We start from the raw sequence: 144,179 nt of genomic DNA, 5'->3' as shown, positions 1-144,179 counted from the left end.
CATTGCCTTGTAATTTTCTGCCAGTTGATGCCCTTCCATGACATACACCTTGTTGGCAGTCTTCAGTACATTGCTGTTCTCATATTTGTCCAAAAGAGATTTAAATTTTTCAGCAACACTTGCGGATTTATGGCCGCTAAAACCCAATGCAATATCCATTTCATGGGCCGTTTCACCTTCAGTGCCCATGCGAGCCATAGCAAGACAGGTTTGTATGGAAAATGGCGATAGAATGACATTTTTCTGAATGTTTGTTTTCAATACTTCGGCAAAGATATTTTGACTAAATCCTCCCAAGCTCTTGGAGAATTCCGAATCACTGAAATCCGCCTTGGCTGAGGCCAAGAGGACAATTATGGCCAAGGAACATAGGGATAAGGACATTTTAACTGAAAATAAAATAGAATTAGTATTGGAAAGTTTTTTTAATTTATGGATATTTTCAATCACCTTTTGGGTTTCTTATTATGTCTGAAGAAGAAGAAGCTTCTTGTACGTGCTGAAGCTTTGACGTTTTCTACCGCACTAATCCAATTTCTCCAGCCAATTTAGTATAAGGTCAAACCAGCTTATCACCATTTCTAATTTTGTTAAGAATTAATGCAACGGAAACAGACCACTTTAAGCATCTTTAGTTTAGTTGCTACTCAATTCTGTATTCTATCATAATTAGTAACCTACTAAAGTCTTTTTATAGCTTTGAAGAATTTATTTATGGGTTATTCTGTAGACACCCCAAGCGCAGTGAATTAATAATCCATATACTATGCTGTTGATTATGGAAACTGTTCTTCATGCTACCACATTTGACACCATTCGTTTGGCTGTTGACCCCATATATTTTTGGAAACGCTGAGGTTTAAATTTCTATTATATTCAAATTAATGGCTACTGGTTCTGTTTAATACACAAACCCACAATTCATTAACATTTTATGAATAGAACGATCGGATTAGTCTTTAGCCGCGTAAGACGACCTAATAAATTCCCCATTGGTAGCAATTAAAGGTGTGCAGCAGTGTAACTACTAACTCAACAAAACAGATACCATGTATGTAGATACTCTTACCTAACTTACTGTTGGTATAAATAAGGGAATGAGTTACAGCCTAGTAATGAGTTCATTCAAACTGACACAGACAACATGCTGAGGATATGGAAAGAACATTTTAGCCAACTGCTAGTGTCCGATGTTGGCGGCGAAGAGGATACCGCAGAACCAATCCCTGATGATGGTATAGAATGTCGACCTCCTAGTCATAATGAGGTCCAAGTAGCAGTAATCCGACTAAAGAACAACAAGGCAGCAGGAGCCGATGGGTTACCCGCTGAACTATTTAAGACGGGAGGCGACACGCTGATAAGGCGTATGCATCGGCTTATCTGCGCAATCTGGCTAGAAGAACGCATACCCGATGATTGGAACCTCAGCATACTATGCCCCGTACACAAGAAAGGAGAAAAGACGGAATGTGCCAACTGCAGAGGAATAAGTCTTCTCCCCATAGCATACAAGATACTCTCGAGCGTACTGTGTGAAAAATTAAAACCTAAAGTCAATGAGATAATTGGGCCCTATTAATGCGGCTTTAGACCAGGTAAATCCACCCTAGACCAGATATTTACACTGCGCCAAATCCTGGAAAAGACCCGAGAAGAACAAATTAATACCTACCATCTCTTTGTTGACTACAAAGCCGCCTTTGATACTCCTTTACGTTCAAAGGTATTTCAAGCCATGTCTAAGTTTGGTATCCCTGCAAACTGAATAAGACTCTGCAGGATGACTTTGGCTGATACGCGTTCCTCAGTAAGAATAGGAAAGAATCTCTACGAACCATTTAATACCAAACGAGGTTTCAGACAAGGAGACAGCCTATCGTGTGATCTCTTTAATATTCTGCTGGAGACGATTATACGAGATGCAAATGTGAATAGATATGGCACACTAATCGCAAGAGAGCACACGCTACTCGCCTATGCCGACGATATCGATATCATAGGTCGGTCACCGGAAGTAGCAACTGCAGCCTTTGAAAGAATCGAAAGAGAATCAGTGAAAATGGGTCTGGCTATAAATGCAGATAAGACAAAATACACAACCGAGCAGATAAAGAAAATGGAGAAAGTTGGGACTGTTTGAGACAGTCAGTAACTTTATCTACCTTGGTCGGTGCAAAGAATGCCTTTGAAAAACAAATCTGAACTTTGGGTCGTTGAGATTTAAAATAAATTGCTGCAGGAAAATTGACAACTTTCGTAGTTGTTTTTTCGACCAAAGTTGTTGAATTTCAAAATTGTTTTTATCTGTGTACATTACGTAGAAACAAAGACATTTGAAAAGGATGGTTTTTGAAACAGGGTTGGATTACTCTATAGAGTACGCTTAAGAGCTCGACTTGTCTGTTACGAGGAAAGACTTGGTCATGATGCTTCGTGAAAGATCTTCCTTGGTGGGCTTATAAAAGTTTGTCGGTCTTCACTTGTTAAAATTATTAAACTTTAGACAATAGCGAATAACGGATTATATTCCATTGCGTGAAGGTATTGGGTTGCCCAAAAAGGAATTGCGGATTTTTCATATAGTCGGCGTTGACAAATTTTTTCACAGCTTGTGACTTTGTAATTGCATTCTTTCTTCTGTCAGTTATCAGCTGTAACTTTTAGCTTGCTTTAGAAAAAAGTGTAAAAAAAGTATATTTGATTAAAGTTCAGTCTAAGTTTTATTAAAAATGCATTTACTTTCTTTTAAAAAATCCGCAATTACTTTTTGGGCAACCCAATACAACTCCTACGAGTTCTCGCCACAACACATTTTACTTTACATATTTAATGCAAACATTTCTCTTAATATAGTCGATTCATCATTACAAAAATTCTTTTGCACCGCCGTAACCGAAATGAATGACACCAGTTTTGAGATAAAACGAAGAATAATACTGGCAAAGAGGATGCTACTTTGGACTAAGTTAGCAGTTTAGAAACAAGGCCACCTCTCGACAGACGAAGACTACACTTTACAAGACACTGATACTACCTGTGCTGTTATATGGTTCTGAAGCATGGGTACTTGTGAAAGCAGATGAGGTAGTACTTGGAGTATTTGAGAGAAAGATTCTTCGTAAAATACATATGGATCAGTTTGCGTTAACGCAGAATATAGGCGACGTATGAACCACGAGCTGTATGAGTTGTATGACGACAATAGCATAGTTACACGCATCAAAATACAATGGCTGTGTTGGCTAGGTCATGTTGTCAGAATGGATGAGAAAGCCCCAGCAAAGAAGTCTTTTGAAGGCAAACACGGTGGTACACGCAAACCGGGAAGACCAAAAGCCCGATGGAAAGATCAAGTTGTGGGAGACACCTCTAAACTTGGTGTCAGAGATTTTAGAATCAGCGCAGAAGATCGAGGCGCTTGGAACGCTATTTTACGTTCGGCTAGTGGAACAAATATTCTATCATAGCAATTAAAGAAAGAACAATGAGTTCATTCTAGTATTGCCATCTGCCAGATCATGTTACGCGGATGGATCAAAGCTAGAGGACAGAGTGGCACTGTGGGTCTACATTGTGACCCCAGGGACTGAGAACTGTCTTAGACTGCCTGACCATATTACGGTCCATCAGGCGTAGATCCGGAGATCACTAGGACGTCGAGTGTGAACATCTTTACCGACAGTAAAATTGCCATAAAGCAATAATAAGCAGGACGGTAAGGTCACGAACAGACTTGCCGTGTAAGAAGGTGATTAACGCCTTCTCTGAGAATGGCAAAATCCACATCGTTTGGGTGCCGGGCTGGAGTAATGGGAAATGAAAGGGCAGACGATTTGGCCTCGAAAGCCAATGGACTGCCGTCGATAAACTTGGTTAACCCAGGTCCTTCTGGTCGTCGCAGTCCGAGTTAAGGGAGTGGGCGACGAATGCGCATGCAACATTCTGAAATAGCGAAACGGTCGGTAAAAAATGCAAATTTTGCCCAAGAACATTTCACTAAGGAACTGGGGCAAACTTCTCACATATCAATGAGTGCAGTCCGATTCAAGTTTTAAGCTCAATGATAAGGGACCTCCTTTTTATAACCGAGTCCGAACGGCGTGCCGCAGTGCGACACCTCTTTGGAGAGAAGTTTTTACATGGCATAGAACCTCACAAATGTTGCCAACATTAGGAGGGGAAAACCACCGCTGAAAATTTTTTCTGATGGTCTCGCCAGAATTCGAACTGAGGCGTTCAGCGTCATAGGCGGATATGCTAACCTCTGCGCTACGGTGGCCTTCAGACCCTACACCTAATTCTGAATCAATTTTGATGGATCTCGGCGTATGTATCCAGATAGATTATTAAAATTCCTGCATCAAATTTCGAGCAAAGCAATGGTATGACTACGGTTGACAAATGACAACAAATTACCCAAAATCTGACGAACATATACATGGGAGCTATATCTAAATCTGAACCGATGTCAACCAAACTTTATGGATATTGTGGAAGTCGTCGAGGAAACCGTTTGTAGAAAATTTTGGGAAGATTGGTCAATAAATGCGCTTGCAGTGGGTCTAGGAGTAACAATCGGGCGATATATATACATGAGAGCTATATCTAAATCTGAACCGATTGTTATGAAATTCAGCAGAAATATCGAGAGTCATAAGAAAATCCTTCCTGCCAAATTTCGAGAGAGTCGGTTAATAGATGACCATTTTATTGCATTATTACTATAAATCGGACGAACATATATATGGGAGCTATATCCAAATCTGAACCGATTTTTATGAAATTCATTTTTAACATCGAGAGTCTTTAGGAAATCCTTCCTTTCGAATTTCGAGAGAATCAGTTAACAAATGACCATTTTATTGCTGTATTACTGCAAATCGGACGAACATATATATGGGAGCTATATCCAACTCTGAACCGATTTTAATGAAATTTACCAGTAATATCGAGAGTTATAAGAAAAGCTTTTCTGCCAAATTTCGAGAGAATCGATTAACAAAAGACCATTTTATTGCTGTATTACTGCAAATCGGAAGAACATATATATGGGAGATATATCCAAATCTGAACCGATTTTTATGAAATTTACCAGTAATATCGAGAGTCATAAGAAAATCCTTCCTGCCAAATTTTTTAGAGAGTCGGTTAACTGATGACCATTTTATTGCTGTATTACTGCAAATCGGACGAACATATATATGGGAGCTATATCCAAATCTGAACCGATTTTTATGAAATTCACTTTTAACATCGAAAGTGTTAAGGAAATCCTTCCTGTTGAATTTCGAAAGAATCAGTTAACAAATGACCATTTTATTGCTGTATTACTGCAAATCGGACGAACATATATATGGGAGCTATATCCAACTCTGAACCGATTTTAATGAAATTTACCAGTAATATCGAGAGTTATAAGAAAAGCTTTTCTGCCAAATTTCGAGAGAATCGATTAACAAAAGACCATTTTATTGCTGTATTACTGCAAATCGGAAGAACATATATATGGGAGATATATCCAAATCTGAACCGATTTTTATGAAATTTACCAGTAATATCGAGAGTCATAAGAAAATCCTTCCTGCCAAATTTTTTAGAGAGTCGGTTAACTGATGACCATTTTATTGCTGTATTACTGCAAATTGGACGAACATATATATGGGAGCTATATTCAAATCTGAACCGATTTTTATGAAATTTACCAGTTATATCGAGAGTTGTAAGAAAAGCCTTTCTGCCAAATTTCGTGAGAATCGATTAGCAAATGATAATTTTATTGCATTACTAGCTGGACAGGACCCGCTCCGCTGCGCCTTCTTTTACTTTGTATGGAACAAAATTATTCTTTGCATTTTTATTTTTGTCAATTGAAGAGCTTTGAGTGAAACACCATGCTACGAAAATAGTATGTGTATATAGCTTGAGAAACAGTATATCAATATAAATGCCTTTATCTGAATTCCATATAATCATTATTCGTCTATGAATTCGCTCGGAGGGCTTAGGGTCATTTAAGATCGAAGCCCGATATGGATTTTGGTAATGGGAAGTGCCAAATACCTTTCATTTGAGCTCCAAATTGCCAAGATCGGTAGATATGTATGTCCAATTTAGGGATGTTTTGTGGGGTGAGGTGGTCCCCCAGATACTTAGCCCTGAAAAAATAATGGCATAGTGCTCTACCTTAAAAACCATTTTTAAACCCCATATTGCGATTGGTTTAATGGGATGAGGCGTCCCCCAAACACTTGGTCCCGAAATTGTTTATTAAATTCGTTTTTAATCTCAAACACCTTTCATTTGAGCCACATATTATCATGATCGGTAAGCTTTTACTATTTGTGGAAAGGGGCGGTGCCCCAAATACCTGGTCCCACTTTTGGATATCAGATTCCTATTATATTCCCAAATACCTTTATTTGAGTTTCATATTGCGTCGGTCAGTAAATAATTGCTGTTTGTGGGTTGTTTTTGGGGAAAGGGCAGACACCCAGAAAATTGGTTCCAAAAGTGGGTATCAATTTCGTGCTCTACTCCCCAATACCTTTCACTTGAACCCCACATTGACATGGTCGGTAAATATGTCCGATTTGGGCGTGTTTTGGGGAGTGAGGTGGTCACCCAAACTCTTAGCCCCCCACATTGACATGGTCGGTAAATATGTCCGATTTGGGCGTGTTTTGGGGAGTGAGGTGATCGACCAAACTCTTACCCCTGGAAATATATCAGCAACTTGCTCTACTTTCAAATATCATTTATTTGAACCCCATATTGCCATTGTCCTCAAAATTGAATATCAAATTCGTTTGCTAGTTTCAAATACCTTTTATTTAAACCACTTACTGCAAAAGTCAGCAAATATGTCCGGTTTGGGGTATGGGCCCTAAAATCTATCAATATCGAGCCCCACTCTCTTTAAGACCCAAATTGTCATGGTGAACAAATACGTCCTATTTGCGGGTGGGACGTCGGTTAGACAGTTGGTCCCGAATGTTTATATCATATTCGTAATCTACTCCCAATTACTTTTCATTTGAGCCCCATGACCGTTTTGGGGGCTGTTTTGAGGGATGGGGCGGCCACTCAGTGACTTGGCCCTGAAAATAAAATTTATCTAATTTTAGCCCCATATTGCAATGGTCAACAAATACGTCCTATTTGGATGGTTTTATGGGGTTGGGGTGGCCCGTAAACACTTTTTCCCGAATATTGATATCAGATTCGTGCTTTACGCCCCATATTGAGCCCCATATTGCTATGGTCGTAAATTTATCCTATTTAGGGGGTGTTTTGGGGAAGGGGTAGATCCCCAGAAACTTGGTCCCATATTCGGATATGAAATTCGTAATCTACTCGCAAATACCATTTGGATACCAAGTTTTTGTTTGTAGGCTACTAAAGGGTGATTTTTTTGAGGTTAGGATTTTCATGCATTAGTATTTGACAGATCACGTGGGATTTCTGACATGGTGTCAAAGAGAAAGATGCTCAGTATGCTTTGACATTTCATCATGAATAGACTTACTAACGAGCAACGCTTGCAAATCATTGAATTTTATTACCAAAATCAGTGTTCGGTTCGAAATGTGTTCAAATTTTGACAAATTTTGTTCAGCGATGAGGCTCATTTCTGGTTGAATGGCTACGTAAATAAGCAAAATTGCCGCATTTGGAGTGAAGAGCAACCAGAAGCCGTTCAAGAAATGCCCATGCATCCCGAAAAATGCACTGTTTGGTGTGGTTTGTACGCTGGTGGAATCATTGGACCGTATTTTTTCAAAGATGCTGTTGGACGCAACGTTACGGTGAATGAACACATTTCGAACCGAACACTGATTTTGGTAATAAAATTCAATGATTTGCAAGCGTTGCTCGTTAGTAAGTCTATTCATGATGAAATGTCAAAGCATACTGAGCATCTTTCTCTTTGACACCATGTCTGAAATCCCACGTGATCTGTCAAATACTAATGCATGAAAATCCTAACCTCAAAAAAATCACCCTATATAAGAGAGCACATAAAATTTCGCTTAAATCGCACTACCCATCTCCGAGATCTGGCGTTTCTGAAATTAGGGTTAGGGGGAGGGTCCGCTCCCCCTTCAGATATGAAAAAATTTAGCACCCTATTTTCACCACGGGATCCACCATCAATGAACATTTCAAGAACATCGGTTCAGCCGTTTCTGAGTCTATAAGGAACACACAAACAAACTGGGGGTTGGGGTGGTCCCCCAAAAACTTGGTCCGACAATTGGAGATCAAATACGTTTTATAATCTTAAATACCTTTCATTTGAGTCCCATATTGTCGTGATTGGTGTATATATATTTGGTAGGTTGGGCGCAATTGTTTTTATTTTTTTCTTGCATATAAAATTTTTGTAATTATATTACCACATGTTATTTTATAAAATATACTCGTATAACTTAAATTAAAAAAAATAATGTTCGTCAATTCTATCCTATGGTCCAAAGTAAGTGCCTTCAAACATTGGGACATTATCATTGTTGATGACTGCATAGTAAAATGGATGGTCAACATAAAAGCTATAGACAGAGAATGCGGATCGCAAATAGGGATTGGCAGCTAAATATAAAAGAGAAATATACCACAAATTTCAATACTTGTAAGATGTCAGAAGAATAAAATGTGCCGAAACCGAAAAACAAAAATACCTGTAATTGCGGCAGCCTTGGTGCCTTCTTCACTGACTTCAATGGTTGCTTGATGAACTATTTGCGATATGGACAAAGGTTCTGGAGCTTTCAACATTCTCCCGAAATCAGCATTTGAGAAAATTTTCTCCATGCCCATCTGCAAAGCCAATGAAATGGCAAATTCAGTACATCAGTCGCCAACTTCAAAGACTACCTACCTCTTTGAGAGTGTCACTAAGTTCGATTTTAAACTCGGCCTTAAATTTTGGCATTCGAACTTCTGCCTTTATTTTCCTATTTATTTTCCTCTTCACCAGCGATGACAAATCAATAGCCTTTAGGCGGTGCAACAATTTCTCCAGCCCATCTGTGGCATCGGGCAATACAATCAGCATGGAAAGGTCACAATCTTTGTAGGGCAACAATATGGCGGAAGCTTTCAACTCACTCAAATCGCCTACTTGGAATTTTGACTTAACTTGCATCATTTGTACCTTAACCGGATTGGAATCATCAATGTAGAAATCGTCTTCTTCGGTATATTCCTTGGGGAAACCATTAGCCCATTGGCCATTAAAGGATATGGCGCTTAGCAAGAACAAGCGTATATCTTCATCCAAATCGTAGGGCGATACCAAATCTGTTATGCTATCATTTGTTTGAGTAGCTACCCAAGTGTTGATGGTATCCGATGCATTTTCAGCATCACTAAAGTCTATATCCTCCGCTGTGGAGAGAAACTTTTGGGACAAAATATGCTTATATTCATCGCTAAGTTCGTTGCCTTCCATGACATAGACCCTGTTAGCTATACTTAGGACTTTGCTGTTCTTGTACTTCGTCAATACTGTATGAAATTTATCCGCTATTGAGAGGGGATTTTGAATGCTTACATTCAATATGCGATCCATTTGACTGGCAGTTTCTCCTACAGCACCTATGCGGGCCATGGCCAAACAAGTCTCAACCGAAAACGGGGACATGATTATATTCTCATATGCATTTGATTTGGCAACCTGGGAAAATATTCTGCGACTGAAGTTATTCAAACTTATGTGAAAGGCGGTGTCGTTTGCCGCCAGGCAACTTAAGTGTATAGTAATAATGGTGAGTATGGATGGAAATTTGACTGAAATTATCAAGAAAAAGAAAATTATAAAGTTATATAAACCAGGGATGAAAAAGTCAGTACTATAGTACTGTTCTCAGTACTTTTTTTTGACCCATGGAGTACCCTAGTAGCCCCGCGATCGATTTAGTTCGTTTTCAAGGTACTAAGCCCAAAGAATTGTTTGAACAATTTGGATGTTTTTCAAGCATATTTCATCTTTACAGGCTAGTATCTCGCACCTTACGGAATCTACCACGGTAAAATATATTTATACATCTGTTAGTCGATCTAGTCATGTCAATCACTGTCGAATTTGCGATATGCATGTCGTTTGGGGTTTGAAAGTGGGCAAATAACAACTCACGTCACGCTGTCATTTCCCAAAGATGAACTGATCATACAAATCGTTGTTGTGTCTTTCTCACATAAAAAAAAACCTACGCGAGTGTGTGCTTACCCATGCTTTTGTCAAATCAACCACGTTGCCATCGATCGAATTTCGTGCTATGAAATGCAGACGACAAGAAAAATACTTTGTCTGAAGCAACATGTACCCGAATACAGGCCTTGCACAACGTGCACCTACTGAAATCCGAATCAATCTCTCTTTTTGCATTCACTCATGTCGTTGGCTTCCTGTCTTGTTACCTATTTCACTCAATTGTCTTGTACAATGTTAAAAGTTTAAATGAAGAGTTAAGATATAGATCCCATATACTATTATCGGAATTTCCATTGAAATTGGCAACGCAACGACTTTTGATGTCTTCCTACATTCATCCTCAATGGGTATCCTAATTCAAAAATCCTGTAAAAATTTGCAAGTCAAAAATTAATGGTATTGTGATGTCTTAACAAATTTTCATTTCACGTCAAGTAGTTTGATTTTTAACAAAGTTTAAATGAAGAGTTTAGATATAGATCCTATATACTATTATCGGAACTTATATTGAAATTCGCAACGCAAAGTCTTTAGGTGTCTTCCTACATTCATCCTCAATAGGTATCCTATTTCAAAATTCCTGTCCAAATTTCCAAGCCAAAAATTAATGGTATTGTGATGTCTTATAAAATTTTCATTTCACGTGTAGTAATTTGATTTTTAACAAAGTAGGCTTGATTTCTCCACTCGAAGATTTTTGAAACCATCCACGACACTGATTTCACTTAACGCAATGGTTTAAGCGTCAGTGTCTGTCCCTCCATTGTAATCACTCTTCAAATAAACCAAAAAACAATTTATCGCCCCTCCTGTGTGTCTAGTGAGGAAATACTGGAACTACTCGTTGACACAAATTTCCCGGGAAACTCTTCAACGGACATCGTGGCTCCAGAAGAAGTTGTTAACGATACAAAGGCCTGCACAAGACCGTTCACTGGTGACTGAACCCACATGTTGTTGAATTTCAAGTCTACTGAAGAGCGAGACACTTAAGAAAGACAGAGTTAAACGCACAAGTTGCTGCTGAGTAAATAATTTTGAAAAACAACCGCCATTTAGTGCGTGGTAGTATTTTTATCTGGAATTCATCGCCGCAACAGTGAGATATAAGAAATAAATCACTGCACAAAGAGTCATACGAAAGCGTCTCGCTGTCATTTCCAAAATATGAACTGATTATACAAATCGTTGTTGTGTCTTTCTCACATAAAAAAAAACCTAAGAGAGTGTGTGCTTACCCATGCTTTTGTCAAATCAACCATGTTGCCATCGTTCGAATTTCGTGCTATGAAATGCAGACGAGAAGAAAAATACTTTGTCTGAAGCAACATGTACCCGAATACAGGCCTTGCACAACATGCACGCATGTCGTTATTTTCGTGTCTTCTTATCTATTTAACTCAGTTCTCAATTGCCTTACACAATGTTAAATGTTTAAATGAAGAGTTCAGTCCTTGAAATACTCTATGGTTGTTAGCGTATCTTGAAAGCAGAAATGAATAGTCTTGTGCAGGCCTTTTGGTCTTGTGCAGGCCTTCGATTGTTTATAAAATTATGTCTGAGTCGAAAATCTTACGAGTGATAAAAAGTTTTGACTACTTTAATTAGCCAGGTTCTGATGTTGTATCACCCGTTGTAGTATGGAGGGATACAAAGGTTATTTTCATTACAAAGCAGGAAAACTTTACCACACGATGGCGAAAAACTTTCGTCCTATTAGTCTGTCATCCTTTTTGATGAAGACAATACAAGAGTTGATAGAAACATATTTTAGGGGAAAGATACCTAAAAAGCGCCTGTCTCGGCAACAGCATGCATATCAATAATAAGGGAGAGTCCACTGAAATAACTCTTCGCGACCTAGTCGACTACATAGTAGGTCCCCACGCTGTCAAGGAAGAAACAATGGTAGCATTTCTTGACATTGAAGGTGCTTTCAATAATGTAGAAGCGACATCGATCATGAAGGAGCTGGAGTTCCTAGTCATCAACACTGCCGCAAGAAAGCCAATTAATAACTTAGTTACTAAAAGATGCATTAAGGCGGAATTGGGATCTGTTGATCTAAAAATATGGATCCGGAACACCTCAAAGTGGTGTACTGTCTTCTTCACTTCGGAACATAGCCATTAACAATATATTATGTTCTTTGGAAGAAAAAGGTATAAAAGTGGTCGCACGTAGAGCTTCCTGAAGTATATGTCTAAGAGTGCCGGGAAACTATTCCGTTGCTGCAACGGCCACGTTATCATTATACGCGACTACTTTGACACCTTTTTCTACCAGGGACAATAATATATTGTTAATGGCTATATTCCAAAGTAGAGCAGTCAATAGAGCACTTCTGAGGTGTTCCTCTGCTAACCCATCTACAGATCCCAAGCCTTTCGTAATGCATTTTTTAGTACGTGAGTTAGGTTTGGTTTAAGTGGCAGTCTGCACTTAGACGTTTTCGTCCATTGCGATACCACAGGAACAGAAGAAGGAAGAAACTTTTTAGTTCCTACCGTTGAACCATCCAAATCGCTTTAGAAAGCCTAATAACTTGCGAATGTTCACATCCGCTAAATGAGAACCCAATGTAGAACTACTTCTGACTGCTAATGCGGGACACACACACATAATGTGTTCTATAGTATCTTCTTCTTCGATATCCTCACAGCTTGTACAAAAGTCGTTGCTGGCAACCTTCAGTCTGTCAGCATGTTTTCCGATTAGACAGTGATCTATCATGACGGACACAATGACTGAGACGTCTGTTCTAGCCAATGACAGCAAATCGGTAGACCTCTTCAAGTCTAGATTAGGCCACATAGTTTTGGAATGCTCACAGCCTCCTCTTTGTGACCATCTATCATTCGTTGTGCTTCGGGCCTGGTTTTAAAAACTTAGCTTACATGTCGCTAGAGGCATACCCACAGATTCCACTATCCCTGGAATGCGTAGGGTAGTTCCTTGTCTTGCAAGCTCGTCCGCTTTACAATTCCCATGGCCCAGCAGCCAGAACAGGTGAATTTTGAACAGTTCAGCCATCTCGTTGAGAGATCTGCGACAGTCGAGGGCGGTTTTTGTGTTGAGAAATACGTTCTCCAGAGATTTAAAGGCTCCAAGGCTGTCTGAGAAGATATTAATGCCAATCGTCATAATGACATTATATCTTAGCCATTCTACTTACTTACTTTAAAACTTTCCTTTAATTGGCTATGACACCACATTTTTTCCACTAGCCGAACGTAGAATAGCTTTCCAAGCCCCCGATCTTCTACGCTCATTCTAAAATCCCTGACATCAAGTATCAAAGTGTTTCCCACCACTTGATCATTCCATCGGGCTTTTGGTCGTCCCGGTTTGCGTGTACCACCGTGTGTGCCTTCAAAAGACTTCTTTGCTGGAGCTTCTTCATCTATTATGACAACCTGACCTAGCCAACGCAGCCGATGTATTTTGATACGTGTAACTATGATTTCGTCGTCATACAGCTCTTCCACCACTTCCTTAATTGCAAGGATCTCCGCTTGATACACACTGCAGTGGTCGAGTAACCTTCTCGATATGACCAGATCTAGATCTTCAGAGTACACCCCAAAGCCCACCTGGCCGTCTAGTTTGGAACCATCCATGCAAAGGTCTATATAACTTCCATTACCAGGGATATCGTAGTTCCAATCGGTTCAACGAGGAATAGTTGTGCAGTACTTTTTATCAAAAGCGGCTCAGGTAGAGTGTAATCCACACTGCCTGGAACATCGGAAATTGTGTCAAGGTTAACACAGTGTCCGTAGCCGCCACATGTCCAAAGAGAAAGCGCCCTTAACATCAAGGCATTGGTCGCAGCATATTGTCTATCCCCAAAGTCCAGAGGCACAATATGTAGCAAGTTCAGTGCATCATATGGTGTTATCCTCAGTGCGGCCATGATGAAGAACCAAGCCATCCTTTGGATCCGGTTGAGTATTGAACAGTTGGTGGACTTTTGAAGCGACGTCCAACAGACCACAACACCATATAGCATTATAGGTCTGACAATTGCAGTATATACCGAATGGAGGACACTCGGTCTAAACCCCAACTTTTGGCAATGGCTCTCTTGCAGGTGTATAGGCCAAGAGTTTCCTATCCTGCCCTTTCCAAAATGTTGGATTTGAAGTTTAATTTCCTGGCCAGCAAAACAACCAGGTATTTTGCGCTTTCTGTAAATGGAGCATTCTCTCCACCCAAGGAGACAGGTTCCACTGTAGGCAAATTGTATCTCCTGCTGAAAAGAACGAATTCTGTCTTGCACGGATTTATACCTAGAACACTTTCGGTAGCTCACTTTGCTGTTGCACATAGAGCTTCCTGAAGTATATCTCTTAGAGTGCTGGGAAACTTCCCCCTAACAGTATTTGCCACGTCATAAGCATACGCGACCACTTTTACACATTTTTCTTCCAGAGACAATAATATATTGTTAATGTAGAGGAGACGGTACTTCTTCTTGAGGTGTTCCTCAGCTGACCCATCTTTTTAGATCCATAGATCCCAAGCCTTCCGTAATGCATCTTTTAGTAAGTAAGTTATTAATCAACTTTCTTACGGTAGAGTTGATGCCTAGAAACTCCAACTCCTTCATGATTGACCTTGGTTTTACAATATTGAAAGCACCTTCAATGTCAAGAAATGCTACGATTGTATATCCCTTGACAGCTAGAGAGCCACCTATGTAGCCGACTTGGTCGTGAAGGGCTGTTTCAGTGGATCTGCCTTTACTATTGGGTTGCCCAAAAAGTAATTGCGGATTTTTCATATAGTCGGCGTTGACAAATTTTTTCACAGCTTGTGACTCTGTAATTGCATTCTTTCTTCTGTCATATCAGCTGTTACTTTTAGCTTGCTTTAGAAAAAAAGTGTAAAAAAAGTACCGGTGAATGATGTATCACCGGTTGTATTACAAGCTGTATCACCGGTTGAAATACAAGCTGTATCACCGGTTGAATTACAACAGGGCCTGGCAACTTAAAGGTGTCGAAACTTCTTATCACCTAAAGGATATTCGGCTCAGACTAAATTTCTGCAATAACCTCCCGCAAATGCATACCAGTAACAATCTCTTCCGGCTCCATGGCGTCCTTTGGATAATTTCCCGGGAAATGTGTATCAACGAGTAGTTCTAGTGTTTCTTCACTGGACATTGTCCATACATTCTCTGACTTCTGAGTATACCCCACAGTAATAAGTCTAGAGGACAGAATCTTCCTTAGAGGCCTCAGATGTATCCTCCACGGAGCTGCAGAATTCTACTCAGGATTTGTTATGAGCCTTTCTCAGCTCGCCCTTATTTTTTCCTAGCTCAGCCTTATAGATGTCCCAATCGTGTGTTACTCTTGTGGCTTTTGCTCTGTTGGAGAGTTTTCATCAGTTCTTCCTTAGACCAACCAGCTCTGGGGAAGAGCTGGCAAAATATCGATGGCACTAAGCGATAAGCGATACCATACAGAATATATCATATAACACACATTGCGCCTATAGAGTGCGCGATTTGCATCAGATTGGGCCAACATTTTGCTCAATGATTTCTCTTATGAATTCCCACTGACTTTATTAAATTTGGTTTTATTGACATTGTTTCTATGTAAATCGATCTCCTGATTTTTACTTCTGATTTTTGTTTGATATATATGGGAAATTAACGATAGTATCGATTATCGATAGCTTGCCAGCTCTACTCTGGGGTCCACCATGGCGGTCGCTGTTTGCCTCTTGCCTTGGCACTAGGACCACTTCTGCACTATTTTCCCCAGGGCTGCAACTAATATAACGATGATATGAGAAGCTGTGGTCATCCAACAATTCCTAGTCGCATATTCCTGCGCTTATATCTTCCCATACAAATATAATATCTAGTAACCCTTGCCTGTTCCTGGTAATAAAGGTGGGGCACAATTTCTGCAATAACCTCCGACGAATGCATACAAGTGACAACATCTTCTGGCGCCACCTTGTCCGCCGTAGAATTTTTCGGGAAATGTGTATCAACAAGTACTTCTAGTCTTTCGTGACTAGACATTGTCCATACATTCTCTGACTTCTGAATATACCACATTGTAACAGGTCTCGAGCACAGAATCTTCCTTAGTCTATAGGTCTCTGATGTTTTCTCCACGGACCTGCAGAATTCTCCACAGAATTTGTTCTGAGTTTCTCAGCTCGCCCTCATATTTTCTTAGCTCAGCCTTATAGATGTCCCAATCGTGTGGTTCACTTGTGGCTTTCGCTCTGTTGAAGAGTATTCTACAGTCCTTCCTTAGACCAACCAATTCTGTGGTCCACCATGGCGTTCGCTGATTGCCCCTTGGCTTGCCACTAGGACATGATGACACAGGCGAGTCATGCAGGGCCTTCATGATCGGCTTTATCACTATGTCTATATCCTCCGTAGTTTTTACTTCTTTCTCTGGTCTAGAAGGGATAGACGTGCAGAATTTGTGCCGAAATTTATCCCAATCCGCCTTTCTTCTGTTTAGCTGAGGGACTACTTCTGAAGTATTTTCTTCAAGGCTGAAACTAATATAACGATGACCAGAGAAGCTGTGGTCATCCAACATATCCCAGTCGCATGTTCTTCCACTTCTATCTTTCGATACAAAGGTAATATCAACTGCCTCCTGCCTGTTCCTGGAAATAAAGGTCGGTTTATCCCCTTTACTACAAATCGCCAGATTGCAACTAATAATATATTCAATGAGCAGCCAACCTCTTTTGTTGACATCCGAACTTCCCCATATCTGGTGATGTGCATTAGCACCATTTCCTACAATTATGCTCTTTTTGGGTTTCTCTGCAGAAGCATCTCCAACCAGCAACTTAAGACTTGAAAGCGGCATCTCTGAATCGTGTACCATTTATAGGAAAGCCAACTAGGTGTAAGGCTTATTAATTTCAAGGCTGGCTACTGTTGACCCTTCAGTGCTTTGCAAAGGAGAAAGAAAAAACTTTTGACTACCCTTTACAAGAATACAGGTTCTGTGTCTCCCATTCTTCGTACTCATGAGTAGTTAAAATCGAGCAATTCTTAGTCAACGAACCATTCCTCCACACAACCATGGATCCCGAATGAAAGCAACATCAAATCCTTCTGCCATCAGAAGTATTTCTTGTACTGCCGAAGCGTCCTTACAATTGAGGAGATTTATCTGCAGAAACCGGACATATAGTCAGGATTCAGAATTTCCACCACTGTTGCGTTAGCCTCGTCTTCTGAGTCCGCCAGGAGATCATCCTCCGAAGATTTGTTCAATCGTGTCATGATGAGTTTCCTTACGCATCCTAGGGCAGTTGAGAATGCAGTGGAACCACTCGCCCTTTGGACATTTGGCCCTTGCGGTGTGGATCATGCTTAGATGCTTCACTAACTAATATTGTCGAAGTACCTTAAGAGTTCCTTCCTTCCCCGTTGGCGCACACCTTGAGCCTAATCCGACCTGATGACCCCCACAGGGCTTGTCGGCTCCCTTTTCGACGCCTTCCTCTCGTGTATTGATCGTGGCAGAAGGAGTTTCTGCTGCAGTCCGCCAGACTTTAGAGATGTGGTCGAAAGTTCCTCAAACAAGTACTCACCAACAACTGCTCAAGTCATCTCCTGATTTCCAAACCCCACTGCAACTAAAGACCTTTAGTTAACTTGTTGAATTGGATTGACGGAACCCTAGTATTGCCATCTGGAAGATTATGTTAAACGGATGGTTCAAAGCTTGAGGACAGGGTGGGCCTGGGGGTTTACATTGAGCACCCAGGGACTGAGATCTGTTTTAGACTGCTTGACCATAATACGGCCCTGCAGGCGGAGATTCGGGGGATCACGGAATCCGTGATGTGGTGTGGTGCTAACGCGAGGACGTCGAGTGTGAACATCTTTACGGACAGTAAAATTGCCATAAGGGCAATAACAACCAGGACGGTAAGGTCACGAACAGACTTGCAGTGTAAGAAGGAGATTAACGCCTTCTCTGAGGATGGCAAAATCTGCATCGATTGGGTGCCGGCCCAAAACGGAGTAAGGGGCCCAAAAACGGAGTAAACCGAGTTAAGGGAGTGGGCGACGAATGCGCATGCAACATTGAGGAACAGCGAAACGGTCGGTAGGACGGCGAAAATCCTATGGGGTGATCCAGATTGTGAGAAGACGAGGTTATTACTGAAAGGAAGCAAGAAGGACGAGGCTATTACTGAAAGGAAGCAAAAGGGAGGTCAGAGGACTGCCGTCAATAAACTTGGGTAACCTGAAGCCTTTCGGGTCAACGCAGTCCGAGTTAAGGGAGTGGGCGACGAATGCTCATGCAACCCTGTGGAACAGCGAACCGGTCGGTAGGACGGCGAAAATCCTATGGGGGGGATCCAGATCATGATAAGACGAGGCTATTACTGAATGGAAGCAAGAAGGACGAGGCTATTACTGAAAGGAAGCAAGAAGGAGGTCAGAGGACTGCCGTCAATAAATTTGGTTAACCCGAAGCCTTTCGGGTCGACGCAGTCCGAGTTAAGGGAGTGAGCGACGAATGCTCATGCAAGCCGGTGGAACAGCGAAACGGTCGACAGGACGGCGAAAATCCTATGGGGTGATCCAGATCGTGAGAAGACGAGGCTATTACTGATAGGAAGCAAGAAGGCGGTCAGCATAGCTATTGTGGTATCATAACGGGACACATAGGACTACGAGCTCACTTAAGTCAAGTTATAGCATGTGTAGGGCATGCGGGGAAGATGATGAGATGTTTGAGCATTTCCTTTGTCGTTGTCCGGCTTTCGTGGAGACACAATATCAGACATGAACCAACTTAGCAGAGTGTTATTGAAAACAATTAAGGATTTTTTAAGTGGCACGGAATTCCTAACTTAAAATTTTCTTTTAAGAGGTCACTTTATAGATTTCTTTAGAGTGCACTACAAGCCGATTTCTGGCTTAGGTGTATGACCATAGTGGCATGGGGCGGATTAATATCTGCATCCTCTTTTCAACCTAACCTTAACAAACTTGTTGAACTCGTAGGATACATATCCTTCAGACCTGTTGAGTTCCACGAGACATCCAGATGTCTCCTATCACTATCAGCTGCATCTAATCTACTATTTTGCAGTGAATCCTTATTTTCGAATGAATGAGGCAAGCTGCTCGAAACTTTGTACAAATATTTTTTAATGTTGTCTCTGGAGGGCACATTTTGAAATTGAAATTGACCATGTTTCTTACCATTTCGACTTGGATGTATCGTCTACATCGAATCACAATTTGATTTATCTGCCACTTGCGTAAATCAATCTTACCATTGGAATTCTTGAGCACCTGGTGGGCATTATTCTTATCGGATTATGACAACATTTTGCAGGTGTGCTATTGTTATGACCTCCAATTATGGTGAAAGGTGTAGGCCGAATTCAACTCATTTTTGGCTTTTTACCAAATTTTACTAAGATTCTTAGGATCAATTTGTAACAAAAGTCGTTTTTTTTAATTCTTTATTTTGCTTACCGTTTATTCGCATCTTTGTATCTATTCAATACAAAACTAAAACTCAAATAATTGAAAACACGTCAGCTTCGCAATGCGAGTTAAACTTTTTTGTTTTTATCAACGGAAAGGTGTCAAGAGCATTAACTCTAACTGTTAGACTGTTGTTAATATAAATTTCATTAGAATAGATCAAATAGGGTATTATTGACAATAAACTCTCCACTATTGAATGAACTGAAATATCGTAGATAAAGTCAGGCCTTTGGAAATGTAGGGCCTCGGTTTTCTTGAGTGAAATAATTTAATGAAAAAAGTAAGATCCCCTTAATGCTACTTATTTCACCAGATTATAAGTAGAGGTAGAATTATAATTATAAGTATACCGGCGACATTTGTGAGGAACTTTGCCATGTAAAAACATCTCCCCAAGGTGGTGTCGCTCTGCGGAACTCCGTTCGGACTTGGCTATTAAAAGGAGGTCCCTTATCATTGAGCTTAAAATTGAATCGGACAGCATTCATTGATTTGTGAGAAGTTTGCCCCAGTTCCTCAACGGAATGTTCACGGCCAAATGCATTTGCATTGCACTGAAAAAAAAGTTGGCCCAAAATTTAAGATTTTTCCTAAATCATAAGAATTTAGCAATGAAAACGAGCCAAAGACCCAAAATTTTAAAATAGGGATTCTATTTGTAAATTAAGTTTCTTATTTACTAATGGAAATGACCTTATTAATTAAAAATTGGCTATGACAAAATATTTGTTCAACTAGCCGAACGTAAAATAGCGTTCCAAGCGCCTCGATCTTCTGCGCTCATTCTAAAATCTCTGATACGAAGTTTTGAGGTGTCTCCCACCACTAGATCTTTCCATCGGGCTTTTGGTCTTGCCGGTTTGCGTGTACCACCATGTTTGCCTTCAAAAGAATTCTTTGCTGGAGCTTCCTCATCCATTCTGACAACATGACCTAGCCAACGCAGCCGTTGTATTTTGATGCGTGTAACTATGCTATCGTCGTCATACTCGTCGTCAGCTCGTGGTTCATACGTCGCCTATATTCTCCATTAACGCAAACTGGTCCATATATTTTACAAAGAATCTTTCTCTCAAATACTCCAAGTACTGCCTCATCTGCTTTCACAAGTACCCATGCTTCAGAACCATATAACAGCACGGGTAGTATCAGTGTCTTGTATAGTGTAATCTTCGTATGTCGAGAGGTGGCCTTGTTTCTAAATTGCTTACTTTGTCCAAAGTAGCATCTGTTTGCGAGTATGATTCTTCGCTTAATCTTAAGAGGAGAGTCTCAGTGATTAGTCAGGTGGCACTGGCTCTTAATTAAATACTGAGTGCCAATGATACTCGAGATGGCAAGGCGCCTTCAAATAACCAATGGCTAACATTAGCGTCTGTCCCAGGTTAGGGGCGGCTGGGGGCGAGCGTCGGATCTTGGAGCTAGCGGCGCGAGGGATACATGTGCAATCCCACAAAACCCATGCGGATGGGGCGCTGGGCCAGTAACCCGCCCCGGAAATATATGAGAACTACTAGAAACAACGGAATAATAAGACCCTTTATCGGCAGATCGGTCTATATGCTAGTTACATCTAAATATAGTCCGATCTGTACTATTTTTGGGTCTTATAATGGGAGGCGTAAAACTACTCCCTATTTTAAATTTCAGCGAAATTGATTAAAAAGTAAAGCTTTTATGGGCTTTAGACCATTTATCGGGAGATCGGTCTATATTGCAGCTATATCTAAATATGGTCCGATCTGTTCGTGGCCGCCACATGACCCTTATCCTCACGGCAGTGGTCGCTGCAATTTGCGTAGCCACAATGTCCAGAGGCATAAGATGTAGCAATAAATTCTGTGCATCAGATGGTGTCGTCCTCAGTGCGGCTGTGATGCACAAACAAGCCGTCCTTTGGATCCAGTTCTGTATTGAGCAGTGCGTGGACTTTTGAAGCGCCGTCCACCAGACCACAAGACCATATAGCATAATAAGTCTGACAACTGCAGTATATACCCAGTGCATGACACGCGGTCTAAATTTAAAATGTTGGATTTGAAGTTCAGTTTCCTGTCCAGCAAAACAACCAGGTATTTTGCGCTTTCTGTAAATGCAACATTCTCTCCACACAGGGAGGCAGGTTCCACTGTAGGCAACTTGTATCACCTGCTGAAAAGAACTACTTCTGTCTTGCACGGAATTATACCCAGACCACTTGCGGCAGCCCACTTTTCTATTGCACGTAGAGTTTCCTGAAGTATATCTCTTAGAGTGCCTGGAACCTTTTCGAGCTACTAACAAAATCCTTAAATGTTTTTCATGCCACTCCCATTTGTTGGTTCATGTCTGGTGTTGTGTCCCCGCCTTATTACCGTTTTCTCTAAGCCGAGAAATCTTCCTTATTATCTTCCCCACATTCTATCACTAGCCGCACCGATTTTACATAAGTGAGCTTGTACTGACCTCCTTCTTACTTCCTTTCAGTAATGGCCTCGTCTTCTCACGATCTGGACCTTCCCATAGGATTTTCGCCGTCCTAACGACCGTTTCGCAGTTCCACAGGGTTACATGCGCATACGTCGCCCGCGCGCTTAACTCGTACTGCATCGACCCAAAAGGCTTCAAGTTAACGAAGTTTATTGACGGCAGTTCTCTGCCCTTCACTGTCAAATCGTCTGCACTTTCATTCCCCCTTACTCCATTATGGCCCGGCACCCAAATGATGCGGATTGTGCCATCCTCAGAGAAGGCGTTAATCTCCTTCTTACACTGCAAGACTGTTCGTGACCCTACCGTCCTGGTTATTATTGCCCTTATGGCCATTTTACTGTGCGTAAAGATGTTCACACTCGATGTCCTCGCGTTAGCACTACACCATCTCACGCATTCCGTGATCGCCAGTATCTCCGCAAGACCGTATTATGGACAGGCAGTCTCTGGGTTCTCAATGTAGACACCCAGGCCCTCTATTTTCTCTAGCATTGATCCATCCATACTAGCGTCCCATACATACTTATAAAGAGTAAGATCGTCTAGACATTTGGAGCTGACTGTATAGAATCTATACCACATAGTCATATAAAATTCAAAAAAATGCATGACATCTTTATTTGAATCGATAGTACGTACGCCCCATATAATTTGATGTTTAAAGATTATTTCATGCAAATGTTGACCGGGTCTGTACCTTAAATGGTTCACCCGCTTAGTCCAATTTTGGCATACTCTTTCCAATATTTCGGCCGGTATCTCACGAATAAATGCTTCAATGTTGTCTTCCAATGCGTATATTAAAGCAGGTTTGTCTGTATAAACATGAGCTTTACCATAGCCCCACAATTAATATTCAAAAGGCGTTAAACGCACGATCCTGGCGTCCAATTGACCGGTCCCGAACGTGAAATAAGATATTCACTGAAATCGCCTCCCAATAAATCCATTGTTACGCGTGCTGTGTGGCATGTGACACCGTCTTGTTGAAACCACATGTCATGCAAGTCAAGCTCTTGCATTTTGGTCAAAAAAAAGTTGGATATCATCTCACGGTAGCATTCACCATTCACAGTTGCGTTACGATTCGCATTATTGTTGAAGAAGTACTGTCCAATGATGCCACCAGCCCATAAACCGCACCAAACTGTGACTTTTTCGGTCTTGCAATGCTTCTGGCTGAGTTATTGAACTTTTCAATTAATTTTTTAATTGATCCAATTAAAAATTATTGGAATTTTATGAATATACCAATTATCGTCTTTATTCAGTAGGCTGATGTGTTTCGGAACATGGCAGGGGTCCGCGGCGACCCGTATAAAAAAGATTTCTCCTTAAGGGTTTTACAAACTATTGCGGGTGTCTGGTAGAGGTGCCTCATAGACTTGTTGTGTTATCGTAGCAATCTGTTGTGCACTGAGGCGGCAACCCTTGGCCAATGAAGGACTCAATCGGGTTAATCCGGGACGTAGTGTTGCCCGTATGGTTATTTGAAATCGTCTTTCCTTTATATTGTAATGGCAATAATATCCTTTAATTAAATTAACTTAATCAGCTTACTTAATAATTTAAGATTTGATTAAAAAAATGATTGAATCAATTAACTTTTTGATTAAAATTTGCAAAATTTTTCAATCACAATTGTGATGAACAAAATTCAAATTCAATTAAAAATTTGATTGTATCAATTAATTTTGTTAGTGAAAATGGCAAACATTTCAATCACTACTACAATTAAAAAAAATCAGATTCAGTTAAAAAATTTATAGAACCAATTAATTTTTTCATTGAAACAGTTGGGTTTTCAATTAAATTTTTAAAAGATATTTTTTTTGCGATTTTTTTTTTCTGTGTAACACAATATTCAAGGCATTGCAACCTAAGTGAATATATGTTTTCTACTCACCACCATTGGATTGGGGTATACTAGTCTAGTCATTTCGTTTGTAACACCTAGAAATATTGAGCTGAACCCCCTGAGTTTATATGTATTCTTGATAGTCTTGAAATTCTAAGTTGATCTAGCCAATTCCGTCTGCGGAAGTAACGATAGAAGTAGAACGCGTAAAGCTAGTCGCTTGAAATTTTAAGCAGATACTTCTTCTTAATGCAGGTTGTTGGGGATTGCTAATGGGCCATATCGGTTCAGACTTGGATATAGCTCTCCTAATTTGCTAAGTTATGACGTTCAACAACCTTGTCAAGTACCGCCCAAATCGGCCAACAACCTTTTAAAGCTCCCGATTTGACACCTTGGGCCCCTAAAAGCCGCAATTGTTGTCAGATAATTCTAAAGTTTTGCATATAGATATTGTTGTCAGATAATTCTAAAGTTTTGCATATAGTGTTTCGTTATGACTTCCAACAATCGTACCAAGTAGGATCTAAAGCGGTTTTTAATTTGAATTTTTCTCCTATTTGGTAGAAATTTTTAACAGAATCCATGGTGGTGGGTTCCCAAAATTCGGCCTGACCGAACTTTGCATGCTTTTACTTGTTATGAATGTCTCTCTTTGTTGGAGGGTATAGAAATCCGTTTTTGTTTTTTCGTCAATAAGCATAAAGTCGGTATTTTTTCAATTTTTGTTTTTTTTTCTGTTTTTCCGTTTGTGTGCACAACTGGCTTCGTTGACTCTTACGAAGGGGGGGAAATTTTTATCATTGGAAATTTTTATTTTCAAGAACATATGGATAAAATCTTATTGATTCATAACTCTTGTATTATTGTCTGTTCCAAGAACTTGTAGGAAGTTTAACTTACTTACCCATGAACTATATTGAGAAGGGTCAGTAGCAGCGTAGCATCAAGGTTTTCACTTCGTTATAGAATTTGGAGACTTTTCTTGCAACTGTATCCAGCTGTATATAAAATGTAAAATTAAATTGACATGAACAACTATAACATATGCTTGTATTGTCCCATGCCATTCTCAGAACAACCGAATACCGAAACACGGTCTTTAAAAGTAAGAAGTAACAGGCAAAAACGTGCAAAGTTCGGCTGGGCCGAATCTTGGGAACCAACCACCATGGATTTTACTAGAAATTTACAAAAATTTACTTAGTTGAAGGGGAGACGTTTAATGTACCTAAAGTTTTGAACCAAATCAGCCAAAAATTTAAGCTTCTTAAGATTGTAGATGCCCAATCAGGAGATCGGTTTATATGGGAGCGATATCATGTTATAGACCGATTTGCACAGCACTTGACACGGTTGTTCGAACACTCCGTGCAAAATTACAGTCAAACCGGATAACAATTGCGGCTTCCAGAGTCTCAAGATGTCAAATCGGGAGATAGGTTTATATGGGAGCTATATCAGGTTATAGGCCGAATTGGACCATATTTGCTGGAAGTTACAATACAATATTTGCACGGTTGTTGGAAGTTATAAAACAACAATATGTCCCAAATTTCAGCCAAAACCGATAAAAATTGCGGATTCCATGGTCTCAAGATCTCAAATCGGTAGATCGGTTTATATGGGAGCTACATTAGATTATGGATGAATATTTAATTTTCAAGTTTTTTGCCTGTTAGGGCGAGATCATTACATTTTACGATTTCTGTTTGTTTCTCTTTCGAGGCGAACTCAATGATCAGAGATGCAAATGAAAAAGGAAAGCCAAAGTTAGCAACACACACCAACCACTATGGGACGCGTTTCATTTTTGGTTAGAAGACTTTTCAACCATATTAGGTGTGATGGCTTCAAGGGCCGTGCGTTGGTATGTTGTATTAGAATCGTATTAATAGAGAATACGCATCTATGATACAATTACCACATTAATCACACTCGACAACCCTGTCTATTAGCTGTACTTTTCCCAAGGCATGTATTTTTGTGTAATGACAGACATTCTTTCTGTGACAAATGGCATCCGTTGGAAGTTGTATTGATGGCTTCGAACGCTAAGACAACGACAATGGCTTTCGCTGCTGCTCCGTGTACCCAGTTTAATTTCACAAAAATACATGCATTAGGAAAAGTACAGCTAAAAAACAAGGTTGTCGAGTGTGGTTAATTGTGGTATCATAGATGCGATACAATTTATGGCCGATATGGCCCATTTGCAGTCCCCAAAATGTGAAAAATTTCGTTAATAAGAAGTATCTGTGGAAAATGTGAGCGGATATCTTAATTCGTTCGACCGCTTCCGACAGACGGAGGGATGGACGGCCACTGCTAGATCGACTTAGAATATCACGATGATCACGAATATATGATGATCAATATTTCGAGGTATAACAAACGAAATAACTAAGTTAGAACACCCCCATCCTAGGGTGGTGGGTATAAAAATGTCCACCGCTTTGTTGTCAAGAAAGGCGACTCTTGCCCTATACACCTGCAACGGACCCATTGGGAAAAGTTGGTGGCTCAAACCTCGTATCATGAACTGGGTTTATACTGCAGTTGTCAGATCTTAAATGCTATATGGTGTTGTGATCTGGTGGACGGATCTTCAAAAGAGAGAGAAGCGGTTAACAAATGAGCACTTTATTGCAATATTTCTCAAAATCCGGGGAACATATATATGGGAGCTATAACTGAATCTGAAATGATTTCGAGCAAGATTCTCCGATATTGTGGTAGTCGTCGAGAAAAGCGTTGTACAAAATGTTGGCAAAGTCGGACAATAAATGAGCTTGCAGTGGCTCTAGAATTGAAAATCGGGTGATATACATATATGGCAGCCGTATCTAAATCTGAACCGATGTCTTAGAAATTCACCAGTAATGTCGGGAGCCATAAGAATCCTTCTTGCCAAAATTCGTGAGAATCGGTGCTAAAATGACAATTTTATTGCATTATTACTGCGAATCGGACGACCATATATATGGGAGCTATATCCAGATCTGAACCGATTTTTTCCAATTTCAATAGGCTTCGTCTATAGGCCGAAAAACATGCCCGTACCAAATTTGAAGACGATCGGATGAAAATTGCGACCTGTACTTTGTACACAAATTAACAGGGGCAGACAGAAAGACATACAGACAGACGGACATATCCAAATCGAATCAGAGAGTATTTCTGAGTCGATGGGTCTATCTCTTATCCTTGTGGGTGTTACAAACAAATGTACTAAGTTATAATACCCGGTACCACAGTAGTGGTGTAGGGCCCAAAACTAAAACCGTTCCAAGTGGGCATATTAGACGATCGTGATATTATGGGACTCAAATTCGAATATGGTATTAAAAATGCGGCTGAACCTATTTTCATGAAGTTTTCACTAATGGTAGAGTTTAACTCTCTGGTAAAAATAAGGTACTTCATTTGGAACCGCAATTTTCAAAAATGCCCAATCATGGCGTATGCCAGCTTGTGGTAAGCCAAAAAAACAAAACTGTCATAAAACTTTGGGGTAAAGTAACCGTGTGGGGCCCTACCCCAAAACCCACTAAAACAAACATGTTTACCGATTGATACAGTATGGGTATCAAATAAAAGGTATTTAGGAGAGGAGTACGAACTTGATATGACAATTCGACCTCACGTGGCGGAGAGCATACTCTACCCCCAAAAACCAATTGGGGCAATATGGGTATCAAATGAAAGGTAATTGGAAATAGAATACAAAATTTATATAAAAATTTATCATAATCAAATCCCAGGGGGCCGCCCCACTTCAAAAATCAGCCCCAAACGGAGAGGTTGGCCAATCAGGACAATATGGGATTTAAGCGAAGGGTACTTGAAATTGTATATAGAGAAATTATATAAAAATTTGGATCAATTCCCGGGGAGTAGCCCCACTCAAAATTAAGCCACAAATGGACATGTACACTTAACCGGACAATATGGGATTTTAATGGAAGTTATTTGAGAGTTAAAAAGGAAAATATAAATAATTTACAATCGTGGATAAAAGGGGGCTGTAAACACACCGGTCTAGCTGGTATATAAAAATGTTTGTTTTTGTGTTCCGTATAGACTCAAAAACGGCTGAGCCGATTTGTTTTTGAAGATGGTGCACAGAAGGTGCGTTATGGATCCGTGGTGAAAATTGGGTACTTCATTTTTTGATATAATGAAGGGTGCGGACCCCCCGTTGTCCGATTTTGATAAAATTTTATCTCTATATAAAAGAGACACGTGATTGACTGATCAACGTAGAGTTACACGAGTGGCACGAATGTGGGTCTTGGGTAGTAGACGCGCGATAAGATGGGGTTTTATGATATTCGTACGTTTGGGAACTAAAAGTACGAAATGGTACTTTTTAATCCATTGCGAACGGATGGGGCTAGGATTATGATTTTGGGCTCAATTTAAAGAGCGTCTCGAAAAAATAAGATTTGGTTACAAAAAATTCCCACAATAGTACCGGAAGTACAAAAAATGGTACCTTTAGTACCGCAATTGGTACTTTTTGTACCTCGTAGAGCTAGAGCTTTGAATTTTTAAATTTAGGTACACTATGGCAACCTAAATTGTCATGCCAAAAGAGTTTTTGGACATTTTCAAATAAAAAAGTACCAAAAAAGTACGATATAGGTGAACATTGCATTAAATTTATCTTAAATGGCTGTTGTTGTCAAATAATGGAGGTAGATAGAAAAATCTTGAAAAATAGTAATGGCAACGTAAGAAACGTACGGTTAGTACCATATTTGGTACCATTTTATATTTTCCTTACGGATTGAACTAGAGCTCTGAAATTTAACATGTAGATTCTACTAAGAAAAATATATGTTGGCTGACTAAGTGGTATTTTAACAAATCATACATTCTGGTACCAAAAAGTACGAAATAGCTTATTTGTTTTTACAATGAACGGCAAAGGGTAACATTAAAAAAATTGCAAAAAATGATCGATATCTTGACAAATATGCGATAAGTTGTACCAAATATGATATGTTGAAATCGTACCAGGAGTGGAAAAAAAGTGCTGTAATTGGTACTATTAAGTACTTTATTTATAGATTGAGTTACAGATCTGAAATTTGGGATACAGACACATCTTGGCAGCATATATCGGACGACTAGAAGATTTTGTTGATATTCGCACATTTTAGTACTAAAACGTACAATAGGGCACCTTCTTTATGGATTGAGCTACAGCTCTGAAGTTTGGAATGCAGATACATCTAGCCAATATGTACCGAGCGACTAGAGGAAAAAAACGTACAAAGTGGTACTTTATTTAAAGGCGGAGCTACATCTGTGAAATTAGGGATACAGGTAAATCTTGGCAGGGTGTAATGGATGATTAGAAGATTTTTTTGGAATTCGTACATTTACATGCTAAAATGTACAAAATGGGACTTTATTTACGGATTGAGCCAAAGATCTTGAAATTGCGCTACAGTTCCACCTTGACAGTATTTATTGACCGACTAGAGTTTTTTTTTTTAATTCGAATATTTAGGCAATAAAACTTTCGAAATGTTCTTTCTTAATGGATAAGGCTCAAGCTATTAAAATTGCGATACAGTTGCATCATGATATTGGGTGTACCATCGATGTCACCGAATTTTGAGAATTTATATTGCCGTAGCAATATAAATTCCCCCCCCCCCCAAATAAAATCCTGGCTACGTCCCTGGCCCCTATATAAACTGATCCTCGGATTTGACTTGTTGAGCTTATATATGCCTCAATTTTGTGCAGATTTGGCTGAAATTTGGGACAAAGACTTCTGCTCTGACTTCCAACTTGTGTGCCAAATGTGATCCTAGTCGGTATAAAAACTTATATAACTGATGTCCGGATTTGACTTTCTTTCGCCTTCGAGCCTCAATTTTCATCAAATTTGATAGAAACTTAGTACGTGAAGTTCACCTAGGCCGTCGAATCCCATCCTGATAGGTTCATAAATATATGTAGCCACCATATAGGCTGATCTCTGTAGATGACTTTTTGAATTTAATTAAAAGCCTTAATTTTTGTTTGATTTGAATGAAATTTGGCATGTGAAATACCCTTGTGTCTTCCGAATCCTTACCCGATAAGTTCATAAATGGATATAACCGATTCATCGATATGACTTTCTTTAGGCCACAGAAGCCTCAATCAATACCTGATTGGATTGTTACAAAATAAATAGTTCAATAACAAACTGAGTTAATAAGAGTACATTTTAAGCCGAATCCTGATATAGCTCCCATATAAACCGATCTAACGATTTGATTTATAGAGCCCTTAGAAACCACAATTTTTGTCCGATTTTTCTGTTAAGTACGGTTCAAATTGGTCTTTAACCTGATATAGGTTCCATACAAACTGATCTCCCGATTTGACTTCTTGAGACATTGCAAGTCGCAATTTTTGTCCAATTGGACTGTTTCGTGCCAAACTGTGCCAAATACGGTCCAAATCGGTCTATAACCTGATATAGCTCCCATGTAAACCGGTCTATTTATCATCTTTGTTCGGTTCCTAGAAGCTTTAATGTTTGCTGGTTTGACAGAAGTATGGTATGTAGAATAAAATCATGTCCTTCAAATACATTTATTTTGTATAAATTTTAGCAGAATGCATGGTTTGTAAAATTCCACCCGGCCGAACTTAGCACGCCTTTACTTGGTTTTTTTAAATTTATTTAGAAAATTTTAAGATGAAATTGACATATATATATATATATATATATTATACTTGTTTTAAATTTTAAATTATAATTTTAATCTAAGCATTAACAAAAATTCCTTCAAACATTCGCACATTGTCCTCATCTATGATGGCGTAATAGAATGGATGATCTGCTCTGAAGAAGGGCGACGGAATTTCTGCTCCACTTCGAGCGGTGAAGGCAAGACCTAAAAATCGGACAAAAAAAAAAAATTAATTAGTGGTAATAGAAGGCGATATTATTGGGTTGCCCAAAAAGTAATTGCGGATTTTTTAAAAGAAAGTAAATGCATTTTTAATAAAACTTAGAAGAAACTTTAATCAAATATACTTTTTTTACACTTTTTTTCTAAAGCAAGCTAAAAGTAACAGCTGATAACTGACAGAAGAAAGAATGCAATTACAGAGTCACAAGCTGTGAAAAAATTTGTCAACGCCGACTGTATGAAAACTCCGCAATTACTTTTTGGGCAACCCAATATTTTTAGAATTTGAAAAAAAGCTGCTTCTTATACAGATTCTTATAATTAATATATGTTAAATTTATTTTTTCACACAACCCTATGATACCAGATTAAAGTGCCATGGCTTTACTTAAAATAAATTTTGCGGGGCTGTTGTCTACATGCATAACTCATTATCATTAAATGCTGCTTTAAGTCAGACTTGGGTTTGATTCGTAATAACTGCGATATACCTTTTATAACCTCCACTATAGGATGCGGGTATACTCATTTCGTCATTCTGTTTGTAACTCCTCGAAAAATTCGTCTAAGACCAGATAAAGTCTAGCAATGTCTGTCCGTCCGTCCGTCCATCTGTCTGTCGAGAGCATGCTAACGTTCGAAGAAGTAAAGCTAGCCGCTTGAAATTTTGCACAATTAGTTCTTTTTGTGTAGGTCGGTTGGGATTGTAAATGACCCATTTCAGTCCATGTTTTGATAAGGCTGCCATATAAACCGATCTTGGATCTTGACTTCTTGAGCCTTTAGAGGATGCAATTCCCACCAGATTTGGCTGAAATTTTGCGTGACATATTTCGTTACGACTTCCAACAACTGTGCAACAGTACGGTCTCAATCGCTCTATAACCTGATATAGCTCCCATATAAACCGATCTCCCGATTTGTATTCTTGAGCCCTACAAGCCGCAATTTCTTTCCGATTTGACAGAAATCTTTTCATTTAACTACCACGAAATATAAATCAGCAATGCTATAAAGAGACCACCGATAGCATGGTAGATGTCAACTCATAATCGATGTAGCCATGCCCGTCCGTCTTTCGAAATTACGATAGAGGTCGAACGCGTAAATTTAGTCGCTTGAAATTTTTCACACTTACTTTCTATCGAGTTATGTCGTTGGGGATTGCAAATGGGCCATATCGGTTCAGATTTAGATACAGCTCCCATATAAACCTTTTATACAGACAATCATTGATTGTCATAGAATAACATAGCAATCTGATGAGACCTCTGGAAAAGTGTGAAATCGCGATCATTGCAGCCCTCCCCCAATACATTTAACACACCCCTTAACTGAAACTCTCTTGGTCTAAGCTGGATGAATCCAACAACAAAATGAAATCATTTTGTGACCAATCGAAAGAAGCGCAAAAAGAATAAAGTCTGGTAACACCTCCGACAATTGTGCCAAGTGGGGACTAAATCAGACCATAACCTGATCCACATAAACCGATTTCCCAATAAGAATTCTTGGGCTTCTAGGGGGCGCAATTCTTATCTGATTTGGCTGAAAATTTTTTTTGTGGTGTTTTGACATGACTTTCAACAACTGCGCCAAGTGCGGTCCGAATCGGGCTAGTACCTGATATAGCTCCCATATTAACCGATCTCCCAATTTGACTTCGGTCAAAAATTGCAATTTTCATGGGCTCAAGAAATAAAATCGGGAGGTCGGTTTATATAGCAGCTGTATCATGTTATAGACTGATTCAGGCCGTACTTTTCACAATTGTTGTAAGTTGTTATAACGGAACACCACATGCAAAATTTTAGTCAAATCGGACAAAAATTGCGGCTTCCAGGGGCTCCAGAAGTCAAATCGTGAAATCGGTTTATACGGGATCTATATCTAAATCTAAACCGATTTGGCCGATTTGCAATCCCCAACGACCTTCATCGATTTTAAGTATATTTGCAAAATTTCAAGTGACTAGCTCTGTGCTTTCGACCTCTATCGTGATTTTGACAGACGGATGGACGAACATGGCTAGATCGACTCAGAACTTCGAGACGATGAAGAATGCATATACTTTATGGGATCTTAGACGAATATTTCGAGATGTTACAAACGGAACGACATTAACAACACACACGAAGCCAAAACTTGTTATCCAAACAATCATTGATTGCCATAGAATAACATAGCAACCTGATGAGCCCTCTGGCAAGGGATGAAATCTCGATTATTGCAGCCCTCCCCCAATACATTTAACGCAACACATAGCTGAAACTCTTTCAAGGGTTTTTATTGTTTTGCTTTTCTATTTAATATAGAAGCAAAGCAAAAGTAATGACCATTGGTCTAAGCTGGATGAATCCACCAACAAAGTGAAATAATTTTGTGACCAATCAAAAGAAGCGCAAAACGAATGAATTTTGGTATGATTTCCAACAACTGTGCCGAGTGTGGACTAAATCAGCCCATAACCTGATACAGCTGCCATTTAAACCGATTTCCCGATAAGACTTCTTGAGCCTGTAAAGGGCGCAGTTCTTATCCGATTTGGCTGAAATTTTGCACGTGGAGTTTTGGAATGACTTCCAACAATTGTGCCTACAGTGAACTAAATTAGTCCACAACTTCCATATCGGCCACTACCTTGGTATAAGTCATATATATTTGAAATAGTCATTCAAAGAACTTGACAAATGCTATCCATGGTGGGGAGTATATAAGACACGGTGCGGCCGAACTAAGCACGTTTTTATACCCTACATCACTGCTGTGGTACAGGGTATTATAATTTAGTTTGTAACACCCAAAAGGAAAAGGGATAGACCCATTGATAAGTATACCGATCGACTCAGAATAACTTTCTGATTTGATTTAGCTATGTCCGTCTGTCTGTCCGTCCGTCTGTCTGTCCGCCCGTCTGTCTGTCCGTCCGTCTGTCCATGGTAATTTGTGTACAAACTACAGGTCGCAGTTTTCATCCGATTGTCTTCAAATTTGGTACAGGCATGTTTTTCGGCCTAGAGACGAAGCCTATTGAAATTGGAAAAAATCGGTTCAGATCTGGATATAGCTCCCATATATATGTTCGTCCGATTTTCAGTAATAATGCAATAAAATGGTAATTTGTTAACCGATTCTCTCGAAATTTGGCAGGATGGATGGACTGTCGATATTACCGGTGAATTTCATGGAAATCGGTGGAGATTTAGATATAGCTCTCATATTTATATATAGCCCGATTTTCACTCCTAGGGCCACTGCAAGCACATTTATTGACCAATCTTGCCAAAATATTGCACAACGCTTTCCTCGATGACTACTACAATATACATAGAGTTTCGTCAAAATCGGTTCAGATTTAGACATAGCTCCCATATATATGTTCGTCCGATTTCCAGTAATATTGCAATAAAATGGTCTTTTGTTAACCGATTTTCTTGAAATTCAGCAGGAGGGATTTTCTTTTGACTCTCAATATTGCTGGTGAATTTCATGGAAATCGGTTGAGATTTAGATATAGCTCTCATATGTATATATCGCCCGATTTTCACTCCTAGAGCCACTGCAAGCGCATTTATTGACCAATCTTGCCAAAATATTGCATAACGCTTTCCTCGATGACTATCACAATATACATAGAGTTTGGTCAAAATCGGTTCAGATTTAGATATAGCTCCCATATATATGTTCGTCCGATTTTCAGTAATAATGCAATAAAATGGCCTTTTGTTAACCGATTTTCTTGAAATTCGGCAGGAGGGATTTTCTATTGACTCTCGATATTACTGGTGAATTTCATAGAAATCGGTTCAGATTTAGATATAGCTCTCATATATATATATATATATATATTGCCCGATTTTAACTTCTAGAGTCAAAGCAAGCGCATTTATTGACTAATCTTGCCAAAATTTTGCACAACGCTTTCCTTGACGACTACTACATTATCTGAGAAGTTTGCTCGGAATCGGTTCAGATTTAGATATAGCTCCCATATGTACATCAAATCATCAAATTTTGGGTAATTTGCCATAATGTTGTCATTTGTCAATCGTAGTTTTTACAGTTTGCACATTTGCTCGCCGAGGTCCATCACAATTGGTTCAGAATTGGATATAGTTCCCACATTGTACTTATAGGGTAGGTGTAGGGTATTATAAAGTCGGCACCGCTCGACTTTTGCTCTTCCTTACTGATTACTTGTTTGTTTAGAGTTCGAACATTTCAAGTGAAGATTTACAAATCATATTCCCAAAGTCGTATGTGGGGTCGTCGGTAGAAGGTCCGTTTTTCCGTTCTTCTTTCTTTTTAGAGCATTTGGTTAATTTCGACAAGGACGGGCTTATGAGCTTCAAAATCCTGGGTATTCGTTATTTTGAAGGCTTATTAGAGATAGCTAACGCAGATGACACCACTGTTATCAATTATCGCCTACGTTAGAAGAAAACTTTCCCGGAAATTCGAACCTCTTCGTGGGAGCCCAATGTGGCGCAGAGGTTAGTATGTCCGCCTATGACGATGAACGCCTGGGTTAAAACCCCGGCATGAACACCAAATAGATTTTCAGTGATGGTCCCCTTACTAATGCTGGCTTCATTTGTGAGGTAGCCTGCTACGTTAAAACTTCTCTACCAAGTGGAGTTGCTATTTGGCACGCCGTTCGGGCTCGGCAAAATAATGGAGGCCCCTTATCAATGAGCTTAAACTTTAATCGGACTCCACTCATTGATATAAGAGATGTATCCCCTGTTCCTTAAAGGAATGTTCATGGAAAATTTAGTGGTACATAGCCTTGTGCACATGAAAGTACATTGGGGGAGCTAGTATAGCAGAATTTCAACCTTATCGGGAGAAGTTTGCGTCTTCTGCTGAAGAAGATATTGCCCGGAATTGGCTTTTTTCGGATTCAGTACGCCACCAGTGTGATTGCCACAGACAGACGTCCAAGGTTATTTCACTATTTAACCGTTGAACAAAATTTCGGAATGCTATTATGTAGCAATTCTATGCAATCTTAATGTTGTAATTCAAATTATGGTTGCCCAAAAAGTAATTGCGGATTTTTCATATAGTCGGCGTTGACAAATTTTTTCACAGCTTGTGACTCTGTAATTGCATTCTTTCTTCTGCCAGTAATCAGCTGTTATTTTTAGCTTGCTTTAGAAAAAACGTGTAAAAAAAAGTATATTTGATTGAAGTTCATTCTAAGATTATTAAAAATGCATTTACTTTATTTTAAAAAATCCGCAATTACTTTTTGGGCAACCCAATATTTAAGAATAATTAATATACCTGATGCCGCTGCTGCTTTAGTGCCTTCTTCGTTGACTTCAATCAAAGCTTTGTGCATGACATTTGACACACTCATGGGTTCGCTGGTTTCCAGCATACTGCCAAAGTCTCCAGATGAAAACATTTTCCCCATACCCATCTAGAAATTGAAAGCAAAAGATTCGATTACATCGTATGAATTTAGATGATCCATTATTACCTTAGAAAGAACATCCTTGAGCTCAACTTCAAATTCCACCTTGAATTTGGGTAGATACACATTCACATACGTCTGAGTTTCCATATCCTTCATTATCGTATCAAATGTGGTGTTAGCCAACTTTTCCAACATAGCTGGCAAGCCATTAATGGAGTTGGGCAATAGTATCAACATGGAAAGATCCGAATTCTTATAAGGCAGACGTAGGGCAGATGCATCCAAATCATAGAAGGTGTTATAATGACACAAATCCTTTTTGTACATCAATTGAACTTTTTGGGTATTATTAACATCGCTGGTATGAAAATCCTCTTCTGTAGTGGCTTCTGGGGCAAAGCCCGTGGCCCACTCTCCCTTGAAGTGTATAGCGCTTAGCAACATAAGACGCGTATCAGCATTTAAATTATCGGAAGATACAAAATCCTTGATTGCATTCTCTGTCTTCAGTTCTACCCATTTATTCATGCGAGACGCAGCTGCCACATTTTGGGAAAAGTCGATATTTTCCACCGAAGAAAAGAATTCGTTGCTCAATGTTCTATTGAATTCTTCGTGTACTTTGTAATTCTGCTGCACATAGATTTTATTGGCCACATTTAGCATTGAACTTTTCTCATATTTCTCCAAGATGGTGTGATAATTGTCTGCGATACTACGTAGATTTTTATCTTCTGTCTCAAAACTGGCATCCATTTCTTTGGCAGTTTCATTTTCTGCCCCTTGGCGTGTCATAGCCAAGCAGGTCTCTATGGAGAAGGGAGAATAGACAATATTCTTATCCCCATGGGCTTGTGACAATTCCTTAAAGAGTTTGCCACTAAATGCCTCCAAGCTGTTGGTGAACTCGTACTTGGTTATGTCAGAGTGCAAGATTTCAATGGAATTCCTCGGTTGGTGATCCATACGAAATTTTAAAAAAATTCCCAATGCAATGCAACCAATTATTCCAAGAACAGTCAATACTATTGATATGACGGCGCAACGACACGACATTTTGATATAAATGTGAACTTTATTATGGGGTTAGACGTGGTGAACAATTTCTGTAATGAATAAAATGAGGAAAAGGGAGAGTTTTTTTTAACTACCATATTTAAACATGAACAAGAATATTTCAACTTCGCTGGACTGGAAAACTGTGGAAATCGGTCCTATATCTTATTATTCTGAACCGAATTTGAACAAATTCGAAGGAGCGTTTTAAATTGGTTATAAAAGAATCCGTATCAAATTTCGAGCAAACGTTTTCAAAATTGTAATAACTATCGTTTTATATGTGCAAACAGGGCTATTTAAAGGGTGACTTTTTAAGAGCTCTAGGAAATACGAATATGATATAAATAATTGGGTACAAGTACCTAGGAGGGTGCCCTAAACCCAAAACTTCTAAAAGCAGACAAATTGAATGTGCATATCAATATGGCGCCCAAATGAAAGGTATTCGAGAGTAGATTGAGAATATGGCTTACAAAATCAGATCGAAGTGTAGGGGGTCACCCCACCTCCAAAAACGCCCCAAATGGGCATATGACCCACCATGACAATATGAGGCTAGATTTGTTTGTTCCTTCCGTAGAACCAAAAATGTCTGAACCGATTTTCTTAAAATTTCCACCGATTGTGTAGGTTTTTGTGGAAGGAAACATCATAGGTTATATAATTTTTATACCCTCCACCATAAGATGGGGGGTATACTAATTTCGTCATTCTGTTTGTAACTACTCGAAATATTCGTCTGAGACCCCACAAAGTATATATATTCTTGAACGTCGCGACATTTTATGTCGATCTAGCCATGTCCGCCTGTCTGTCCGTCCGTCCGTCTGTCTGTCGAAAGCACGCTAACTTCCGAAGGAGTAAAGCTAGCCGCTTGAAATTTTACACAAATACTTCTTATTAGTGTAGGTCGGTTGGTATTGTAAATGGGCCATATCGGTCCATGTTTTGATATAGCTGCCATATAAACCGATCTTGGGTCTTGATTTCTTGAGCCTCTAGAGTGCGCAATTCTTATCCGATTGGAATGAAATTTTGCACAACGTGTTTTGCTATGATATGCAACAACTGTGCCAAGTATGGTTCAAATCGGTCCATAACCTGATATAGCTGCCATATAAACCGATCTTGGGTCTTGACTTCCTAAGCCTTCAGAGGGCGATTAGAATGGAATTTCGCACGACGTGTTTTGTTATGATACCCAACAACTGTGCCAAGTATGGTTTAAATCGGTCCATAACCTGATATAGCTGCCATATAAACCGATCTTGGGTCTTGACTTCTTGAGCCTCTAGAGGGCACAATTCTTATCCTATTTGAATGGAATTTCGCACGACGTGTTTGGTTATTATACCCAACAACTGTGCCAAGTATGGTTTAAATCGGTCCATAACTTGATATAGCTGCCATATAAACCGATCTTGGGTCTTGACTTCTTGAGCCTCTAGAGGGCACAATTCTTATCCGATTTGAATGAATTTTTGCACGAAGTATTTCGTTATGATATCCAACAACTGTGCCAAGTATGGTTGAAATCGGTCCATAACCTGATATAGCTGCCACATAAACAGATCTGGGGATTTGACTTCTTGAGCTTCTAGAGGGCGCAATTCCTATCCGATTTGGCTAAAATTTTGCATGACGTATTTTATTTTTACTTTCAACAACTGTGTCAAATAAGGTTCAAAGCGGTTCATAACCTGATATAGCTGCCATATAAACCGATCTGGGATCTTGACTTCTTGACCCCTAGAGGTCGCAATTATTATCCGATATGCCTGAAATTTTGTACGATGGATCCTCTCATGACCATCAACAAACGTGTTTATTATGGTCTGAATCGGTCTATAGCCAGATACAGATCCCATATAAACCGTTTTCTCTATTTTACTTCGTGAGCCCCAATGGGCGCAATTCCTATACGAATTGGCTGAAATTTTCCGCAGGTCTCCAACATATAATTTAATTGTTGTTCGAACCGGACTATGTCTTGATATCGTTTTAATAGCAGAGCAACTCTTTTCTTATATCCTTTTTTGCCTAAGAAGAGATGCCGGGAAAAGAACTCGACAAATGCGATCAATGGTGGAGGGTATATAAGATTCGGCCCGGCCGAACTTAGCACGCTTTTACTTCTTAGATATCGAATGGTGGCGGACCCTACCCCTTACCACAAAAACGCCACCCAAAACCAAAAGTGAACTGAGTATCAAAGTGAATATGGGTATCAAATGAATGGAAATGGAGATTAGAAAACGATTATCGTATTAAATTTTGGGTCCAAGTACCTAGCGGGCCGCCAAACCCTAAAACTCCTCTAACAGATATATTCGACTTTCCCATCAATATGGGACTCTAATGAAAACTATTCGGCTGAAGATTACAAATATGGCATATAAAATTAGGTCCAAGTAATGGGAGGTCGGCCCATCCTTAAATAGCCCGAAATGGGCACATCAGCTGACTATGAAAGATATTTGAGTGTAGATTACGAATATGACATTAAAATTTGCGTTCAAGTCTAGATGGTGCTTTTCCTACTAAAAATACATCGATAGGTTAATTGACCCATTATGACCCAGTGTTTGGAGCCACGCCCTAGATCACCTCCTAACCTGAACTTCATTTTCGACTATAGCAATATGGAGCTCAAATCAACGGTATTTGGGAGTAAAGAACGAATTGTATATCTATTTTCATGGCAAAGTGCCGGTGGCCGCCACAGCCCTCAAACACCCTACAAACAGTTCAGTCAGTCACCAAAAACAAAACATGGTTTCTATTGTTGGGGTCGGATGCCACGAGGGCCGCCCAAAAACCCACAAATGGATATATAGACCAATTACGATAATATAGAGCCATGTGTTTGGGGAGCCGCCCCACCCCATAAAACCTTCCTATTATATTAAAGCTATATGGGGGTGGAAATTGATTGATTTTCGGTTAATTCATATTAATTTTCGGGACAAAGACCCTAGGGTCCACCCCACCCATTATGGGGCTCATATGCATTTTTTTTTAAGTAGAGTACGAATCTTTTATTTGCTTTAATGGTCGTGTGACCACCTCCAAAATACCCCCCAAACAGGAAATATTTACCAATACGGTTATATAGGACTCAAGAAAGATATTTGGAACTAGAGTAAAAATTTTCCCCCGAACCGATCAGGGGCAAACTTTTCACACATCAATGAGTGCTTTCCAATTCAAGATGAATTTATGAATGATATGGGACTCTTTTTATAGCCGAATCCAAACGGCGTGCCGCAGTGCGACTCCTCTTTGGGGAGAATTTTTTACAGGACCATGCATGGCACGGTACCTTGCAAATGTCGCCAGCATTGCAAATTTTGCAAATTTATGTCCATGGACAATCCATTAAGGAACAGGGGCAAACTTTTCTAGTATCAGTGAGTGCAGTCCGATTCAAGTTTAAGCTAAAGGATAAGGCGCCTCCTTTTTATAGCCGAGTTCAGACGGCCTCTTTGAAGGGAACTGTTTACATGGCATTGTACCTCACAAATGTTGCCAGCATTAAGAGGAGAAAACCAGCGCTGAAATTTTTCTTAGATGGTCTCGCCAGGATTCGAAACCAGGCGTTCAGCGTCATAGGCGGACATATTAACCTCTGCGCTACGCTCAATGATCAGGGGCCTCCTTTTTATAGCCGAGTCTGAATGGCGTGCCGCTGTGCAACACCACTTTGAAGAGAAGTTTTTACATGTCATTGTACCTCAAAAATGTTGCCAGCATTAGGAGGGGATAATCACCGCTTTAAATTTTATCCGATGTTTTTGCCAGGATTCGAACACAGGCGTTCAGCGTCATAAGCGTACATAGACTACAGTGGCACGAATACAATATCCACATTCAGGGCAAAGTGTCCCCACCCTGAAAATATATTAGAGTGTTAAAGAAGGCGCAGCGGAGCAGGACCGGTTCGGCTAGTTTTGTATAATTATTAAATTTTAAGGCTTAAATAAAAACCGTGTAAATCAAATGAATTTGTACACTCCATTTTGACGCTCATTATGTAGTCACCACACCCGCCACCCCCACCTTAACAATTCGCATATGCTTTATTTTTATGGTGTTTTCATTTCTGGTAGTCTAAACAGAATGCAAGATGGGGCTATTTTTCAATTCTAAGCTATATTCGAAAACACTTTCGTCCTTTGAGGACCAATGGGACATATATGTCTCATGTTTTTTTCATTGAAGGAGCAATATTTTTACCATTTTGGCGACACTTTACTTAGTAAATACGACCATTTTAAGAACGAATATGCAAAAAAATCAACAAAACTTTATTGGGTTGTTAATTTTGTTTCTTCAAAGGGTTAATTAGGCTTGTAGGGCCCCTAGAAACTTCAATATTAGCTTGATTTGACAGAAATTTGGAAGGTAGAAATGTTTAGCAGTATCTATGGTAGAATGTTTGCAAGATTCAGCCAGTTGAAACTTAGCACGTGTTTACTTATTTTTACCCACCACCGAAGAACGGGGGTATATTTGTTTTGTCATTCCATTTGCAACACATGGGAATATCGATTTCGGATACTATTTATAAAATATAAATTCTCGATCCTCGTACAATGCTAAGATTATCTTACCATGTCCGTCCGTCCGTCTGTTGAAACTACGCTACAGTCTAATGATAATGAGATTCGTTTTTGTCCATAGATAGGTTCCATTCGTCCGTTCCATTCCAAGCACTTATAGCGCTCTGTCATATCAAAGTTTTGGTTAATATATCAGCCAAACAATGAATTAGACCGATTGTGATCACGCTCTATGTGGATGTCTTAAGCCATAACAGAAACGTTGGCCCTTGAAGAGATGTTGCACAACGGCTGCAGTTGTTGACTTATGGTATCAACCAAAGCTTCCAAGGTTGATACCGTAAGTCAACAACTGCAGCCGCTGTGCAACATCTCCTCAAGGGTCAACGTTTCTGTTATGACTTAAGACATCCACATGGAGTTTGATCACAATGGGTCTAATTCATTGTTTGGCTGATATATAAACCAAAACTCCTATATGACCTATTGCTCACCAGGAGAGGGAAAATCTAGTCAAATTTGGCTAAGGTTTGTAGTTTCATGGATGCCTAAGAATCGGCATTGCAGAACTTAATTTTATCAAATTTTGCCACGTTTAAACACTATTCAAGATCTTCAAGCATATAAATACAATTTCGCATATATCACACCCAATCGTATGACGAATATTGTCTGTCTTTTATCTGCTATGAAAAACTTGCTAACTTCGCGTCTATTGAAATTTTATAACTTTCAGCTGTCAAAATGTCACAGTAGGTAAAATACGAAGATCAAATGATTAAAGCATCTCATTTGAGTGTTTTCAGTTGTAAGACTGATAGTTGTAAAAATGGCTTACATTTTACGGTTCAGCTTTTCTTTCTTAAATAAACGATTTTCTATGCGTTTCTCACTCGATATCTTTTCTTCACAAAGCTTTTAGGTTAACTAATTACCCATACGAAACTCCAAAATGATTTAGTACAGTTTTTTCGTTAAACGCAGTTTCAGAACAATTGTTCAAACAATACCTATGACTAATCAAATACTTGGCTAAGCCATTGTCGTTGACTCGTAAAATGATAACTGGGAATACCTGCATGCATAAAAAAAAATATTTTCTATAGATCTTAATTGCTCACACTTCACATTAGAAAAATTATTGTTCGTCGCAAAATGTTAAACAAAACTTAAAAATTTAAAACATACTCATTTCGTTTTGACTAAAAAGGGTTTTATTTATAAATTCCAATTATGAACTTTCATAATTAAATTTTTTTTATGTCTAGCTGAACCGGGCCCATTCCGCTGTGCCTTCTTTTACAATATATGGAGCACCACTTTTCTTGAACATTTCCTGAATATGTGACGATTTGAGAGTTTTAATTGAAATACCATTCGGCAAAAGTGTTATATGCATGTCGTTGGCTAATAGTATGTTACTCCAAAATGCCTTGATTTGAATCCCACATGATCTTTATTGGTCTATGAGATCGTTGGAGGGATGTTAGAATCAGAGCCCGATATTCTCTTGGAAAGTGGAGCGGCCCTACAAACATTTCGCCCCGACTGTGGAAATACAAATTCGTTCTCTTCTCCCGTGGTCGGTAAATATGTATATTTGGTTTAGGGGGCGTTTATGGGATAAGGCGTCCCCCAAACACTTGGCCATAAAACATATGTCAGATTCGTGTTCTACTTTCAAATACCTTCCATATGAGCCCCCAATTGACAAAGTAGGTAAATATGTCCAGCTTGGGGGGGTTTAGGGGGTAAGGCGGCCATCCAGACTACCAGTCCTGAAAAAATATTAAAAGAAGTAAAAAGGCGTTAATACCCACCACCTCGGGTATATATGTAAACCACCTTTCATCAAAATCCGGTGAAAATTGCATACATTATGTCCCATAGCAGTTATATCGAAATATGTTCCGATTTGGACCAAATACTAATTAGTACAAGCCATTGTTCAATTGTGTATAACAAAATATTGGTCTTTTTAGTAGCTATATCTAAAAATAAACCGATCTGAACCATAAACGACACGAATGTCGAAAAGCCTAATATAAGTCACTGTGTCAAATTTCTATGAAATCGGATTATAAATGCGTCGATTATGGGGCCAAGACTTTAATTCGAGATATCGGTCTACATGGCAGCTATATCCAAATCTGAACCGATTTTGGTCGAGCTGGAGAAAAGTGTCGAAGAGCCTAACACAATGCACTGTACCAAATTTCGGCGAAATCGGACAATAAATGCGTCTTTTATGGGCCCAAAACCTTAAATCGTGAGATCGGTCTATATGGCAGTTATATTCAAATCTGGACCAATCTGGGCCAAATTGAGAAACGACGTCGAAGGGCCTAACACAACTCGTTGTCTCAAATTTCAGCGATATCGGACAATAAATGCGTCTTTTATGGGCCCAAAACCTTAAATCGAGAGATCGGTCTATATGACAGCTATATTCAAATCTGAACCGATCTGGGCCAGGTTGCAGAAAAACGTCGAAGAGCCTAACATAACTCACTGGCCCAAAATTCGGCGATATCGGACAATAAATGTGCCTTTTATGGCCCCATGACCTTAAATCAAGAGATCGGTCTATATGGCATCTATATCCAAATCTGAACCGATCAGGGCCAAATTGAAGAAAGACGTCGAAGGTTCTAAGACAACTCACTATCTCAAATTTCAGCGATATCGGACAATAAATGCGCCTTTTATGGCCTCAAAACCTAAAACCGAAACCGAAGAGATCGGTTCATATGGCAGCTATATCCAAATCTCGACCGATCTAGGCCAAATTGAAGAAGGATGCTGCAGGGCCTCACACAATTCACTGTCCCAAATTTCAGCAAAATCGGGTAATAAATGTGGCTATTATGGACCTAAGACCCTTAATCAGAGGATCGGTCTATATGGCAGCTATATCCAAATCTGGACCGATCTGGGCCAAATTGAAGAAGAATGTCGAAGGGCCTAACACAACTCACTGTCCTAAATTTCATCAAAATGGGCTTTTATGGCCCTAAGACCATAAATCGGTGGATCGATCTATATGGCAGCTATATCCAAATCTGGACCGATCTGGGCCAAATTGAAGAAGAATGTCTAAGGGCCTTACACAACTCTCTGTCCCAAATTTCAGCAAAATCGGGTAATAAATGTGGCTATTATGGCTAAGACCCTTAATCGGAGGATCGGTCTATATGGCAGCTATATCCAAATCAGGACCGATCTGGGCCAAATTAAAGAAGGATGTCGAAGGGCCTTACAAAACTCACTGTCCTAAATTTCAGCAAAATTGGATAATAAATGTAACTTTTATGGGCCTAAGACCCTAAATCGGAGGAGCAGCTATATCCAAATCTGGACCGATCTGGGCCAAATTGAAGAAAGATATCGAAGGGCTTATTAAAACTCACTGTCCCGCATTTCAGCAAAATCAGATAATAAACGTGGTTTTTATGGGCTTAAGACCCTAAATCGGAGGATCGGTCTATATGACAGCTATATCCAAATCTGACCCGATCTGAGCCAAATTAACGAATGATGTCGAAGGGCCTAACACAACTCACTGCCCCAAATTTCAGAAAAATGGATAATAAATGTGGCTTTTATGGGCCTAAGACCCTAAATTGGTGGGTCGGTCTATATGGGGGCTATATCAAGATATAGTCCTATATAGCCCATCTTCGAAATTAACCTGCCTATGGACAAAAAAAAGAATCTGTGCAAAATTTCAGCTTAATATCTCTATTTTTAAAGACTGTAGCGTGATTTCAACAGACAGACGGACAGACGGACGGACATATTTAGATCGTCTTAGATTTTTACGCTGATCAAGAATATATATACTTTATAGGGTCGGAAATGGATATTTCGATGTGTTGCAAACGGAATGACAAAAATGAATATACCCCCATTCTTCGGTGGTGGGTATAACCGGTAAGGAAGGGCAAAAGTCGGGCGGTGCCGACTGTATAATACCCTACACCCACCCTATAAGTACAATGTGGGACATATATCCAATTCTGAACCAATTTTGATGGACCTCGGCGAGCAAATATGTTCAAACTGTAAAAACTACGGTTGACAAATGACAGCATTGTGGCAAATTACCCAAAATCTGACGAACGTGTATATATGGGATCTATTGTATATCTAAATCTGAACCGATTCCGAGCAAACTTCTCAGAGGAAAGCGTCGAGGAAAGCGTTGTGCAAAATTTTGGCAAGATTGGTCAATAAATGCGCTTGCAGTGGCTCTTGGTGAGAAAATTCTGGCGACATACATATATGACAGCTATATCTAAATCTGAGTCGATTTCTACGAAATTCACCCGTAATATTAAGAGTCAGAAGAAAATTCTTCCTGCAAAATTTCGACAGAATCGGATAACAAATGATCACCTTTTTGCAATATTTCTCAAAATCAGACGAATATATATATGAGAGCTATATCTAAATCTGAACCGATTTCGAGCAAACTCCTCAGACACGGTGGCAGTCGTCGAGGAAAGCGTTTTGCAAAATTTTGGCAAGATGGATCAATAAATGCCCTTGCTAAATCTGTAGAAGTAAAAATCGGGCCACATATATATATGAGAGCTATATCTAAATCTGAACCGATTTCCATGAAATTCACCAGTAATATTGAGAGTCACAAGAAAATCCATGATGCCGAATTTGGAGAAAATCGGTTAACAAAAGACCATTTTATTGCAATATTACTGGAATCGGACGAACATATATATGGGAGCTATATCTAAATCTGAACCGATTTTGACCAAACTCTATATATATTGTGATAGTAATCGAGGAAAGCGTTGTGCAATATTTTGGCAAGATTGGTCAATAAATGTGCTTGCAGTAGCTGTAGGAGTGAAAATCGGGCGATATATACATATGAGAGCTATATCTAAATCTCAACCGATTTTCATGAAATTCACTAGTAATTTCGACAGTCGTAAAAAAATCCTTCCTGCCAAATTTCGAGAATCGGTTAACAAATGACCATTTAATTGCATTATTACTGAAAGTCAGATGAACATATATATGTGAGCTATATCCAGATCTGAACCGATTTTTTTTCAATTTCAATAGGCTTTGTCTTTAGGCCGAAAAACATACCTGTACCAAATTTGAAGCCGATCGGATGAAAACTGCGACCTGTACTTTGTACACAAATTAACATGGACGGACGGGCAGAGAGACAGAGGGACATAGCTAAATCGAATCAGAAAGTGATTCTGAGTCGATCGGTATACTTATCAATGGATCTATCTCTCTTCCTTTTGGGTGTTACGAACTAAATCACTAAGCTATAATACCCTGTACCACAGTAGTGGTGTAGGGTATAACAAGTAAAAAGGTATTACGTTCGGCCATGTCGAACATCGGATACCTAAAACCTCAGGTGTACAGTCAAATCTGCTCAGATGAAAATAGCAAAATGCAGGAAATTTCTATCGCTTAACCGATGTTTGTAGGTAAGTTTAGGTTGAAAAGAGGGTGCAGATATTAATCCGCCCTATGCCACTATTGACATACACCTAAGCCAGTAATCAGCTTGTTGTCTGCTCTAAAACTAAATATAAAGCAACCTCTAACAACTAAGAGCGTGCTAAGTTCGGCCGGGCCGAATCTTATGTACCCTCCACTATGGATCGCATTTTCCGAGGTCTTTGCGTGGTACTCTTTTTCTAAGCAAACAAAGAATAGTGGAAAAAAAGGCGTTAAGTTCGGCCGGGCTGAACTTTGGATACCCACCACCTCGGGTATATATGTAAACCACCTTTCATCAAAATTCAGTGAAAATTTCATATTTTATGTCCCATATCAGTTATATCAAAATATGTTCCGATTTGGACCAAATACCAATAAGTACAGTAGCTATATTTAAAAATAAACCGATCTGAACCATACCACGGATGTTAAAAAGCCTAACATAAGTCACTGTATCAAATTTCAGTGAAATCGGATTATAAATGCGCCTTTTATGGGGCCAAGACTTTAAATCGAGATATAGGTCTACATTGCAGCTATATGCAAATCTGGACCGATTAGGGCCAAGTTGCACAAAAATGTCGAAGAGCCTAACACAAAGCACTGTTTCAAATTTCAGCGACATCGGACAATAAATGCGTCTTTTATGGGCCCAAAACCTATTAAAAACTAGATATCGGTCTATATGGCAGCTATATCCAAATCTGGACCGATCTGTCCGATATTGCAGAAGTATTTCAAGGGGCTTTACTTAATTCACTGTCCCAAATTTCGGCGACATCGGACAATAAGTGAGCATTTGATGGGCCCAGAACCTTAAATCAAGAAATCGGTCTATATGGCAGCTATATCCAAATCTGAACCGATCTGGGCCAAATTGAAGAAAGATGTCGAAGGGCCTAAGACAACTCACTGTCCTAAACTTCAGTAAAATCGTATAATAAATGTGGGTTTTATGGGCCTATGACCCTAAATCGGAGGATCGTTCTATATGGCAGCTATGTCCAAATCTGGAACGATCTGGGCCAAATTGACGAAGGATCTCGACGGGCCTAACACAATTCACTGTCCCGAATTTCATCAAAATCGGATAATAAATATGGCTTTTGTGGGCCTAAGACCCTAAATTTAAGGATCGGTCTATATGGCAGATATATCCAAATCTGGACCGATCTAGTCCAAATTAACGAAAGATGTCGAAGGGCCTAAGACAACTCACTATCCCAAATTTCAGTGAAATCGGATAATAAATGTGGCTTTTATGGGCCTTAGACCCTAAATCTGAGGATCGGTCTATATGGCAGCTATATCCAAATCTGGACCGATCTGAGCCAAATTGACGATGGATGTCGAAGGGCCTAACACAACTCACTGTCCCAAATTTCAGCGAAATCGGATAATAAATGTGGCTTTTGTGGGCCTAAGACCCTAAATCGGCGGATCGGTCTATATGGGGGCTATATCAAGATATAGTCCGATATAGCCCATCTTCGAACTTAACCTGCTTATGGACAAAAAAAAAGAATCTGTGCAAAATTTCAGCTTAATATCTCTATTTTTAAAGACTGTAGCGTGATTTCAACAGACAGACGGACAGACGGACGGACATATTTAGATCGTCTTAGATTTTTACGCTGATCAAGAATATATATACTTTATAGGGCCAGAAATGGATATTTCGATGTGTTGCAAACGGAATGACAAAATGAATATACCCCATCCTTCGGTAGTGGGTATAAAAATTGTCATGCTATTGGAGATATATCAAGTTATAGTCCGATTCAGACCACAAGTAAATTAAATGTTGAAGACCATAGTAGAAGTCATTGGGTAATATTTCAGTACATTCGGATAAGAATTGCGTCTTGTAGGGGCTTAAGAAGCATAATCGGGCGATCGTTTTATATGGTTCAATTGATAGACATGTTGATTTAGATGAGATTAATAGGAGGTTCTTGAACATATCTTTTCCTGAACCAAACGTACATTTCTACGACAGTGAATTTAGTAACGTAAACCATAGTAGTAACAACACCTCACCAGACCTACGTTTTAATCTTAAGCGTTTTGAACAAAGCGATATCGTTAGCGCTGTAGAATCAATTAAGTCTAATGCCATTGGTTCTGATGGTATTGACCCAAGATTTTTTAGGATAATTCTACCCTTTATTCATCCGTATATGTGCCATCTTTTTAAAAATATTATTTTAAGGAGTTGCTATCCACAGTCTTGGAAACGGGTAAGGATAGTCCCAATACCAAAGAATAACCCGGAATTTAGCCCAATAGCAATACTTCCATTCGTCTCTAAGATATTTGAGACTCTAGTCAACCGGAAAATATCTGAATATATTGCGAATAATTCGCTGCTAACAGATTTTCAATCTGGTTTCCGGCCAAAGCACAGTTGCACTACTGCACTTTTGAAAGTAGTTGAAGATGTAAGGAGTGATATTGACAGCGATAAAGTTGCCTTTCTTGTTCTTTTAGATCATTCGAAAGCATTTGATTCCGTTGATCCCAATATACTTTGCCTTAAACTGAAACATTTATTTAAACTTTCCGAAAGAACAACAACAACATCTTATATATTCCTATCTTACGAATAGAAGCCAATCGGTATGTGTTGATAGCCGCTGTTCTAGTTACCTTCCAGTCTCAAGAGGTGTTCCACAGGGGTCTGTATTGGGCCCACTCCTTTTTTCCTTATATAGCAATGACCTTCCTGGACAGTTGCGCAACTGTGGTATTCATATGTATGCCGACGACGTACAGCTGTATATGCCTCTCCGCCTCTCCGGCGAGGAGCTCATATACAGTACTTCGACTAAATAATGACTTGGATAGGATAAACACATGGGCAAACGCTAACGGACTACTTTTAAATCCAATAAAGTCAAAGTGCCTTGTAATTGGTAGGAATCGGGTGACAATGCCGCCCAATCTTGATGTGGCAATTGCTGGAGCCCCAATTGAGATTGTTTCATCTGCAAGAAACCTTGGTTTGGAGTTTGATGATAGACTATCATGGAAGAATCATGTCAGTATGACAGTGGGCAGGACCTACGGCGTTTTACGAAACTTATTTATGAGTCGACAGTATATAGCCCTTTGTCAATAAGAATGCTTTTGGCTAGGACATTTATTCTGCCGAAACTATTATACTCTTGCGAGGTTTTTTACGGTTGTGATGTAACTCATAGGAATAAACTGCACGAGGCCTTTAACGATGTCGTTAGATACATTTTTGGTTTGCGTAGAAGAGACCGGGTATCTGACTTTGCCAGACAAGTATATGGTGTCTCTTTTAACTCGTTCCTTAAAATACGCTTGTTGCAAATGATCCACAAGATAATTTATACCAATGAACCGTCATATCTGGCTTCTGTATTGCGTTTTGCCAACTAACCATATAAACCGATCTTGGGTCTTGACTTCTTGAACCTCTAGAGTGCGCATTTCTTATCTGATTGGGATGAAATTTTGCACGACGTGTTTTTTTTATAGTATCCAACAACTGTGCCAAGTATGATACAAATCGGTCCATAACCTGGGATTGCTGCCATATAAACCGATCTTGGGTCTTGACATCTTGAGCCTCTAGAAGGCGCAATTCTTATCCGATTAAAATGAAATTTTGCACGACGTGTTTTGTTATTATATCCAACAACTGTTCCAAGTATGGTTCAAATCGGTCCATAACCTGATATAGCTGCCATATAAACCGATCTTGGGTCTTGACTTCTTGAGCCTCTAGAGTGCGCAATTCTCATCCGATTGAAATGAAATTTTGCACGAAATATTTCGTTATGATATCCAATAACTGTGCCAAGTATGGTTGAAATCGGTCCATAACCTGATATAGCTGTCATATAAACAGATCTGGGGATTTGACTTCTTGAGCTTCTAGAGGCCGCAATTCCTATCCGATTTGGCTGAAATTTTGCATGACGTATTTTATTTTTACTTTCAACAACTGTGTCAAATAAGGTTCAAATCGGTTCATAACCTGATATAGCTGCCATATAAACCTATCTGGGATCTTGACTTCTTGACCCCTAGAGGTCGCAATTATTATCCGATATGCCTGAAATTTTGTACGACGGATCCTCTCATGACCATCAACAAACGTGTTTATTATGGTCTGAATCGCTCTATAGCCCGATACAGATCCCATATAAATCGCTCTCTCTATTTAACTTCGTGAGCCCCAATGGGCGCAATTCTTATACGAATTGGCTGAAATTTTACACAGGTCTCCAACATATAATTTAATTGTGGTCCGAACCGGACCATATCTTGATATCGTTTTAATAGCAGAGCAACTCTTTTCTTATATCCTTTTTTGCCTAAGAAGAGATTCCGGGAAAAGAACTCGACAAATGCGATCCATGGTGGAGGGTATATAAGATTCGGCCCGGCCGAACTTAGCACGCTTTTACTTGTTTTTAATAACTATTTTTTAATTTATTTTATTAGTAACTTTGATTAAATTGTTAAATTTTCTTTAAAGTTTTTTTTTCTTCTTTTTTTATTTTGTTTAAACCTTTTTTTTTAACTTAAATATTGTATCAGTAACTTTGCTTAAATTGTTAAATATTTTGTATCAATTATTGTTCTATTTAAATGAAAACTTTTTGAACTCATTGTATTTATCAATTTACTAACCCATGCTTTATATAAGACACTGTCTTTTGTATACAAATACAAATATGGGAGCTGTATCAGGTTATAGATCAATTAAAATAATATTGGACACGTATGTTGAAGGCCGTTGTACCAAATTAAAAAAAAAAATCGGATAATAATTGCACCCCCAGCGGTTGTTATCCCCTCTTAATGTTGGCGACATATTCGAGGTACTTTGCCATGTAAATACATCTTCCCACAGAGGTGTCGCTCTGCAGCACGCCGTTCGGACTCGGCTATAAGAAGAAGGCCTCTTATCATTGACCTAAAACTTGAAACGGACTGCTGTCCATTCTAGTTTTAGCTCAATGGAGGCCCCTTATCATCGATGTGTGAGAAGTTTGCCCTGTTCCTTATGGAATGTTCATGGGCAAATTTACCTTTGTATCAGCTTAAACAGTGATCATACTTGGATAAAGCTGCCACGGGTTCATAAATGATGCTTTTTATATACTAACTACTAAATTTCCCATGAACACTCCACTGGTGAACAGGGGATACTTCTTTCGTATCAAAGAGTGCAGTCCGATTAAAGTTTAGGCTCAATGATAAAGGGCCTCCTTTTTTATGCCAAATCCGAACGGCGTGCCACATAGCGACACCTCTTGATAGAGAAGTTTTAACATGGCAGGATACCTCACAAATGTAGCCAGCATTAGTAAGGGGTTAACCACCGATGAGAATTTTTCGGTGTTCACGCCGTGGTTTGAAACCAGGCGTTCTGCGTCATAGGCGGACATATTAACTTCTGCGCCCTGGTGGCTTATACCCGAGAATACTTAATGCCTTTTTAGTTGTATTGCTAAGTAGAAAAACTTTATAATTTATTTACTCTCTTTTATTAAATTCTGTTCAAACTTCGTATATGGTTTATTGTCAAGCTCAATTTTTAAATATGCGACTGTGCACCTTGGAAGAAGACAACACCATCCTTATTGACGATCATGTAGTAGAAACCATGGTTGACAATGAAATGGTTGATAATTTCAGGAGGTCCAGGGCGCAGACTGCCAACCATAAATATGCCTGAAAAAATAAGAAAATATTATGGTAATAAATTAATTTTAATAAACTTTGAAATTGTTTCAATTAACGGAAAGGGTGTATAAATAAACCTACCAGGAATGGAATAATCATGTCAATGACTTTATTATGACCCGAAGTGTCGTCTCTATTGGGCCTATGGATTTTAGATTATATTAACATTATAGCCAATTTGGCAATGTTCGTCCGTCCGTCCGTCCGTCTATCTATCAAGATTATGACAATACCTAAATTAGAGCTGAAAAAAACGCAACATTCAGTATTATCGAAATTTCTAATAATAAACATCGATACTATCGTTAAATTTGCACCACCAATATTGCAAACGAAAATAGGGGCCGAAGAAGTAAAAAATGGAGATCGGTTTATAGGGGAGCTGCATTAGGCTATAAATGCCATTTTTGACACGTATGTTAAAGGTCATAAGAGAAGCCGTTGTACAAAATTTCAGCTAAATCGGATAATAATTGCGCCATCTAGTAGCTCAAGAAGTCAAGACCCCAGATCGGTTTGTATGGCAGCTATATCAGGTTATGGACGGATTTGAACTATTCTTAGCACAGTTGTTGAAAGTCATAACAAAACACCTCATGCAAAATTTCAGCCAAATCAGATAATAATTGCGTGCTCCAGAGGCTCAAGAAGTCAAGACCCCAGATCGGGTTGTATGGCAGCTATATCAGGTTATGGACCGATTTGAGTCATTCTTAATACAATTGTTGGAAGTCATAACAAAATACGTCAGTCAAAATGTCAGCCAAATGGGATAGGAATTGCTCCCTGTAGAGGCTCAAGAATTCAAGACCTCAGATCGGTTTATATGGCAGCTATATCATGTTATGGACCGATTTGAACTATTCTTAGCACAGTTGTTGAAAGTCATAACAAAACACCTCATGCAAAATTTCAGCCAAATCAGATAATAATTGGGTCCTCCAGAGGCTCAAGAAGTCAAGACCCCAGATCGGGTTGTATGGCAGCTATATCAGGTTATGGATCGATTTGAGCCATTCTTAATACAATTGTTGGAAGTCATAACAAAACCCGTCATCCAAAATGTCAGCCAAGTCGGATAGGAATTGCTCCCTGTAGAGGCTCAAGAAGTCAAGACCCCAGGTCGGTTTATATGGCAACTATATCAGGTTATGGACCAATTTGAACTATTCTTAGCTCAGTTGTTGAAAGTCATAACAAAACACATCATGCAAAATTTCAGCCAAATCGGATAATAATTCCGTCCTCTAGAGGCTCAAGAAGTCAAGACCCCAGATCGGTTTATATGGCAGCTATATCATAACGTGGACCGATATAGCCCATTTACAATCCCAACCGACCTACACCAATAAGAAGTATTCGTGCAAAATTTCAAGCGGCTAGCTTTACTCCTTCGAAAGTTAGCGTGCTTTCGACAGACAGACGGACGGACAGACAGACAGACGGACGGACGGACATGGCTAGTTCGACTTAAAATGTCATGACGATCAAGAATATCTATACTTTAAGGGGTCTTAAACAAATATTTCGAGGAGTTACAAACAGAATGACGATATTGGTATACCCCCATCCTATGGTGAAGGGTATAAAAATCAGGAGATCGATTTATATGCCCATGAACATTCCATTAAGGAACAGGGGCAAACTTCTCACAGTCCGATTTTAAGCTCAATGCTAAGGGGCCCCCTTTTTATAGCCGAGTCCGAACGTTGTCCCGCAGTGCGACACCCCTTTTGTGGATAAGTTTTTACATGGCATATTACCTCACAAATGTCGCCAGTTATTTATTATTAAGGAGGAGGAGGATGTTATATACCCAGAAACATGTGGGAAGTTACTCTGAAACGACGGGATTCACGGAGACACCAGAATTTGAAATAATGAGGTTGATCGAAGGCTTATCATTACACGCCAAGGGGGGCCATTTTATCAGCACTCCTATGGGTAATCACCATAAATGACCTATTACGGATGCTGACTGAGGAGGGATTTGAACGCGTGGGCTACACAGACGATATTATGATGCCTCTGACGTGTAAGAAAGGATCCTGCAGATGACATACTACTGGGCTAGACGTAGGGGATCCAATGTTAACCCAGAAAATACCGAAATCTGCTCGTTCTTGAAGAAGACAAAGGTGGGCCAATTGAACGCACCACGTTTCCTCAAGTGAACGATTTCGATATCTGACAAGGTTTGACCTTAGGCGTGATCTTGGACAAAAAAGTGAATAGGAAGTGTCACACTCAAGAGCGTACCGAGAAGGCTTACAGATTATGGGCTGTATATAGACAGGCCGTAGGCTCGAAATGGGGCCTGAATCCGAGCATAGCCCACTGGCTCTACAGGAGTCTGATCTTGGGAACCCACAACCATGGATTCTGCTAAAAAGTTATACAAAATAAATTTAGTTGGAGGGCATACTTTTATTCTTCTTACCAAACTTCTATCAAACCAGCCAAAAATTAAAGCTTCGGGGAGCCGATCAAGGATGGTCGAGAGACCGATTTACATGGGAGCTATATCAGGTTACAGACTGATATATGCCGTAATTGGCACAGTTGTTGGAAGTCGTAACAGAACGCCGCATGCAAAATTTCAGTCAACTCGGGCAAAAACTGCGGCTTGTAAGGACTCAAGAACTCCAATCGGGAGATCGGTTTATATAGGGGCTATAACTGGTTATAGACCGATTCGGACCGTACATGGCACAGTTGTTGGAAGTCATAACGGAACACCAGAAGCAAAATTTCAGCCAAATCGGACTAAAACTGCGGCTTGTAAGAGCTCAAGTGGACAAATCGGGAGATCGGTTTATATGGGAGCTGTATCAGGTTAAAGACCGATTTGGAACATGCATGGTACAGTTATTGAAATCATATCTGAAAACTAAATGAAAATTTTCAGCCAATTCGGACAAAAATTGGGGCTTGTAGGAGCTCAATAATTCAAATCGTTAAATCGGTTTATATGGGAGCTGTATCAGGTTATAGACCTGTTTGGACCGTACTTGGCACAGTTGTTGAAAGTCATACGGCTTTCAGGGGCTCAAGAAGTCAAATCGGAAAATCGGTTTATATGGTAGCTATATGTAAATCTAAACCGATATGGCCCATTTGCAATCCCCAACGACCTACATCAGTATTAAGTATCTCTGCAAAATGTGGAGCGGCTAGCTTAACGCATTCGGCCGCTATCGTGATTTCGACAGACGGACGGACATAACTAGATCGACTGAGAACGTCGAGACGATCAAGTATATATGTACTATATGGGATCTTAGACGAATATATCAAGGTGTTATAAACGGAATGACTAGATTAGTGGGTATAAAAAGTGCAACTTTTGGTTAATAGGTTCAGGTTCAGAGAAAATGTTGTCTTGGCATAGGCGGAGCGATAAGGACCATGCCCATTGGAGTACAGGAGACTTTTCTAGATGTCCGAACCATTGACATACAGATTTAGTGTGAGGCAGCCATTGCGGCTATGATACTTAAGGCTATGGAACAATGGATTGGGGATACGAGCAGCTCATACCATCGCGGTATAATCGAGGCGACGATAGGAAACCTGGAAGGAAGGAAACAGGTTTTCGATCAGATACCTGAGACGACAATTGAGTTCGAGTGCGAAGCACTGCTGCCAGCGGCACAGTCTTGAAAGATCATGTTACACAAATGGATCAAAGCTAGAGAACAGAGTGGGGCTGGGGGTCTTCATGGAGAACGCAGGAACTGAGATCTGTTTTAGACTGCCTGATTATAATACGATCCTGCTAGGGGAGATCCGGGCGATCACAGAATGCGTGAGGTGGTGTGATTTTAACACTAGGACGTCGAGTATGAACAACTTTAACGGACAATAAAATAGCCATCAGGGCAATAACAGCCAGGACGGTAAGATCGTGAAGATTCTTGAAGTGTAAGAAAAAGATAAATATCTTCTCTGAGGATCGCGCAATCCGCATCGTTTGGGTGCTGGGCCATAGCGGACTAAGGGGGAATGAAAACGCAGACGGCCAGAGGACTGTCATCAATAAACTTGGTTAACCCAAAGGCTTTCGGATTGCAGTCCGAGTAAAGAACGTGGGCTACGAATGCACCTGTAACACTGTGGAATAGAGAAACGGTCGGTATGACTGCGAAAATCCTATGGGGAGATCCGGATTGTGAGAAGACGAAACTATTAACTCGACGCAGTCCGAAATTTTGCCCATGAACATTCCCCTATGGAACAGGGGCAAACTTCTCACATATCGATGAGTGCAGTCCGATTCAAGTTTTAAGTTCAATGATAAGCGGCCTCCTTTTTATAGCCGAGTCCGAACGGCGTGCCGCAGTGCGACACCTCTTTGAAGAGAAGTTTTACATGGCATAGTACCTCACAAATGTTGCCAGCATTAGGAGTGGGGAAAACACCTCTGAAAATGTTTTCTGATGGTCTCGCCAGGATTCGAACCCAGGCGTTCAGCGTCATAGGCGGACATGCTAACCTCTGCGCTACGATGGTAACTCGACGTAGTCCGAGTTAAGGGCGTGGGCTTCGAACACTCATGCAACACTGTGGTAAAATGCAAAATTTTGCCCATGAACATTCGACTAAGGAACAGGGGCAAACTTCTCTCATATCAATGAGTGCAGTTAGATTCAAGTTTTAAGCTCAATGATAAGGGGCCTCGTTTTTATAGCCGAGTCCAAACGGCGTGCCGCAGTGCGACACCTCTTTGAAGAGAAGTTTTACATGGCATAGTACCTCACAAATGTTGCCAGCATTAGGAGGGGGAAAAACACCGCTGAAAATGTTTTCTGATGGTCTCGCCAGGATTCGAACCCAGGCGTTCAGTGTCATAGGCGGACGTGGTAACCTCTGCGCTACGGTGGCCTCCGTGTGGTGGTAGGGCAGCGAAAATTCTATGGGGGGATTCGGATCGTGAGAGTACGAAGCTATTATTGAAAGGAAGTAAGAAGAAGGTCAGTAAATATTTCGGTATCATAACAGGGCACATAGGACTGCGAGCGACTGTGGAATAGCGAAACGCTCGGTAGGACTGCGAAAATCCTATGGGTTGATCCGGATCTATAGAAGACGAAACTATTAACTCGACGCAGTCCGAGTTAAGGGCGCGGGATGCGAATAGAGAAACGGAATAGGTATCCGGAACGGAATAGGTATCCGGAACGGAATAGGTATCCGGATCGTGAGAAGACGAAGCTATTGAAAGGAAGTAAGAAGAAGGTCGGCAAAGCTTTCGGTATTATCACAGGACCCATAGGACTGCGAGATCATTGTTCAAAATCCGTGCGGCAAGTGGTAGCATATGTAATAGGACATGTGCTGAAGACGATGACATGTTGAAGCATTTCCTACATCATTGACCGGCTTAGATGGAGACACAATATCAGACATGAACCAACTTAGGGGCAGCATTCCTAACTTAGATTTTCTTTTTCGAGGTTACTCTTTAGTATTTAGAGCACACAGCAAGCCCATTACTGACTTAGGTGTGTGGCCAAAGTGGCATGAGACGGATTAATATTCGCACCCTTGTTTCAGCCTCACCTAACTTAACTCGGATGTCTTGCGGAGTTGCCTGGACTTCCTCTCGATTGTGACGATACAGGCTGGCATAGGGGCCGATTCTAACTAAAATTATTTGGGGACCAATAATCAACCAGCATTCATTGCGCCCTTTATTCCATTTAGTGAAGAAGTTAGATATTCCTTATCGATGAATGACACACGAATGGATACCAAGGAGTCCTTCAGATACCGAATTCATATCCGTCATTCAAACAAGGGCTGAAATATTGTTAGATTGGTTGAGGCTAATGGGAACCAAATATATGTAGAATTCGTTTTTGACTTCAACTGCCTTGAAGACCTCAACAAGTATAAAAGAGTCGCTTCCTACAAACTCAAGAAGATGAAATGGAGTAGTGCGTTTGGGAACTCAGGAGACGGCACAGCAGGTGTTCCTGGAAACTTGCCTTAGTCTGGCGCATTGTCGGATGGGGAAGCTCCCCTTATAAATTTCATTTCGACTGCACACCAACATTGCCAAGTTCGATTGACATGATTACGGCTTATTTGTTCCCGACTTGCAACAGGTGCAAGAAAGATGATGTAAAAAAAAAGGTTATATCATACCTGTGGCTGCAGCAGCTTCGGTACCCTTTTCGTTGACTTCAATAAAGGCCTTGTGCAAGACATTTGACACTGCGAACATTTCAGGGGATTTCAAAAGTTTTCCGAATTCAGCATCTTTGGAGAACATGCGCTCCATACCCAGCTGCAAAAAAATGTCAAAAATTGTTTAAGCTGCTCTCGACATGAAAAAAGAAGAGAAGAAGAAAATATATTGGGTTGCCCAAAAAGTAATTGCGGATTTTTTAAAAGAAAGTAAATACAGTTATAATAAAACTTAAAATGAACTTGAATCAAATATACTTTTTTACACTTTTTTTCTAAAGCAAGCTAAAAGTAACAGCTGATAACTGACAGAAGAAAGAATGCAATTACAGAGTCACAAGCTGTGAAAAAATTTGTCAACGCCGACTATATGAAAAATCCGCAATTACTTTTTGGGCAATCCAATATGAATACCACACCTTCTTCAGAATTTCGGTTAATTCCATTTCATATTCTGTCTTAAATTTGGGCATATTCACAATGACCTTGCTGGAGTATAATTGATCCATAATCTCATGCAAGGACACAGTCTGAAGTTTCTGCCTTAGACTTCCGAGTCCATTGATGGCATTCGGTAAGAAAATCAACATGGAAAGATCCGAATCCTTATAGGGCATTTCCAGGACAGCTGCTTCTATCTGCGGTAAATCTGCATAACGGAAAGTTCCCCTTTGGCTCATCATGGGTACCTCTACACTGGTTTTTTCGCTTATATAAAAGGGTTGTTGACTGGTTCCAGACTCGGGGAAAGCATGCTCCCATTCTCCCTTGAAATATATGGCATTTAGCAAAACCAGACGAGTTTTCTCATTGAATGCCTTGTCGGAGACTAAGTTCTTTATTAAATTATTGGTTTTTGATTCAACCCAAGAGTTAATGGTTTGAGCGGCCTTAGTACTTTGATTGAAATCAATATTCTCAGCACTGGTAAAGAAATTCTGCGTCAACAACTCATTGAATTTATCTTGAACTTCAAAATCTTTCATAATATACATTTTATTGGCAATTTTGAGAATTTTGCTATCCTCGTAAGTGGACAAAATTGAACGGAAATTTTTGGCAGTTATTTCATCGTTGTTGGCATTTAAACTCAAACCTCGATTCATCTCGGCGGCAGTTTCCCCTTCAGCACCCAGACTGGCCATGGCAACACATGTCTGAATGGAGAATGGTGAATATATGATGTTTTGTCCTTTGCTGGATTTTGCCAATTGAGTAGAGAACTTGTTGGCAAAGCTTTCCAAACTAGTGGAAAAACCTGCATTATCCTTGTTGCTGATGGGTCCTTGAAGTGTTGGAGGCAATGTAACAAGGAGTATAGTAAATATCCCAAGGCATACTAGGAAATTATCTGGAAAGATAAAACAAAAGGATGTATTTGAAAATGACATATTGTAAATATATCTCATACTTAGGAACTTTAAATATAGAAAACTGGCGACTGCGTACCATGCCAATAGTGTAATTCTAAGGACATATCTGTATACCTGTAAAAAACCAACCAACTATGATTGATCTTCATTTGAGGGGCGCACCTTACAAATGTTCGGTCTGAGAACTCTCAACCTTTTCGAACTTTGCCCTTCTGACCAAATATTATCACCCAGGAGCTGTTAGACTCAGAAACTGTTCGAAAGTGTTATTTACTCAGTATACATGACTATTATTATTAACATACGACTTACCAAACCCACCCGTGAGACTATTTTGGTTTTATTATACCCTCCACCATAGGATTGCAAATTTTATACAATTTTGTATCAGTGCAAAATTTCAAGCGGCTAACAGTACGCAATCGACCGTTATCGACGGACGGACAGACATGGCTAGATCGACTCAGAATGTCGAAACGATCAAGAATAAATATACTTTAGGGGGACTTTGATCAATATTTCGAGGTGAATGGCTAGGTTAGTATACCCCCATCCTATTGTAGTGGGTATAAAAAAGCCGGTATGTCCAATGACAAAAATCATTAAAGCAACAGACATATGGCTGCCTGGTACAAGCATTTCTGAGACACTTTCATTGTTTAATAATAATTATGCCATAAAACAAATCCATTCCAATAATCATTAGAGCAACATACAAATGGTTGCCAGGTATACGAAAATGCAACAAGGATTTCTGAGGCACATGCATATTTTGGTAATATTTATTCATCCCAAAGTGGTTGAAAACCGGAACTACCATAAGTATGTTTTGTTATACCCACCACCGAAAGATGAGGGTATATTCATTTTGTCATTCCGTTTGCAACACATCGAAATATCCATTTCCGACCCTATAAAGTATATATATTCTTGATCAGCGTAAAAATCTAAGACGATCTAGCCATGTCCGTCCGTCTGTCTGTTGAAATCACGCTACAGTTTTCAAAAATAGAGATATTGAGCTGAAACTTTGCACAGATTCTTTTTTTTTGTCGATAAGCAAGTTAATTTCGAAGATGGGCTATATCGGACTAAATCTTGATATAGCCCCCATATAGAGCGATCCTCCGATTTAGGGTCTTAGGCCCATAAAAGCCACATTTATTATCCGCTTTCGCTGACATTTGGGACAGTAAGTTGTGTTAGGCCCTTCGACATCCTTCGTCAATTCGGCTCAAATCGGTCCTGATTTGGATATAGCTGCCATATAGACCGATCCTCCGATTTTGGGTCTTAGGCCCATAAAAGCCACATTTATTATCCGATTTTACTGAAATTTAGGGCAGTGAGGTGTGTTAGGCCCTTCGACATTCTACTTTAATTTGGCCCAGATCGGTCTAGATTTGGATATAGTTGCCCTTTAGACCGATCTCTCGATTCAAGGTCTTAGGCCCATAAAAGTCGCATTTATTGTCCGATTTTGCCAAAACTTGGGACAGTGAGTTGTGTTAGGCCCTTCGACATCTCTTTTCAATTTGGCTCAGATCGGTCCAGATTTGGATATAGCTGCCATATGGACCGATCTTTTGATTTAAGGTTTGGGCCCATAAAAGGCGCATTTATTGTCCGATTTCGCCGAAATTTGGAACAGTGAGTTTTTTTGGGTCCTTTGAAATCCCTCTTATATTTGGCTCAGATCCGTTCAGATTTGGATATAGATGCCATATAGACCGATCTCTCGATTTAAGGTTTTGGGCCTATAAAAGGCGCATTTATTGTTCGATTTCACCGAAATTTGGGACAGTGAGTTGCGTAAAACTTTTCAAGAACTTTCTGCAATTTTGCCCTGATCGGTCTAGATTTGGTTGGTATATAAAAGGCGCATTTATTGTCCGATTTCGCCTAAAGTTGAGACAGTGAGTTGTATTAGGCCCTTCAACCTTCTTTTGTAAGTTGGCCCAGATCGGTCCAGATTTGGACATAGCTGCCATATAGACCGATCTCTCTATATAATGTTTAAGGCCCATAAAAGGCGCATTTTTTGGCCGATTTCGCCGAAATTGGGACAGTGAGTTTCATTAGGCTCTTCGACATCCTTTCTCAATTTGGCCCAGATCGGTCCAGATGTAATATAGACCGATCTCTCGATTTAAGGTTTTGGATCCATAAAATTCGCATTTTTTGTCTGATTTCGCTGAAATTTGACACAGTGACTGATGTTAGGCTTTTCGACATCCGTGTATATGGTTCGGTCGGTCTTTATTTGGATATGGCTTCCAAAAATACCAATATTTTGTTCTACAAAATTGAACAATGGCTTGTACTTATTAGACCTCTCAATATACGTGTCGTATTTTGTGCAAACCGGCCCATATCTCGATAAAGCAGCTGTGGGGGCATAAATTATGCATTTTTCATCGGATTATGACGAAAGTTGGTTTGCATATATACCCGAGGTTGTGGGTACCCAAAGTTCGGCTCGGCCGAACTTAACGCCCTTTTACTTGTTTTATTTATTTATTGCCATAATGGAGTTGTGGACAAATATAATTGTGTGTCATTGTGGGAGTCTCTTGGCATGCCCTTAAATTAAGTCATCTCGGCATTTCGAAAAATTGTTCGGGCTGAAATCTGTTATAAACGCCTTTGGTTTCATGTTAAAAATATTTTCTTTGATATATATGATGTAATATACCGCGATATGCCGCAAATGTTTTTTTTTTTATCGAAATTTTGGGACTTGCCTTTGATTGCTTTTTGAGCCTTAAGCTCCATACAATAACTTCCCTCATTTTTGTGGTTTTGCACCGAATAATTTTTATAACCTCCATGGTGGAGGTTCCGTTTGTAACACATCGAAATATTGGTCTATGACCCCATAAGTATATATATTCTTGATCGCCATGACATTTTAAGTCCATCTAGATATGTCCGTCCGTCAGTCTGTCTGTCTGTGGAGAGCACATTAACTTTCGTTGGAGTAAAGCTAATCGCTTGAAATTGTTTGCACACATGCTTCAAATCTGAGTAGGTTGGTTGGGATTGTAAATGGGCCATATCGGTCCATGTTTTGATATAGCTGCCATATAAACCGATCTTGGATCTTGACTTCTTGAGCTTCTAGACGGCGCAATTCTTATCCCATTTGTATAAGTATATGGCAGGATTGCAATAAGAATTGCTAATAGGGTATGCCAAGTCGGTTCATAATCTGATAAAGCGCCCATATAAAATGATTTTCCGATTATACATCTTAAACCTATAAATGGGCTGTTTGGGTTGTTTTGCTATGATTTCTAACAACTGTGCTTAGTATGGTTGAAATCAGTTCATAACCTGATATAGCTGTCATATAAATCGATCTTAGGTTTTGACTTCTTGAGAATCTAGAGGGCGCAATTATTTTCCGATTTGGCTGAAATTGTGTACATTTCATTGATATTAACAACCGATTTTGTTTTATTTAATAAAACATTCGTAGTGCTCTTATTGACAAACCCGATTTTATATATATATTACTTACCTGTTATTCCCATTTTTAGTTTTATGACACTTTTTTTTCCACAATCAACACAATCCGTCCGCATTATTTGGATGATGCTTGCGAAGCCGAGTACGGAATTCAACTAATCATTTGACACCAAGTGAAGATTGCGTTGCAATGAAATTTTCGACAACTTCTCTTATCAACGAACACGAAAAAGATTCTAAACAAACAAGTAAGGACGGGCTAAAGTTGGACCTTATGATACCCTACATCACATAAGGTAGGCAGACTAAGTCGTCTAATTAAAAAATTTGCTTAAATTTGATATGTAGAATTTCGGTCAAAATCCATAAAATTTTTTGGGAAGATCGATCGACCGATAAATGGGTTATTGAAGGTATATCTAAAACTGAACAAATTTCTATGTAATTCCTTAGTCATCAGAATTACTATGAGAGAAACCTTCGTGCAAATCTTTTGAAGATCGGTTAACAAATAACAAAACTATTGAGTATTATTCAAAATCGGACGAAACTATGCATGGGAGCTATATCTAAATCTGAACCGACTTTCATGAAATTCATCAATAACGTCGAGACTTATAAGAGAATCCCTCGTGCAAAATTTCGTGAGAATCGGTTTGCAAATGACGATATAATTCCAATTTTAGTCAAAATCGGACGAACATATATATGGGAGCTATATCCAAATCTGAGTCGATTTCTATGAAATTCATCAATAACGTCGAGACTTGTAAGGGAACCCTTTGTGCCAAATTTCGTGAGAATCGGTATCCAAATGACGATATAATTGCAATTTTAATCAAAATCGGGCGAACATATATATGGGATTTCTCCCTTATATATATGTCATGGGACACAAAATTCATCCTCCTGCTCCTTAGCATATGATTTATCCCGGCCCTTAGAGAATAAATAAACCAAATGCTAAGGAACAGGTGGATAAATAGTGTGTCCCATGGCATAAATATAAGGGAAAAAGTGGCACAGGGCACACCACAGGGGAGTCATTTTATATCCACTCCTATGGGTGACACCATAAATGACCTATTACGGATGCTGACTGAGGAGGGATTTGAACCAGTCTGCTACGCAGACGATGTTATAATACTTCAAAGGGGTAAGGATCCGAACGAGCTATGCAGAAGGGCCGAAAGGGTCTTGCATATGGCATATGACTGGGCTAGACCCAGGGGTCTTAATGTTAACCCAGAGAAAACTGCAATATGCCTGTACACGAAGAAGGCGAAGGTAGGCCAATTTAACACACCACGTTTCCTCAATAATACGATTTCGATATCTGACAAGGTCAAATACTTAGGTGTGATCTTGGACAGGAAACTGAATTGGAAGTGTCACATTCAGGAGCATACTGAGAAGGCTCACAGATGTTGGGCACTATGTAGACGAGCCGTAGGCTCGAAATGGTGCCTGAAAATTTGGATAGTCCACTGGCTCTACAGGAGCGTGATTAAATCAATACTTACTTACCCCTCAGTAGTTTGGTTGATTGCTATGGAGAAAAAGTGCAACTTAAGGACCATACAACAGGTTCAGAGAATATGTTGTCTTGGCATAGGCGGAGGGATGAGGACCACACCCACTGGAGACTATTCCAGATATTCGACCCATTCGTGTAAGGGGAAACGAAAGCGCAGACGATTTGACGGTTAAGGCCAGAGGACTGCCGTCAATAAACTTGGTTAACCCGAAGCCTTTCGGGTCGACGCAGTCCGAGTTAAGGGAGTGAGCGACGAATGCGCATGCAACATTGTGGAACAGCGAAACGGTCGATAGGACGACAAAAATCCTATGGGAGGATCCAGATCGCGAGAAGACGAGGCTATTACTGAAAGGAAGCAAGAAGGAGGTCAGTATAGCTATTGTGGTATCATAACGGGACACATAGAACTACGAGCTCACTTATGTAAAACCGGTGCGGCAAGTGATAACATCCTCCTGAGCATTGTATCGCATGCGGAGAAGATAATGAGACGTTGGAGCATTTCCTTTGTCATTGCCCGGCTTTCGCGTCCAACAGATACCTGTACTTAGGTGGAGATACAATATCAGACGATGAACCAACTTGAGGGAGTGGTATTGAAAAGAACTAAGGATTTTGTAAGTAGCACGACATTCCTAACTTAAAATTTTCTTTTTAGAGGTTACTTTAAAGTTTTTTTAGAGCGCTCAACAAGCCAATTACTGGCTTAGGTGTATGTCCATATTCGCATGGGGCGGATTAATATCTGCACCCTCTTTTTAACCTAAACTAACTTAACCATATTCAAATATGAACCGATTTTTTCCAATTTCATTAGCATTCGTCTCTAGACCCAAGAAAATGCTAGTGCCAAATTTGAAGACGCTCGGATGAAAATTGCGACCTGTACTTTGCACATAAATAACCATGGACAGACAGACGGACGTAGCTAAATCGAATCAGAAAGGGACGCGGAGTTTCTTCCTTCTGGGTGTTACAAACAAATGCACTAAGTTATAATACCCTGTACCACAATAGTGGTGTAGTGTATAAAAATGTTAAAACCCCTGCAGACCGTGTTCTAAGAGTACAGAAAAAGAAAGCAAAATGTTTGTTTGACCAAATCGTATATGAAATGAATTTTTTTCTGTCATACAATCTTTTTAAATTAATTGTTATGATCTGCATTATTATTGTTTGCTTCATACGACAGTACGAGGAACGCGTTTTCAAACCCACTATCATGAGATGGGAAGTGCGCTTATACAGTCATTCCGCTCACAATACCTCCAAATATTCATCTGCCATAAAATATAACTAGAAATTTTGCATATAAAGCTACATGCGTCTCTCGAAATCACGATAGCGGTCATTCGTTTGACCACATGCAATTTTGTACCTACAGTGGTGGAAAAAATAATAGGGACAACAGTTATTAAGAATGATATTGCAGACTTACTGCAGAAAGGCAGTAAGATCAGACAAGCCGAACTTAGGATGCCCACCACCTCGGGTATATATGTAAACCACCTTTCGTCATAATCGGGTGAAAAATGCATAATTTATGACGCCATAGGAGCTATGTCGAAATATGGTCAGATTTGGACCAAATTCGGCACGTATTATGAGTGGTCCTATAATTACAAGTCATTGTTCAATTTTGTAGATCAAAATATTTTCCTTTTTGGTAGCTATATCCAAATATAGACCGATCTGAACCATATACGACACGGATATCGAAAAGTCTAACATAAGTCACTGTGTCATATTTCAGTGAAATCGGATTTTAAATGCGCATTTTATGGGGCCAAAACTTTAAATCGACAGATCGGTATATATGGAAGCTATTTACAAATTTGGACCGATTTGGGCCAAGTTGCAGGAAAATGTCGAAGAGCCTAACACAACTCACTGTCCTAAATTTCGGCGACATCGGACAATAAATGCGCCTTTTATGGGCCCAAAAACCTTAAGTCGAATGATCGGGTTATATGACAGCTATATCCAAATCTGAACCGATCTGGTCCAAATTGCAGAAAGATGTGAAGGGGCCTAACGCAACTCACTGTCCCAATTTTTGGCAAAATCGAACAATAAATGCTCATTTTATGGGCCCAAGACCTTAAATCGACAGATCGGTCTATATGACAGCTATATCCAAATCTAGACTGGTCTAGACCTAATTGACGAAGGATGTCGAAGGGCCTAACATAACTCACTGTCCCAAAATTTGACAAAAGCAGGCAATAAATGCGCCCTTTATGGGTCTTAGACCTTAAATCGGCGGATCGGTCTATATGGAGGCTATATCAAGATATAGTCCGATATAGCCCATGCTTATGGACATAAAAATAATCTGTGCTTATATCAGCTTAATATATCTATTTTTAAAGACTGTAACGAGCACGTTTTGTTGAATTTTTATACCCTCCACCATTGGATGGGGATATACTAATTTCGTCATTCTGTTTGTAACACCTCGAAATATGCGTCTGAGACCCCATAAAGTATATATATTCTTGATCATGGTCATGTCCTTTTAAGTCGATCTGGCCATGTCCGTCCGTCTGTCCGTCCGTCTGTCCGTCCGTCCGTTCATCTATCTGTCTGTCTTAAGCACACTAACTTTCGAAGGAGTAAAGAGAGCCGCTTGAAATTTTGCACAAATACCTTTTATTAATGAAAGTCATTTGGGGTTGTAAATGGGCCAAATCGGTCCATATTTTGATATAGCTGCCATGTAAACGGATCTTGGGTCTTCTTGACCCTCTAGAGGGCGCAATTCTCGTCCGATTTGACTGAAATTTTGCATGAGGTGTCTTGTAAAGTATGGTACGCAAATCGGTACGTAACGATATAGCTGCCATATAAACTGATCTGGGATCTTGACTTATTGAGCCTCTAGAGGGCGCAATTCTCATCCGATTCGGCAGAAATTTTGAACACCGCCTTCTCTCATGACCTTCAACATACGTGTCTAATATGGTCTGAATCGATCAACAGTTTGATACAGCTCCCATATAAACTTATCGCCCGATTTTTTTTCTTGAGCCCCTACAAGGCGCAATTTTTATCCGAATGAACTGAAATATTACACAATGACTGCCACAATGTTCAGTATTCTTTTAAGGTCCGCATCGGTTATAGCTCCAATAGCATAACAGCTCTTATTCAATATTCTTTGTTTGCTTTAAAAGAGATACCGCGTGTGGAACTCGACAAATGCGATCCATGTCGGAGGGTATATATGATTCGGTCCTGTCGAACTGAGCACATTCTTACTTGTTTTTCGATGAACTCACTTGGAAAAAATAATAGGGACATTTATTAAAAGCGTTAAAATTATTTATGAATTTTTTTCTTTTTGTAACTTGAAATCTAACAGGAGAGAAAAACAGATGGTTACTAATCATTCACATCCTTTATTCGTTTCGAAATTTAGGTTAGGTTAGGTTGAAGTGGCGGTCTGCCATTAGACTCGCTGAGACGGTTTCGTCCATTGTGATACTACAGGAACAGAAGAAGGAGGATGCCATCTAATTCCTACCGTGGAACCATCCAGATCGCTTTAAAACGCCCAATTACTTGCGAATGTTCACATCCGCTAAATCAGACAGATTCTCAAAGAAATGAGAAACTTAAGTGGAACTCCTTTTGATTGCTAGTGGGAGACTCACACACAGAAGGTGTAGGTGTTCTATTGTCTCTTCTTCTTCGATGTCCTTACAGCTTCTGCAAAAGTCGTTACTGGCAATCTTGACAGACATAATGGCTGAGGCATCTGTTCTAGCCAATGACAGCAAGGCGGTAGATCTCTTCAAGTCTAGATTAGGCCACATAATTTTGTAATGCTCACAGCTCCCCCTTTGTGACCATCTATCATTCGTTGTGCTTCGGGCCAGGGCCTGAAATCTTTGCTTACATGTCGCTAAAGGCATACCCACAGATTCCTGAGTCCCTTGAGGGTGTAGGGTAGTTCCTAGTCTCGCAAGCTCGCTTTATAGTTCCCTATGATATCTCTGTGGCCCGGTACCCAGAATAGGTGAATTTTGAACAGTACAGCCATCTCGTTGAGAGATCTGCGACAGTCGAGGGGGTTCTTATATTGAGAAATACGTTCTCCACGGATTTAATGGCTGCCTGGTTATCTGAAAAGATATTTATGCCAATCGTCGTAATGGCATTATATCTAAGCCATTCCACCACTTCCTTAATTGTAAGGATCTCCGCTTGATAGAAACTGCAGTGGTCGGGTAACCTTTCCGATATTACCAGTTCTAGATCTTAAGAGTACACCCCAACGCCACCTGGTCGTTTAGTTTGGAACCATCCGTACAAAAGCCGATGTAACTTCTGTTAACAGGAATATCGTAGTATCAATCAGGGAATGGAAATCCAATAAAGCTTAACGAACATGGACTCGACGATGGAACCATTACTGACTTTATAAAACGTCGGAAGACTAGACTTGGCAAAGAACCTAAACCGATGACATCAGGCAGCGCAGAGACAGGAAAGTCAATGCAGTCTAAAGAACAGGGAGCAGACGAGATGAGATCATCACCTACTCCCAAGATGCCCATTTACTGGAGGACCAATGATTGAGGTAATCCAGATAAACCTCCACCGGAGCGAGACTGCTACACACGCTCTGATGGAGAAAATCAGCAAGGGCAAGATTCATATTGCCTTAATTCAGGAGCCATGGACGGAACAAAGTTTCTGGACTGAACCATATCAAACAATTATTCTATGCTAACACTGGTACTCGGCCGAGGATCTGCGTTATTTGTCTTAAAATTTTGAATTATATATTTTCCCCAGAGTTGTCAACGTCGGATGCAACAGTGGTGAGACAGGGAGACAGTGGAGCATACCTGGCATCATTCCATTACATAAATGTTTCTATTTTTTTAGGTTAATTTCTGCACCCTCTTTTCAACCTTACCTAACCCAATCATGGTTTCTTACTCTTTTCGTTCAATATTATCTTTAGTAACCGTTGTCCCTATTATTTTTTCCAGCACTGTACATCGTATGGATAAATGTCGTTGGGAATTGCAACTGGATCATATCGTTTCCGATTTGGATATTGCTCCCATATAAACCAGTCTTGCGATTTGAGCTCATGGAAGCAACAACTGTTATCCGATTTAGTTGAAATTTGGCTCGCATTATTCTGCAATGGCTTCCAACATCTATGGTAAGTATTGTCCAAATCCATCTTTAACTTCAAATGACTCCCATCTAAAGCGGTATTCAAGTACGATCCAAATCGTTCTATAACCTGATATGGCTCCCATATTGACCAACCTCCCGATTTCAAATTTTGAGCCTCGGGAGTCGCAATTGTTGTCTAATTATGCAAATTTCTAGGAAATGCTTTGTTTCACTCACTTCTATGCAAGAAACCCAAATATAAAAGTTTATTTTTTACCGTCTTATAAGGTCTTTTTTTTCATTGTATTGGGTTGCCCAAAAAGTAATTGCGGATTTTTCATATAGTTGGCGTTGAAAAATTTTTTCACAGCGTGTGACTCTGTAATTGCATTCTTTCTTCTGTCAGTTATCAGCTGTTACTTTTAGCTTGCTTTAGAAAAAAAGTGTAAAAAAGTATATTTGATTAAAGTTCTTTCTAAGTTTTATTAAAAATGCATTTACTTTCTTTTAAAAAATCCGCAATTACTTTTTGGGCAACCCCCAATATGTTCGTATAATAGGCTTATCTAAAACTTATTTGAGAACCCTGGATCAAGTATATCCCTTTTGAGTTCTTTAGAAAATAGTAGAAAGGATGATCTGCATTGAATATTTTAGGAGGCCTTATGGGGCCTATTGAAACACTTGTCATCATAGCGACGCCCATACCTGAAAATATAAAACAAAGCATGTATTGAGAGAGTATGAAAATACTTGTAGACCAATCTTATATATAAAATTCAATTTGTGTTTGTTTGTTCGTATGTTTGTTTGTTTGCCTGTCGGTTTGGTTGGTTTGTCCCGTATAGACTGAAAAACGGCTGAACCGATTATCTTGAAGGAAACCGATTAGCTGGAAGGAAACATAAGCAATATAATTTTTTGATATCGGAAGGGGGGCGGACGCTCCCCCTTAACCCAAAACTACCGCCCAAAAATAAAAGTGTACCGATCGGGACAATATGGGGTTCAAATAAAGGTATTCAAGAGTAGAGTACGAATTTCATAATAAAAGTTGGGTCCAAGTACCTGGGGGGCCGACCCAGCCCCAAAATCCCTTAAAATAGGTTTAATTGACGATCGTGACAATGTGGGATTCAAACGAAAGGAATTCGGAATGAAAGGAATTCGGGTGTAGATTCCGAATATGGTAAGGACTTTATCATTTATTGATACCGGAAGGGGGTGGACCTACAGGGTGGCTGATGAAAGCCGCTACCAAAAAAAAATGTAATAACTTTTTTTCTATTTAATAATAATAATTTAATAATTAATTTAATTAATTAATTAATTAATTTAATTAATAATAATTTAATAATTAATTTAATAATTTAATTTAACATGAATAAAAGAAAAATGTATTCCATACACCGAAAAAAAAATGTAGCAATATTCATCATTGTAGCAATATTCATCAGCCACCCTGTATGTCCGTGAAGATAAAGTTAACTTTAACTAGTAGAGACACAAACCAATTAAATTTTCAGCGTAATGTTAACACGTTAACAGAGCTCTGTTATAAAGTTAAAAGCAAATATTTCATAAGAAACAAGTAAAAGTGTGCTAAGTTCGGCCTGGCCGAATCTTATATACCCTCCACCATGGATCGCATTTGTCGAGTTCTTTTCCCGGCATCTCTTCTTAGGCAAAAAAGGATATAAGAAAAAATTTGCTCTGCTATTAGAGTGATATCAAGATATGGTCCGGTTTGGACCACAATTACATTATATGTTGGAGACCTGTGTAAAATGTCAGCCAATTCGAATAAGAATTGCGCCCTTTGGGGGCTCAAGAAGTAAAATAGAGAGATCGATTTATATGGGAGCTGTATCGGGCTATAGATCGATTCAGACCATAATAAACACGTATGTTGATGGTCATGAGAGGATCCGTCGTACAAAATGTCAGGCAAATCGGATAATAATTGCGACCTCTACAGGCTCAAGAAGTCAAGATCCCAGATCGGTTTATATGGCAGCTATATCGGGTTATGAGCCGATTTGAGCCATACTTGGCACAGTTGTTGGATGTCATAACAAAATACTTCGTGCAAAAACTCTTTCAAATCGGATAAGAATTGCGCACTCTAGAGGCTCAAGAAGTCAAGAAGTCAAGACCCAAGATCGGTTTATATGACAGCTATATCAGGTTATGAACCGATTTGAACCATACTTGGCACAGTTGTTGGATATCATAACAAAATACTTCGTGCAAAAACTCTGTCAAATCGGATAAGAATTGCGCCCTCTAGAGGCTCAAGAAGTGAAGACCCCAGTGTTTATATGGCAGCTATATCAGGTTATGGACCGATGTGAACCATACTTGACACAGTTGTTGGATATCATAACAGAACACGTCGTGCAAAATCTCATTCCAATCAGATAAGAATTGCGCACTCTAAAGGCTCAAGAAGTCAAGACCCAAGATCGGTTTATATGACAGCTGTCAGGTTAAGAACCGATTTGAAACATACTTGGCACAGTTATTGGATATAAGGATATAATAACAAAACACGTCGTGCAAAATTTCATTCCAATCGGATAAGAATTTCGCACTCTAGAGGCTCAAGAAGTCAAGACCCAAGATCGGTTTATATGGCAGCTATATCAAAACATGGAGAGATATGGCCCATTTACAATACCAACTGACCTTCGCTAATAAGAAGTATTTGTAAAAAATTTCAAGCTGCTAGCTTTACTCCTTCGGAAGTTAGCGTGTTTTCGACAGACAGACGGACGGACGGACATGGCTAGATCGACATAAAATGTCGCGACAATCAAGAATATATATACTTTATGGGGTCTCAAACGAATATTTCGAGTAGTTACAACAGATTGACGAAATTAGCATAACCCCCATCCTATGGTGCAGGGTATAAAAAAGGATTTAAAAAAGATTTTCGATTATATTGGCCATATCAGAGCAGTTTCACTTTAGAGAAAGATGGGCCCACTGTAGCGGACTGGAAAATAGTGCGTCAATCACCGCTTGGGGATTTATTATATGGACCAAGTGCTTTCCAAATATGTCTTAACCGACACCCTAAGTATTGAAGGAAAAAAGATAATGGCCATTTTCTATTGTATAGGCCATATCAGAGCAGTTTCACTTTAGAGAAAGATGGGCCCAATAATCTCATAAACTTTTGGTTTTAATCTTTCGCACAGTAAGCTCGAGAGGATACTGTATGAGATGGGGAGGAGACTTATTCCTCCTAGTTGGCGCATTCCGTCTTGTCTTCTTTCTTGTGTACGGGACATAGTATACTGAGGTTCCAATCATCGGGTATGCGTTCTTCTAGCCAGATTGCGCAGATAAGCTGATGCCTACGCCTTTTCAGCGCGTCGCTTCCGGTCTTAAATAGTTCGGCGGGTAACCCGTCGGCTCCTGCTGCCTTGTTGTTCTCTGGTCGGGTCACTGCTACTGTGGCGGACTGAAAAATAGTGCGTCAATCAACGCTTGGGGATATATTGTATGGAACAAGGGCTTTCCAAAAATGCTTTAACAGAATGAGACAGATATCTGGAGTTCCACCTGGCCAATATTTTCACAGCCTGCCTAGGACTTGCATATACTCCGAAAGCCTGCCAGGAAGCAAAGGTGGTGTTTGTACCCAAGTCCGGCAAGGCAAGTTTTGCGACACCAAAGACCTACAGACCTATAAGCCTTACGTCCTTTCTACTCTAAACCATGGAACGTATTGTGGACACTATGATCAAGAGCAGGACATCCAGCAAACTGCCCAAATACAAACAGCATGCCTTTGTCATGGGGAGTTCGGTGGAGGCTGCCCTGCACGAGGTTGTGCATAAAATAGAAGAATCCTTCGATGCCAAAACGTAAACACGGGCGGTATGCATTGACATCGAGGGGGCTTCTAATAATGTGCGGACCAACACACTGATCCAATCCTTAGACCAGTACGGGACGGACCCAGTTCTTAGAGACTGGATAACCATATGCCAAGAAACAGGTGGATCAATTGTGTGTCCCATGGCATAAATGTGAGGGAGAAAGTGGCACAGGTATGGGTGACCACCATAAATGACTTATTACGGATGCTGACTGAGGAGGAATTTGAACCCGTCTGCTATTCAGATGATGTTATAATACTTAAGTAAGGTAAGTAGCCGAACCAGCTACGCAGAAATGCTAAAGTGTCTTGCAGATGGCACACGACTGGGCTAGACCCAGGGGTCTCAATGTTAACCTAGTGAATACTGAAATCTGCCTGTTGACGAGGAAGACGAAGGAGGGCCAATTTGATGTATCACGATTCCTCAATAGAACGATTTCGATATCTGACAAGGTAAAATACTGAGGTGTGATCTGAGACAGGAAACTGAATTGGAAGTGTCACATTCAGGAGCGTACTGAGAAGGCTCACAGATGTTAGACACTATGTAAATGGGTCATAGGCTCGAAATGGGGCCTGAATCCTAGGATAGTCCACTGGCTCTACAGGAGCGAGATGAAACCAATGCTTACATATTCATTGATAGTTTGGTGGACTGCTGTGGAGCAAAAGTGCAACATAAGGACCATGCATCAGGTTAAGAGAACATATTGCCTTGGCATAGGCGGAGCATTGAGGACCACACCCACTAAGGCACTGACGACTTTTCCATATTTCCGACTCATAGACATACAGATTAAGTGTGAGTCTGCCACTGCGGCTATGACACTTAAGGCGATGATAGGAAACCTGGAAGGAATGGAAGAGGTTTCTGATCGGATATCTGAGGCGACATTCGAGGTCGAGTGTCATGCACTGCTGCCAGTGGCACAGTTTTGGATTGACGGAACCCTAGTATTGTCATCTGAAAGATCATGTTACACGGATGGATCAAAGCTTGAGAACAGATTGGGCCTGGGGTCTACATTGAGAACCCAGAGATTGAGATCTGTTTTAGACTACCTAACCATAATACGGTCCTGCAGGCGGATATCCGGGCGATCACGGAATGCGTGAGGTGATGTGGTTTTCACGCGAGGACATTGAGTGTGAACAACTTTACGGGCTGTAAACTGCCCATAAGGGCAACAACAACCAGGGCGGTAAGGTCACAAACAGTCTTGGAGTGTAAGAAGGAGATTAGTGCCTTCTCTTAGGATGGCACAATCCGCTTCGTTTGGGTGTCGGGCCATAGCGAAGTTTGGGGGTAATGAGAAAGCAGACGATTTGTCAGGGAAGGTCAGAGAAATGCCATGAATAAAATTGGTTAACCCGAAGCCTTTCGGGTCAAAGCAGTCCGTGTTAAGGGCTTGGGCTACTGTGAAATAGCGGAATTGTCGGTAGGACATCGAAAATCCTATGGGGTGATCCGGATCGTGAGATGACGAGGCTATTACTGGAAAGAAATAAAAAGGAGGTCAGTAAGCTTTCAACATTATGACGGGATACATAGGGCTTCGAGCTCACTTGTGCAAAATGCATCGGCAAATGATAGCATGTTGAGAGCATGTGGGGATGATGTGGGGATGATGATGAGACTTTGCAGCATTTCCTATGTCATTGCCTGACTTTCGTGGCTAACAGACACCGGTGGGGATACAATGCCAGACATGAACCAACTTATGGGCGAGGTATGGAAAACAATTGAGGATTTTATAAGTGGCACGGAATACCTAACTTAAAATTTTCTTTTTCGAGGTTACTTTTTAGTATTTAGAGCGCATAATACACCGACTACTGACTTACATATATTTCCATAGTGACATGGAACGGATTAATATCCGCATCCTCTTTCCAACCTACCTAACCTATGTGCAAATAATAGCTAAGCACCCCTGTAGATGAGTTCTTAGCGAGCTCGAATTACCAGTGCGGGGGTCGCAGGTTCGATTCCTACCAGAGGCGACTACAATTTGTCCGATTATATCCAAGATCTATAGTAAATATGGTCATATGGACCCATCCCTTGATTATATTTCTTAAGCCTCTGGAGGATGCGATTATTTTATCCGATTTGACTGAAGTATCTTCAATGATTTCTTAAATGACTTCGAATAGATAGATATGCCAAGTAAGGTATGTACCGGTTTATATTCTGATGAAGCTCCTACACATCTTAGACGGATCTTCTGATTTTACTTTTTGAGATTGTGTATGGCTCTACGGAGGCCACCGTAGCGCAGAGGTTAGCATGTCCGTCTATGACGCTGAACGCCTGGGTTCGAATCCTGGCGAGACCATCAGCAAAAATTTTCAGCGGTGGTTTTCCCCTCCTAATGCTGGCAACATTTGTGAGGTACTATGCCATGGAAAACTTCTCTCCAAATAGGTGTCGCACTGTGGCACGCCGTTCGGACTCGGCTATAAAAAGGAGGCCCCTTATCATTGAGCTTAAAACTTGAATCGGACTGCACTCATTGATATGTGAGAAATGTGAGAAGTTTGCCCCTGTTCCTTAGTGGAATGTTCATGGGCAAAATTTGCATTTGTATGGCGGAATTTTTATCCGGTTTGCCCGATATTTTTTACATTAGCTTCAGTTATGGCCCCCCAATATCTTACCAAATGAGGCATAATCTTATATAAATCTATCGATTTGACTTCTTGAGCACCAACACAAAGCAATGAGGATTATTCGTCATTACCTCCAATTATACTTTTATAGTTTCTGCCTTTTAAGAGAAATTGTGCATAGGGCTTAAAAATCCAATCCATGGTGAAATGCTTATAAGATTCGGCCCAATTAAACTCAATTCGCTGTTACTTGTTTTTACATCATTCATACATTTAAACAAGTAAAAAGGCGTTAAGTTCGGCCGGGCTAAACTTTGGATACCCACCACCTCGGGTATATATGTGAACAACTTTTCGTCAAAATCCAGTGAAAAATGCATACCTTATGCCCCATAGCAGCTATATAGACATATCCATCGATTTAGACCACATGCTTATAAGTACAAGTCATTGTTCAACCGAGAGATCGGTCTATATGGCAGCTATATCCAAGTCTGGTTCGATCTGAGCCAAATTGAAGAAAGATATCGAAGGGCCTAAGGCAACTCACTGAACCAAATTTCAGCAAAATCGGATAATAAATGCGGCTTTAATGGGCCTAAGACCCTAAATCTTAGGAACGGTCTATATGGCAGCTATATTCAAATCTAAACCGATCTGGGCCAAAATGGCGAAAGATGTCGAAGGGCTCAACACAACTCCATGTCCCAAATTTCAGCAAAATCGAATAATAAATGTGGCTTTTATGGGCCTAAGACCTTAAATCGGAGGATCGGTCTATATGGCAGCTATATCCAAATTTGGACCGATTTGGGCCAAATTGCCGGAGGATGTCGAAGGTCTCAACACAACTCAATGTCCTAAATTTCAGCAAAATCGGATAATAAATGCGGCTTTAATGGGCCTAAGACCCTAAATCTTAGGAACGGTCTATATGGCAGCTATATTCAAATCTAAACCGATCTGGGCCAAAATGGCGAAAGATGTCGAAGGGCTCAACACAACTTAATGTCCTAAATTTCAGCAAAATCGAATAATAAATGTGGCTTTTATGGGCCTAAGACCTTAAATCGGAGGATCGGTCTATATGGCAGCTATATCCAAATCAGGACCGATCTGGGCAAAATAGACGAAGGATGTCGAAGGGCTCAACACAACTCACTGTCCCAAATTTCAGCAAAATCGGGTAATAAATGAGGCTATTATGGGCCTAAGACCCTAAATCGGCGGATCGGTCTATATGGGGGCTATATCAAGATATAGTCCGATATAGCCCATCTTCGAACTTAACCTGTTTATGGACAAAAAAAGAGTCTGTGCAAAATTTCAGCTCAATATCTCTATTTTTAAAGACTGTAGCGTGATTTCAACAGACGGACAGACGGACGGACATGTCTAGATCGTCTTAGATTTTTACGCTGATCAAGAATTTATATACTTTATAGGGTCGGAAATGGATATTTCGACGTGTTGCAAACGGAATGACCAAATGAATATACCCCATCCTTTGGTGGTGGGTATAAAAAACACAAGTTGATTGTTTTTTTTTTTTTTCAAATAAGGTATTTATTATTGGTCTTCAAATTTACATTTTTACCAAAAGGCTTTTGTCTATCCGAAATGTATTTGACTACCCTGGAACAAGTAAATTCCCTTTGAATTTCTTACAAAGAAGTAGAAAGGATGATCCACATTAAATATTTTAGGTCCGCTCACTGTACCACTTATAGCCCCTATGGATATAACTAAAAAATAACAAAAATACTTTTGTGAGACAGAAAGTGAAATATAAAGACATATAAAAACAAAACCCAAAAAAAAGTTATGCCATGCCCATAACTAAAAAAATGTTGCAATAATACTTAAATGAGCTAAAAATTAGGAAAAAAGAACCCAAAAATGAATGACAAAAGTCGGGCGGAACCGACTATATAATACCCTACGCCATCGAGTCTACATACTACCTCTAAAAAATCGAACCTATGAAATCTGGTCAGACTAAAATTTTGCATACCTACCGAAATATTGAATCGAGCCTTAAGTTAATTGAGCCTAAAAACTCCAACTCTTTCATTATTAAAGTCGGTTCTACATTATTGAAAGCACCTTCAATGTCAATAAATGCTACCATTGTATATTCCTTGACAGCGAGAGACAGACTATGAATGACAGACTAGGTTAGGCTAGGTAAGAGTGGCAGTTCTTTACAGACTCACTTAGACAATTTTAAGTCCATTGCGATGGCACAGTAGCGACAGAACAAGGCCTCTGGCGGGAATCGAACCCACAACCCCTGCACTGGTAATCCAAGCACTCTGCCAACTCGACTACCGGGGCGCCCAAACCAACAGACTGACTCACTGACAGACTAATAGGGCGAAAATCTTTTGCATTTTATCGAAACTCTTATGAGTGACCACCATAAATGACCTATTTCGGATGCTGACTGAGGAGGGATTTGAACGCGTCTACTACGCAGACGATGTTATAATACTTCTATGGGGTAAGGATCCGAACGAGCTATGCAGAAGGGCCGAAAGGGTCTTGCACATGACATATGACTGGGCTAGACCCAGAGGTCTCAATGTTAGCCCAGAGAAGACTGAAATATGCCTGTTCACGAGTAAGACAAAGGTGGGCCAATTTAACGCACCACGTTTCCTCAATAAGACGATTTCGATATTATGACAAGGTCAAATATTTAGGTGTGATCTTGGACAGGAAACTAAATTTGAAGTGTCACAAGTTTCCTCAATGAGACGATTTCGATATCTGACAAGGTCAAATACTTAGGTGTGATGTTGGACAGGAAACTGAATTGGAAGTGTCACATACTGGAGCGTACTGAAAAGACTCACAGATTCGTAGGCTCGAAATGGTGTCTGAATCCTAGGATAGTTCACTGGCTCTACAGGAGCGTGATTAGACCAATATTTACTTACGCCTCATTAGTATGGTGGCCTTCTATGGAGAAAAAGTGCAACATAAGGACTATGCAAAGGTTCAGAGAACATGTTGCCTTTGCATAGGCGGAGCGATGAGGACCACGCCCACTAGGGCACTGGAGACTATTCTAGATATGCGACCCATTGACATACAGATTAAGTGTGAGGCAGCCACTGCGGCTTTGAGACTTAAGGCGATGGGAGAATGGATTGAAGATGGGAGCAGCTCATACCATCGCGGTATAATCAAGGCGACGATAGGAAATCTGGAAGAAAGGGAAGAGGTTTCCGATCGGATACCTGAGATGAACCTTGCGAGGCCCTGCTGCCATCGGCGCAGTCTTGGAAGGACGGAACCCTAGCATTGCCATCTGGAAGATCATGTTACATGGATGGATCAAAGCTAACGGACAGAGTGAGCCTGGGTGTTTACATTGAGAACCCAGGGACTGAGATCTGTTTTAGGCTGCCTGACCATAATACGGTCCTGCAGGCGGAGATCTGGGCGATCACGGAATGCGTGAAGTGGTGTGGTGCTGACGCGAGGATGTCAAGTGTGAACATCTTTACGGACAATAAAATTGTCATAAGGACACTAACAACCAGGACGGTAAGTTCCCGAACAGTCTTGCAGTGTAAGAAGAAAATTAACGCCTTCTCTGAGGATGGGAAAATCCACATCGTTTGGGTGCCGGGCTATAACGGAGTAAGGGGGAATGAGAAATCAGACGATTTGGTGATAAACGCCAGAGAACTAACGCCAATAAACTTGATTAACCCGAAGCCTTTCGGGACGACGCAGACCGAGTTAAGGGAGCGGGCGACGAATGTGCATGCAACATTGTGGCACAGCGACACGGTCGGTAGGACGGCGAAAATCCTATGGGGGAATCCAGATCGTGAGAAGACGAGGCTATTACTGAAAGTAAGCAAGAAGGAGGTCGGTATAGCTATTGTGGTATCATAACGGAACACATATGTAAAATCGGTGCAGCAAGTGATAGCATGTGTAGGGCATGCGGGGAAGATAAATAGACATTGGAGCATTTCCTTTGTCATTGCCCGGCTTTCGCGTCCAACAGATACCGGCACTTATCAGACATGGACCAACTTATGGGGAGTGGTATTAAAAACAATTAAGGATTTTATAAGTAGCACGGAATTCCTACGCATTTAGCATTTTCTTTGTCATTGCCCGGCTTTCGCATCCAACAGATACCGACACTTAGGTGGAGACACAATATCAGACATGAACCAACTTATGGGGAATGGTATTAAAAACTATTTTGAATTTTGAAGGTAGCACGGAATTCCTAACTTAAAATTTTCTTTTTAGAGGTTACTTTATATTGGGTTGCCCAAAAAGTAATTGCGGATTTTTAAAAGAAAGTAAATGCATTTTTAATAAAACTTAGAATGAACTTTAATCAAATATTCTTTTTTTACACTTTTTTTCTAAAGCAAGCTAAAAGTAACAGCTGATAACTGGCAGAAGAAAGAATGCAATTACAGAGTCACAAGCTGTGAAAAAATTTGTCAACGCCGACTATATGAAAAATCCGTCATTACTTTTTGGGCACCCCAATAGTTTTGAGAGCGCACAACAAGCCGCTTACTGGCTTAGGTGTATGTCCATAGTGGCATGGGACGGATTTAAATCTGCACCCTCTTTTCAACCTAACCTAACTTTTTTGTTGAATATCTTCAAGTTCAGACCATATTAGGATATAACTGCCATATATACCGATCTCCTGATATAGAGTATTGAGCCCATAAGAGGAGCAATTTTCATCCGATTTTGATGAAATTTGAAACAGTGCGTTTTGTAACCCTTCCTAACCTTTTAGTTGAGTATTAAAACTCACGGTTTCAAATTTCATCCAAATCGGATGAAAATTGCTGTATATCGGGAGATCCGTCTATATGGCAGCTATATCCAAATATGGTCTGAACTTGACGATATTCAACAAGAAAGTTAGGTTAGGTTAGGTTGAAAAGAGGGTGCATACCCTACATCGGGAGATCGGTCTATATGGCAGCTATATACAAATACAGTGCGATCTGGACCACATTTGATAGGAATGGTTAGGGTTCTACCAGAACACACTGTGACAAATTTCATTGAATTGGGGTAAAAAAAATAGATGGCTTCAATACCATATTTCGGGTAATCGGGCGGTAGGTCTAAGGGGCAACTATATTCAAATATAGTCCAATCTGAGCCACACTTCACAGAAATGGGTAGGGATCTACCAGAACTCACTGTGCCAAACTTCATCTAAATGCGATGAACAAGGACCAATTTATTGCCTCAAGGCTTTAAGTCTGGAGATCGGTCTATATTGCAGCTATATACAACTAAAATCCGATTTTATAAGATCAGGATCAGGTTTATATACAAAGAAAACGAAATCATCAAAAATTGCTTGCAAAATATTTTCATGTCCAAGATATCGGCAAAATTATAAATACCCAACAAAGGTATTTAATGGGTATTTACTCAATACCCAATTGATGGGTAGTTACCCGGTAGAAACCCATCTCTAGCCATGGCGAATGCTTTCATTTAACTTACCTGTTGATGCTGCAGCTTCTGTGCCAATTTCGTTAACCTCAATGAAAGCCTTATGTACGACAGTGGAAATGGACAAATTCTCTGATGATTGTAACATTCGGCTAAAATTGGCATCTCCAGAAAACATGCGCCTCATGCCCAACTTCAGAAGATAATAACATTTAAATAATACATTATTAAGTTTACAATTCGTTTTAAATACCTTCTGGAGAGCATCATTTAATGTCACACTAAATTCACTCCTAAATTTGGGAAAATCTACAATGACCTCTGTAGTGTACATTCGCTTGACCAACTCATTCAACGATATGGTCTTCAGTTTTTCTTCCATTTGGGCTAAGCCATTGCGAGACTTGGGCAACAACACCAACATGGATAGATCAGAATCTTTATAACGCATTTCCAATGCAGTCGCATCCAAATGCTCGAATTCGCCATAGCGGAATTTACCATTTACACGCATCATTTTTACTTTGACATCATTTCTGTCATCCAAATGGAAGTCTTTGTCTCGCGTACCTGTTTCTGGGAACGGTATCACCCAATTCCCCTTGAAGTGTATGGCGTTTAACAATACCATGCGAGTATCACCACTCAATAAATTGGGTGATATAATGTCAGTGATCAAACGATTCGTTTTCGATTCAACCCAAGAGTTTATGTCCTTGGCTGCTTGAATGTTTTGGGAAAAATTAATATTTTCTGCCGCTGATAAAAATTTATTTGCAAGCAACTCATTATAGTTTGGCTTGAGTGAATAGCCCTTCATGACATATATCTTGTTGGCAATTTTCAAGATTTTGCTATTGGCATATTTGGATAAAATGTCGTAGTATTTGTCGGCCAAAGCTTCCTCCTTCATTTGGGGAAAGCCCATAGCCCTGTCCATTTCGGCAGCAGTTTCTCCAGCAGCACCCACACGAGCCATTGCCAGGCAAGTTTGAAGAGAAAATGGTGAAAAAATAATATTTTTTCTGGCATTGGCTTTGCCGACTTCAAAGAACAGTTTAAAGCCAAAGTTTTCTGAGCTTCTGGCGAAATTTTCATCGCTTATATTTGTATTGGAATCCTGCATGCTAGTGGTCACGGTGATAAGAAGTATTATTAAAATACTGAACATGCTTGCGGTATTGACTGAAAAGAATTGAGAAGCTCAAACAACGAGATCACCAAAAGAGCACTTCATTGAAATAATCTACAAGGCCTTAAGTTCGGGGGGGACGAACTTTGAATACCCATCACCTCGTGTATATACTCAATTTATTCACTAAGCATAATTATACCCTCCACCATAGGATGGGGGTATACAAATTTTTTTATTTTATTTCAAGGGTCATTTTTTAGCTATAATCTTTTTGGCAACACTGGTTTAAACAGCTCACGCACCTTTCGTGTTTTGTTTCATTGCCAAACATCCTCAGTTTGGTCTATAATTTAACCATGAATCGTCTTACAAACGAACAAAGCTTGCAAATTATTGAAATTTTCTATCAAAATGCGTGCTGTGTTAAGAAAGTTCATCGCTGGCTTCTTCTGTTCAGCGAAGAAGCTCATTTTTGGCTCAATGGGTTCGTAAATGACCAGAATTGTTGATTTTGGAGTGAAGATCAGCCAGAGCTACCAATGCATTCAGAAAAAGTCACAGTTTGGTGTGGTTTATGGGCTGGTCGCATCATAGGACCGTACTTCATCAAAGATGACGTGAATTGTAACGTAACTGTGAGTGGTGAGTGCTATCGTGAGATGGATGATATTCAACTTTTTTTTTCCCCAAAATGCAAGAGCTTGACTTGCATGACATGTGGTTTCAACAAGACGGTGCCGCATGCCACACAGCACGCGTCACAATAGACTTATTGAGAGGCGAGTTCGGTGAACATTTTTTTTTCACTTTCGGTACAGGTCAAGTGGCCGCCTAGCCCGTGCGATTTAACGCCCTTGGGAATATTTTTTGCGAGGCAAAGTTAAAGTTCATGTCTATACAGACAAGCTCGCTTCAATTCAATTTAAAAGGTTCAGAATAAATCCTGGGTAGAATTCTGCAGCTTCATGAAGGATACATCTGAGGCCTTTAGGCTAAGGAAGATTCTGTTCTCGAGACCTATTGCGGTGGGATATAGTCCGAAGTCAGAGCATGTATGGACACTGTCTAGTAAGGAATCACTAGAACTACTCGTTGATAAACATTTCCCCGGAAATACTTCAACGAACAATGTGGAGCCAAAAGAGATTGTCACTTGTATTTATTCGCCGGAGGTTATTGGGGAAATTGTGTTTGAGCCGAAAATCGTTTGGGCGATAAGAAGTTTCGACTCCTTTAAGTCGCCATGCCCTGATGATGAACACCGGTTGAATTACAAGTTGTGTCTTTTAGACTAGTTCCTTGGCTTAGGGAGATATACTCTGCTTTTATAAGCATGCCATATATACCTGTGGAATGGAGGGACACGAAGGTCATTTTTATTCCGAAAGCAGGAGAACCTAACCATCCGAAGGCGAAATATTTTCGTTCTATTAGTCTGTCATCCTTTATGCTGAAGTCTCTTGAGAGGTTCAGCAGCATGCATAAAGGGTTGTCCAAAAAGTAATTGCGGATTTTTCATATAGTCGGCGTTGACAAATTTTTTCACAGCTTGTGACTCTGTAATTGCTTTCTTTCTTCTGTCAGTTATCAGCTGTTACTTTTAAAAAATCCGCAATTACTTTTTGGGCAACCCAATAGTAAAAGCTAATCCACTGAAACAGCCCTTCATAACCTAGTCGCCTACATAGAGGGTTCTCTTGCTGTCAAGGAATATACAATGGTAGCATTTCTTGACATTGAAAATGCTTTCAATAATATAAAACCGACGTCAATCATGAAGGAGTTGGAGTCTCTAGGCATCAACTCTACCGTAAGATTGGTAATTAATAACTTACATACTAAAAGATGCATTACGGCAGGGTTGGGATCTGTGGATCTAAAAAATGGGTCAGCAGAGGAACTCCTCAAGTAGGTGTTCTCTACTTTGGAATATACCAATGAACAATATATATTTGTCTCTGGAAGAACAAGGTGTAAAAGTGTTCGCGTATGCTGATTACTAGGCCAATGCAGTTAGGGGAAAGTTTCCCAGTACTCTAGGTTAAGTTAGGTTGAAAATAGAGTGCAGATATTAATCCGCCACTATGGACTTAAACCAAAACCAGTAATCTGCTTGTTGTGTGCTCTAAAAACTATAAAGTAACCTCTAAAAAGAAAATTTTAAAATGAGGATTCCGTGCTACTTACAAAATCCTTAATTGTTTTCAATACCATTCCCCTAAGTTGGTTCATATCTGATATTGTGTCTCCACCTAAGTGCTGGTATCTTTTAGACCCGAAAGCAGGGCAATGACAAAGGAAATGCTCCAACGTCACATCAGCTTCCCCGCATGCCCCACACATGCTATCACTAGCCGCACCGATTTTACATTACAGAGCTCGTAGTCCTATGTGTTCTGTTATGATACCGAAAGCTATACTGACCTCCTTCTTAGTTTCTTTAAGTAATAGCCACGTCTTCTCACGATCTGGATCCCCCCATATGATTTTCGTCGTCCTACCGACCGTTTTGCTCTTCCACAGGGTTGCATGCGCATTCATCGCTCACGCCCTTAACTCGGCCTGCGTCGATCCGAAAGTCTTCGGGTTAACCAAGTTTGTTGGGCCTTACCGCCAAATCGTCTGCTTTCTCATTCCCCCTTACTCCGTTATAGCCCGGCACCTAAACGATGTGGATCTTGTCATGTTCCGAGAAGGCGTTATTCTTCTTCTTACACTGCAAGACTGTTTGTGACCTTGCCGTACTGGTTGTTATTGCCCTTACGGCCAGTTTACAGTCCGTAAAGGTGTTTACACTTGACGTTCTCGCGTTAACACCACAACGCCTCACGCATTCCGTGATCGCCCGGATATTCGCCTGTAGAACCATATTATGATCAGGCAGTCTAAAACAGATCTCAGTCCCTGGGTTCCCAATGTAGAGCCCTAGGCCCGCTCTGTCCTCTAGATTCGATCCATCCGTGTAACATGTTCTTCCACATGGCAATGCTAAGGTTTCGTCAATCAAAGAGTGTGCCGCTGGCAGCAGTGCCTCGCACTCGACCTTATCTCAGATATCCGATCGGAAACCTCTCTACTTCCTTCCAGGTTTCCTTTCATCACCTCGATTATACGGCGATAGTATGTGCTACTCCCATCCTCAATCCACTCTCACATCGCCTTAAGTCTAATAGACGCAGTGGGTGCCTAACATTTAATCTGTATGTCAATAGGTCGGATATCTAGAAAAGTCTCCAGTGTCCTCGTGGGCGTGGTCCTCATCGCTTCGCCTATGTCAAGACAACATGTTCTCGGAACTTGTTGTATGGTCCTTATGTTGCACTTTTCCTCCATAGCAGTCCACCAAACTACTGAGTCGTAAGTAGGTATTGGTCTAATCACGCTTCTGTAGAGCCAGTGGACTATCCTTGGATTCAGGCCCCATTTCGAGCCTACGGCCCGTCTACATAGTGTCCAATATCTGTGAGTCTTCTCTGTACGCACCTGAATGAGACACTTCCTTCAGTTTCCTGTCCAAGATCACGCCTAAGTATTTGACCTTGTCAGATATCGAAATTGTCTTATTGAGGAAACATGGCGCGTTAAGTTGGCCCACCTTCGTCTTCCTCGTGAATAGGCATATTTCAGACTTCTCTGGGTTAACACTGAGACCTCTGGGTCTAGCCCAGTCATATGCCATATGTAAGACCCTTTCGGCCCTTCTGCATATCTGGTTCGTATCCTTACCCTTTAGAAGTATTATAATATAGTCAAAGCTCTACGTGCAACAACGAAGTGGGCTACAGAAAGTGGTCTAATATAAATTCGTACAAGACGTAGTTCTCTTCAGCAGGCGATAAAAGTTGCCTACTGTGGCACCTATCTCCTTGGGAGGTGAGAATGTTCCATTTACAGAAAGCGCAAAATTCCTTGGTGTTTTGCTGGACAGGAAATAGAACTTCAAATCCAACATTCTGGAAAGGGCAAGAGAGGCAACTCTTGCCTAAGTACCTGCAAAAGAGCTCTTGTCAAAAGTTGGGGTTTAGAACGCGAGACATGTACTGCGTATATACTGCAGTTGTCAGACCTATAATGCTATATGGTGTTGTGGTCTGGTGGACGGCGCTTCAAAGTTCACCTACTGTTCAATACTCAACCGGATCCAAATGTTGGCTTGTTTGTGCATCACAGCCGCACTGAGGACGAAACCATCTGATGATCTGAATGTTATGCTACATCTTATGCCTCTGTACATTGTGGCTATCCAAATTGCTGCGACCACTGCAGTGAGGCTAAAGAAGAATTCTCTTTGGTCACTGTATGATCCTTGATACAATGTCCGATGTTTCGGGCTGTGTGGATTATAGCCTACCCGAGTCGCTTTTTGATAAAAAGTATTGTACCACAATTCCTGATAGAACCGATTGGATCTACGATATCCCTAGTAATAAAAGGTACATTGACTTCTATACGGATGGTTTCAAACTAAACGTCCAGGTGGGCTTTGGGGTGTACTCTAAAGATCTAGAACTGGTCATACACGACCACTGCTTTTCGTAGTCCTACCGACCGCTTCGCTATTCCACTTTCTTAACCCGAAAGACTTCGGGATAACCGAGTTTATTGACGGCAGTCCTCTGGCCTTCACTGCCAAATCGTTGCTTTTTCATCCATCATGGCCCAGCACCCAAACGATACGGGTCGTGCCCTCTTCAGAGGGGTATTACTTTCTTACACTCCAAGAATTGTCATGACCCAGCACTACCACGCGCATTCCGTGATCGCCCGGATCTATGCCTATGCCGGGACTATTTTGGTCAGTCCCTGGGTTCTCAATGTAGACCCATAAGCTCACTCTGTCCTCTTGCTTAAATCCACCCGTGTAACATGATCTTCCAGTTGATAATACTACGGATCCTGCAGGCTGAGATCTGGGCGATCACGAAATGCGTGAGGTGGCGTGGTTTTCACGCGAGTACGTCGAGTGTAAACATCTTTACGGACAGTAAACTGGGAGGCCACCGTAGCGCAGAGGTTTGCATGTCCGCCTATGACGCTGAACGCCTGGGTTCGAATCCTGGCGAGACCATCAGAAAAAATTTTCAGCGGTGGTTTTCCCCTCCTAATGCTGGCAACATTTGTGAGGTACTATGCCATGTAAAACTTCTCTCCAAAGAGGTGTCGCGCTGCGGCACGCCATTCGGACTCGGCTATAAAAAGGAGGCCCCTTAACATTGAGCTTTAACTTAAATCGGACTGCACTCATTGATATGTGAGAAGTTTGCCCCTGTTCCTTAGCGGAATGTTCATGGGCAAAATTTGCAATTTGCAAACTGGCTACTAGATAAGAATTGTACCCTCTACGGGCTCGTATTGATTTCATATTGGCAGATCGCCCAATATGGAAGCTATATCAGTATCTGATACGATATGTCCTATTTTCAATTCCCAATGGCTTACACACATAGGAAGTGTCTGTGGAAAATTCCAAGCAAGTATCTGCATTCAATTATGCGCCATCGTGATTTCCACAGAAGGACGGACTGACGGCTAGAGCGGCTACAAATGCCATGACGATGAAGAACACATAGACTTTATTGGGTAGGAAATCAATTTTTCAAAGGCAATCACCAAATTAATGCACAAGGTGTGCCTTCTTCGGAGTGTTATACAACCAGGGTAAATTCGTTACAAACACATTTCACACTTACCTGCCATATTCAGGCCTTTTGTTTGTGGTGATTGTAAACAAAAGCGAATAGTAATAATTCAACAAAATTATTGATCTGGATATTACGCAAAGATTGATTGAGTACTGAAAGTATAGCAGTTTGCATTTTGTTTTTATACTCGATGTCTCGAAGTAATGCACATCTGTAAATGGTGCAGTTGACAACAGGAGCAAAGTAAACAATCAAAATTAAAAACTAAAAAACAAGTGAAAGCTTGCTAAGTTCGGCCAGGTCGAATCTTATATACCCTCCACCATGGATCGCATTTGTCGAGTTCTTTTCCCGGCAAAAGAGGATATAAGAAAAGATTTGCTCTGCTATTAGAGCGATATCAAGATATGGTCCGGTTTGGACCACAATTAAATAATATGTTGGAGACCTGTGTAAAATGTCAGACAATTCGAATAAGAATTGCACCCTTTGGGGACTCAAGAAGTAAAATAGAAAGATCGATTTATATGGGAGCTGTATCGGGCTATAGACCGATTCAGACCATAATAAACACGTATATTGACGGTCATGAGAGGAACCGTCGTACAAAATTTCAGGCAAATCGGATAATAATTGCGACCTATAGAGGCTCAAGAAGTCAAAAACCCAGATATATGGCAGCTACATCAGGGTGTGGACCGATTTGAACCATACTTGGCACAATTGTTGGATATCATAACAAAACATGTCGTGCAGAATTTCATTCCAATCGGATAAGAATTGCGCCCTCTAGAGGCTCAAGAAGTCAAGACCCAAGATCGGTTCATATGACAGCTATATCAGGTTATGGACCGATTGGAACCATAATTGGCACAGTTGTTGGATATCATAACAAAACATGTCGTGCGAAATTTCATTCCAATCGGATAAGAATTGCGCATTCTAGAGGCTCAAGAAGTCAAGACCCAAGATCGGTTTATATGGCAGCTATATCAGGTTATGGACCGATTTGAACCATACTTGGTAAAGTTGTTGGGTATCATAACAAAACATGTCGTGCAAAATTTCATTCAAATCGGATAAGAATTGGGCCCTCTAGAGGCTCAAGAAGTCAAGACCCAAGATCGGTTTACATGACAGCTATATCAGGTTATGGACCGGTTGGAACCATACTTGGCACAGTTGTTGGATATCATAACAAAACATGTCGCGCAAAATTTCATTCAAATCGGATAAGAATTGAGCACTCTAGAGGCTCAAGAAGTCAAGACCCAAGATCGGTTTATATGGCAGCTATATCAGGTTATGGACCGATTGGAACCATACTTGGCACAGTTGTTGGATATCATAAAAAAACACGTCGCGCAAAATTTCATTCAAATCGTATAAGAATTGCGCACTCTAGAGGTTCAAGAAGTCAAGACCCAAGATCGGTTTATATGGCAGCTATATCAAAACATGGACCGATATGGCCCATTTACAATACCAACCGACCTACACTAATAAGAAGTATTTGTGCAAAATTTTAAGCGGCTAGCTTTACTCCTTCGGAATTTAGCGTGCTTTCGACGGACAGACGGACGGACAGACGGACGGACGGACGGACAGACGGACGGACATGGCTAGGTCGACATAAAATGTCACGACGATCAAGAATATATATACTTTATAGGGTCTCAGACGAATATTTCGAGTAGTTACAAACAGAATGACGAAATTAATATACCCCCTATCCTATGGTGGAGGGTATAAAAACAAGTAAAAGCTTGCTAAGTTCGGCCAGGCCGAATCATATAAAGTCTCCACCATGGATCGCATTTCTCAAGTTCTCTATTCGGTATCCCTTTATAAACGCAAAAGAAATCTTTAGCCATTGCCCAAATTGAGTTATTATATATAAAGAAAATTTCAGCTAAATCGGATATGTATTGCGACCACCAAAGGATCAAGGAGTTTAATCGACAATATGTCTAATCGTAGATCGTTTAATGTGGGAGCTATATTAGGTTTTGGACCGATTCGAACCATACTTGGTAAATCTGTTCAATGTCATGAAATGCCATGACGTCATAAAGGGTGATTTTTTTGAGGTTAGGATTTTCATGCATTAGTATTTGACAGATCACGTGGGATTTCAGACATGGTGTCAAAGATCAAGATGCTCAGTATGCTTTGACATTTCATCATGAATAGACTTACTAACGAGCAACGCTTGCAAATCATTTTCAGTGAATTTGCCCTAGAAAAGTTGGCAGAAAATCCGCTTTTTTATCGACAAATTTTGTTCAGCGATGAGGCTCATTTCTGGTTGAATGGCTACGTAAATAAGCAAAATTGCCGCATTTGGAGTGAAGAGCAACCAGAAGCCGTTCAAGAACTGCCCATGCATCCCGAAAAATGCACTGTTTGGTGTGGTTTGTACGCTGGTGGAATCATTGGACCGTATTTTTTCAAAGATGCTGTTGGACGCAACGTTACGGTGAATGAACACATTTCGAACCGAACACTGATTTTGGTAATAAAATTCAATGATTTGCAAGCGTTGCTCGTTAGTAAGTCTATTCATGATGAAATGTCAAAGCATACTGAGCATCTTTCTCTTTGACACCATGTCTGAAAACCCACGTGATCTGTCAAATACTAATGCATGAAAATCCTTTAGTACGAAATTCTAGCCATATCGGAAGACAATTGCTCTTGCTTCAGAAGTATAATCGTGAGATCGTTTTATATAGGAGCAATACAAAGCATGGACCGGTATTGCCCATTTACAATCCCAACCGACCTACATCAATAGAAAATATTTGCGGAAAATTTCAAGCGCCTAGCTTTACTCCTTCGATAGTTAGCGTGATTTCGAGAGACAGACGGACAAATGGACGGTCATGTCGATTATGAGTATATATTCTTTATGGGGTCGTTTACCAATATTTCGATGTGTTACAAATGAAATGGCGTACTAAGTATACCACCCATCCTATGGTGGAGGGTAAAACAAGTAAAACATATCAAGTGTAATTGGGTTAATCTTATATACAGCGGTCAAAAAAAGTATTCATCATTCAATGTTTTTTTTTTTAATAAGTCTACAAAAGACAATTGGAATAAAAACATATTAAACTAATGATGCAGTAGTGCTTGTGTGATATATATGTACACAATTTCATTGTTTTTAAAGAAAAAAATAGTATTTATTGGAACAAAAAGGGCCATTTTACAGCTGAACACAAAAAATTAAACAAAAAAAGTATTCATCATTGCAAAAAAACAAAAAAATAAATAACATAATTTAAAAAAATTAATACTTTGTTATTCGACCACCGCGTCTTATAACTTCTTTTAAACGGTTTGACATCGATTGGACTAATTTAGCGGTTATATTTTGGTCTATATTAGTCCATTCCTCCATTATCACCTGTTGCATTTGACTCTTGCTCGAAAAATTGCGCGTTCTCAATTTGCGTTCGAGATGTTCCCAAAGATGTTCAATTGGGTTCAAGTCGGGACTTTGAGGAGGAGTTTTAATGACTTTGGGGCAGTTATACAGCATCCACATCTTGGTATTTAAAGCAGAATGTTTGGGGTCATTATCTTGATAATATTGAAAGTTATTACCAAGCCCAAGTTTTACAGCACTATCTTTTAAATTCCTCTTTAAAATGTCAATGTAATACTTATGATCCATTACTCCATTAATAATTTCAAGATTTCCCGCTCCTGAAGCCGCCATACACCCCCAAACCATTAAACCACCTCCACCATGTTTTACAGTAGCAACTGTGTTTCGTTCTTCAAGCTCTGTATTTGGTTTTCTGTACACTATGACCTTTCCATCGCACCCAAAAAGATTAAACTTGCTCTCGTCTGCAAAAATGACTGTTTTCCAAAATGATTCGGGCTGTTTTACATACATTTTTGCGAAGTTTAGCCTTTTCACTCGGTTTATTTTATTTATAAAGGGCTTCTTACGTGCAGTTCTTCCTCTGTAACTATGCCTTTTGAGTGCATTTCGAATTGTTTGTGTAGTAACTTCCTTCCCTAAATATTCCATAGTGTTTTTACGAAGAATGGTCGCATTTGTCTTCGGAGTTTTCTGAACTTGCCGCACTAGCCAACGCACATCTCCAACTGAAAGTGCTTTTGGTCGACCAGATCTTGGTTTATTGTCAACAGTTTTCGTTTCTGTCCACTTTCTGATGATGGATTGTATAGTAGATCGTGGTCTATTTAATATTTCACTGATAGTTTTTTGAGTTAAACCATTCCTGTGGTGTTTTATTATCAAAACTTTTACCTAATCAGAAACCTCGTTTTGCTTACGACCCATTTTGACAAAAACTATATTTTCAATGAAATTAAATATTTGCTGTCAAGGGCAAAGCCTCCTTTACTAAATAAAACAGAAAAGGGGGATTCCCAAATAATATTTGAATTTGACTTTGATGATAGCACATCAATGATGAATACTTTTTTTGTTCTGTTTTTGGTGTTATTATATAAAATTGCATTTTTTGCGCTAATTAAATTTATTTTTTGAATTTATTTTAAAACATATTACGAAAAATAAACTATTGCATAAAACTGCATTATTTGTTTACTTTAAATTTTCTTCAATTACCCAAAATAAGTGAATTTATTATCAATTTTGCTAATGATGAATACTTTTTTTGACCGCTGTACCTTCAACAATGGATTACACTTACCAAGTTCTTCGTACGATTTCATTCTAAAATAAGTAAAAATGTGCTGTGTGTCACATGGATTCTGCTAAAAATATATACACAGCAGTTCTACCAAACCAGACAAATATCGAAATATTGGGTTGCCCAAAAAGTAATTGCGGATTTTTTAAAAGAAAGTAAATGCATTTTTAATAAAACTTTGAATGAACTTTAATCAAATATAATTTTTTTACACTTTTTTTCTAAAGCAAGCTAAAAGTGACAGCTCATAACTGACAGAAGAAAGAATGCAATTACAGAGTCACAAGCTGTGAAAAAATTTGTCAACGCCGACTATATGAAAAATCCGCAATTACTTTTTGGGCAACCCAATAATATACCAACTTAGACTATACTTGGCACAATTGTTGGAGCAGAGCACTACGTGCAAAATTTCAGGGGCTTAAGATGACAACTCGGGATATCGCTTTGTATGGGAGCTATATCCAAATCTGAATATATATGGCCCATTAGCAATCCTTAATAACCTACATCAAGGTTAGGTTTGGTTTAAGAGACAGTCTGCCATTAGGCTCACTTAGACGTTTTCATCCACAGTGATGCCATAGCAACAGGAGATGAAAGATACCTTCTATTGTAGTTCCTAACATTGAATCATCCAGATCGCTTTAAAAAGCCCAACATCAATCAGACAAGTTCTCAAGGAAATGAAAGCCTAAAGTGAAATTCTTTCTGACTGGCAGTGCGGGATACACACACGGCAGATGTTCTTTAGTCTCCACTTACTCGACGTTCTTACAGATTCGGCAAAAGTCGTTGCTGGCAACCGTCAGTCTTTCAGCATGTTTTACGATAAGACAGTGACCTGTCATGATGGAAACAATGACTGAGACGTCTGTTCTAGCCAATGACAACAAATCGGTAGACCTCTTCAAGTCTAGATTAGGCCACATAGTTTTGCAATGCCCACCAGACCCCTCTTTGAGACAATCTAGCATTCATTGCCCTTCGGGCTTAACCCTGAAGAGCCAGCTTACATTTCGCTAGAGGCATACCCACAGATTCCAGTATCCCTGGAATGTGTAGGGTAGTTCCTAGTCTCTCAAGCTCGTCCGCATTACAATACCCTGGGATATCTCTGTGGTCCGGCATGCAGAACAGGTACACTTTTAACAGTTCAGCCATCTCTTTGAGAGACCAGCGACAGTCTAGGACGGTTTTCGTGTTCAAAAATACCTCTTCCTGGGATTTAATGGCTGTCTGGCTGTCCTTTCCTATCTTCGGATTAAAATCTTTCTTTCTCTAGAAAATAGCCATGGTCTGCTCGTCCTTGTCTTCCGTCGGGGTATGGGCACAAGTGAGGCATATGTTGAAGAATTAAGATTTTATGCTGATTGTGGCTAGCCTCTCATCCACCGGAGTAAATGTTCACCTGATTTGGCTGAAATTTGACCCAAAAACCTATCTTTTGCATATTTACAACATCAGTGCCTAGTTTTATCCAAATCGGTGAATATGGTGAGGAAGGCCCCCCTAAGTAAAGGGTGATTTTTTTGAGGTTAGGATTTTCATGCATTAGTATTTGACAGATCACGTGGGATTTCAGACATGGTGTCAAAGAGAAAGATGCCCAGTATGCTTTGACATTTCATCGTGAATAGACTTACTAACGAGCAACGCTTGCAAATCATTGAATTTTATTACCAAAATCAGTGTTCGGTTCGAAATGTGTTCATTCACCGTAACGTTGCGTCCAACAGCATCTTTGAAAAAATACGGTCCAATGATTCCACCAGCGTACAAACCACACCAAACAGTGCATTTTTCGGGATGCATGGGCAGTTCTTGAACGGCTTCTGGTTGCTCTTCACTCCAAATGCGGCAATTTTGCTTATTTACGTAGCCATTCAACCAGAAATGAGCCTCATCGCTGAACAAAATTTGTCAAAATTTGAACACATTTCGAACCGAACACTGATTTTGGTAATAAAATTCAATGATTTGCAAGCGTTGCTCGTTAGTAAGTCTAATCATGATGAAATGTCAAAGCATACTGAGCATCTTTCTCTTTGACACCATGTCTGAAATCCCACGTGATCTGTCAAATACTAATGCATGAAAATCCTAACCTCAAAAAAATCACCCTTTATTAATGTGACCAGAGATCAAAATTGGAGGCCACCGTAGCGCAGAGGTTAGCATGTCCACCTGTGACGCTGAACGCCTGGGTTCGAATCCTGGCGTGACCATCAGAAAAAATTTTCAGTGGTGGTTTTCCCCTCCTAATGCTGGCAACATTTGTGAGGTACTATGCCATGTAAAACTTCTCTCCAAAGAGGTGTCGCTCTGCGGCTCGCCGTTCGGACTCGGATATAAAAAGGAGGCCCCTTATCATTGAGCTTAAACTTGAATCGGGCTGCACTCATTGATATGCGAAAAGTTTGCCCCTGTTCCTTAGTGGAATGTTCATGGGCAAAATTTTCATTTGAGACCAAAATAAATCCAATACAAACTCAGTTAATAAGGGTAGATTTTTCGCGGAATCCATGGTGGTGGATACCCAAAATTCGGCCCGATCGAACTTAGAACGTTTTCGCTTTTTATACCCTCCACCATAGGATGGGGGTGTACAAATTTCGTCATTCTGTTTGTAACACCTTGAAATATGCGTCTAAGACCCCATAAAGTACATAAATACTTGATCGTCGTGTCATTTTAAGTCGACCTAGCCATGTCCGACCGTCTGTCTGTCAGTCTGTCTGTCGAAACCACGCTAACTTTCGAAAAAGTTTAGCTAGCCGCTTGAAATTTTGCACAAATACGTCTTATTAGTGTAGGTCGGACGGGATTGTAAATGGACCATATCGGTCCATGTTTTGATATAGCTGCCATATAAACCGATCTTGGGTCTTGACTTCTTGAGCCTCTGGAGGGCGCAATTCTCGTCCGATTTGAATGAAATTTTGCACGTTGTGTTTTAACATCACTGCCAACAACCATGCTTAGTATGGCGCAAATCGGTTCATAACCTGATATAGCTGCCATATAAATTGATCTGAGGTCTTGACTTCTTGAGCGTGTAGAGGGCGCAATTATTATCCGATTTGGCTGAAATTTTGCACAACATGTTTTCATATGACTTCCAACAGCTGTGCTGAGTAGGGTTGAAATCGGTCTGTAACCTGGTATAGCTGCCATATAAACCGATCTTGAATCTTGACTTCTTGAGTCACTAGAGGGCGCAATTGTTACCCGATTTGGCTGAAATTTTTGCATGAGGTGTTTTGTTATGACTTCTAACGACTGTGGCAGTTATGGTTCAAATCGATCCATAAACTGATATAGCTGCCATATAAACTGATCTGGGATCTTGACTTCTTGAGCCTCCAGAGGGCTTAATTATTATGCGATTTGGCTGAAATTTTGTACAGCGGCTTCTCCCATGACCTTCAACATACTTGTCAAATATGATCCGAATCGGTCTATAGCCTGATACAGCTCCCATATAAACCGATCTCTCCTTTTTCCTTCTTGAGCCCCTAAAGGGCGCAATTCTTACTCGAATTGGCTGAAATTTTATACAATGACTTCTACTATGGTTCCCAACATTCAATTCAATTATGGTCCGAATCGGACTATAACTTGTTTATTATTAAGGACGATATATGACTGTTCTTATAATTCAGCACTATAATTATAAGATTTTAATATTTTTGTGTAGGTATTCATTAAATAATAAACAATGTGCTGGAGGCAACTGGTCTTAATTTTGGCTTTATTCATAAGGCAATAATAAATCTAAATACTAAAAAAGTTTTATTAAGGTATTTGGTATATATACTACAAACAGAGCTTAATTAAATGATAATTGAGAACCCTGGAATAAATTAATTCCATTTTTATTTCTTATGAAATAATAGTAAGGATGATCAGCATTGAATATTTTAGGTGGTGGTGGTCGTAATTGTTTGGCAGATTTTACACGTGACATTGTTATACCTGGAAAATAAAAGGTAAAAAATTATAAAAAAATATGTAATATAGGACAATAATTTAAGCAAGTAAATAAAAGTCAATTAAAAGTCAAATGAATATAAAAGCTTAGTAAAAAGAAATAAAAAATCGTTAAGTTCGGCTTTATCGAATCTTATTGACCCTTTACGCAAAAAATAATTTATTAGCCATAAATGAAATTATTGGGTTGCCCAAAAAGTAATTGCGGATTTTTTAAAAGAAAGTAAATGCATTTTTAACAAAACTTAGAATGAACTTTAATCAAATATACTTTTTTACACTTTTTTCTAAAGCATGCTAAAATTAACAGCTGATAACTGACAGAAGAAAGAATGCAATTATAGAGTCACAAGCTGTGAAAAAAATTTGTCAACGCCGACTATATGAAAAATCCGCAATTACTTTTTGGGCAACCCAATATGTTTATGTTTCAAAAATGTCAAGCCCGGGGCTGGCTCGAATGAATTCCAGCAAAGCGATTTTTGCATTAAGCAATAAAGCTATAACTTAAAATTTTTGCACTGCTATTTCTTATACGTTTACTTTGTATAAGAACCTAACAAAGAAAACAAGAAATTTGAGAAAAATAGTCTTTATTTCCCAACAGAGACTCCTTTAAGCTTGATAAAATTTTTCCAGCGATTTTCAATAGCTTTGATATCACACTTTAGTTTGCAATAGAAACTGTCTAGCTTCAAATAAGTAAGAGCATGCTAAGTTCGGCCGGGCCGAATCTTTTATTCCCCTTCACCGTGGATCGCATTTGTCGAGTTCTATGCGCGGTATCTCTTTGTAGGCAAACAAATAATATTGAATAAGAACTGTTATGCTATTAGAGCCTAATCAAGTTATAGGCCGATTCGGACCACAAATGAATGCTGAACATTGTAGAAGTCATTGGGTAATATTTCAGTTCATTCGGATAAGAATTGCGCCTTGGAGGGGCTCAAGAAGCAAAATCGGGAGATAGGTTTACATGGGAGCTGTATCAAGCTATTGATCGATTCAGACCACATTAGACACGTATATTGAAGGTTATGAGAGAAGCCGTTGTAGGAAATTTCAGCCAAAACGGATGAGAAGTGCGCCCTCTAAAGGCTCAAGAAGTCAAGATCCCAGATCGGTTTATATGGCTGTTAAACCAGATTATGTACCGATTTGCGCCATACTTATCACAGTTTTTGGAAGTCATATCAAAATACCTCATACAAAATTTTAGCCAAATCACATAAGAATTGCGCCTTCTAATAGCTTAAGAAGTCAAGACCCAAGATCGGTTTATATGGCACCTATACCAGACTATGAACCAACTTGGACCATGCTTCGCGAAAATGTTGAAAATGATACCAAAACACCACGTGCAAATTTACAGCCAATTCGGATAAGAATTGGCCTTCTAAAAGCTCAGGAAGTCAAGACCCAAGATCGGTTTATATGGCAGCTATATCAGGTTATGAACTGATTTGCGCCATACTTAGCACAGTTGTTGGAAGTGATGTGAAAACACAACATGCAAAATTTCAGTAAAATCGGACGAGAATTGCGCCCTCCAGAGGCTCAAGAAGTCAAGATCCAAGATCGGTTTATATGACAGCTATACCAGATTATGAACCGATTTGAATCATACTTAGCACAGAGGAAATGATACCAAAACACTAAGCGCATAATTTCAGTCAAATCGGACGAGAATTACGCCCCCTAGAGGCTCAAGAAGTCAAGACCCAAGATCGGTTTATATGGCAGCTATATCAAAACACAGACCGATTTGGTCCATTTACAATACCAAGCGACCTACGCTAGCAAAAAGTATTTATGCAAAATTTCAAGCGGCTACCTCTACTACTTCGAAAGTTAGCGTGCTTTCGACTGACAGACGGACGGACGGACAGACGGACGGACACGGCTAGATCGACTTAAAATGACATGACAATCAAGAATATATATACTTTATGGGGTCTCAGACGAATATTTCGAGGAGTTACAAACAGAATGACGAATTTAGTATACCTCCATCCTATGGTGTAGGGTATAAAAATAGCCATCAACCGCAACTTCCGTCTCTTCATTATCAAAAGAGTTAAATCTTGAACATAAAGTGTATGATGGAGCATTTAAAACCTTAATTCATTGATCTTTGCCAGGGCAATTATGGATATGTGATGTGGTCCATTTGCTTGATGAACCAAACAACACATTGAGAGCAAGCGCTGGACCCATCTTGCGCACAGCTTTCTTTTAATCAAATTTTCTGTCAATATGCAAAATACATCCTTTTTTGAAATGCTGACCTCAGCTAGTTCACGAACTTTCCATCGACGAACTTCCAATACCATTATGAACTTTTATACCCACCACCAAGGGATGGGGATATATTCATTTTGTCATTCCGTTTGCAACACATCGAAATATCCATTTCCGAGACTATAAAGTATATATATTCTTGATCTCCGTAAAAATCTAAGACGATCTAGACATGTCCGTCCGTCTGTCTGTTGAAATCAAGCTGCAGTCTTTAAAAATAGAGATATTGAGCTGAAACTTTGCACAGATTCTTTTTTTTTGTCCATAAGCAGGTTAAGTTCGAAGATGGGCTGTATCGGACAATATCTTGATATAGCCCCATATAGACCGTTCGGCTAAATCGGGTCTTAGGCCCATAAAAGCCACATTTATTATCCGATTTTGCTGAAATTTGGGACAGTGAGTTGTGTTCGACATCCTTCGTTAATTTGGCTCAGATCGGTTCAGATTTGGATATAGCTGCCATATAGACCGATACTCCGATTTAGGTTCTTAGGCCCATAAAAGCCACATTTATTATCCAATTTTGCTGAAATTTGGGACAGTGCGTTGCGTTAGGCTCTTCGCCGTCCTTCTTCAATTTGGCCCAGATCGGTGCAGATTTGAATATATCAGTCATATAGACCGATTCCCCGATTTAGGGTCTTAGGCTCATAAAAGCCACATTTATTATCCAATTTTGCTGAAATTTGGGACAGTGAGTTGCGTTAGGCTCTTCGACGTCCTTCTTCAATTTGGCCCGGATCGGTGCAGATTTAAATATTGCTGTCATATAGACCGATCTCTCGATTTAAGGTTTTGGGCGCATTTATTGTCCGATTTCGCCCAGATTTGGGACAGTTCGTTGTGTTAGGCTTGTCGACATCCATATGGTTCAGATCGGTTTATTTTTAGATATAGCTACTAAAAAGGCCAATATTTTGTTATACATAATTGTACAATGACTTGTATCGATTAGTATATGGTCCAAATCAGAACATATTTCGATATAACTGCTATGGGACATAAGGTATGCAATTCACACCGGATTTTGATGAAAGGTGGCTTACATATATACCCGAGGTGGTGGCTATCCAAAGTTCGACCCGGCCGAACTTAACGCCTTTTTACTTGTTTTTGATCATTTCTGGCGTGGACACCTCATCATGTCGACGACTGCGGTGTTCGTGATGACAGCTCGTACGGCCCCGTTTAAATTCAGCCACCCAATATTTTATGGTTATAAACGAAGGCCCACAATCTCCCAAAGTAAAATCTAGCTTGGTTTTATATTGGCTGAACTGAGACTTGTCAATTGAAAGTATTGTAATGCATATCGTTGACCAACTTTGGCCATACCTACAAACACACTGAAATCGTGAGTGTTTCAATAAAAAATAAAACTAAACACCGTGACGGCTTTGAAATGAAAACGAATGCTTTACAAAGTTATCATTTTCCACGAAAGTATTTATTTTCATGCTTCTGCCGCCATCTCTGACAGCTGGGCTGCTTTTGGGGCCACCCTTGTAAATCTGAATACTAGAAGTCACTTTTCATTAGTGCTATTATTTAGTTTTTATTGAATTACTAGCCGAACCGGGCCCGCTCCGCTGCGCCTTCTTTAACTCTCTTATATCTTTTTAGGGTGGGGACACTTCACCCTGAATGCAGACATCGAATTCGTGCCATTGTAGCCAATGACGCTGAACGCGTTCGAATCCTGGCGAGAACATCGGAAAAAACGGTGTTTATCCCCTCTTAATGTTGCCGACATTTGCGAGGAACAATGCCATGCATGGACGCATTTCGGACTCGGTCCCTTATCATTCAGTTTAAAATTGAATCGGAAAGCACTCATTGATGTGTGAGAATTCAACCCTTCTCGGTTCCTGGTGGTAATGTTCTTCCTTAGGGTAATGTTCTCATTAGGGGAGGGATGACGCCTCAGGCATTTCGAGTCAAATATGGATATCAAACTCGTGCTGAACTTCCAAAGCCCTTTAATTTCATCCCCATATTGCCATGGCCGGTAAATATGAAACGTTTGAAGAGTGTTTTGGGGCTGTGGCGGCCATCGGCACTTTTTACTGAAAATAGATATCAAATTCGTTCTTTATTCCTAACGGAAATGAAGTTCAGTTTAAGGGGTCTTTAGGGCGTACCCCAAAACACTTGCTTCCATAATTGGATATCAAATTTGTTTTCTACTCTCAAATACATTTCATTTGAGTCTCATATTGTCACAATGGGTCAAATAACCCATTTGACGCATCTTTAGGTGGAAAAGCGCCGCCTGTACTTGAAAGCAAATTTTAATGCCATATTCGTATTCTACTCCCATAAAGCTATGGTCGGCTAATATCCCCTTTTGGGAGTATTTGGGGGTGAGCGACGTCCTATTGCTCGGACCTAATATTTTATGCCATATTTGTAATCTATTGCCTAATACTTTTCATTTGATTCCCATATTGACATGAACTTCGAATATATCTGTTTAGAGGAGTTTTGGGGTTGGGGGAGGAGCGGGAGCCCCGCTGGGTATTTGAACCCAAATTTAAATACCATATTCGTATTCTGGTCTCCAATACCTTTCATTTGAATCCCATATTGTCATAATGGGTCAAATAACCCATTTGACGTATCTTCAGGAGGAAAAGCGCCACCTAGACATGAACGCAAATTTTAATGCAATATTCGCAATCTACTCACTAATACCTTTCATTTGAGTCCCATATAGCCATGATCGGCTAATATGCCCATTTGGGGGTGGGCGACCTCCCATTACTTGGACCATATTTGTAATCTACTGCTTAATACTTTTCATTTGAGTCCCATATTGACATGAACTTCGAATTTATCTGTTTAGAGTAATTTTGGGGTTGGGGGTGGGGGGCCCGCTGGGTACTTGGACCCAAATTTTAATACCATATTCGTTTTCTGCTCTATAATACCTTTCATACGATATCCTTATTGTGCCCATCGGACCACTTATGGATATGGGTGGCGTTTTTGTGGTAAGGGGGAGAGTCCGCCTCCACCCGATATCTAAAAATTATATAGCCTATGTTTCCTTCCAGACAAACGCACACAATCTATGAAAATTTTAAGAAAATCGGTTAAGCCAAGTATCATATAGTCATAGTGGGTCGAATGGCGTTTTTGAAGGGTGACATGACCCCTTATACTTCGATCTGATTTTGTATGCCAGATTCAAAATCTACTCCCGAATACCTTTCATTTGAGCCCTATATTGAAATGAACGTACAATGTGGCTGTTTGGGGGAGTTTTGGGGATGGAGCACCCCGATGGGTACTTAGACTCAAATTTTAGTAACATATTCGTATTCTACTCTCCAATACCTTTCATTTTATACCTATATTGTCCCGATCGGTCCACTTTTGATTTTGGGTTGTGTTTTTGGCATAAGGGGGAGGGTCCGTCTCCCTTCCGATACCGAAAAATCAAAGAACCTATGTTTCTTTCCAGACTAACCTACACAGCATAGGAAAATTTCGAGAAAATCGGTTCTGCCGTTTATCAGTCTATACGGAACAATTAAACCGAGTCCCATATATCCGTGTTTGGCTAACGTGCCTATTTTGGCCGTTTTTGTGAAGGTGGGGTGACCCCCTATACTTCGACATGAATTTATGTGCCAGATTCGTTATCTATCTATCTATCTATCTATCTTGATAGTCATATTGTCATGATCGTCAAATAAACCTATTTAAAGGGGTTTTGGGGCCTGGGAAGGCCTTCCGGGTGGTGGTTGGTGGGTTAAAGAGTGGTCTGGCCCGCAGAAACGTGATCCCGAATGTGGGTATCAATTTCGTGCTCTACTGGCAAATAACTGTCCATAGAGCCCAATATTGCATGGTCGGTATGTAATATGTATTTCAGATTTAGAGGTGTTTTGGGGAGGTGGGGTGGTCCTAGAGACACCTAGTCTTGAAAAAGTATCAGCATCGTGCTATACTCTCAAATACCATTTATTTAAACCCATATTGCCATTGGTTAAAGGGGGGTTTATGGGTAGAGGCGTCCCCTAAATACTTCGCCCCCAAATTGGTTATCAAATTCGTTTTCTGTTTACAGAAAGTCAGCAAATATGTCCGATTTGGCGTATGGTCGCTAAAAACTATCAATATCGAGCTGCAATCGCTTTAAGACCCAAATTGTCATGATGAGCAAATACATCCTATTTGGGGGTTGTTATGGTGGTGGGACGACCCCTAGGGAGTTGGTCCCGAATGTTTATATTGTATCATATTGGTGGTCTAGTCCCAAATACCTTTCATTTGAGCCCCATATTCCCATTGTCGGCAAGCGTGACCGGTTTGGGGGGTGTTTTGGGAGATGGGACGACCACTCAGCGACTTGGCCCAGAAAATATGTGTCAGATTCGAATTCTACCAATCTCTTTAAGACCCAAATTATCATGATGACCAAATGCATCCTATTTGGGGGTTGGTTTGGTGGTGGGACGTCCCCAAGACAGTTGGTGCCGAATGTTGATATCAGATTTGAGGTCTACTCCCAAATAGCTTTCATTTGAGCCCCATATTTCCATAGTCGGCAAGCGTGACCGGTTTGGGGGTGTTTTGGGGGGATGGGACGGCCACTCAGTGACTTGGCTTTAAAAATATGTGTCAGATTCGAGTTTTACTCCAAAATACCTCTTATTTGAGCCCCATATTGTAATGGTCAGCAAAAAAGTCCTATTTGGGTGGTGTAATGGGGGTGAGGTGGCCTCATATACTCTTTTTTTCGAATATTGATATCAAATTCGTGCTTTAATCCCAAAGACCTTTCATTTGAGCCCCACATTGCTGTGGGTCGCAAATTTGTCCTCTTTGGAGGGTGTTTTTTTTTAGAGGGGCGGCCCCCCAAACACTCGGCCCGACAATTGGATATCAGATTCATATTCTACACTCAAATACCTTTTATTTGAGCCCCATGTTGCTGTGGTCAGTAAATAAGTCCTATTTGGGTTGTGTTTTGGGGAGGGGGTAGACCCCCAGAATTTTGGTCCCACATTTGGATATCAGATTCGTGTTCTACTCTCAAATACCTTTCATTTGAGTATCATATTGTCATGGTTGGTAAACACTTGGTCCGACAGTTTGATATAAGTCCTATTTGGATGTGTTTTGGGGAGGGGGTAGACCCCCGACAGTTTGATATAAGTCCTATTTGGGTGTGTTTTAGGGAGGGGGTAGACCCCCAGAATCTTGATCCCACATTTGAATATCAGATTCGTATTCTACTCTCAAATACCTTTCATTTGAGTACCATATTGCCATGGTTGGTAAATATGTCCGATTTAGGGGTGGTCCACTAAACACTTGGTCCGACAGTTTGATATAAGTCCTATTTGGGTGTGTTTTGGGGATAGGGTAGACCCCCAGAATTTTGGTCCCACATTTGGATATCAGATTCGTGTTCTACTCTCAAATACCTTTCATTTGAGTACCATATTGCCATGGTCGGTAAATATGTCCGATTTAGGTGTGTTTTAGGCGTTGGGGTCGTTCCCCAAACACACCGACAAATGGATATCAGATACGTTTTCTAATCTTAAATACCTTTCATTTGAGTCCCATATTGTAGTGTTTGGTCTATATATACATTGGTAGGTTTTGGGGGTGGGGTGTCCCCCTAGGTACCCCATCCGAAATTTGGATACCAAATTTTTGTTTTTAGGTTACAAAAGAGAGCACACAATATTTCGCTTAAATCGCACCAACCATCTCCAAGATCTGACGTTTCTGAAAATTAGGTAAGGGGGAGGGTCCGCTCCCTCCTCTGACATCAAAAAATGTAGTACCCTATTTTCACCGCGGGATCATTATGCACCATCTGTGACAATTTCAAAAAAAAATCGATTCACCCGTTTTTGAGTCTATAGGGAACATACATACAAACAAACACAAATTGATTTTTTATATATAAAAAAAGGTTTTCTCAACAGAGTTTAATTAAAAGATAATTGAGAACCCTGGAACATATTTATTCCGTTTATGTTTCTTATGAAGTAATAGAATGGATGATCGGTATTGAATATTTTAGGAGGTGGTGGTCGTGGTTGTGCAGATCTTCCTCGCGACTTCATTGTTATACCTGAAAAATTATAGATAAACATTCATATAAAAATGATTGCCAAATAAAATATCTGCTTAACCGAGAACAATAATTTTAGTAAATAATTAGGTAAGCGTTCAAATAAAAGTAAATAAACAAGCATTACATTTGAATATCCAACACCTCGGATATATGTACATATCAACCTCATTACGTTAAGTCCAGTGAAAATTTGAACTATTTGTGAAACCTTAGCAGTTATATCAAAATATGTCCGATCTGGACCAAACTCCTCAGGAACGTCGAGGGTCCTAACACAATTCACTGTCTTAGATCATAAAACGGGTGATAATCCATAAGGCATCTATATCCAAGTATTGTTCGATTTACACAAAATTCAGGATAAACAAGTAAAAGGGTGCTAAATTCGACCGGGCTGAATCTTGGGAACCCACCACCATGGATTCTGCAAAAGTATGGGAGCTATATCTGATTTTAAACCGATTTGTACCGTTGGCACATTTATTGAGAGTCATAATAAAACACTATGCGCAAAATTTCAAATCGGATGAAAATCGAGGATTCCATAGGCTCAAGAAGTCAAATCAGGAGATCGGTTTATATAGGAGCTATATCAGATTTTTGACCGATTCGGACCATACTTGGCACAGTTGTTGGAAGTCATTGCAGAATACTAAATGCAAAATTTCAGCCAAATCGGTTAAAAACTGCGGCTTCCAGGGGCTCAGCAAGTCAAATCGGGAGATCGGTTTATATGGAAGCTATATCAGGTTCTTGACCAATTCGGACCATACCTGTCAGAGTTGTTGGAAATCATAACGGAACACCACGTGCAAAATTTCAGCCAATTTGGACAAAAATTGCGGCATTCAGGGGCTCAGGGAGTCAAATCGGGAGATCTGTTTATATGGGACTTATATCCAAATCTGAATCGATATGGCCCATTTGTAATTCCCAACGACCTACATCAATACTAAGTATCTGTGCAAAATTTCAGCCAAATCGGACAAAAATTGCGGCATCCAGGTGCTCAAGAATTCAAATCTGGAGATCTATTTATATAAGACTTATATCCAAATCTGAACCGATATGGCCTATTTGTAATTCCCAATGACCTACACCATAGTGCAGAGGTTACCAAGTCCGCCTATGACTCTGAACGCCTTAAAAACCTGGCGGGACTATCAGAAAAAAAATTTTTAAGCAGTGGTTTTCCTCCCTTAATAATGCCGGCAACATTTGTGAGGTACTATGCCATGTAAAAACTTCTCTCCAAAGATGTGTCGCCCTTTGGCACGCCGTTCGGACTCGGCTATAAAAAGGAGACCCCTTAGCATTGAGCTTAAACTTGAATCGGACTGCACTCATTGATATTTGAGAAGTTTGCCCCTAGTCTTTAGTGGAATGTTCATGGGCAATATTTGCATTGCATTGGCTGGTTATATTCGAAGATGGGTCCTATAGGACTATATCTTGATACAGCCTATATGAGGGGTATATCAAGATAAAGTCCAACCAACTGATATGCCGATTTAAGGTCTTAGGCCCATAGAATCCACATTTATTATCCGATTTTGTTGAAATTTGAGACTGTGAGTTGTGCTAGGTCACTCGGTATCCTTCTTTAATTTGGCAGAGATCGGTCCAGATTTGGATATAGCTGCCATATAGACCGATCCTCCGATTAAGGGTCTTAGGCCCATAAAAGCCACATTTATTATTAGATTTTGCTGAAATTTGGGACAGTAAGTTGTGTTAGGCCCTTCAACATCCTTCGTCAATTTGGCCAACATCGGTCCAGATTTGGATATAGCTGCCATATAGACCGATCTCTCGATTTAAGGTCTTGGGCCAATAAAAGGTTTATTGTCCGATTTCGCTGAAATTTGGGACAGTGAGTTTTTTTTTTTGACTCTTCTAAATATTTTTAAAATTTGGCCCAATTTGGTCCAAAATTGAATATAGCTCTCGTTTAAGGTCTTGGGCCTATAAAAGGCGCATTTATAATCCGATTTCGCTTAAATTTGGCACAGAGTGTTGCGTTAGGCCACTTAACATCCTTCTTCAGTTTGGCCCAGATCGTTACAGATTTGGATATATCTGCCATATAGACCGATCCAACGATTTATGGTCTTAGGCCCATAATAGCCACATTTGCTGTCCGATTTTACGGAAATTTGACACAGTTACTCTTGTTAAGCTTTTCGATTTTGGATATATCTGCCAAAAAGACCAATATTTTTTTATATACAAAATTGAACAGTCACTTGTATTCATTAGACCACTCAATGTTTGTGCCGAATTTGGTCGGACCATATTTCGATATAGCTTTTACGGGTGCATCAATTATGCATTTTTTCTCACGGGATTATGTCGAGGGTTTACATATTTATCCAAAGTGGTGGGTATCCAAAATGGGGTCCCCCCGAAACTAATGCGTTTTTTACTTGTTTTAGTATAATTTTTTTTTTTTTTTGTTAAAACCTTTTTGTTTGTCTGGAGTCAAATTCGAGCTAATGTTTTTTGCTTTATGAAAGCTTTGAAAGATTCGGATCGGCCTAAAAATAGTATGTTGGCAGGCAGTATAAAATTCAGCTCTGACTTTAACCAAATGTCACCGCCGAAGGGTCAGTCCCCGAACCCAGTAGCGACCACAATTTTCCAAAAAAATTTTTGAGGTATCTTTATTAACTTCAGAGCAACAGATGAATTTTCGCAATTTTCGATTGTGAAAAAATGTGAAAATTCAGGCAAATCGGATAATAATTGGGACCTCTAGAGGCTCAAGAAGTCAAGATCCCAGATCGGTTTATATGGCAGTTATATCAGTTTATGAACCGATTTGAACTATTCTTAGCACAGTTGTTGAAAGTTATAACAAAAGACCTCATGGAAAATTTCATTCCAATCGAATAAGAATTGCGCACTCTAGAGGCTCAAGAAGTCAAGACCCAAGATCGGTTTATATGGCAGCTATATCAGGTTATTGTCCGATTTGATCCAGACTTGACACAGTTGTTGAATATCATAACAAAACACGTCGGGCAAAATTTCATTCCAATCGGATAAGAATTTCGCACTCTAGAGGCTCAAGAAGTCAAGACCCAAGATCGGTTTATATGGCAGTTATATCAAAACATTGACCGATATGGCCCAATTACAATATCAACCGACCTACACTAATGAGAAGTATTTGTGCAAAATTTCAAGCGGCTAGCTTTACTCCTTCGGAAGTTAGCGTGCTTTCGACAGACATACGGACGGACGGACAGACGGACGGACATGGCTAGATCGACATAAAATGTCACGACGATCAAGAATATACAATATATACTTTATGGGGTTTCAGAGGAATAGTTCGAGGAGTTACAAACAGAATGACGAAATTAGTACACCCCCATCATATGGTGGAGGTTTTAAAGGCTTTAAATCGCACGATCTAGGCGGCCAATTGATCTTTCCCGAACGTGAAATAAAATATTCACCGAACTCGCCTCTAAATAAGCCCATTGTTACGCATGCTGTGTGGCATGTGTCACCGTCTTGTTGAACCTTCATATTATGCAAGTCAAGCTCTTGCATTTTGAGCAAAACAAAAGTTGGGTATCATCTCACGATAGCGCTCACCATTCACAGTTACGTAACGATTCGCATCACCTTTGAAGAAGTACGGTTCAATGATGCCACCAGCCCATAAACCGCACTAAACTGTGACTTTTTTTAGATGCATTGGTAGCTCTTACAAAGCTTCTGGCTGATCTTAACTCTAAAATCAACAATTCTGCTTATTTATTTACATACCCATTGAGCCAAAAATGAGGTTCATCGCTGAACACAATTTTTCAATAAAAGAAAATGGATCTTAGGCCAACTTTCCAAGAGCCCATTCACCAAATTTTATTGATTTTAAATTTGATTTATTGCTTGAATCCGAAGATCTACTTACTTTTCTGTGTATACACGAAAACAATGCAATGAACATGGCCAATGCGATCCAAGGTGGATCGTATATAAGATTCGTACAACAGAACGTTACAAGCGTAGCGTAGCTTTTATCACATGGACAGAAATTTTACTGCATTTCAAGTAAATATCTTAAGTTTTGTGTATTATAAAGTCCAGTTATTAAATTTTATTTCATTATATATTGCACAATAGTAATAAGTATTTATATATTCAAATTTATAGATATGTTTCCCTCGACCAATAAAATATGTGATGCAGTTCATATCTTTGATATTTGGCTTATTTGAATACTAGTTGGGAACCCTGGAACAAATTCATTCCTTTTGTGTTCCTAACAATATAATAGAATGGATGATTGGCATTGAATACTTTAGGACTGGGTGGTGGCAGACTTGCAGAGGTTATCCGCATCATTGTCATACCTGAAACAATTAGATAAAACATATTTTTAAAAGTGGAAAACACATATGCATATTTATTTGATTTATCAATTGAGAGGTGCTGCACTATTGTCAAGACCTCCTCCAATCGGACGTAAGTTATGTCTACAGATGAGTTTCTTCCGAGAACTACCGAACGCTTGATATCCTTTTATGTGCTCAATACTCTATATCGGGAGATCGGTCTATATGGCAGCTATATCCAAATATGGTCCGATCTTAACCACATTTGACAGGATAGGTGTCTACCAGAACACACTGTGCCAAATTTCATCGAATACCCTATATCGGGAGATCCGGTTGGCGGGTGGTCGGTCTATACAGCACCTATACCCAAATATAGTCCGATCTGAACCACACTTCACAGAAATGGACAGGGGTCTACTAGAACTCACTGTGCCAAATTTGATCGAAATCGGACGAAAAATGACCAATTTATTGCCTCAAGACTTTAAGCCTGGAGATCGGTCTATATAGCGGCTATTGCAAATTGCAAATTTTGCCCATGAACATTCCACTAAGGAACAGGGGCAAACTGCTCAGATATCAATGAGTGCAGTCTGATTCAAGTTTAAGCTCAATGATAACGAGCATCCTTCTTATAGCCGAGTACGAACGGCGTGCCGCAGTGCGACACCTCTTTGGAGATAAGTTTTACATGGCATAGTACGTCACAAATGCATTAGGAGGGGAAAACCAACGCTGAAAATTTGTCTGATGTTCTCGCCAGGATTCGAACCCAGGCGTTCAGTGTCACAGGCGGGCATGCTAACCTCTGCGCTACAGTGGCCTCCATATAGCGTCTATATATTGGGTTGCCCAAAAAGTAATTGCGGATTTTTCATATAGTCGGCGTTGACAAATTTTTTCACAGCTTGTGACTCTGTAATTGCATTCTTTTTTCTGTCAGTTATCAGCTGTTACTTTTAGCTTGCTTCAAAAAAAAGTGTAAAAAAGTATATTTGATTAAAGTTCATTCTAAGTTTTATTAAAAATGCATTTACTTTCTTTTAAAAAATCTGCAATTACTTTTTGGGCAACCCAATACAACTAAAATTCGATTTTATGAAATCACCCGATCAGGCTTATATACAAAGAATACGAAATCATCAAAAATTGTTTGGAAAATGTTCCTATACCCAAGATATCTGCAAAATTATAAATACACAACTTTTGGGTACAAATAGGTAAATACCCGGGTATTTACCCAATATACCGGGTAAGTGCCTTTTATGTATTTACCCATCGCCCATCTCTAGTAAAACCCGATTAAGACTCAATCAGTAATGGAATTTTGTAAAGTGTTTTACCGTAAACCGTTAAGTTATAAAGTGATAACATAAAAGTTATTGTATTTGGTATTCAGTAGCCACTATTAACGATAATCGACATCACTTAAATCAGCTGTTTTCTCTAATGAATAGAAAATCGTCAACTTAACGAGAGACGAGAAATTAATTGCGATAGCTTTAGAGTATGAAAGGTATTCGGGAGTAGATTACAAATATGATCAGGAAGTGGGAATAGGCTTTATAATTTATTGATAACGGAAGGGGGCGGACCATCCACCCTTACCCCAAAAACACCACCCAAAATCAAAAATGGACTGATAAGGACAATATGATTATCAAATGAAAAGTATGCGGGAGTAGATAACGAATCTGGCATACAAATTCATGTCGTGGCATAGGGGGCTACCCCACCCCCACTAAAAAACGCCCAAAATGGGCACATTAGCAATCACGGTTATATAGGACTCGGTTTGTTTGTTCCGTATAGAGTGAAAAACGGCAGAACCGATTTTCTCGAAATTTTTGCATATTGGGTAGGATAACCTGGAAGGAAACATAGGCTATAAAATTTTTCGGTATCGGAAGGGGGAACGGACCTTCCTCCTTATGCCAAAAACACAACCCAAAATCAAAAGTGGACCGATCGGCACAATATGTATATCAAATGAAAGGTATTGGAGAATAGAATACGAATATAATATTAAAATTTGAGTCTAAGTACCCATCGGGTCGCCCCAACTCCAAAACTCCCCCAAACAGACATATTGCACGTTCATTTCAATATAGGGCTCAAATGAAAGGTATTCGGGAGTAGATTTTGAATCTGTCATACAAAATCAGATCGAAGTATAGGGGGTCACGCCACACCTCAAAATCACCATAAGACCCATTATGACTATATGATACTTGGCTGAACCCATTTTCTTAAAATTTTCATAGATTTATGGTATTAAAATTTCTGTTCAAGTACCCAGCGGGCCTCCCAACCCCAAAACTCCTCTGAACAGATATATTCGAAGTTCATGTCAATATGGGACTCAAATGAAAAGTAGTAGTCAGTAGATTACAAATTTGGTATAAAACATTAGGTCGAAGTAATAGGAGGTCGCCCACCCCCAAATACCCCCAAATGGACATATTAGCCAACCATGGGTATAGGAGACTCAAATGAAGGGTATTAGAGAATAGATTACTAATATGACATTTAAATTTGTTTCAAGTCTAGGTGGCGCTTTTCCTCCTAAAGATACGTCAAATGGGTTATTTGACCCATTATGACAATTTGAGACTCAAATGAAAGGTATTTGAGAGTAGAAAACTAATTTGATATCCCTTTTTGGAGCCAAGTGTTTTGGGGTATGTCCTAAGGCGCCACCTAAACTGAAGTTTATTTCCATTGGGAATAAAGGACGAAATTGATATGTATTTGCAGTGCAGAGTGCCGGTGGCCGCCCCAGCCCCAAAACGCCCTCTAAACGGTTCATATTTACCGGCCATGGCAATATGGGGCTCAAATTAAAGGGATTTGGAAGTGAAGCACAAATTTGATATCCATATTTAAATCGAAATGTCTGATGTGCCATCCATCCCCCAATAAAAACATTACCCTAAGGAAGAGCATTACCACCAGAAACCGAGAAGGGGCAAATTCTCACAATCAATGAGTGCTTTCCGATTCAAGTTTAAACTCAATGATAAGGGACCTTTTTTTATAGCCGAGTCCGAACGGCGTCCCGCAGTGCGACACCTCTTTGGGGAAAATTTTTTAAATGACCATGCATGGCATTGCACCTCGCAAATGTCGCCAACATTAAGTGGGGATTAACACCGCTTTGTCCGATGTTCTCGCCAGGATTCGAACGCGTTCAGCGTCATAGGCTACAATGGCAAGAATTCGATATCCGCATTCAGGGTGAAGTGTCCCCACCCTAAAAAGATAGTAAAGCGGGCCCGGTTCGGCTAGTAGCTGCCATATAAAACGATCCGGCATCTTCACTTCCTGAGCCTCTAGCGGGCGCCATTGTTATCCGATTTGGCTGAAATTTTGTAAAACAGCTTCTCTTATGACCTTAAACACATGTGTCATATATGGTCTGAGTCGGTCTATAGCCTGATACAGCTCCCATATAAACCGATCCTCCTATTTTACTTCTTGAGCCCCTTAAGGGCGCAATTCTTATTCGAATTGGCTGAAATGTTACACTGTTAACGAGGAATTAGAGAATATGTTAATCGTTAGTGCAAATCGATTTTCCGTTACAGAATTACGGTACAGGACTCAAGTTGCATCCAAAACTTATCTTAATTAAAGGATGTTATGATTGTTTCTCTTAGACCAATAATTTAGTAATAGTTGATCTTAAAATCCAAAATGATATTTATTGGTATGTACCCATCTTCTTATATGTATATGAACTAGAATTTCCTGCTGCGCTATTGAAACTGTACTTGGACACCCTGGAACAATGTTATGCCTCCGTTATTCCTTATGCAATAGTAAAAGGCGTGGTCGGCATTAAAAGCTTTTGGAGGTTTCGGTTTGCTGCCTGAAGATTTTTTAGTTTTTATTATCATGCCTGGAAACGAAGTGAAGTATGTTTTAGATTTTTTTTATGCTAACATATATTATTCGCAAGAAAACATAGATTAGGGTGTAGGTTTAAAATCAAAATAAGAAAAAGCTACATTAGTGGTGTAGGGTATACTTAGCACAGTTGTTGGAATTCGGATGAGAATTGTGCCCTCCATAGGCTCAAGAAGTATAATCGGAAGATCGGTTTACAAGGAAACCGAACGTAATTGAGCCAGAACTACTCTGGTTTGCCGGGCGAGGTCGATTTCTTCGGGTGCAATGGGTGGTGGTCGTTCTCCAAGGACTACATTCACCCGGTAGCCAATTACCGCATCTGCTACCGTGTCTCCAAAGAGGTCTCGCATTGCGACACGCCGTTCGGACTCGGCTATAAAAAGGAGGCCCCTTATCATTGAGCCTAAAACTTGAATCGGACTGCACTCATTGATACGTGAGAAGTTAGCCCCTGTTCCTTATTGGAATGTTCATGGGCAAAAAACATTGGCGTAGCTAGACATTTTTCCTTGGGGGTGCTATAGCCCAAACAAAAAAACTTAAAACAAGTAAAAAGGGATTCAGCTCTTCCGGGAAAAACATTGGATACCTATCACCTCGGGTATATAAAGGGTAATTTTTTAGCTATTACCTTTTTGTCAACACTTTTGTCATGGGCAAAAAACATTGGCGTAGCTACCCATTTTTCCTGGGGGGTGCTATAGCCCAACCAAAAAAACAACAAAAAAACTTAAAACAAGTAAATAGGGATTCAGCTCTTTCAAGAAAAACATTGGATGCCTATCACCTCGGGTATATAAAGGGTAATTTTTTAGCTATTAACTTTTTGTCAACACTGGTTTAAACAGCTCACGCACGCACTGTAGACATTTGACAGTGAAACAAAACACGAATGTTTCACTGTCAAAAGTCTACAGTTTGGTCTATAATTTAACCACGAATCGGCTTACAAACGAACAACGCTTGCAAATTATTGAATTTATTATAAAAATGCGTACTCTCTTAAGAAATTTCATCGCGCGAAGCTCATTCTTCGCTCAATGGGTGCGTAAAATATCAAAATTGTCGATTTTGGGGTGAAGATCTGCCAGAAGTATTGCAAAAGCTACCATTGCATCCAGAAAAAGTCATAGTTTGCGGTTTATGGGCTGGTGGCATCATTGGACCGTACTTCTTTAAAGATGATGCGAATTGTAACGTAACTGTGAATGGTGAGCGCTACTGTGAGATGATATCCATCTTGTTTTTGCCCAAAATGCAAGAGCTGAACTTGCTTGACACCTGGTTTCAACAAAGCGGTGCCACACAACTCGCGTAACATTTTATTTCACGTTCGGGACCGGGATAGACAAGCCCGCTTCAATTAACGCATTGGAAGACAACTTTGAAGCATTCATTCGTTAATGATGAAATGTAGGAAAGAGTATGCCAAAATTTAACTAAGCGGATGGACTTTTGGAGGCGCAGTCACGGTTAACACTTGCATGAAATAATCTTCAAACATTAAATTTTATGGACCGTGCTATCGATTAAAATAAAGATTTCAAGCATTTTTCTTATTTTTATGTGTTTTTATACCCTCCACCATAGAATGGGGGTATATTAATTACGTCATTCTGTTTGTAACACCTCGAAGTATGCGTCTAAGACCCCATAAAGTATATATATTCTTGATCGTCATGTCATTTTTAGTCTATCGAGATATGTTCGTCCGTCTGTCCGTCTGATGGGATTCGTTGCACATACCCTTTTTACCCCAGTATCGGGGAGATGAGTCTGGAAATTAACATTGTAGTCAACGAATATAAGCGGAATTTGTGAATGAAACACTTGGGGCAATCTTACTCAGGTACCCGTTTAGGCGAGCTGTGGTCTACTGTTCAGTCACTCTCATCAGAAGGGATGACCGGACCTTTGTCACTTTTGGAGATGGTATTGTGACTGAGATCTGTTTTAGACTGCCTGACCATAATACGGTCCTGCAGGACGAGGTCATGGTGATCACGTAATGCGTGAGATGGTGTGATGTTAACGCGAGGACGTTGGTTTACTGTCTTTACGGACTGTAAACTGACCCTAAAGGCAATTACAACCAGGGCGGTAAAGTCAGGAACAGTCTTGAAGTGTAAGAAGGGGATTAACACCTTCTCTGAGAATGGCAAGATCCGCATCATTTGGGTGCCGAGCCATAGCGGAGTAAGGGGGAATGAAATAGCAGATGATTTGGCAGTACAGGCCAGAGGAATGCCGTCGGGTCGACGCAGTCCGGTTCAACAGCGTGGGCTACGAACGTGGGCATGTAACACTGTGGCACAACGAAACGGTCGTCAGGGCGACGAAAATCCTATGGGGAGGTACGGATTGTCAGAGGACGACGCTACAACTGAAAGGAAGCAAGCAGGAGGTCAGTAAAGTTTTCGGTATTATAACAGGACACATAGGACTACGTGCTCCCTTATGCAAGATCGGTGTGGCAAGTGATAGCATATGTAAGGCATGCGAGATGATAAGTCGTTGGAGCATTTCCTATGTCATTTCACGGCTTTCGCGGCCAACAGACACCGATATTTAGGTGGGGGGACACAATACCAGACAAAATCCAACTAGGGAGCGTGATAGGGAAAACAATTAGGGATTTTGTAAGCAACACAGAATTCTGACTTGAATTTTCTTTTTCGAGTTAGCTTTTTAGTATTTTGAGCGCAAAATATGCCGATTACTGGCTTAGGTCCATGTCCATAGTGGCATGGGGCGGATTAAAATCCGAACTCTCTTTTCAATCTAACCTAAACTAACTGTGACTGATCCGAAGAGATGCGCCAGATTTTTCAACCGTCAATTTAATGTGCATTCCGAGAGTTACAGGGCTAGGAGCAGGGCCTTTCGTCATGTCCATGATCTCGGAGCCAAAGAACAGCCATGACAATTTACTGTGGACGAAGTTACGAATGTCATCCGTGGCGCCAATTCATACAAGGCATTGGGTCTCGACGGAATCTCTACACCGATGCTGAAGAATCTGAATCTACTTAGAGTCAAGTATCTTACAACTGTTCTCAACCTGTCTTTGAACAATCTTCTAATACCCGATGTCTTGAAAATGTGCAGAGCGATCCCGCTACTGAAGCCTGGAAAAGACCCTAGTAAGGGGTAGTCGTACAGATCGATCTCCCATCTCTCATCAGTAGCCAACACGTTTAAAAGACTACTACTTCCGAGAATCGTTAGAAAATTTTCATTCGCCGAGCATCATCATGGATTTCGAAGACTGCATGTCACAACATCGGGTTTGCATGTCATCATTGCACATATTTGGCGTGGCTTCAATCAGCACAGGCCATGTGATACGGTCGCCCTCGTGGCACTGGTCCTATCGAAGGCCTTCGACACGTTCAGCCATGCCAAACTATCTCGCCAATACGTCCCTCCAGTCAGACCTGAAACCTTGGGCCGCGAATTATCTGTATGGTCGCCAGTTATTTGTGGAATTTAGGGATAAAAAATCGAAAGACCGTAAAGTGTATCACTTTCCCTTGAGATGATATCTCCTGCTTGATATAACCTCTACCTATCCTGCATTCCATCCCCTCCAGATGTCATGGAGATCGTATTATATGTGGATGTTTGCACGATCAGGACAAAAGTCCCCCTCCCCTCCGTATCATGTGCGGACATTTGTACGATCATGGCTTCAGAATCCCCCCCCCCCCCCCCCCCCTTTTGGGGACTTCTGCGATAGATTTAACGTCTACCTCAATGAACCTGCCACTTATTTCGCTGCAAGATATCTGAATATATCTGCCATTAATTATTCAGCGACATGAGGTGTGTAGGGAGCTGAAAGTGATGGTCGATGGAGGAAAAACTCCGACTATCAACTGTCCCAAAATACTGGTGTCTTATTAGACAGGACTGACAAATTCTCCTTACATGTCATAGTCATTTGCGATAAAGTCAAAAGTAGTAACAAGGTCCTCAAGTCACCTGTCGTCAGCACTTGGGGTGCTGACAAAGAAAACTTGTTGACCACGTACAAAGCGATTGGCCGTTCTGTGATAAGTTATGCAGCGTCATTGTGATCTCGTCAGATCTGTGACACGCAGTAGAATAATATTCAGATCTGTCAGATTGCCGCTCTTCGAACTGTAACGAGCAGTCTCCTCAGTTCTCACGTGGACCAACTTCATCAGGAGACAAAAATCCTACCATTGCGAAGACATAACTACATGCTGTCTAATCAATACCTCCTAGGTTGTTCTCGCAGAGACCATCCAAATAATCATCTTGTGGAGAGGTAACCACAGTCCGGAAGCCTTAAGGTACATCTATATGATCTAGAGGGTGAGATTCAGCGCTACAAGAGAGAACCTCTAGATCAAGCGGCATATCAAGCGGGTCTAGACAACATTCATTCAGACAAGGTAGCAGATGGGATGAATAACTACCTGATGAATGTGGTCTTTGGAGAACAACCACCTCAAATTGCACCTGAGGAAACCGACCTCCTCAGGAAACTCAGAGTAGTTCTGGCTCAATTACAATCCAGCAGATGTAGCCGCTAAAATTCCTACAGAACAATGATTGGTGCCTACATCCAGAATGTTTGTCCCGATTGTGACCAGGGACCACACGTCACCTGTTGAACCAGTCCAGCCAGAGCCACTCGTTTAAAACCCAAAACCCCTTGGATGCACCCCATCTTAGTCGCAGAGTTCCTGGATCTGGCTACTCAACAGAATCGAGCAAATGAAAGATAGAAGACAGCACACTGCTACAACAACAATAGCCGATTAATTGAAGCTTTATATTGGGTTGCCCAAAAAGTAATTGCGGAGTTTTTAAATGAAAGTAAATGCATTTTTAATAAAACTTAGAATGAACTTTAATCAAATATACTTTTTTTACACTTTTTTTCTAAAGCAAGCTAAAAGTAACAGCTGATAACTGACAGAAGAAAGAATGCAATTACAGAGTCACAAGCTGTGAAAAAATTTGTCAACGCCGACTATATGAAAAATCCGCAATTACTTTTTGGGCAAAACAATAGTACCGATTGGTCTAAATATCTGGCTTGTGTTTTTTTTGGTTGTTATAAGAGTATCAACAAAAATTTGGGTTTAATCAGTCCACTCATCTCTGATATTCATTTCTCGAATACGTTGCTGAATACTCGAAACCTTTTAGCCATCGTTTAAGGAAATAACTAAAGAACCCTGAACAATTGGTCTAATAGTGGTTTATGTCTAAAATTAGTAAAAGAAGATGAACATCAGAACCTACCTGTGGCAGCAGCAGCCTCCGTTCCTTTTTCGTTAACATCAATGAAGGCCTTGTGAATTACTTTCGAAACTGCCAAACGCTCTGTTGTGTTCAACATATTGCCAAACTCAGCCTCTCTGGAGAACATGCGTGCCATGCCCAACTAGAAATGGCAAACAAAAGATGAATCACATGATTTTGTTTTAAAAAAAAGTCGTCAAAATACCTGTTGAAGAACTCCGCTTAGTTCTACATTGAATTCGGTCTTAAATTTCGGGAAGTCTACAATGACGTCAGTAGTATACATTTTCTGGGCCAATTCGTTTAGCGATACCGACTTCAGTTTCTCCTCCAACTTGGCTAAGCCAGTGCGAGACTTGGGCAACAACACCAACATGGATAGATCAGAATCTTTGTAACGCATTTCCAATGCAGTGGCATCCAGTTCTGCAAATTCGCCATAGCGAAAACGAGAACGAACATGCATCATTTTCACCTTGACTTTGTTCTGTTCATCCAAATAGAAATCTTTGTCCTTGGTATTTCTTTCCGGAAAGCTATTCACCCACTCTCCCTTAAAGTGAATGGCATTCAACAACACCATGCGTGTATCCTTGTTCAACAAGTCCGGCGATATAAGGTTCTTGATCAAATGATTAGTTTTCGTTTCCACCCATGAGTTAATGTTATTGGCTGCTTGGGTATTCTGAGCAAAATCGATATTTTCAGCCTTTGAGAAGAATTTTTGGGTAAGCAAATCATTGAACTTGGTCAGTACTTCATAGTTCTTCATGACATAAATCTTATTGGCGATCTTCAAAATGTTGCTATTAGCATATTGAGATAAGATCGCAAAGTACTTATCGGCCAAGGTTTCCTCCTTTACCGCGGGAAAGCCCAATCCTTTGTCCATTTCGGCAGCTGTTTGCCCGGTAGCTCCCATGCGAGCCATTGACAGACATGTTTGAATGGAGAATGGTGAAAAAATGATATTTTTCTTTTCATTAGGTTTAACCAATTGGGAGGCAAGCCTAAAAGCGAAGTTTTCTGAGCTTTTGGTAAAATCTGCATCATTCATGAGGGTGGTGGAATCCTGCATGCTGGGATCTGTTAAAATGAGGAGCATAGCACAAATGCCCACAATAGTGGGAGCTTTCACTGAAAGAAAAATGAAGAAATTATCAACATTAATAGAATTGTCAACAAAAAATAACCAGGAAACGCATTAAGTTCGCCCGGGCCGAACTTTGGATAGCCAACCCTATGGATATATTTATTCTTCTATTTAATTACAACCATCTGCTATATCCATGTACATACTAGGAGCAGAAAAGGATCGTATTAAGAATGACTATAAAGTGAAGAAGGACAAGAATTGCGGCTTTTGTGGACTTGAAAACCTCCCTAATTGACAGATCGGTCTATATGCCAGCAGTACGTAAATATGGCACGGTAGCGACCATATTCAGTTTGAATATCGGGGTGCCTATAACAACTCACTGTTCCGAATTTCAACGAAATTGGGCAATAAGTGCCGCTTTAATGATCTCATAATCCTAAATCGCTTGATTTTTGTATATGACAGCTTAATTCAAATATGGTCCGATTTGGACCATGTTCAGGCCTAATGTCGCGGAGCCTAGTGCAACTCACTGTTCCAAATTTGAGATAAATTAAGTAATTGATGTTGCTTTCATGGGCTTAAAACTCTATATCGGCAGAACGGTCTATATGAAAGATATCTTCTTATATACAACAAGTAGGAAGGCATTAAGTTCGCCCGGGCCGAACTTTGGATACCCACCACCTCGGGTATATATGTAAACCCCCTTTCATCGCAATCCGATGAAAATTGGATAACTTATGCACCCAAATTCGGCACGGACATTGAGTGGTCTTATAAATATCAGTCACTGTTGAGTTTTGTATTATTTCAAATTTCAACAAAATCGTGTAATATACAAAGCTTTTATGAGCTTCAGACCCTTAACCGGCATATCGGTCTATATGACAGCTATATCTAAATACTGACCGATCTGAACCATATTTGAGTCGGATGTTGGGAAGCATAAAACTACTCACTGTTTGAAATTTCAGCGAAATCGGTTAAAAAATAAATGGGCTTCAGGCCCTTTTATGGGCTTCAGACCCTTTATCGGGAGATCGATCTATATGGCAGCTGTATCTAAATGTAGTCAGATCCAAACCATATTTGGGGCGGATGGCGAGAGACCTAAAACTACCCTTTGTTTCAAATTTCATCAAAATCGGGTAATAAATAGAGCTCTTATGGGCTTCAGATCCTTAATCGGCAGATCGGTTTATATGGCAGCTATATCTATTCCGATTTGAACCATACTTGGGTCCTATGTTTGGAAGACTAGGACTACTCACAGTTTCAAATTTCAGCGAAATTGATTAAAAAACAAAGCTTTTATGGGCTTCAGACCCTTAATCGGCAGAACGGTCTATATGGCAGCTATATCTAAATGTAGTCAGATTCAAACCATATTTGGGACGGATGTCGGGAGACCTAAAACAACCCTTTGTTTAAATTTTTAGCGAAATCAGGTAATAATTAGAGCTCTTATGGGCTTCAGACCCCTAATCGGGAAATCGGTCTATATGGCAGCTATATCTAAATATAGTCCGATCTGAACCATATTTGGGTCCTATGTTGGGAAGCCTTGGACTACTCACTTTTTCAAATTTAAGCGAAATCGATTAAAAAACAAAGCTTTTATGGGCTTCAGACCCTGTATCGGGAGATCAGTCTATATGGCAGCTGTATCTAAATATCGTCCGATCTGAGCCATATTTAAGTCCTATGTTGGGAGGTGTAAAACTACTCAAAGTTTAAAATTTCAGCGAAATCGATTAAAAAATGAAGATTTAATGGGCTTCAGACCTTTTATCGGGAGATCGGTATATATGGCAGCTAGATCTAAATATCGTCCGATCTGAACCATATTTAGATCAGATGACGGTAGGCTTAAAGCAACTCACTGTTTAAAATTTCAGCAAAATCGGGTAAGAAATAAAGCATTTATGGGCTTCAGACCCCTTATCGGCAGATCGGTATATATGGCAGCTATATATAAACATAGTCCGAACTGAAACATATTTAGGTCAGATGTCGGGAAGTCTTAAACTACTCACTGTTTTAAATTTCAGCGAAATCGGTTAAAAAACGAAACATTTATCGGCAGATCGGTCTATATATCAGCTATATCCAAACATAGTCCGATTTGGCCCGTGGACGTATCTGTGCCTTATTTCAGCTCAATAGCTCAATTTTTGAAGGCTGTAGAGTGATTACAACGGACGGACGGACAAACACACGGACATCGTTAAATCGTCTTAGAATTTTACGACGATCCGAAATGTATAGGGCTCAATCTTGTAAGATTTAGATGAAATTTTTCACAAAAATTCTGCTATGGTCTCCAAACCAAGTACGGATATTTTACTTGTTGACAGAGCATTATATATTGGGTTGCCCAAAAAGTAATTGAGGATTTTTTTAAAGAAAGTAAATGCATTTTTAATAAAGCTTAGAATGAACTTTAATCAAATATACTTTTTTTCACTTTTTTTCTAAAGCAAGCTAAAAGTAACAGCTGATAACTGACAGAAGAAATAACAGAGTCACAAGCCTTTGAAAAAAATTTGTCAACGCCGACTATATGAAAAATCCGCAACCCAATAATTTAAAAGACACAACAAGTATTTGCTTCTGAGTTTATTCAAAATGAAAGTAATTTGTGTTCAAGTTTAATAGTGAGATTGTGTTCCATTTGGCTGGAATAACTTAGCTGGCTATTGTTGGCGAACTCATACACTTCAAAGTGAACAAAATGTTTATCTGTCGCATCACCAAACAACACCTGGAATGGTGCGGATAGTGAAAGCTGGAATTCAATGAAATCCTCGCGCAGTGGCAATCAAGTGACTAACTATATGAAAATATGTCATGAAAGTCTAACATATACTGAGCAAATAAGGGCGGGCAAAAATTGGGCTAAGCCGAACTTTTGATACCCTACATCCCATTGGATATGCAGAAATGTAGAATTTCGATAAAAATCTGTACATTTGTGGAGGTCATAATGGAAATCGCTGTTCGAAATTTTTAGAAGACCGTCTATCAGCCGGTCTTCTAAAAATTTTGCAAGGGCCCTTAAAAACGAAAATCGTCCAAATTGGACGAACATATGTTTGGGAGTTTTATTCAAATCTGGTGGAACAAAACCCGAATTAGAGTTGGAAAGGAAAGTGTTCAGCAAAATTTTAAGAAGATCGGTTGATTAATGCGCTTGTAAGGCTCTAGAAGCGAAAATCGGGCGATACAATTATATGAGATCTATATCTAAATCTGAACCGATTTTAACCAAATTCAAGAAATCCATTGTGGAAATCTTCGTGCAACATTTCGTGCGAATAGGTTGACAAATGACGATATGATTGCAATACACAATTCGAAGCCTGGGGTCGAATCCTGGCGAGAACATCACAAAAAATGTTTAGTGTTGGTTATCCTTTTCTTATGCTTGCGACATTTGTGTAAAACCTTCCCTCATTGCTACGAAGAAGTTTACCCCTGTTCCTTAATGCATTATTATATAATATATTTGTCCGATTCGAACTGCAAGCTCGCCCATAAATATTGCATTAAGGATCGGTATATATATACCGATTTCTTCCAATTTCAATAGGCTTCGTTTCTAGATCAGCCGGGCCGAGTTTTGGGAACCCACCACCATTGATTCTAAAGGGTGATTTTTTTGAGGTTAGGATTTTCATGCATTAGTATTTGACAGATCTCGTGGGATTTCAGACATGGTGTCAAAGAGAAAGATGCTCAGTATGCTTTGACATTTCATCATGAATAGACTTACTAACGAGCAACGCTTGCAAATCATTGAATTTTATTACCAAAATCAGTGTTCGGTTCGAAATGTGTTCAAATTTTGACAAATTTTGTTCAGCGATGAGGCTCATTTCTGGTTGAATGGCTACGTAAATAAGCAAAATTGCCGCATTTGGTGTGAAGAGCAACCAGAAGCCGTTCAAGAACTGCCCATGCATCCCGAAAAATGCACTGTTTGGTGTGGTTTGTACGCTGGTGGAATCATTGGACCGTATTTTTTCAAAGATGCTGTTGGACGCAACGTTACGGTGAATGAACACATTTCGAACCGAACACTGATTTTGGTAATAAAATTCAATGATTTGCAAGCGTTGCTCGTTAGTAAGTCTATTCATGATGAAATGTCAAAGCATACTGAGCATCTTTCTCTTTGACACCATGTCTGAAATCCCACGTGATCTGTCAAATACTAATGCATGAAAATCCTAACCTCAAAAAAATCACCCTTTACTAAAATATGGGAGCTATATCTAGTAATAGACCGAATTGGACCGTACTTGGCGAAGTTGTTGAGAGTCACTACAGAACACTATATGCGAAATTTCAGCCAATTCGGAAAAAAATCGCTGCTTGTAAGGGCTCAAGATGTCAAATCGGGATTGTTCTTGACCGATTCGAACCGTACTTGGCATAGTTGTTGAGAGTCATAAACAAAATGTCAGCCAAATCGGATGCAAAATGCGGCTTCCATGGGCTCAAGAAGTCAAATCGGTTTATATGGGATCTATATCAGATTTGTGCACAGATTTAAACCGTACTTGGCACAGTTGTAAGTCAAAATAGAACACTATATGCAAAATTTCAGCCAAATCGGACAAAAATTGCGGCTTCCTGGGGCTCAGGAAGTCAAATCGGCAGATCGGTTTATATGGGAGCTATATCGGGTTATAGACCGATTTGGACCGTACTTGGCTTCATTGTTGGGAGTCATAAAAAATTGCGGCTTCCTGGGGCTCAGGAAGTCAAATCGGTAGATCGGTTTATATGGGAGCTATATCGGGTTATAGACCGATTTGGACCGTACTTGGCTTCATTGTTGGGAGTCATAACAGAATACTTTGTGCAAAATTTCAGCTAAATCGGATGAAAATTGGAGGCTTCCAGGGGCTCAAGAAGTCAAATTGGGAGATCAGTTTATACGGGAGCTATATCAGGATCTTGATCGATTTGGAGCGTCCTTGACACCGTTAATGAAAGTCAAAACAGAACACTGTGTGCAAAATTTTTGCCAAATTGTGGCTTACATGGGCTCAAGAAATCAAATCGGAAGACCGGTTTATGTAGAAGCTATATCCAAATCTACACCGATATGACCTATTTGCAATCTCCAGCGACCTACATTAATATTAAGTATCTGTGCAAAATTTCAAGTGGCTAGCTCTACGCGTTCGACCGCTATCGTGATTTCGATAGACGGACGGACGGACATTGCTAGTTCGAATCAGAACTTCGAGACGATCAAGAATGTATATACTTTATGGGGTCCAAGATCAATATTTCGAGGTGTTACAAATGGAATACGACGGGACTCATGGAAACACCGGAATCTTGGAACAATGACCTTAATCGAAGGTTTATAATTACGGAAATCATGGTGAAGGAATCTTTGAGGAGCTTCAAACCATTTAAGTCACCCGGACCTGATGGAATATTTCTCGGCGTTACTACAGAAAGAGGCATACTATCTGGCCAATATTTTCACATCATGTCTAGGACTTGCATATACTCCGAAAGCTCGGCAGGAGGCAAGGGTAGTGTTTATTCCGGCCCAGCTAGGCAAGTTATGCGACACCAAAGGCCTACAGAACCATAAGCCTTACGTCCTTTCTACTCAAAACCATGGAATGTATTGTGGACACCGCGATAAAGAGTAGGACATCCAGCGAACTGAACAAATACCAACAGCATGCCTATGTCAAGGGAAGGCCTCGGGGAACTGACCTGCACATGGTTGTGTATAAAATAGAAGAATCTTTTGATGCCAAAACGTACACCCTGGCGGTATGCATTGACATCGAGGGGGCTTTTAACAATGTGCGGACCGACACACTGATCCAATCCTTAGACAAGTACCGGGTGGACCCGGTCCTTAGTGACTAGATAAACCACATGCTAAGAAACAAGTGGATAAATTGTGTGTCCCATGGCGATGTTATCATACTTCTCAAGGGTAAGGATCCGAACGAGAAGACGAAGGTGGGCCAATTTAACGCATCACGTTTTCTAAATAAGACGTTTTCGATATCTGACAAGGTCAAATACTTAGGTGTGATCTTGGACAGGAATCTGAATTGAAAGTGTCACATTCAGGAGCGTGCTGATCGGATTCCTGAGATGAATCTTGAAGTCGAGTGCGAGGCACTGCTACCATCATCACAGTCTTGGATTGACGGAACCCTAGTATTGCCATCGGGAAGATCATGTTACACGGATAGATTAAAGCTAGAGGACAGAGTGGGCTTGTGGGTCTACATTGAAAACCCATGGACTGATATGTGTTTTAGACTGCCTGACCATAATACGGTCCTGCAGGCCGAGATCCGGGCGATCACGGAATGCGTGGTGTCTTGATATCGCGAGGACGTCGAGTGTGAACATCTTTACCGACAGTAAAATTGTCATAAGGCCAATAACAACCAGGACGGTAAGGTCACGAACAGTCTTGCAGTGTAAGAAGGAGATTAACGCCTTCTCTAAGGATGGCAAAATCCGCATCGTTTCGGTGCCGGGCCATAACGGAGTAAGGGGAAATGAAAGGGCAGACGATTTGGCGGTGAAGGCCAGAGAACTGCCGTCGATAAACTTGGTTAACCCGAAGCCTTTCGGGTCGACGCAGGCGGAGTTAAGGGAGTGGGTGAAACATCGAAACGGTCTGTAGATCATTGTGGAACAGCGAAACGGTCTGTAGATCATGAGAAGGCGAGGCTATTACTGAAAGGAAGCAAGAAGGAGGTCAGTATAGCTATTGGTATCATAACGGGACACATAGGACTACGAGCTCACTTATATAAAATCGGTGCGGCAAGTGAAATCATGTGTAGGGCATATGGGGAAAATTGTGAAACGTTGGAGCATTTCCTATGTCATTGCCCGGCTTTCGGGTCTAAAAGGGGTCGGGTCATTTAGTTGGGGACGCAATACCAGACATGAACCAATTTAGGGGAGTGGTATGGAAAACAAATAAGGATATTGAAAGTAGCACGGAATTCCTTAGGTGTATGTCCAGCGTATCATCGAACGCGTTAAGCTAGATGCTTGAAATTTTGCACAGATACTTAATATTGATGCAGGTCGTTGGGGATTGCAAATGGGCCATATCGATACAGATTTGATTTCTTGAGCCTCTGGAAGCCAGAAATTTCGTCCGATTTGCCTGAAATTTTGCATACAGTGTTCTCTTTTGACATCCACTGTGTTGAGTACGATCCAAATCCATCTATAACCTGATATAGCTCCCATATAAACCGATCTCCCGATTGGACTTCTTGAGCCCTTACAGTCCCCAATGTTTGTCCTATTAAGGTACAATTTTGCACATAGTGTTCTGTTATGATTCCCAAGAACTGAGCAAATCGGTCTATAAACTGATATAGCTCCCATGTAAACCGATCAACCAATTTGATTTCTTATGCCCCTGGAAGCCACAAAATTCGTCCGATTTGGCTGAAATATTGCTCATAGTGTTTTGTTACGACTTTCAACAACTAAGTATGGTTCAAGTTGGTCTATAAACTGATATAGCTCCCATATGAACCGATCTCCCTTTTGACTTCTTAAGCCCTTATTAGTCGCAAGTTTTTTTTTGGTTGGGCTGAAATTTTGCATGCGGTGTTTTGTTATGACTTCCAAGAATTTTGCCTAGTACGGTCTAAATCAGTGCAGTACCTTATATAGCTTCCATATAAACCTGTCACTCGATTATCTTTATTCGGTTACTAGAAGCTTTAATTTTTGCTGGTTTGACAGAAGTTTGGTATGTAGAATAAAATTATGCCCTTGAACTAAATTTAGGTTGTAAAAATTTTTAGCATAGTGGTTTTCGGCCCGTCCGAAGTTAGCACGCTTTTACTTGTCATGCATGATATGAATTTGTGCCAAAATTTACAAAGACTTTGGAAGTCAATAAATGTAACAAGTAAAAGCGTGCTAAGTTCGGCCGGGCCGAATCTTATATACCATCCACCATGGATCGCATTTGTCGAGTTCTTTTCCCGGCATCTCTCCTTAGGCAAAAAAGGATATAAGAAAAGAGTTGCTCTGCTATTAAAACGATATCAAGATATGGTCCGGTTCGGACCATAATTAAATTATATGCTGGAGACTTGTGTAAAATTTCAGCCAATTCGTATAAGAATTGCGCCCATTGGGGCTCAGGAAGTAAAATAGAGAGAACTATTTATATGGGATCTGTATCGGGCTATAGACCGATTCAGACCATAATAAACACGTTTGTTGATGGCCATGAGAGGATCCATCGTACAAAATTTCAGGCATATCGGATAATAATTGCGACCTCTAGGGGTCAAGAAGTCAAGATCCCAGATCGGTTTATATGGCAGCTATATCAGGTTATGAAACGCTTTGAACCTTATTCGACACAGTTGTTGAAAGTAAAAATAAAATACGTCATGCAAAATTTCAACCAAATCGGATAGGAATTGCGCCCTCTAGAAGCTCAAGAAGTCAAATCCCCAGATCTGTTTATATGACAGCTATATCAGGTTATGGACCGATTTCAACCATACTTGGCACAGTTGTTGGATATCGTGACGAAATACTTCGTGCAAAAACTCATTCAAATCGGATAAGAATTGTGCCCTCTAGAGGCTCAAGAAGTCAAGACCCAAGATCGGTTTATATGGCAGCTATATCAGGTTATGGACCGATTTGAACCATACTTGGTACAGTTGTTGGATATCGTAACAAAACACGTCGTGCAAAATTTCATTCCAATCAGATAAGAATTGCGCACTCTATAGGCTCAAGAAGTCAAGACCCAAGATCGGTTTATATGGCAGCTATATCAGGTTATAGACCGATTTGAACTATACTTGGCACAGTTGTTGGATATCATAGCAAAACACGTCGTGCAAAATTTCATTCTGATCGAATAAGAATTGCGCACGCTAGAGGCTCAAGAAGTCAAGACCCAAGATCGGTTTATATGGCAGCTATATCAGGTTATAAACCGATTTGAACTATACTTGGCACAGTTGTTGGATATCATAGCAAAACACGTCGTGCAAAATTTCATTCCAATCGGATAAGAATTGCGCACTCTAGAGGCTCAAGAAGTCAAGACCCAAGATCGGTTTATATGGCAGCTATATCAAAACATGGACCGATATGGCCCATTTACAATACCAACCGACCTACACTAATAAGAAGTATTTGTGCAAAATTTCAAACGGCTAGCTTTACTCCTTCAGAAGTTAGCGTGCTTTCGACAGACAGACGGACGGACGGACAGACGGACGGACATGGCTAGATCGACATAAAATGTCACGACGATCAAGAATATATATACTTTATGGGGTCTCAGACGAATATTTCGAGTAGTTACAAACAGAATGACGAAATTAGTATACCCCCCATCTTATGATGGAGGGTATAAAAAGGGGTATATTTTGAATATTTTGGTAAAAAAAAAAAAAACATTTTCATTGATTTGTATTTATTGAAGAAACTTTGAAACCTGCCCACTAATAAAAGATTTGGCAGCCCCAACAAATTTTCCAAATGGCGAGGTGACCAATTGACCCTCCAAAGGGCGCTTGGACAACCTAGGGCCTTGAAATTTTGCACACGATCTCGCTATCTCTCCTCAGCTCTAACCATTTCAAATTTCAAAGTGATATCTCTACCCGTTTTCACATAGCATTTTTTTTCTAGCTTTTTTCGGATCAATCCCACTGTACGTCGATGGCCGCCATTTTCTTGGAGCCTGATGTCAAAGTAAATGCGACTTATTAAGGAAACTGCTTTGGGACCGCGGGCACGAAAATATTTCGTTCATAGTCTTTTGACGCACCAACAAGACTCGGCACCGTCACATAGGTCAAATGTTAACCACAATGGTTGTCCACTTCGCCAGATGCCCAACCGATGTACTTTACTATATGGGTCATTCGAGAGCCAGGTAAGTTTTTAAAAATATGCCAATATAAATGCGTTGAAGAAAGCGAAGGCTGCAACACCGGCCGATTACATTTGTATTTGCATTTCGTATTTTGACCAGAGACTCAGAGCAAAAGTCAAGACAAAAGGTGGTCAAGTCGAACAAAAGTAATTGTATTCTGTAATTAAAATTACGTTCACCCATTTCCATCATTTGAATGAATTTAAACATTTTTTGCAAAAAATTTAGTCTTTTGCATAGCTTCGTAACAACTACACTGTATAACTTTTTCTATATTTCCATAGACAAACATAGGTTAAGTACACTTGACTAATTCCATTTGTAAGGAATCATTACATTTTTGAAGAAAGTATTTAAAATTTTCACCACGATGTCTTTATATCAAGCCACTTGTTCAACTCTTTTGTGTTAATGGTGTTAATGTAATTCTCACTCGTCTTATTTACCTGTCATACTAAAAACGTTTTATTCACCCTTTTAAAAATGAGTTATTGAACACAGAATCTCTGTAAAGGTCGATTTATATACTGACAGAATATTTGCTTGTAGTCCGTATTTATACTTTATCTAAAGCTGATTCAGAAAATTATAAGCTGAAGAAAATTCCGCTGTGGTCTTCAATAAGATTAAGCTATTGATAAAGTATAAGCAAATCATATAAAAATGGAACAATTCGTACACAATTATGGTTGTGGTATTTTAAAAATGGAAATATTTATACTCAACACCACTATTGTGGTACTTGGTATTATAACAAAGTGCATTTATTGGGTTGCCCAAAAAGTAATTGCGTATTTTTCATATAGTCGGTGTTGACAAATTTTTTCACAGCTTGTGACTCTGTAATTGCATTCTTTCTTCTGTCAGTTATCAGCTGTTACTTTTAGCTTGCTTTAGAAAAAAAGTGTAAAAAAAGTATATTTGTTTAAAGTTCATTCTAAGTCTTATTAAAAATGCATTTACTTTCTTTTAAAAAATCCGCAATTACTTTTTGGGCAACCTACTTGTAAGGCCCAAAGGGAATGATCAATTCGCCCCATGTCACTACGGGCATACACCTAAGACAGTCATCGGCTTGTTGTGCGCTCTAAAAACTATAAAGTAATCTCTAAAAAGAAAATTTTAAGTTAGGAATTCTGTGCTACTTACAAAATCCTTAATTGTTTTCAATACCACTCCCCTAAGTTGCTTTATGTCTGATATTGTGTCTCCACCTAAGTGCCGGTATCTGTTGGACGGGAAAGCCGGGCAATGACAAAGGAAAAGCTCCAACGTCTCATCATATCGTCACATGCTATTATTTGCCGCACCGATTTACATAAGTGAGATCGTAGTCCTATGTGTCCTCTTATGATACCAATAGCTATACTGACCTCCTTCTTACATCCTTTCAGTAATAGCCTCGTCTTCTCACAATCTGCATCACTCCAAAGGATTTTCACCGTCCTACTGACCGTTTCGCTGTTCCACAATGTTGCATGCACATTCGTCGCCCACTCCCTAAACTCGGACTGCGTTGACCCGAAAGGCTTCGGGTTAACCAAGTTTATTGACGGCAGTCCTCTGGCCTTCACCGCCAAATCATCTGCCTTTTCATTTCCCCTAACTCCGTTATGGCCCAGCACCCAAACGATGCGTATTTTGCCATCCTCAGAGAAGGCGTTAATCTCCTTCTTACACTGCAAGACTGTTTGTGACCTTACCGTCCTGCTTGTAATTGCCCTTATGGCAATTGTACTGTCGGTAAAGATGTTCACACTCGACGTCCTCGCGTTAGCACCACACCGCTTCTTACATTCCCTCATCGCCCGGATCTCCTCCTGTAGGACCGTATTATGGTCAGGCAGTCGAAAGCAGATCTCAGTCCCTGGGTTCTCAATGTAAACCCACTCTGTCCTCTAGACTGTGCCGATGGCAGCAGTGCCTCGCAATCGACTTCAAGGTTCATCTCAGGTATCCGATCGAAAACCTCTTCCCTTCCTTCCAGGTTTCCTATCATCACCTCGATTATACTGCGATGGTATGAGCTGCTCCCATCCTCAATCCATTCTCCTATCGCCTTAAGTCTCATAGCCGCAGGGGCTGCCTCACACTTAATCTGTATGTCAATAGGTCGGATATCTAGAATTGTCTCCAGTCCCATAGTGGGCGTGGTGCTCATCGCTCCGCCTATGTCAAGACAACATGTTGTCTGAACCTGTTGTATGGTCCTTATGTTGCATTTTTCCCCCATAGCTGTCCACCACAATACTGAGGTGTAAGTAAGTATTGGTCTAATCACGCTCCTGTAGAACCAGTGGACTATCCTCGGATTCATGCCCCATTTCGAGCCTATGGCTCGTCTACAAAGTGCCCAACATCTGTGAGCCTTCTCAGTATGCTCCTGAATGTGACACTTCCAATTCAGTTTCCTGTCCAAGATTACACCTAAGTATTTGACCTTGTCAGATATCGAAATCGTCTTATTGAGGAAACGTGGCGGGTTAAATTGGCCCACCTTCGCCTTCCTCGTGAACAGGCATATTTCAGTTTTCTCTGGGTTAACATTGAGACATCTGGGTTAAGTCCAGTCATATGCCATATGCAAGACCCTTTCGGCCCTTCTGCACAGCTCGTTCGGATCCTTACCCCTTAGAAGAATTAAAACATCGTCTGCATAGCAGACGGTTACAAATCCCTCCTCAGTCAGCATCCGTAATAGGTCATTTATGGTGGTCACCCATAGGAGTGGCGATAAAATGCCCCCCCTTGTGGTGTGCCCTGTGGCACTTTCTGCCTTATATTTATGCCATGGGACATACAATTTATCCATCTGTTCCTTAGCATATGGTTGATCCAGTCTCCAAGGACCGGGTCCACTCGGTACTGGTCTACGGATTGGGTCAATGTGTCGGTCCGCACATTGTTAAAAGCCCCCTCAATGTCAATGCATACCGCCAGTGTGTACATTTTGGCATCGAAAGATACTTCTATTTTATTCACAACCTCGTGCAGGGCAGCCTCCACCGACCTTCCCTCGACATAGGCGTGCTGTTTGTATTTGAGCAGTTCGCTGGATGTCCTTTTCTTTATCATGGTGTCCACAATACGTTCCATGGTTTTGCGTAGAAAGGACATAAGGCTTATGGGTCTGTAGGCCTTTGGTGTAGCATAACTTGCCTTGCCGGGCTTGGGTATAAACACCACCCTTGCCTCCTGCCAGGCTTTCGGAGTGTATGTAAGTCCTAGGCACGCTTTGAAAATTTTTGCCAGACGAGGCGCCAGATAGTCTGCCTCTTTCTGTAGTAACGCCGAAAATATTCCATCAAGTCCGGGTGACTAAAAAGGTTTGAAGCTTCTCAAGGATTCCTTCACCATAAATTCCGTTATTATATACCTTCGATCAATGTCATTATTCGAAGATTCCGGTGTCTCCGTGAGTCCCGTCGTATCCTGTGGAAAATGGGTTTTCATCAAAAGCCTCAACATGCCCTCCGTTGTCTCTGCCTCTTTCCCAATATTGCGAATCTCCAGGGTTTTTCGTGGACTGTTTTCCTTTCCCGAAGAGAACAACTCTCTTCGAAGGACACCACAAGTGCAGTTGTAATCCTGTTGACATTTTCGTCAATTTCTTCTATACTTGGACAATCTATAGTATCTTGCCCAAGTCTTCTTCTGAGTAGCCTTCCGAATTTTGTCCAGTTGGTCTTCAACTTTTTCCGGAAGCTTATCGGATTCGGCGCTGGCCGTGCTATTCTAAACCTAATGTAGCGATAGTCACAGAAAGAGTGTTCCATGATGGCCCTCGAATACTGAACCGCATCGATCTGATTTTCCGAACATACCACTACATCTTATACCTCCTCCCTAATCCTATTAACAAAGGTAGCGGTGTTACCAATATTAAGTATTATTAGGTCGTTAGTATTCAAGAACTCTGCCAGGGCTTCGCCCCGCTTATTAGTATTGGTGCTACCCCACGAAATGTGGTGAGAGTTCGCATCGCACCCTAGGAGTACCTCGTTTCGTGTCTGTTTTGCTTTCCTCACCAGCCGTTGCAGCTCCGACGTAGGTGGCGGTGTCGGAGAGTCGAATGGAAGATAAAGTGATGCCAGGTACGCTGTACCGTCTCCCTGTCTCAACACTGTTGCATCCGACGTTGGGGTAGATATTTAATTCAAATTTTTATGACAAATAACTCAGGCCTCGGCCGAGTACCAATGTTGGCATAGAATAATTGGTAGTTGATATGGTCCAGTCCAGTCCAGAGACTTTGTTCCAGGTCGTCCATGGCTCCTGAATTAAAGCAATATGAATCTTGCCCTTGCTGATTTTCTCCATCAGAGCGTGTGTAGCAGTCTCGCTCCGGTGGAGGTTTATCTGGATTACCTCAATCATTGGTCCTCCAGTAAATGGGCATCTTGGGAGTAGGTGATGATCTCATCGTCTGCTCCCTGTTCCTTAGACTGCATTGAATTTCCTGTCACTGCACTGCCTGATGTCATCGTTTTAGGTTCATTGCCTAGTCTAGTAGTTCCAACTTTTTATAAAGTCGGTAATGGTTCCATCGTCGGGTCCCTGTTCGTTAAGCTTTACGGGATTTCCATTCCCTGTTCTGCCTGATGTTTCAATACAAAGATCTTTGCCTATCTTGGTCTTCCAAATCTTAAGTAAATGGGCTTCTTGGGAGTAGGTGATGGTAACATCATCGGCTCTCTGTTCGTTGGGTTGTTTCAATATTAGGATCTTTACCTATCCCAGTATTCCGAATCTTTAAGTCGGTGATGGGTCCGCCGTCAGGTTCCTGTTTGTTAGGCTGTGTTGGGTCTCTCGCCACTGCACTGCCTGATATTTTAGTATAAGGATCATTGCTTCTCCTATTCTTTCCAATATTGAGGGATGCCGTGATTGTCTCTTTATCGGCTCCCTGTTTGTTGGGCGTTGTTGAGTCACCTTTCACTGCACGGCCTGATGTCGCAAAATTTAAATTTCTGCCTATCCTAGTCTTTCTAATTTTGAAAAAGACAGCTTTGGTTGTTATCCCCTTCTAATGCTGGCGACATTCAGGAGGTACTATGCCATGTAAAAACTTTCCTCAAAAGAGGTGTCGCACTGTGGCACGCCGTTCGGGCTCGGCTATAAAAAGGAGGCCCCTTATTATTGAGCTTAAACTTGAATCGAACTGCACTCATTGATATGTGAGAAATTTGCCGCGGTCCCTTAATGGAATGTTCATGGGCAAATTTGCATTTGCATTACAAATTATTAGCTCAGTCAATTATTAGTCGCAAATAAGGGTTTCTTTTCTTTTAGTTAGCATAAGTATTTTTAAATGTATATTTATTTTATGTTCATTATATTAAAACGAAACTTGGGAACCCTGAAACACGTTAATTCCTTTTGCATTCCTTACAAAATAGTAAAATCCATGATCGGCATTGAAGATTTTAGGCGGAGGTGGTACTCGTGGTCTTGCCGAATATGCATTCACCATTGTTGAACCTGGAAGGAAACAAAATTCATTAATTTCATTTATCAATGTGAAGTGTAAGATAATGACACTTCATTGCACAATAATCACAGATATATTGATCTGAGAGCAAAAGAAGCAACTATAGGAAAACAAGTAATAGCGCGCTAAGTTCGGCCTAAATTCTGCCAAGAATGTATGCAAAATAAATGTACTTTAGGACATAATTTTATTCTTCTTCAAAAATTTACGATTCTAGGAACCGAACAATGATGAACGAGAGACCGGTTTACATGGGAGCTATATCAGGTTATAGACAGATTCGGAACGTACTTCGCAAAGTTGTTGGAAGTCCTAACAGAACACAAAATGCAAAATTTCAGCCAAATCGGACAAAAATTGGGGTCTGTAAGGGCTTAAGAAGTCAAATCTGGAGATCGGATGGGAGTATACCATCGGATGGAGGTATACTTATTTCGTCATTCTGTTTGTAACTCCTGGAAATATTCATCTAAGACCTCATAAAGTATATATATTCTTGATCATCATGACATTTTAAGTCGAAATAGCCATGTCCGTCCGTCTCTCCGTCTATCTGTCGAAAGCATGCTAACTTTTGAAGGAGTAAAGCTACCCGCTTCAAATTTTGCATAAATACTTCTTATTAGTGTAGGACAGTTGGAATTGTTAATGGGCTATATCGCTCCACGCTTTGATATAGCTGCCATATAAACCGATCTGGGATCTTGACTTCTTGAGCCGCTAGAGGGCAGAATTCATATCCGATTTAACTGAAATTTTGCGTGAGGTGTTTTATTATGACTTCCAACAACTGTCCTGAGTATGGTTCAAATTGGTCTATAACCTGATATAGTTGCCATATAAACCGATCTGGGTTATTGACTTTTTGAGCCTATAGAGGACGCAATTATTATCCGATTTGGCTGAAATTTAGCATGATGTGTTTTGTTAAGACTTTCAACAACTATGCTAAGAATATTTCAATTCGGTACATAACCTGATATAGCTGCCATATAAACCGATTTGGGGTCTTTACTTTTTGAGCCTTTGGAGGACGCAATTATTATCCAATTTGGCGGAAATTTTGCATGAGGTGTTTTGTTAAAACTTTCAACAACTATGCTAAGAATGGTTTAAATCGGTACATAACCTGGTATAGCTGTCATATAAACCGATCTGGGCTCTTGACTTCTTGAGCCACTAGAGGGCGCAATTCTCATCCGAATTCTCATCCTCATGCCCTTTGACATACGTGTCGAAAATGGTATGAATCGGTTTATAGCCGAATGCAGCTCCCCTATAAACCGGTCTCCCTTCTTCAGCCCCTAAAAAGCGCAATTCTTACTAGATTTGGCTGACATTTTACACATGTGGTCCGAAATGAACCATAACTTGATAATGTTTCAATAACAATTCTTTTCTTTTATTCATATAAACTGATCTTCCGATTTGACTTCTTGAACCCTTAAAAGCCGCAATTTTTGTCCGGTTTGGCTGAAAATTTGCACGTGGTGTTCCCTTGTGACTTCCAACTACTGTGGAAAGTATGGTCTGAATCGGTTTATAACCTGATATAGCTCCCATATAAACCGATCTCCTGATTTGCCTCCTTGAATCCTTACAGTCCTATAGCTATGCTAAGTACGGTCCGAATCGGTTTATAGCCAAATATATCTCCCATATAAACCGATCTACCTATGAGACTTCTTGTGTCCTTAAAAGCCGCAATTTTTGTCCGATTTGGCTGAAATTTTACATGTGATGTTCCGTTGGCAAGTTCAGTCCATATCCACATAGCTCCCATGTAGACCGGTCTCGCAATCATCCATGTTCGGTTCCTAGTAGCTTTAATTTTTGCTGGTTTCGACAGAAGTTTGTATGCAAAATAAAATTATGCCCTTCAAAAAAATTTATTTTGTATAAATTTTTAGCAGAATCCTTGGTGGTAGGTTCCCAAGATATGGCTCGGCCGAACTTAGCACACTTTTAGTTGTTAGTATTGGGTTGCCCAAAAAGTAATTGCGGATTTTTCATATAGTCGGCGTTGACAAATTTTTTCACAGCTTGTGACTCTGTAATTGCATTCTTTCTTCTGTCAGTTATCAGCTGTTACTTTTAGCTTGCTTTAGAAAAAAAGTGTAAAAAAAGTATATTTGATTAAAGTTCATTCTAAGTTTTATTAAAAAGCATTTACTTTCTTTTAAAAAATCCGCAATAACTTTTTGGGCAACCCAATATTTAAAACGCACTACTAACCGCTTACTGGCATAGATGTATGTCCATAGTGACATGGGGCGGATTAATATCTGCATCCTCTTTTCAAACTAACCTAACGTTATTGCTATTTGGCGGTGTAAGCTTTGCTTTTCTCTTCGTCATCAATGCGGAATATGGTTCATGGCCAAACTCCCGATTTAAGGTCTTTCAATCATAAATTCCGTATTCATTACCCGATTTTACTTAAATTTATTAAGGCGAGTTGTATACTACCCCTTCATACCTTCCAGAATATAGTGCTGATGGGATCATGTTTGGATATAATTGCCAATAATACCTATCTCTCGATTTACGGTCTTGTACCCACACAAAACTCATTTATTTTCCTATTTCGGTGAATTTTGGAACAGTGAGCTGCGTTAGACTCTCGAAAGATAGAAGTAGTTCTTTTTCAGCAGGAGATACAAGTTGCCTACAATGGAACCTGTCTTCTTGAGTGGAGAGAAGTTCCATTTACAGAAAGCGCCAAATACCTGAGTGTTTTGCTGGACAAGAAATTGAACTTCAAATCCAACATTTTGGAAAGGGCAAGATCGGCAACTCCTGCCCTATACACCTGCAATAAAGCCATTGGCAAAAGTTAGGGGTTTAGACCGCGTGTCATGGATTGGGTATATACTGCAGTTGTCATACCTATAATGCTATATGATGTTGTGGTCTGGTGGACGGCGCTTCAAAAGTCCAACTACTGCTCAATACTTAACCGGCTTGTTTGTGCATCACAAATCTGGCTTCCCAAATTGCTGCCACCAATGCCGTGAGGTAAAGGGAGCTTTCTCATTGGTCATGTGGCGGCTACGGACACTGTATTATCTTTAATACAATTGGGTATATACTGCAGTTGTCAGACCTATAATGCTGTATGATGTTGTGGTCTGGTGGACGGCACTTCAAAAGTCCACCTACTACTCAATACTTAACCGGATCCAAAGTATGGTTTGTTTTTGCATCACAGCCGCACTGAGGACGACTCCATCTGATGCACTGAATTTAATGCTACATCTTATGCCTCTGAACATTGTGGCTACCCAAATTGCAGCGACCACTGCGGTGAGGTTAAGGGAGCTTTCTCATTGGTCATGTGGCGGCTACGGACACTGTCTTATCCTTGATACAATTGGGTATAAACTGCAGTTGTCAAAGAATGGCTTGTTTGTGCATCACAGCCCCACTGAGGATGACACCATCTGATGCACTGAAACTAATGCTACATCTTATGCCTCTGGACATTGTGGCTACCCAAATTGCAGCGACCACTGCCGTGAGATTAAGGGAGCTTTCTCATTGGTTATGTTGCGGCTGCGAACACTGTGTAATACAATATCCGATGTTCCAGGCAGTGTGGATTACACCCTAACTGAGCCGCTATTCGATAAAAAGAACTGTACCACTATTCCTGATAGAACGGATTGTAATTACGATATCCCCGGTAACAGAAGTTACTTAGACTTCTATATGGATGATTCCAAACTAAACGACCAGGTGGGCTTTGGGGTGTACTCTAAGGATCAATTCCACCACTTTCTTGCAATTAAGGAAGTGGTGGAATGGCTAAGATATAATTTCATCACGACGAATGGCATAAATATCTTTTCAGACAGCCATTAAATCCCTGGAAAACGAATTTCTGAACACAAAAACCGCCCTCGACTGTCGCAGATCTCTCAACGAGATGGCTGAACAGTTCAAAATTCGCCTTTTCTGGGTGTCGGTCCATAGAGATATCCCAGGGAATAGTAAAGCAAACGAGCTTGCGAGACTAGGAACTACCCTACACATTTCAGGGATACTGGAATCTGTGGGTATGTCTCTGGCAACATGTACGCCAAGTTTTCAGTACCAAGCCCAAAAGACAACGAATGATATATGGTCACAAAGAGGGCGCTGTGAGTATTCCAAAACTATGTGGTCTAATCTAGACTTGAAGTGGTCTACTTCGTTGCTGTCACTGGCTAGAACAGACGTCTCAGTCATTGTGTCCGTCATGAGAGCTTACTGCTGAATCGGAAACATGATGACAGACTGAAGGTTGTCAGCAACGACTTTTGCAGAAGCTGTGAGGACATCGAAGAAGAAGAGACTATAGAACACCTTCTGTGTGTGTGTCACGCACTACTAGTCACAAGGGGTTCCACTTTAGGTTCTTATTTCTTTGAGAACCTGTCTGATTTTGCGGATGTAAACATTCACAAGTTATTGGGCTTTTTAAAGCGATCTGCAATGTTCAGCGGTAGGAACTAGAAGGCGTCTTCCTTCTTCTGTTCCTGTGGTATCACAATGGACGAAAACGTCTAAGTGAGTCTGATGGCAGACTGGCACTTAAACCTTACCTAACCTAGACAATCGAAGTCCTTGCTATTTGTGGCAAAGATCGACCATATTTCGATATGGCTGCTATGGTTTCACATTTTGACCGGATTTCCTCCAAATGTGTCTAATTTACATATATACCTGAGGTGGTGGGTATCCAGGGTTCGGCCCGGTCGAACTTAATGGCTTTTTACTTGTTTCTCATTAGTTAAATTTTTTCTCTCCAACTACGGGTGTCCACCATAAATAACCTGCTATGTACCCGATGTTGTAAGATCCGAATTAGAAGTGCAGAAGGGCCTAAAGGGTCTTGCCGATGGAATACTACTGGGCTAGATCTAGGGGTCTATATGTTAACCCAGAGAAGACTGAAATCTGACTGTTTACTAGCAAGACGAATGTGGGGCAATTTGACGCAACTCGTTTCCTCAATAGAAGGATTTGGACATTTGACAAGGTCAAATACTTACACTGAAAAGAAAGTTCGATGCAAATTGAAGATTTTGCCTTATTCGTAGGATTTTAGCAAAACTTAGAATAAACTTAAAATAAAGATACTGCCTTTACATTAAATTTCCTATTTACTAACGGACATGACCATACGTTTCTAATTTTGATAGCTGATTGATTCTTATTTTACTTCATAGGTGACAGTCTAATTATTATTTTAAAAAAAATATTTTTGTAACCTTAGCCGATCCTATTTGTAAGGCTATTCTACGTCTTTAACTTTGGTACGATGTTGACTTGTCCCAAGGTTAATTTTCTAACTTTTAAAGATTGTTAAACCTTCACTTTAGATTTTTGTCCTTAATAACAAGATACAAAGTTTGGGATTTATTTTTCTTGAAAAGTTGGAAAATTGATCATCTTTAAATTAACTTTGCTAATTTGTGGCTCGAATTGTTTGTAAATAAATGAAACGATCGGTGTGATTACGTTGCAAGTAAATGCACATAGTTAAACAGTCCTGTGTTATAATGGTGATGTAGGGTTGTATAAAATCTTACCTGTGGCTCTTGTCCCCTTTTCATTTACTTCAATAAAAGCCTTGTGAATGACTTTGGAAATCGCCAGACGTTCAGCAGAGTTCAACATGTTACTAAAATCCGCCTCCTTAGAGAAGATGCGCTCCATACCCAACTAAAATTTAAAAGTACATCATAGGCTTAAAATAGATAGATAATTTATCCATTACCTCTTTAAGTACACCACTCAATTCTATGCTAAAATCTGCCTTGAATTTAGGGAAATCTACAATAACCTCGGTGGTATACATTCTTCTCGTGAGTGCATTCAATGAAACAGATCTCAGATCCTTTTGCAATTTCGCCAAACCAGTACGAGATTTTGGAAGAAGTACCAGCATTGACAAATCCGAGTTTCTATAACGCATTTCCAAGGCAGAGGCATTCAATTCGGGATATTCGCCATAACGGAAACTTGCTTTTACATGCATCATTTTCACTTTGACTGTGTTTGTTTCATCCAAATAGAAATCTTTGTCTCGAGTTGAAAATTCGGCAAACTTTTTCAACCATTCACCCTTAAAATGTATGGCATTCAATATAACCAAACGAGTGTCGTTATTTAACATGCTCGGTGATATAAGGTTCTGAATTAAATGATTCGTTTTTGTTTCGACCCATGAGTTGATTTTCTTTGCTGCCATATCATTTTCAGCAAAATTGATATTTTCTGCTTGGGAAATAAATTTTTGCTGCAACAATTCGTTGTACATTGCTTTGACTTTATAGTCCTTCATGACATAAATCTTATTGGCTATCTTCAAAACATTGCTATTGGTATATGGGGACAGAACTTCAAAATATTTCTCGGCCAAAGTTTCTTCTGTCACTGGAGGAAAGCCTAGGCCATTGTCCATGTCTACAGCGGTTGCGCCAGCAGCGCCCATCCGTGCCATGGCTAGAGAAGTTTGTATGGAGAATGGTGAAAAAATTACATTTTTCTTCTCATCCGATTTCGAGAGTTGAGCGAAAAGCTTGAAGCCAAAGTCTTCGGAGATTTTGGAAAAATCTTCATCACTCATATTGGAGGCAACATCTTCTTGGGTTGTTAGGGTCACCAATATGATAACCATAAAAATTATTTTTGGCATGTTCACTGAAATTGAGGAAACACATGTTAGTTGAAATTGAAGTAGGTCATATGCACTGTACTAAACAGCCACATAGTCGATTTGCTGTCAGAGCGCAATTTTCAAGCTCTTATTGAAAACATGGGGGTATGGACTTTTGTTTCGTCATCATTCCGCTTTTAATAAAAGTTTATTCAACATTTTCCACAATTTTTGGTGGAAGGCATTAAAGATTTTCGACAATTGACTTGTAATCAGACAATCACTATTCACCTGACATAATAATTTTTTAACGTTCCCCTTCAAATTAAAAATTTTATTTTATTTTTATTTTCAGCACTTCGCAGCACTTCAGCAACTGATTTAATATTTGACAGGGACTTAAATTATGTTGATAAAATTTAATTTCTTATTTGTTCTTATCACTAAACGCCGGCTTGAAATTAGAAAGTACAAAATATGAGAACCGCAAATGCGTTTAAGAAAATAGCAACAAATGCCAAAGGTTAGAAACAACCCAACAACAAAAATTTATAAAAACAATTGAAAGGGGATTTAGCTCGGCCGGGCCGATGTTTGGTTACCCACTACCTCGGGAATAT

At 40.1% G+C, this 144,179-nt stretch overlaps 6 protein-coding genes across 10 annotated transcripts in view; all 6 read right to left on the bottom strand.

Moving 5' to 3' along the window:
* Window positions 1-19,848, bottom strand: part of LOC106085160 (uncharacterized) — a 23,489-nt gene extending 3,641 nt beyond the window's left edge. The window contains exons 1-5 of the mRNA XM_059369888.1: window positions 19,722-19,848; window positions 8,882-9,792; window positions 8,682-8,820; window positions 8,473-8,592; window positions 1-389 (exon numbers count right to left, since the gene is read on the bottom strand). The exon at window positions 1-389 is cut by the window's left edge and continues 528 nt beyond it. Coding sequence (XP_059225871.1) covers window positions 1-389; window positions 8,473-8,592; window positions 8,682-8,820; window positions 8,882-9,792; window positions 19,722-19,734 — 1,572 coding nt within the window. The 5' untranslated portion in view covers window positions 19,735-19,848. The remainder of the gene's footprint in view (window positions 390-8,472; window positions 8,593-8,681; window positions 8,821-8,881; window positions 9,793-19,721) is intronic.
* A 10,950-nt stretch (window positions 19,849-30,798) lies between these two features.
* On the bottom strand, window positions 30,799-42,987 carry LOC106085159 (serine protease inhibitor 42Dd). The gene is made up of 4 exons (XM_013249229.2): window positions 42,877-42,987; window positions 36,481-37,523; window positions 36,282-36,420; window positions 30,799-30,974 (listed from the first exon to the last, which is right to left on the bottom strand). Exons 2-4 carry the CDS (start codon window positions 37,471-37,473, stop codon window positions 30,844-30,846), a joined length of 1,263 nt encoding a protein of 420 aa, XP_013104683.2. The 5' UTR covers window positions 37,474-37,523; window positions 42,877-42,987; the 3' UTR covers window positions 30,799-30,843.
* A 10,056-nt stretch (window positions 42,988-53,043) lies between these two features.
* On the bottom strand, window positions 53,044-64,459 carry LOC106085162 (serine protease inhibitor 42Dd). 2 transcript variants are annotated; one of them, XM_059369349.1, is made up of 4 exons: window positions 64,347-64,459; window positions 59,870-60,801; window positions 59,409-59,550; window positions 53,044-53,246 (listed from the first exon to the last, which is right to left on the bottom strand). In XM_059369349.1, the coding sequence occupies exons 1-4, from the start codon at window positions 64,408-64,410 to the stop codon at window positions 53,110-53,112; spliced, it is 1,275 nt and encodes a 424-aa protein (XP_059225332.1). In that variant the 5' UTR covers window positions 64,411-64,459; the 3' UTR covers window positions 53,044-53,109. The 2 variants fall into 2 exon arrangements, with proteins under 2 accessions (XP_059225332.1, XP_059225333.1); XM_059369350.1 differs by having other exon boundaries at window positions 59,870-60,804; window positions 64,353-64,459.
* Window positions 64,460-71,535: 7,076 nt separating this feature from the next.
* LOC106085155 (antichymotrypsin-2-like) lies at window positions 71,536-84,113 on the bottom strand. The gene is made up of 3 exons (XM_059369887.1): window positions 83,204-84,113; window positions 83,002-83,143; window positions 71,536-71,681 (listed from the first exon to the last, which is right to left on the bottom strand). Exons 1-3 carry the CDS (start codon window positions 84,074-84,076, stop codon window positions 71,536-71,538), a joined length of 1,161 nt encoding a protein of 386 aa, XP_059225870.1. The 5' UTR covers window positions 84,077-84,113.
* A 14,105-nt stretch (window positions 84,114-98,218) lies between these two features.
* Window positions 98,219-131,977, bottom strand: LOC106085166 (antichymotrypsin-2). Of its 4 annotated transcripts, none has more exons than XM_013249251.2 (4): window positions 131,869-131,977; window positions 120,580-121,511; window positions 120,375-120,516; window positions 98,219-98,408 (listed from the first exon to the last, which is right to left on the bottom strand). In XM_013249251.2, the coding sequence occupies exons 1-4, from the start codon at window positions 131,873-131,875 to the stop codon at window positions 98,263-98,265; spliced, it is 1,227 nt and encodes a 408-aa protein (XP_013104705.2). In that variant the 5' UTR covers window positions 131,876-131,977; the 3' UTR covers window positions 98,219-98,262. The 4 variants fall into 4 exon arrangements, with proteins under 4 accessions (XP_013104705.2, XP_013104704.2, XP_013104706.2 ...); XM_013249250.2 differs by lacking the exon at window positions 98,219-98,408 and adding an exon at window positions 106,642-106,827; XM_013249252.2 differs by lacking the exon at window positions 98,219-98,408 and adding an exon at window positions 110,910-111,197.
* A 4,783-nt stretch (window positions 131,978-136,760) lies between these two features.
* LOC106085161 (antichymotrypsin-2-like) lies at window positions 136,761-143,933 on the bottom strand. The gene is made up of 4 exons (XM_059369886.1): window positions 143,851-143,933; window positions 142,678-143,603; window positions 142,490-142,622; window positions 136,761-136,903 (listed from the first exon to the last, which is right to left on the bottom strand). Exons 1-4 carry the CDS (start codon window positions 143,855-143,857, stop codon window positions 136,761-136,763), a joined length of 1,209 nt encoding a protein of 402 aa, XP_059225869.1. The 5' UTR covers window positions 143,858-143,933.
* Between the last annotated feature and the right edge of the window lie 246 nt (window positions 143,934-144,179).

This window comes from Stomoxys calcitrans, chromosome 5 (genome assembly GCF_963082655.1).
Source record: "Stomoxys calcitrans chromosome 5, idStoCalc2.1, whole genome shotgun sequence".
NCBI classification, from domain to species: domain Eukaryota; kingdom Metazoa; phylum Arthropoda; class Insecta; order Diptera; family Muscidae; genus Stomoxys; species Stomoxys calcitrans.
This window is presented reverse-complemented; position numbering and strand designations above follow the sequence as displayed.

Excerpts from the sequence above, each read along its gene's own strand:
- LOC106085155 (XM_059369887.1), bottom strand. The coding sequence starts at position 84,076 with ATGCAGGATTCCAATACAAATATAAGCGATGAAAATTTCGCCAGAAGC. Across the intron at positions 83,144-83,203 it reads TAAATGATGCTCTCCAGAAG|TTGGGCATGAGGCGCATGTT; the intron begins GTATTTAAAACG and ends TATCTTCTGAAG. Across the intron at positions 71,682-83,001 it reads AGAAGCTGCAGCATCAACAG|GTATGGGCGTCGCTATGATG; the intron begins GTAAGTTAAATG and ends TTATATTTTCAG.
- LOC106085159 (XM_013249229.2), bottom strand. The coding sequence starts at position 37,473 with ATGTCGTGTCGTTGCGCCGTCATATCAATAGTATTGACTGTTCTTGGA. Across the intron at positions 36,421-36,480 it reads TCAAGGATGTTCTTTCTAAG|ATGGGTATGGGGAAAATGTT; the intron begins GTAATAATGGAT and ends TTCAATTTCTAG. Across the intron at positions 30,975-36,281 it reads TAAAGCAGCAGCGGCATCAG|GTCTTGCCTTCACCGCTCGA; the intron begins GTATATTAATTA and ends TCCGATTTTTAG.
- LOC106085161 (XM_059369886.1), bottom strand. Across the intron at positions 142,623-142,677 it reads TGAGTGGTGTACTTAAAGAG|TTGGGTATGGAGCGCATCTT; the intron begins GTAATGGATAAA and ends TTTAAATTTTAG. Across the intron at positions 136,904-142,489 it reads AAAGGGGACAAGAGCCACAG|GTTCAACAATGGTGAATGCA; the intron begins GTAAGATTTTAT and ends GTTTCCTTCCAG.
- LOC106085162 (XM_059369349.1), bottom strand. The coding sequence starts at position 64,410 with ATGCGGACGGATTGTGTTGATTGTGGAAAAAAAAGTGTCATAAAACTA. Across the intron at positions 60,802-64,346 it reads ACTAAAAATGGGAATAACAG|ATAATTTCCTAGTATGCCTT; the intron begins GTAAGTAATATA and ends TTATCTTTCCAG. Across the intron at positions 59,551-59,869 it reads TAACCGAAATTCTGAAGAAG|CTGGGTATGGAGCGCATGTT; the intron begins GTGTGGTATTCA and ends ATTTTTTTGCAG.
- LOC106085166 (XM_013249251.2), bottom strand. Across the intron at positions 120,517-120,579 it reads TAAGCGGAGTTCTTCAACAG|TTGGGCATGGCACGCATGTT; the intron begins GTATTTTGACGA and ends TGCCATTTCTAG. Across the intron at positions 98,409-120,374 it reads GGAGGCTGCTGCTGCCACAG|GTATAACAATGTCACGTGTA; the intron begins GTAGGTTCTGAT and ends TTTATTTTCCAG.